The following is a 144179-nucleotide window of genomic DNA, read 5'->3' as shown; positions in this document are numbered from 1 at the left end:
TAGTTTAAAATGCATATTATTTTATACATGACAATTGTTGTATTCATTGTCACAGTTTTCTTTACATGTCTTTCTAAAACATTACTCATAAAGTAATGACAAGTGTGTGTATAATTTTTGAGATAAACTTTGTTACTTAAATGTCTTGCTGCGCATGTGTGTGTTCAATGCTTTGTCTTTTCAGATATGAGTTATCCACAGTCCTTTGTGGAGCAACTACTGTCTTTCTCTAATGAAGAGGCCCTCAAATTTTTAGATTCTTGGAGGGCCAGTCATCTTGGAAATAAGAGAGTTGTTTCTTCTCCATCTAGCATCTCTATTGTACTCATAGCTATCTTTATAAATTAAGCCTACTTTAGTCTTCTAATGTTGAAGTAATCTCTCCTAAATTGTTTGCTCGTGGGAAAATTTTTAGATGAATTACTATTTTGTGTCTACATGTTCCTTAATGAATTATTAGGTGAACTACTAGGTTGTTTATAGAAAAGTTACTAGATGAACTACTAGTTTGCAAGCAACCGTCCTTATATATTACTAGATGACTTGCTAGGTTGTAAACAAAAATTGCTAGTTGACTTACTGGTTTGAAAACACCGATATGTAAGGTCAAACTAGTAATTGAGTCAACTCCTACATTGAACTAGTAATCTTTTTACCATATGGAGACTTGAATTGCCATATGGCTATTCAACTCTCCATATAGTAACAAAATTACTATATGTAGTATCTAGGAGTTGTCTCTTTTTTACTAGTTTGCACTCTTACTAGATGTGTGTATTGAAACTAGTGAATCATCTAGCAATCACATATTTTTTACTATACGGTAAGCTGTCCAAAGCCCCTTGTGTTGTGTGAGATTTAATAGGGCTCGCTAGAGCATTCATTGACGAAATTGGTTGAGCTACAGTTACTGCAGAAAACAGATTAACAAAGATAGGTGAGACAGTACAGTGGCAAGCATTGAGGGTCATTGAATATTTTGTTGTGGTGGAGCTGGAACTGGAGCTGATGGGTTGATAGAGCGCTTGTTTGGCAGCTTGATATTGCTTTAAATGTTGGTTTGTAATTTTTTGTCCGTGAAACATGAGTATGGTCAGTAGGTCTTGGCGTTGGGTGAGATCAGGGGTTAATAGGAATCTATACTAATAGACAAAGGGGGAGCGAATCCCCCCCCCCCCCTGCCACGCGTCAGCCTCTCCTGCATCCGGTAGATGTCGCCTGCTGCAGCGTCCGGGAACACAGTGATGCAGAGAGAGAGAGAGAGAGAGAGAGAGAGAGAGGCGACGGAGCCGCCGGCTGCACTAGTAGAGCTAATATTCCGCTATTTCTTTCGGCCTCTACCCAGCTCTTATTTTGGGTGCATCTCTGGACCATTGGATAAAGCTTGCGGGTTAGTGTCACATGGCAAGCTAATGATAATAATATTTTATTATTATTTATTTTAGACTCTTGTGGGAGGGTGTTGACATTTGTGTCTCTCTAAAGGAAATTGAACATTGTGTCAAACACAATCTTTCTCCTCTTCACTTCATTTTTTTGGGCCAAGGAGGCCATAGGAGGGTGGTAGAGAAAACGTGACCGTTCACTTTGTTTGTTTAAGTGCCACCTCATAATATCATGTCTTACATCCTTAATAAGTAAGTAGCATAGCCTTCAAACATGTTGAAATATCCGAGTGGATACTAAATACATCCTTTTTTGGACTACATAAGGAGCCCACACCGAAGGGTGGATTTTTGGGTGCAAATCTAGACCATTAGAAAAAACTTGTCGATTAATGCCACGTGACAAGTTAATGATAATTTTAAATTATTTTTTTAGGCCCTTGTGAGAGGGTGTTGACATTTGTGTAACATTATCTTTAACTAGTCTTGCTTGGTGGGCCTTGCTATATAACATCTATAGAATATAACAGGTTGTATACAAATTGACTTTTAGCAGCTAGCATTGAAGGGAACAAGAACAAGACTAATTTGGGAAGGGCGGCATTGTGTGAAAGGGATATACACTTGAAAAATGCTATAATGCTTACGGGAGGAGACAAAGTTACGTGCATCAATTATTAGAGATTATAGGGGGGGTTACAATTGAGATTATATCCAAGCGAGGTTATACTACTATGTTTACAAATGAATGTTTTTTCTAGTATACATGCTACATGTAAATTCTTGCAACGGAAATTATTTCAAAAAGAAAATTTCCATTGAATGCTGGTAGCGCAACACGTTAGCTCGCATTTTTGAAGGTGGATTTCGAGTGTGTTTTGCCTTTCTTTCTTTATAGTTGTTTGTGTTTGCCTTTCTTCTTTTGTAGTTATTCCCGATACAATGAATGAGGACAATGATACGTGTAACTTCACCTTCTGTGTTCTATGTCATGGCATCGACAATGCATGTTGCACCGTTTGCCACATCGATTGTCAAGTTGATATTTTCAATGATCATGCAGTGCACGCAAATTGCGATCGAATCCTGAAGTTAGGGTCTAGGAGCAACTACTAAAGGACATTTATGTTACCCGCGTTCGTCTTGTCACAAAGTGATGACGTGGCTACCGACAACAGAAACCCTAATTTCTGCAAGAAACCCTAATTTCTTATAAACCCTAATTTTTTCTAATTTTTGGAAACCCTAATCCTAATTGCTGGCTGAAACCCTAAAGTGGCTGAAAACCCTAATCAGGCGGAAAATTGCCACGTGGGAGCAGTGTACGGAATTTTCGGAATTTGCGAGATTGGGAAAAAAAAAGCAGCAGCGATGCAATTCAATTGCTTCTCTCTAGAGAGAGAGAGAGAGAGAGAGAGAGAGAGAGAGAGAGAGAGAAAGATTAATTGCTTTATATTTGGCTCTCTAGAGAGAGAGAGAGAGAGAGAGAGAGAGATTGCTTTTGAACTAGAAGCTTTTTGGGGCTTTGCTTTTGGGCATCCCTTGTAATCTTTATATTCGCGGCGGTGAGGGCCTCACTTCTCAGAGCATCTGGACGCAGAGTCTGAGAGTGAAACCCTACCCGTTCTTTGTACTTTGACATTAGTTTAATACATAAAGAAATACCAAAAGGGGCGCCAGTCTTTGGGGCCAATATCTCTAGGCACGGAATCGGGCCAGTGCAAATCTATTGTGATCTGTGAATTGTTTTGAAGTGGTTATTTGGTGCTGTCGCGATTGATTCTTGACTTGGAGTGTCCAAGTTTTTTACAGTGGTATCAGAGCACAACCGGTTTCTCTTCTACGGAAAATTCGATCCCCAATTTTTTTTCCGCGGCACCCATGGCTTCACGCAAGGATCAGTCGACTCCCTTTGCATCTGGAGATGCAGACAGGGATCACAACAAAGATTCTGGCAGAGAGTATGGCTCACCTCAGCCTACTCAGGCAGAGCAAAGAGAGATGAAGCGTCATCAATTGATCGGCGATGCAACAAAGATGATGCTTAGTTTTGCGAAGGATCCGAAATTGCCAAAATATATGAGCGAGACTTCTTTTCAGGAAGTGCATGCGTAGTGGAAGAAAACCACTACACCACCCCTGAAATCTGCTCTCAAGAAACCTTCTGATCACAAACAGTATACAAAGAAGTAACTAGAAGAGGTGGTTGATGCACAGATTGCTCAGCTTTTTGACGCGCAAAAGAAAGCCAAAAAGCACGGGAAAAAGCAGAAGAAAAGCACTGACTTCCTGGGTTATTTGGTCACCGTCGACATTTGACAAAGCAAAGAAACAGAAGAAGCGTGTTCACTTTGAAGGAGTACCCAGTTCTTCTTCTTCTTCTTCTTCTGACAGTTCTTCTAGCTCTTCAGATTCGAGCGAAGAAGACAAAAAAGGTAAAAAGCGAAGCATCTTCGGAAAGGGCAAGAAAAAGGCAAAGAAGGCTAAATATCACCCAAAGACAGACAGTTCTACTGAGGACTCGTCTACAGACAGCTCAGATTCCGATGATGGAAACTTTTATGCGAACAAGAAGAATTTTTACAAAGCCAACCAGTATGACTTTCTCGAAGACAAAAGCAAGAAAGTCCGAGAGTTTAAGGAAGGTGGCCACTCGATCAAGTTTGATACTTTTTCTGGATACTCAGATGCTTCGAAGGCTTTGTCTTTTATACAGAAGTTTGACATCTCTTTCGCGGGAGGATGCTACTCACAACACTCCAAGATTCGGAGAGCTGCCTCTTACTTTAAGGGGAATGCTCGCACTTGGTGGTCCACGCTTCTTTTAAACAAGACTGCGCCAGTTGAATGGTAAAATTTAAGAAGCCTTTTATTTCTTCTTGGTTGACGCAAGAGTATGAACGAGATATACGAGCTGCTTGGAACCATCTTAAGATGACCAAGAAAGATACAATCAATGCTTATTACTGTGAGAGATTCTGGAGCTCTTTTCTACCCGCCTCTTCATTCAAGAAGATCTCGGTCAGAGAACAGATTGAGCGGTTTACCTTGGGTCTACCTACAGAGATCCGAGATCACTGCTTGGAACAGAAGTCAGCTTCTGCTCAGGAGTTGATGAGTCATGCGAAGAGGGGCTTTGCCATTCACTCTAGCAATCTGACCTACCCCACAGATGAGGCCATGACACAACGAGCCGAACAGACTTCTGGGAATGAAAGTAGAAAGAAAAAGAGCATTTCACAGAAAAAGGATGCACGACCCAAGCTTACTCCTGAGGAGCGAGCTCGATTCATCAAGGAGGGGAAGTGCTTTGGATGTGGGGAACATGGACATATCTCTGCGAAGTGCCCTAAAAAGGCACAGAAAGAACAGAATGATAAGGACGACGACGGGCCTGAGAGTTCGAGAGCAGCTAAGGAACGTGGACGAAAAAGAAAGATGAAAACAAGATTGGTTCCAGATTGTGTGGGTACCGATCTCGACACCATGGACGAGAGTACAGAACTTTGCCGAGCTTGCAGCGAAGTGAAAGATCAAGAGGCCCTGATCTTCTTTGATGGAGGAGCCAAGGCCAACTTCATTTCACCGGAATTGGCGGCGCGGCTCAAGATCACTCCCGATCTGATGGGTCCACTTGCGGAGGTAGTTCTAGCGGCACTCAACAGGGACGTAGCCATTACACCTGTCATTGGCAAACTTTGGTTGCATTGTTAGGGGTATTTGGGACACGAGGACTTCTTCATAATGCCTTTGGAGGGTTGTGATGTTCTCTTAGGGATTCCCTGGTACCACAAGAACAACGCCGTGGTCTATTATCGGGTGAGGAAAGCGACTTTGACTACAGAAAAGGGCAGAACAATTGTACTTGATATTAAACTAAAGGGCGAGTCTATCCCTATTGTATCGGCTTCGGCCATTTCAAAATTAATAAAATCCAATCTGTTTGTTTACTCAATCTTTATGAAAGAATTGGTGATAAGGATAGGACAAATATGTCTAAACTTGATAAAGAACGCCAGTATTTTCTCCACTCTCACGTCGATTGCTTCTCAGAGGGCCTACCAGGCGAGTTACCACCTGCTCGTCCTGAAGATCATACCATTGATCTGATACATGGCAGCACACCACCAAACTGACCACCTTACCGTGTGAGCCGAGCACAGAATGAAGAGATTATGAACCAAGTGAAAGACCTCTTGGACAAGGGTCTTGTCCAGCCTAGTACTTCACCGTATTGCTCTCCAGTGTTGTTGGTTTTGAAGAAAGATGGATCTTGGAGAATGTGCATCGATTAAAGAGCTCTCAACAAAATCACCATCAAGAACAGATTTCCGATTCCTAGGATCAATGATATGCTCGACAGGTTACAGGGATCCTCGTGCTTTAACAGGATTGACCTGAAGAGTGGATATCATTAGATCCAAATCGCACCGGACGACGTCTACAAGACAGCCTTTCGGACTACTTTTGGTGTTATTTGAGTTTTTGGTGATGCCTTTTGGCTTAACCAACGCTCCTGCGACATTTAACCGGATGATGGACAAGATTTTCCGAGAGTACAGGCTATGTGTTGGCACTTTCTTTGACGACATTCTTGTTTTCTCCAAGAATGAGGGAGAACACAGAGATCGTCTGCTTCAGGTCTTTCAGGCATTACGAGATCACAAGTTAGTGATTAATGCAAAGAAAAGTGATTTTTTCCTACCATAGATACACTTTTTGGGACACATTGTCTCAGCAGTAGGAGTGCAAATGGATCCAGCCAAGATAGAGACTATACGTGATTGGCCCGAATTGAAGAATGTCCATGAAGTTAGAAGCTTCTTGGGACTGTGTTCGTACTACATGCGGTTCATACGAAAGTTTGCAGAGGTTGCTTCCCCTTTGCATGTCTTGACACAGAAAGAAGTCCCTTTCTCGTGGGGATCCACAGAGGTGACTGCCTTTCAGACATTGAAAGAAAATTGACTACAAGACCAGTTTTGACTTTTCTGGACTTGGAGAAGTCATTCGAAGTATATTGTGATGCTTGTGGTCATAGTCTGGGTGCAGTCTTTATGCAAGAAGTCCATGTCATTGCGTACGAGAGCCGATTGTTTGCTAGGCTGGAGATGACAGCACAGATTTATGAGACAGAGCTTTTGGCGGTTATCCATGCTCTTACTCAGTGGTGGCATTACCTACTCGGAGTGGATTTTACTGTCTTTACAGACCATCAGAGTTTACGCTACTTCTTGTCACAGAAGCAGCTTTCGGAAAAGATAATGCGGTGGGCGAACATCTTGTCATAGTTTCACTTCCAGATTGTCCTTGTGCAGTGATAGAAGAATGTGGTGGCAGATGCTTTGACTCGGAAGCCGTTGGTTCTGGCTATTTCCACGATACATCATAGGAGCTTCAAGGATATGGTCGATCAGTATGCCACAGATACAGATTTTGCAGATATTTTCACACGGATATGGGATGGGGAGACCGTAGCAGGATACTCCATTCGGGAAGGCTACTTGATGAGAAAAACCATGTTGTGCATTACATAGCCGTTGAGGGAAAAGGTTATGACTGAATGCCACTGTCCACCTTTTATTACGGGTCACCACGGCATTGCTACCACCATGAAGGGGGTAGAGAGATATTTCTTTTGGCCGATACTCAAAAAGGATGTGGAAGAGTTTGTGTGCAGTTGCTTAGTATGCTAGAAGGTAAAGTTTTACAGGCATAAGGCACAAGGATTGTTACAGCCTTTACCCATACCCACCCGCCCCTGGGAAAGTACTGCAATGGATTTCATTTTTTATCTCCCGAGAACACAGAGTGGTCACGATGGTATCTCGACTGTTATTGACAGATTTAGCAAACAGGCTCATTTTATTCCAGTAAAGAAAACAGTCAATCCGGATCACTTAGCGAGACTGTTTGTGGCCCATATCTTCAGATTACATGGCATGCCTAAGATGATTGTCTCTGATAGAGACCCCAGATTTACGAGTTTGTTTTGGAAGGCAACTTGGGAGAAAATTTGCACGCGGTTGCAGTTCTCATCATCGTTCCACCCGCAAACTGATGGGCAATCTGAGATTGCAAACTCAGTGGTTCTCGATTTATTGAAGTCTTATATCTCAGATCAGAAGACTCAATGGGAAAAGTACTTACCTTTGGTGGAATTTTGCTACAATAACACGATACACCTTCGACGGGGAAGGTGCCATGATTGTTGAAGGTGCTGCGAAGGTTCCACCCTTCCTAAGCACGAAAGATAAGATTTTTAAAGCGGATGAATATACGCGAGATTTGGATACGACTTTTGCCAAGGTTCACGAGACTTTGCAGAAGTCTCAAGAACGACAGAAAAAGGCAGCGGATCGCCATCATCGCGACTTGAAATTGAAGGAGGATGAGTGGGTGCTCTTACGTTTTGAGAAGGCATGCCTAAGAAAGAAAAAGGGAAAGGAGAGGCTTTTTCCAAAGCTTAGTATGCGATACTACAGACCTTTCCAGATCACTGAAAAGATAAATGATGTCTCCTTCCGATTGAAACTGCCACATACTTGGAGGATTCACAATGCATTCCATGTGAGTCTCTTGAAACCTTTTAAGGGTGATGTGTCTGATGATGGGGAGCCTGATGAGCAACCCGAAGTGGAAGAAAACGAGGAGATCCTTGTTCCTGAACAGATTTTGGCACATAAGGATACGAAGACTAAAGGTAAAGTCCGAAGGCGGTTCTTAGTTAAGTTCAAGAACTATCCTGCATTGGATGCGAAGTGGATGGAGCAGGAGGACCTAGCAGATACTCCTCAGATTGTGAAACTTTACCTCGATGCTTTTGGTTTAGCATAGGCTACTCCAAACGGAACCCAAAATTTAGCTTGGCCGAAGATCTGGTGCAGTGGGATGCACAAGAGGGGAGTCACTCCGCTCCTTTGTCAACAAATGCCTTGATTTAGATACTAGAGTCACTGATGTCTCTTTGAGCTTTAGGGATACTAAAAGCTAACAGTATTCTGCTGTATGAATTTAATGAAATGGAATTCCTGATTATGATACTGATTTGTTCTTCACTTCTTTTAAGTGCAGGAACTGATACACGAAATGACTGCAGCATTTTGGTCTGATTGATCTCGAATAGACATGGTTGCAATAGGGGTTAGTCAATCGGACATCGATGAGGTCCCGATTGGACCTAGATGCGATTGCTAGCTACATTGCCGATAAATCATGGTCTAAGATCCGAATGAATGTTGAATGTCATGTCCTGTGATGTCTAGTGCTGTCCTGTAATTTCGTGTGATGTGACTGTCGATTTGGTACATGTGCTAGATGTGTGTTCCTAGTACGTAGGTACTAACAGTCAGTGTCTGGCTTCTGTCGGTTTTGCAGGCGTAATCGCGGTCGATTACAATGCTTTCAAGAGGGGGGTATGTCACAAAGTGATGACGTGGCTACCGACATCAGAAACCCTAATTTTTGCCAGAAGCCTAATTTTTTGCAAGCCCTAATTTTTGCTAATTTTTAGAAACCTCAATTTTTGGAAACCCTAACCCTAACTGTTGGTTGAAACCCTAAAGTGGTTGGAAACCCTAATCAAGCGGGAAATTGCCACATGGTAGTAGTGTATGGAATTTCCAAAATTTGCGGGATTGGAAAAAAAAGCAACAGCGACGCAATTCAATTGCTTTTCTCCACGCTTGGCGAGAGAGAGAGAGAGAGAGAGAGAGAGAGAGAGAGAGAGAGAGAGAGAGAGAGAGAGAGAGAGAGATTAATTGCTTTATTTTTGGCTCTCTAGAGAGAGAGAGAGAGATTGCTTTTGAACTGGAAGCTTTTTGGGGCTCTGCTTTTGGGCATCCCTAGTAATCTTTATATTCGCGGTGAGGGCCTCACTTCTCAGAGCATCTGGATGCAGAGTCTGAGAGTGAAACCCTACCCGCTCTTTGTACTTTGACATTGATTTAATACATAAAGAAATACCGAAAGGGGCTCCAGTCTTTGGGGCCAATATCTCTAGGCACAGAACTCCGCCGGGCCAGTGCAAATCTATTGTGATCTGTGAATTGTTTTGAAGTGGTTATTTGGTGTTGTCGTGATTGATTCTTGACTTTGGAGTGTCCAAGTCTATTACATGTCTTCATTTCAAGTTTTGTAATGTCAGTTTGATTGGACAAGTTATTCAAGGCAAGGTTGTTATAGTGTTGGACGTCTTACATGTGAGTATAGATTATTGTAGTAGAGTTGTTGATGTAGTCATGCACATGCGCTTCATCTATAATACATGCAGCCAAGGTACAATTGATCTCATCTATGATTGGTTTTCTTTCACGAAAAATGGTGAAAAACTGAAGCAATTAAGGGTCCCTAGCATGACTTATAGAGCATGACATCTTGTACAAAGTTGCATGTAGCCAGTGGATCGAGCTTGGTATATGGCATGTGTTACAAAGCTCCCGGGCCTGACTACAAACTGGGGGTAGTTGGGCAAGATCATCGAGCAAGAGAATACATTTGTTGTTGAAGCGATCTGCCAATTTATTGCTTGTTACATTGATATTTTGTCTTACGATAACGTCAAAAGTCGTTTGAGTTGACATAGATAGCTCGTCTATAATTATAATATCTGCCTCTTTTATGTCCAAATATCGCTTATCGATCTCATGAATAGAGAGAGGATACTGTTGATTTGTGGTTGGTATGTTGAACTTGTAATGGACTGTAGATACAACGCTTCTAAGCCTTGTTGTTGCCCCTCCGATGAAAAAGCGCCCAACAATAATACAGAAGTGAGGGCAACATGACTATCTATTTCATTTATCTTGTCGACCTCGTTTATCGCTTTATATGTGAGGTATGCCGTCGCGCAACAGAGACACATTTCTAGATTGTGAGCGAAGATGTCACATTGCATGCTCCAATCTTTATACAATGCAGTGATTTCAAACCATGACCTAGCATATGGACGGTAAGCTAGTTTCAAGTTGGCTGCAGTTTGCTCTTTAGCTTATTGACGCTTGGACTATAATCTTCTAGGTCTTGAGAACTTCATATTGACATCTAGTACGGGAGAAACGAGGACATATACAGTATAGCATCAATTATTTAGACACCTAGTATGGTATTAATTATTTAGAGCTAAAGTAAAGTAAATTCTTTAGAGCTAAAGTAAAGATGCACAAGGTGAATTCACTATTGTGATACACCACATGCATTCACTATTGTAATACATCACATACATTTGGCAAGCAACCGTATGCAAAAAGTTGCGTGTGTAACTCAAGTGCAGATGTTGATCGACATTGAGTGTATAGTTCTGAAAACGAGATCCACATAAACCAAAGCAAAGGAAGTAATGCGGAAAATTCTAAGAAAAGCAATGTGAATAGTTAAACATATCATCTGCAATGAAACATCACACTAAAAGTGCGAAGTATATTGTGCACGTCATGCAGAGGTGCCATACAAAAGTATGGTGGAAAGGTGACATTGTGGTCTCTCCAAAAAATTATAAGAAACGAAAGTCGTGCCCTGCCCCGTATCGTTTATATGTTGCGCCAAGCAAACCCATGGACATGGAAAATTAGATGCAAATAACGAACCTTGCAATGTTGTCGAGCTGGAGTCGCGCTTGTGCAATTGGAACATGCAATGTTGTGAATATATGTCCTCCCTGCCATACACAAAACATGCAGATGTAGCTTTATGCTCTATGTCCTACGATTAAATTACCTTGTCTCTCTCTCTCTCTCTCTCTCTCTCTCTCTCTCTCTCTCTCTCTCTCTCTCTCTCTCTCTCTCTCTCTCTCTCTCTCTCTCTCTCTCTCTCTCTCTCTCTCTCTCTCTCTCTCTCTCTCAGTCTCAGTTATAAGCTACTTCGGTCAGCAATTATGTCTTCTTGCCTCCTTACTGACTAACCTGCGTTATGTATCGATACCAAATTGTGGTCTGCATTTGCAACCATCTGAACTTGATCCAATAGCTGCTAGGTACATGGACCTTTGCTCATAGGATCCGCCACAGAATCGTGGTTATTGGCAAGAAGGGAGATCCAAAGCAGTAATTGCTATGCGTTCAAATCCACACCACCAGCATTCCCTACTTTGTACGCATCTGTTGAAGAGCAACGTTGCAGTATACTGTTGCCGCTAATCTCAAATGCGGCTGCATTGGCTGCCGCCTACACATGGTTAGAAAGAGAATCTCTTTACAGGCCGCAATACTGGCCATATTGTCTAAAAAACTTCTACTATCCCACCTAGATGTTGAATGGCCAGTAGTGAACTATTGCTGGAGGCTGATAGGTGTTGACATATTGGTATGCCTATATCCAGAAATGACATTACTTCGCAGTCCTTGTTCTTAGGCTTCTCCAACATCAAAGCTCTTTGTGTGGAAAAAAGAATTAGCTTTGCTTCTGCGCTTTGACTATTCTTTTGATCCTAGTCGGCAGCGTAGGCACCTGCATGATTGACTACTTGACTTCCATTGTAATGTTGTTGCATCTCCTTGGAGCTACACATTAACCAACTCCCACGGACACCATATTCTGCGTTGAATTGGTCATGAGAGATGTTTCTATTTGTTTGCGGATCGTTCTGAAATGCTTGCCTCATCAAACTTTCAGATAGGCTATCAACAGAGTTGGACGAGGAGTGTGACTGAAGTCAACAGCTCATTAGACTGCGGATCGTTCTAAAATGCTTGCCTCATCAAACTTTCAGATAGGCTATCAACACAGTTGGACGAGGAGTGTGATTGAAGTCAACAGCTCATTAGACCATGACTTGCACTAGTGGCAATATTCCCCAATACCTTTCCCTCGAAATTGAGTTGTCACTAATCCCCCCACACTCTCTGCTAAAAGTGCAAGCAACTAGCATTGAAGCCGCTGGCTTAATTACTTGAGGATAACCATCATAAGCTTCTGTGTGATCGATCTTGCTAAGCTTTTTTCCCCTCATGTCCACTTCAACGTGTATTCTTTCCATTTCTTCGGCCTCTTCCGTCTGCATCGCCAACACCGTGATAGCATTAACAGAAAAATGTGTTTAACGGGCCTACAAAGGCGATGAGTTTTGGTGGTTCGACTCCAGATTAGGCCAATTGATCATCAATTGAAATCTGATTATCTTTTATTTCAGTAGCACTAGAACAAACCTCTGTCTCACTAGTTGATCGCAATCTGATCTTTGAGAATTCTCATCACGTCGGCAAGCATCTGAAGTACCCTCCAACTTGATGATCTACAAAATATAACCACTCCTTTCCGGTTCTACTCGGCTTACTGCTGCATAGGCAAACTGCGCGGAAAAGAATTGCTGTGAATCTTGAGAATTAGGCATGGGGACCTGCTTCATATCATTTCCATGAACATTGAAGGATGGCCAAGGCCACAGGGTTGTTGAATCTGCATCAGATTATATACTTGGAGCGGCATAATGTTTTCCATAACTAGTTGCACCTGTAGAAACGAGCTGAGTAAGGAAGTTGAAGCTGGACATATTGTTCAACTAGCCATTGGGTCTTGTTGCACACAAAGATGCTATGATCACTAAGGCTTATAACTAGGTATTGATTATGGGGAACCTGTGAACTGCTTGTGTTCGAGAAGATCGAACTGCTTCTGTACGAGAGCAATTGAGCAACGTTTTATTCACTTGGTAGCTTTTTGTGCAGAGTTTTTTTTTTTAAATTTGCATGGCAATATTGTTTTCTTTTAAATTTAAATCTAATGCCATGTGGTGGCTTCTACGTTCAAATACTGCAAAAAGAGCCTTGGGCTCACCAAGTTTAGAGGGGCATTGAGTTTTGTGTCAAACATTATTTTTTGTGCCTTTGGAATATATTGTAATGTAAATAGTTCATTGTTACACTTTTTTTTCAAAAAAACATAATATTGATTGTGACACTACATGTTTAAAAATATAGTGTCACTTTCTATTTTTCTCAAAGAAGCTTTTTATTAGGAAATTCTTGTCAATAGCCTTATGTAGGCCATAGTTAATTTTCACCTTGTTTTTATTTTTGTTGCAAAACTCACAATCGTGAGTGGATTATATTGATCAACCCAAAAAATTACAAACTCTTGACATGCTCATATCGAGCCATGCCATGACAAGGAGATCATAGATACATCGGTTGACAAGGGAGCCACCCTGGAAGGGTCACGTCTTTAACCTTGTGATCTAGTTACTACGATGTTCATTAGCTTGATCCACTTGTCCGAGTTCTTCCATTTCTCGAGGGCTAGAATCATCCTCCTGCTTTCTTGAACTATTTACATAAACTTGGTTATTTCCATGGTGTTATTGAATACCCGGTTGTTCTTGGTCTTCCCCAAATCTGTTTGAAGTAGCAACATCTGATAATCTGCATTGCAATTAGCAGCTTGTGACTCTTAAGAGCCTTTCCTCCCCTAAGAAGATCATTTTTAAAGAAACATATCTTCCAAGTCCTTTGGACCCACTTGCAAATCATTCCTTGGAGATGTAGCATAGTCTTCAAACCTATTGAAATGCATCAACATAAGTTTGAAGACCTTCAACATCCAATAAAAGATAGCGAAAATTACCAAAATATTCCTATAATATATGAAACTTCTCAAGATACTCCTCAAATTTCAATAATTCCCAAAACGTGAGCATGTCCTAAACCTCCTTCCATTCGTTGTATATTCGGATCAAGAATCCCTTAGTCGCTCATTTTGAACTCGTATACATACTCCTCATATTTGGCCTTCAATTCCCAAAATTCTCCAAAATTCTTAAATTACCCCTGGTTAATCTCACAAACATCTCCAAAGGCAAAAAAAAATTGCAACCAGAGTGGTCTTTCCCAATAGAAGATGATAGAATTAGGAGTTTAGATGGTAGTGCCGGCTCTCAAGATGAAATCGTTGATCATTTTTAGACACAGATGCCTAAATTTGTGAGGTCATTGGTGCATAGTTTTGATTAAAACTCTTAAAAACATATCTCCATTGTCATAAAGATTAGACCCTTTAATTTTCCTTTGTAATGAAGTCTTACTATATTCATTTTGAACATTTTCATTATGAAACTGAGTGAGTGTGTGTTTTCGTGCATCTCTCTCTCTCTCTCTCTCTCTCTCTCTCTCTCTCTCTAACTAATAATCGTTCAATTTATTACAGCAAAAAATGTTGCCTTCTTAAGGCCATAGCGAAGTCTTTACTTTGTTTCAATTTCTTACAATGCTTCCAAGTGTTTTTTTAATCATTCTTTTTAATGCTTTTGGAATATATTGTAATCTACATAGTTCATTGTTATATATTTTTTTCCAAAAAAATAATATTTAATTATGATATCACATGTTTTAAAATACTATTGTCACTTTTTATTTTTCTCTCTCACAAAGAAGTCAGTTATTATGAAATTATTGTCAATAGCTTTATGTAGGCCATAGTGAATTTTCACCTTATTTATGTTTTTTTTTTTTCACCTTACGTTCTATTTACCTCTCTTTCAAACCTGGTCACCAGGGCTTACTTCCATTCTCCATAACTGAATCATAAAGATAAAGACTTTCCCACATTCAATGAGTCCATGCTTTTTTTGGCCCGCTAAGGAAAGGCCTTAGTGTTGGGCTGGGTTGGGCGTACTTTGATGGATGGCGTCCACATGGACGGTCAACACGTTTTTAGGCCTTTGGGAGAAGGCGTGCGCGTGCAAAATTTTGCTCAGAGCCGTCTCAGCCCGTCTATGTTCTGCCTCGCGAGTTCCATCGTCAACTCACGTAGGCGTGCCTCAGATCGTTTACCACTTTGAGACGGTGCTAAACTCGTGGTTCCGCCCGAAGATGTGTTGGTTCACGTGCAGCAACCTTACTCTCTTCAGCTGCAACTGCACCTTCTTGAGGCTATGTAGTCTTTATCACTAGCGGCATAATCACGCAATATGGGGCTTGTCAAAGCTCTAGGATCTGAGCATGCCTAGCATTGCCTATGTTTACACGTGTGGTATTATTCAATTGCAAGGAAGTCAAGACTGCCTGCAGTAGCGCGTACGAGCCTGACGTGTCCTGGCTCGCGAGTTCCATCACCTCAAGTTTTGTGCAAGCAGATTACCTTGTCCATATGTCGTCTTGAGGCTCTTGCACTTCACTAAATGCAGCCATACTTGTTGTTTGTAGATCCGTACCCTCCGCACCTCTACTGGCTCTGTACCTTACCTTCCTCTTGCAAACCCTCGATTGCCTCACAAAGAGAGAGAGAGAGAGAGAGATCATGGTGTCGAGAGTCGAGACTGCCTCACATCTATAAAAGGACACACAGAGGCCCCTTGCATGGTCGAATGGATCTACTCGCCTGTGTGCATGGTTGTGTGTGAGAGAAAGAGAGAGAGACTATCAGTGTTCGGGAAAAAATATTTTTCCAAACAAGCAAAATTTCTTTCCTTAAGGTTGCCAAGAGGAAATTTTAGAAAATTAGAAGTATTTTTTGAATGTTTACACTAATTTTCTCTATTTTGGGGTGGAATTTCTCCTTTTCCCCTTGCCCTCAATCGGCATTTTGAAATTGGAAACAAGACGATATTGAGCTGAGGCACATTTTTCCCGAACAGTGGAGACTATCGAAAAGACGAAAAGAGACATCTAGAGATTTTTGTCAAGAGAAAATGTTACAAAAGTAGGTTATCTTTTTGGCTTTTCACGCTATTTGTCTCAATTTTCCTCCCTTTCCTCTTGCCCTCAACTGGCATTTTTGAAATTGAAACCAGCACGATATTAATCTGAGGCGCACTTTTTTACGAACATTGGTTGTAGGTGTTCATCGAATCATAAAGGCACTTAAGCCTCATTTACCCTTGCATCAACAGTGTTCGCATTTTCAAAATTCCTTTCCTCCCAGTGCTCGAGAAAATCGTTTTTTCAAGCATGCAAATTTCACTTCCTTGAGTTTGCCAAGTAGAAATTTTAAAAAATTAGTGGTGTTTTTAAAGTTGTTACCCTACTTTTCTCTATTATGGGGTGGAAATTCTCCTTTTTCCCTTGCACTCACCCTTTTCAAGATTGGAAACGGCATGAGACTAACCTGAGGCATGTTCCACATTGTTTCCTTAACACTAGTCTAGTAACGTAACAGGACATAAAAGTGTCCTTTCAGAGTTTTGGAAAAATTTTCCAAAACCATCGTAGATCCACTCATTTTGAAAAATCCTTCCATGAGCTTATAGTTCACGGACTACTACATATGGCAAAAATGAGAAACTTGTAAAATTCCTTATCGCTTGGTCACAACAAGCCTCCAACTCTCATGGACCAATGCATTTTGCCCAAAAAAGCCATTTCTTATGATTGTTTGCATATAAATAAGAGTGGAGATTTTTGTAGGACATGACATAAAATGCCCCATTAACTTCAATGGGTTGGTGATCAAAAAATATGGTTGCTTTTACCTCGCTATTTTTTTTTGGGGCAAAAAAAAAGTTACAAAAAAGTTGCATTTTTGCCATTCTGCGAACCTATCATCAAAGTTTCTATAGTCACACTCAATATTGATACTATATACATGTTTTCTTAGTTCCCTTTGGGCCTTTGGGTTCAAAAGGAGCCATCGAGCATGTCAAAAGAATAATGGATCTAGTATGCATCCCCAATTTTGAAGCAGGTTCATTGAAGGGTATCTGCGGAGATCCTCTTGAGGCTTTAAGCGAAAAGAGGGTCGGGCCGGCACGTGGCGGAGAGAAAGAGAGAGAGAGAGAGAGAGAGAGAGAGAGAGAGAGAGAGAGAGAAGAAGAAGAATTTTATCATGCGGGAAATATCCGACGAGGAGAGTTGAGCTTCGGCTGTTTTTCAGACATAGACACACACACACACACACACACACACACACACACACACACAGAGAGAGAGAGCAGGTAAGAGTGGCGAGGCATGTCACAGCAGTTGGAGTGGGCATGGAGAGGCTCGGAGCCAGTGTTTTTGAGGTCCTCGGTGACTGGAGTATTAGCAGAAGGGAGGGTTGCAAAGGCAGAGCTCACGCTCTCTCTCTCTCTCTCTCTCTCTCTCTCTCTCTCTCTCTCTCTCTCTCTCTCTCTCTCTCTCTCTCTCTCTCTGTGTGTGTGTGTGTGTGTGTGTATCTCCGAGTGTTGCATCAGGTGACAATGCCAAGCAGGACGCAGAGGGAAAGGGAGAAAGCTCCATACGCTGAGAAAATGCAGGGCCGATCTGAGTGGAGGTCGCAATGGGGGCGAATGCAGGCAGTTGGGTTGAACCAGGAGCGGTCTTGTGCGCTGAGTCGCGGTGGTGGTTGTGAGCAGGCGGGCGAAGAGAGAGGAGAGGGACTGAGAGAGACAAAGAGGTTCTTTTAGGGAATCTCTTGAGATTCCGCTTAATGCACATGTCGACCCAGTAGGTACCTAAGAATAATGGATCTATTACTAAGTGGAACCTTGGGGACAATGATGAAGTGCTAAATACAATAAACATGACAAAACTGGGTTTAGCATTATGACCTCTAGAATCCCATAGAAACTACTCAATGTCTAGCCAAATTTGTAGTTTATGATTAGATATGGTTACTACCTACAAAATACACACAATTGGCCTAAGAAACTAGCAATATTGAGAAAGCTATACTTGCTACAATAAAATGTCTCCTATTCTTCAACAACAATCAAAAAACTCAACCATCATCATATACTATGCTATATAGCGTATTAGGTCCCCCAAAACTCAAAAAAGACAAGCTTTATGTTATACATGCCACTTACACAAGCAAAATTGCATTTGAATATAAAGAAAGTTACCCAAAAAAAAATCATTAAAGTGCTAATTTTGGCCAAAAAATAGGATTATGCAATTCTTGTATGTTGGTCTTAACTTTCTATTTCAACGCTTAGTTCTCCCTAGAAGAATCAAATTGAGAATTATATGGGCTTATCCTCTAGCAATTTAAACCTCACAAACATGAAGTTTAGAGTGGTATAATTGCAAAATTTAAAAAAAAAAAAACAAAAAACAGGACTCGTTTTTTCAAACAGTTTAGGTTCAAAAATGTTGGGCAAGAGTAAGGTTAATGGTGAGATTGATATTCAAACAAAATGTCAAGTTTTTTTCATCTCATAAGGTAGCTTTGTATATATATAGCACCTAGAAATTCATTTTCATACTCTTCAAATAATTGAAGCAAAATGGTCACTTAAGAGGACACAAAAGTGTCATGTTACCATTCTAGTGTTAGTTTGCTAAGATGGGAATTTAGGAAATTAGCTTCATTTTGTAGGGTTTTAGACTACTTTTTGGCCTCTTAAGGAAAGGCCTTAATGTTGGGTTGGGTTGGGTGTACTTTGAAAGATGCCATCCACGTGGACAACCATCATGTTTTGAGGGCTCTAGGTGAAGGCGGTGATTCAAAAGTGCAAGACAATGTGAATAAAGGAAACGTGGGCCGTAATGCATCTACACAGTAGCTCACATGTGCATGCCTTCTCCACACTGCCACAACGTTGCGCATGTCCGCCTTGTGAGTCCCATAAGTAGCTGAGATGCGATGGTGCCTAACATGGAAGCCACGCCAGCATTTGCAATGTCTTTCTTGGCGAGGTCCCATCGCCAGCTCGCGTTCTATTGCAACCTACAATAGCGACTATGGCGTGTGTGAGTTTTGCAATCGTCTACGTCAACACCTAAGGCTGTCCTCATGAGACTACGCTTCGTGCAGCAGCCTGCAGTTCCAAGCATACAAAACTTATTTTCCTTTCAAACTTTCTTTCCTTGATTTTGTCAAGAGGAAATATTTACGAAACATTAGGTTATCTTCTCGGCTATTCACGCTACTTTTGTTGATTTTTGGTCAAAATTTCTCCTTTTCCTCGTGCCCCAGTGTTCGAGAAAAATGTGTCTCAGCTTATTATCGTGCTGTTTTCAAACTCAAAAATGTCGGTTGAGGCCAAGGGGAAAGGGAAAAATTCCGCTCCAAAATAGAGAAAAATAGTGTAAAACCTCGAAAAATTAACTTGATTTTCTAAAATTTCCTCTTGGCAAATCCAAGAAAAGGAATTTTGTATCTTTGGACAAATAATTTTTCCCAAACACTGTCGTGTCCTCAACCGGCATTTTTGAAATTGAAACCGGCACGCTATTAAGATTGGAAAACTTTCGCTCCAAAATAGAGAAAAATAGTGTAAAAACCCAAAAAATTAACTTGATTTTCTAAAATTACCTCGTAACAAATCCAAGGAAAGGAATTTTGTATGTTTGGAAAAATGCTTTTTCCCGAACATTGTCGTGCTCTCAACCAGCATTTTCAAAATTGAAACCAGTATGCTATTAAGATGAGACACAATTTCCCATGAACATTGTTTTTCGAAAATCTTTTCCTTTCAGTGCTCGGGAAGAATCATTTCCTCAAGCATGCAAATTTCTTTTCCTTGAGTTTGCCAAGAGGAAATTGTAAAAAATTAGTGGTGTTTTGCAGGTTCTTCCCCTACTTTTCTCTACTTTGTGGCGGAAATTCTCCTTTCCCCTTACACTCAACCGGCATTTTCAAAATTGGAACCAGCACGAGACTAACCTGAGGCACGTTTCACGCTGTTTCCTTCAGTTTGCCAAGAGGCCATTCTAGGAAATTAGGGGCATTTTGTAGGATTTTAGAGTACTTATTTCTATTTTGGGATGGAATTTCTCCTTTTTCCCTTGCTCTCAAGTGCAAGTTTTGAAATTAGAATTGTCACGCAATTAACTTAAACCACATTTTCCTTGGCCATCATTTAGGCTCGCAATAGCGTTCAAAGAAAATTTGTTTTTCCAAACATGCGAAATTGCTTTCCTTGAGTTTGCCAAGAGCAATTTTTAGGAAAGTAGGGATATTTATCAAGTTTTCTAGTGTTTTTCTCTATTGAGGGATGGAGTTCCTCCTTCTCCCCTTACTCTTGAGCGATGCTTTTGAGATCAGGAATGACACGTTCTTAAGCTCAAAAAAAAAATCCTCGAACATTGCTTGGCAAGATGTGAAACACGACTCCCTCCCATTCCATATAGCAAGCTTGCAGAGTTGCTATGCTCGTAGTGCCTCACACCGTGGAAATGATTTGCTTGCATTTTACAAGCCTCGTGATTACACCCTCTCTCTCTCTCTCTCTCTCTCTCTCTCTCTCTCTCTCTCTCTCTTCCATTCGCTGTTTCTTTTGGTGTTCAACCCATGAGCATGGTGGGAACCCTAGACCACCAACACACACTCTCGGATCTAACTCAATTTGGCACCTCAAATTGCACAGTCTATGGACAAGAAGAGTATGAATGGATAAAGTGTGGGTACCCTTTGTGATTGGTGTACCTTTGTTCACTAGTTCATTAATGCCTTTGAATTTGATATTCTCTTGCATGTGTCTAAATATGTATCAAATCCATTTAATAGATGTGATAGTAGGTTAGCCTTAAGACTTAGTAAACATTGAGAAAGAGAAGGGAGGATTGTAGTATATAAGTGGTGTTGATGTTGCAAAAATTAGTTCAAAATTATCCCTCTCTCTTATTGATCCTAAGATCCATGTGACTTTGTGAAGTACCGTTTCTATGAACTTATTTTATCCTTTAGTTAAAGGATGGTATTTTCCCTTTGCTTCTTTTGAACACGTCAAGTAATAGTAGTTGCGTGAACATTATTTACCATCCTCTCTTACTATGGCTACCTCTTCCTCCTCGCAAAATACATTCGATGGGGACATTATGGTGGCTACGATGACAACGTGGAACCTATGTGCGATGAATTTAGTGATGTTCGCTCAATGGAGTTTGAAGATGGTGACTCAATAGCTTGATAACTTATAGAAAATGCTTGATGTATGGCAATAATGCAATTTTGCTCTCTGTTTTTTCAGAGTTGAACAAGATAGTGCACTGTGATACGGCTGCATCATTCTTGGAACCCGATAGTGGCCTCAATCTTGATCATGTGTCTCCACTCTGCACGAGGAGCGCTTTGAGTCTACCTAAGCTTGATGCTTCTTCTTCTCTTGGCATTGGGTCCAAATTCCTCAAGCGTGTGAATCAAAGTGGTTCGGAAGCACGTACAACTTTCAAGACTTGCGAGGCGACAACGGAACTAAGTAAGGCTTGCTTGCCCCACATAGATATTCTATTGTTGTGTCCATCCCTTACAAGTTTTGTTTTTTGTTGTGGCAGCCAAATCTTTTCTGGAGGGCCCACCGCCTACATCTGCAAAAAACGAGAGCGTTACAGAGGGTGCCAAACTAGATGAACATACTGTTACTGAGTGTTACCATGACAATATAATTCCCGCTAGTTCATCTTCTCTTGTGCCTTATATTCCCACTAAGATCCCTCTCTTGCGCATTGTTGACATCATTGAGACTTGCCCTTGTTTTGCATTCGAGGGGTGCATACTGAACCAATATGGGACCTACAAACAAAGCCCAGAAGTTGCTACGTATATGTGCTACCTTAAGGTAGACCTAGTTGATCCACTCAACACTGACACCACCACTTGTTCTGTTAGCAATCAATTTATTGCGCAATTCATTCACACTTTGTACTGTAGGAGACTTTGTGCACATTGAGAATGTGACTGTGAAAACAAAAATCTAAGTCAGATGGTTGTACATCTCCTTATGTACTATTCTACAACGCTTCCATGGTTGTAGAGAAGACAAAGCCTTTTGAAGTCAACCTTAGTTTCTACCCAAAGAGCAAAGTGCGTCAATTTTTGGATGAGGCACAGTCCTTGTATGCACAAGGCACCCGTACACACTTTGGAACTATAGCTTTTGTTGTTATACATGGCCATGCTAGCACTTCAAAAGCTGGTGTTTCCCAAGGTGATCTTGTTGTTGCAGATGGGCCAACAGCTAAGAATCATGCCACTGTAAGACTTCCTTATCTTTGCCCTTTTATAGATTTGTTGCTTTCTAATATTTTTCCTCTCTTGCCATCACAACTTAGCTTCATGAATGCACGCAAAGACGATTACCATGCTATCTTTTGTGCTCTTGAGACCGATGTGCATCCTATGTTTGTTGCACAAAACATAGGTTCCTTCACAGGCTGGAGCAATACACTCTCAGTCTTGGATATTACTATCCGAGCACGCATCAAAAGTTCTCGTCTCAAGCATCATTTGGAGGAAGCATATAAGGCCCATATTCTTGATGTTGGTCACGATCAAGAGTAAGTATTGCTCTTGCTTTTCCTTTTTCACCATAATAGCTCAGGATAGCTCTAACGTTTCAAGTCGCTGTACATAGGTGACTGGCACATTGCACTTTGTGAATATGCTCAATTTTGGTGGAAAGTTTTTGCGGTGAATGCAAATCTACTAAGATTCATCACCAACAAGCGGCAGACTTTTGCTCTATCTGCTCAAAATCTACAACTATTGTTTTGGTGCCCAAGCTTGAAGGAAAGATTTTGACCAACAAAGCTTTCCCAATTGACGTTTCTTCAGCAGGTGACATAGTCAACAAAGTATTACATCTTGACAAAAACTTTGTTGACTTATATGCTTCTGATGTATTGGATGCACGTGAGCTGCTAGCCTCCCTTGTCGGCATTGGCAAATTCACCGTTAACAAGTTAGGCCTTGTCACATCTTTTGTCAAAGAGACAAAACAGTGCTCCTCCTCTGCAACATTGAAGCTCCATCACCTCCACGCAAAAAAACACTCTTTATATTATATTGCTTTCATCCATTGCTCATCTTGTAAATTTCCATCTCTCTCTCTCTCTCTCTCTCTCTCTCTCTCTCTCTCTCTCTCTCTCTGTGTGTGTGTGTGTGTGTGTGTGTGTGTGTGTGTGTGTGTGTGTGTGTGTGTGTGTGTGTGTGTGTTTCATTTACTTGCCTTCCTCCCTCCCCATAGCCCAAGGGGGGGGAAAACTGCACATATGTGGATTCCTTAAGTAACCAAAATGCATCTTTTGAACAACTCATTCAGAATGATATCGATAGTGCTTTCCTAGCTAGTCACCCATGGAATAATAATGTTTTCCTCGTGCTCAATAAAATAATAAAGTGGTGCTCGTCATTGCAAAAAATTAACAACATCATGGTAGACGCGGTAAGAGTATCGTTGGATCGAACACCAATGATGACACCTTCTTTGGCTCAGTTGGCTTCTAGTAGATATGATTCCTCCATTTTGACCCAAGTATTGAATAGCCACACATCATCTATTGGTATTGCGCTTGATATTATCCATGTATTCTCCTTTAGATTTAGTATTGCATGTGATTTCGATATTTATGGTGTGCCAATAACTTCACCCAAAAAGACAACATTCAATAGTGGAGCCACTCCAACAACATTGCACAAAATCATCTTTGTCGATAGAAGTGGTTGCCTATTTTTTTACTTGGGGGACAATCGATACTCGCACAAACATAAGTATCGTACCTGGGACAAAAAAGAAACGGAATCATTGAAAGCTTTGCTTCTCCAGCAACCGAATGAGCTCCCTGCCTTCCATCGCAAAACAATTTGCTTGCTTGGGTGATAGAACCACCCTAGCAATAGGTGCAATAACATCAAAAATTAAAAAACTTAAAAAACAATTACACCCCGTAGTTCCCTTGAACATAAACATTGAAGGAGCCTCCCTACCAAACAAAGCTATACAACAGTACATAGAAACAGCGAACGATGTTCCTATATATCAATGTTGTAAACGTGGATGTTTAATGTTTTTTTCATAATTAGCTCGAAAAGGGCGTAGGTCGGCACTTGGTCTAGAAACAGTGAGATATGTGAGAACTATATTTGCACTTCCTACGGCCGTAAAAGGCAGGATCGTGGTGCACTACTCATCTGATTGAATTCCATAGGATTTAACCTCCCCTTGGCTATAGTAGAGAAGTTAAATCATTTAGGAAGTCGCCTTGTCAGTGCCATTTTGCCAAAATTAGGGAGCTTACATACGATGGTCAATTTGGATTGCGAGGTAGTGTTGTTAATGTTTTGGCATCCTTGGGGAAAACACAACAAATATTGCGGAGGTTTATTCATGATGAAGCATTGATACTAGTGGGTATTAAGCATTGTCTACAGTACAATCAGCAATACCTTTCCGGGGTTTAACAATGAAAGCCACTGCTCAACTATTGCAAATATATTTATACAAGAACAAAAAAAATACTTTGAACAACGAGTGGCTAAGCCATTTCCATAGTCTGCATTGCCCTTTGCCTGATGATTTTTCTGACAACAATCAACCACCAGAAGAAGATGGCCTAGCCACAGATGTCATGCTTCATGGAATTGAGTCATCACAACAAGTAGTGGATAACAACGACAAAATCTTCTTTGTAGCTCCTGCTAAATAAAATAGTCCTTTGGGTATTTTCAAAGATGAATAATGTGAAAAAATTAGTTTCCCTGCTATTTTCTACGGTGAGCTTCATAAATACCATACACTTGCTAAGCATAGATATCAACATGTGGCTCAATGGGAACTTATGCACAGTGATAGAAGATTCTCACTAAATATACAGAATCTTGTTTTCAAAACAGTTAAAGTAATGACTCAAACAATCATGGGGTCCATTTGGATCCGTATGAGCAAAGGCAAGCTAAATCACAATACACTAGCGGCCGCACAAGCTGTTGAAGATACTAACATTGAGAAGGTCTTGTCTTCCCAACTTGGATATTGTGACTTTGAGGCATTGCGAACATCACGTGAATACAAGGAAAATTTGAAAAAAACACTTTTGTTATGATTAGATGGCTTGGACCACCAACATTCTTTGTCACATTTTCTACGGCTGAGAAACATTGGAAACCTTTGATTGGAGCACTTACTAAGCTCAACCCCACTATGCGTGCAAGCACACAAAGAAAAGCGTCATATATACAAGATTTGGTCCAAGCCGACCCTCTAACAACAACCACTTTTACTTGAACTAGTTTAACGGGATGAAGAAATTGCTAGCCAAGGATATAACCATATTAGGAAAACTCAAAGATTACTTTTTCGTAACTAAGTTTCAGAGCCGAGGTAGCCAGCATGATCATGGGCTACTATGGATAGAAAATGCTCCTATTTATGGAAAAGATCCCAATGAAGATGTTGTGGATTTCATTGATAAGTACATAACAACTAATTCCATGCTTCTTCCTATAGATTTACAAGAAATTCAAACACACAAGCATAAAAAGTCTTGCTTCAAAAAACGCAAGGGATGCCGCTTTGACTTTCCTTGCTACCCGATGCCTTTGACTATGATTTTAGAACCTTGTTGTTCTCAACATACCAATATCCAATACAATAAAAACAAAAACAAACAAAAATCAAAGATAATATATTACTACTAGATTATAAAGCAAATAATACATTCAAATAGTAGTTCCTATCTACGGACCTTCGATTTTTGAGGATTACATCCAAGCTATAGCATCCACAATCTCATGCCCAACACTTCTATTGAAAAGAAATATCAAAGATATTTACACAAATAATTTCAATCCAACCATTTCAAAGCTTTGGGATGCAAATTCAGATATACAATACATTTTAAATGCACACGGAGCAGCTACCGATCGCACCTCATATATAACAAAATTTGATAACACACTCAGTAAAGCAATCAAAGAACAATTTGATCTTGCATTCAAAACAATGCAACTACATTTGATAGACTTTGAAAAATAGGAAACACAATACTAAACACACAACAAATAAGCTCACAACAAGCATTATATATTGCACTTTCTCTACCTCTCTACAACACAACTCGAGAATTTATATTCATAAACACAAACCCTCCCCACGAGAGAACAATGCTTCTCAAGCAAAAACACCTCCTACAAAACATAGACCCGACTAGCACAGAAATCTTTTATAAAACAAGCATAGACAAATATTGTACACGTCCTGCCCAACTCAATGCCCTATCATTGGCAGAATTTGCCTCCACATACATTACAACAAGAAACACATACAAAAAACGTTCCAAACCAAAAATTATACGATATATCAAATATAATGCCGCAAAGAATCCATATAATTATTATAGAGAACGATGTCTTCTATTTCTACCATGGATAAATAATGAAACTCAACATCTGACGAATGGACTCACATGGAAAGCTGTATACAATGAAAATAAACATATCATTGATACAAATGAATTTAGATACAGCAAAACCACAACAGTGAAAGATAACCTTAACACCAACTCAATAGGCAACAGTTCACCTTTGACATCTACGACACTATTTAATATTTCCTCCCATGTTCATGTTGACATCACATAAGGCCTAATATGCAACACCGCCAACTGCATACACACACTATACCAGCCATAAAAATACTACTCCAACCAAACGATATCTATTACAAGAGCATTTTACTACATAATGCCCAACAGAACGAATCCACATTTTCCTAACTGGAGGCGCAGGCAAGGGCAAAACTTTCACATTTCTTTTGATTGTCCAAGGGCTTCTATGTTCTATAACCACGGATTGCATTCCAGTCCAACAACTACAAAAGCTTTGCTAATGGCATACATGGGCAAGGCTGCTTTTAACATTGGTGGAACCACTATCCACTCGGCCCTCCATTTGCCACTACTCACATCATCTAGCACTTCCCTATCGCCTGAGAGGTTGAATGAGCTATGGGTGCTTTATCAAGACCTACAATTAGCCGTTTTTTATGAAGTCTCCTTGATTGGAACCAACATCTTTGCTATGGCAGACTCTCGCCTTCGTGCAATGAAAAACAACTAGGACCTTTCATTTGGTGATGTTGATTTTGTCTTGTGCAACGACCTTTGCCAAGCTAGTCTAGTACGTGACTCTTGGATTTTTTCCAGAAAACCTCAGTTTCTCGAAGCTATCTCACCCTATTTTTGGCATGACTGCATAAAGTGTTATGAGTTAACAATCAACATGAGACAAAATAATAAGACATTCATCGACATACTCATAGGATACACATTTCAAAACACACCCACAAAGACATTTTGTTCCTGAATACGCATTACATGTGCACAGTACCTCATCCAACCATGTTGTCCCACCTTTACTATGCAAACAAAGATAAAGACCTACACAACCAACATATTTTCAACACTACCATAAGGACACCATTATTTATTGAAGAACAAGACACAAGGGCAAAAACTTGCAGCAAAACTATTCAAATACCAATAGATCCAAAGTTGACAACAAGTCTTCACAAAAACCTTCACTTAAAACCAGGCCTAATTGGGAACATTGTGCTAAAAATATTGACACTCTAAATGGCCTAGTCAATGGAGCCGATGGTATATTCAAAGTAGTAACACACAACTCCACGACACAAACCCTGTGGATTCACTTTCAAACCACTAAAGTAGGCCAAAAAACTAGATATGAAAACCAACAGCTATACATTACATCAATAGATAGACAATGGACACCAATCCAAAAAATAGCATGTGAGTTTCAAATAGGAAAAAACTTCCTAAACACTACTACTAGAACACAATTCCCAATTCAACATGCAGCTGCTAGGACCATACACGTGCACAAGGCTTGACATTGGACACCTTGGCCTTCGATCCAACCAGCATTCGAAGTCACGGTCTTGTGTACACTGTCCTCTCTCGCGTAAGAGATCCCAACAACCTTTACCTCCTGACAAAATTAACTTCCACCCATATTAAAGTAGACCAAACAGTTCTAGATGAGCTTCACCGCCTTAAAACACATGCCATTTGTCAACCTTCACGGCTTGGCCTCCACTCTTTGCCCGTCAATCACTTGATAATACAATCTCTTAACATTGTGTCCCTTAAGAAACACTACAAAAACCTTATTCATGATAATAACCTAATGGCTTCCCACATTCTTTGTCTCCAAGAAACAAAGCTACAACATGCTAACATAGTGGCCATACACGATTACACACACACTCAAACAACTGGCCCCATGGGAGTATCCCTCTTCACATCAAACAAAAACATACATCTACAACACAACATCATTTCCACGAATGAAATAGAATGCATTACAACACTCCTCAGTACACCACATGGTCCACCAATAACCCTGATAACATTTTACCGTAGACCCTCAATTCTAGCTCCCTTGCTCCTGCAAACATTGACCACACTACTCACACCTCACCACCAGCACAAGCCTACCATTTTACTCGGTGACTTCAACATCAATGCTAACTACCAAACCCCTGAATACCTTGCTATTTCTAACCTTCTCTCCACACACAGCATGACACAACATATAACCATAACACAATAATCTACAATTCAACTTTGGACCACATTTGGACTACAAATTCCTTCACTGACATAACAACAGGCACTAACTTCTCATTTTGGCATTATTTACTTTTTGCTTCCACTAAACTCCAAAAACACATTCAATGCCCCCCTCTTCCTGCTTCCTGACAACACCTTCACAATCCTTTCATTGGCAGGTCCTCGTGTTACCTCGCCTTGTTTTTAATGATGCTTTTTCGTAAATGTTCTACAATACATACTCCTCTAAAAACCTCTTTAAAGAGGGTCAAAAGGGTAAAGTGACTCTAGGAGAGAGAGAGAGAGAGAGAGAGAGAGAGAGATTCTATCGTAATGCTCATAAAACCCGATTTATAGCGTAAATTTCTTGATTGAAAATGAAAGCCCTGGTTGAAACGTCATTGGATCTTGCTTTTAAGGTTTCTTTAAAAACAAATGTGCATTATAGTAAACAAAAACAAGTGAAAGGGTCATGGTGGCTTTCTAAAAAAGTATGAAAGTGATAAAGTTGTTAGGTTGAGTTTAACTAGAATCAGTGTTTGGGAAAGGATTGCCTCAGCTTAGTCTTGAGCCGGTTGAAAATTGAGAATAGCTGGTTGCAAACCATGGTAAAGGGAACAAAAACATTGAAATATGTGAGAAAATAGTTCAAAAATCTTACAAATTTATGCTAGTATTTTCGATTCGCTTCTTTGTGAGGAGGAATTCGACCAATGGCGCTTAATAAAAGAGATTTTCTCGAATATTGACTAGAATTAATTTATAGAATGCAAGAAAAGTCAAGCCATGTGAGCCTGTAAAATGAAATGTGAAACAAAAAGAGCTCATCGTGTGTGTGTGTGTGTGTGTGTGTGTGTGTGTGTGTGTGTGTGTGTGTGTGTGTGTGTGTAGAATTTACTAGAATTATGCAAGGTAAAGCTTCACTTTAACATTCTAAAACAATAGAATGTAAGAAAAGTCAAGACATATCTGCATATGAAATGAAAGGTGAAATAAAAAGATCCGTTTACTATTTTAAAACTCAAATAACATTTAAGGTAAGTCTCAATCATCACTCAAAACATTGAAAGTATGCCTAACCCAACTCTCCTCTAAGGCTTCTTTTAGAAAGCCCCAAAAATAAAAATTGGGTCAGTAATTACACTAAGCTGCTTAGCTAAGGCATAGCAACCTGACAAGACCTTAGGACAAAGATACCAAATCTAATTGAATGTGAGCCTATGAGGAGTAGATGGTTCCTTAATAATTCTCACCAATGGATTTGAAAACCATATTGATGTGTTTTGACTCCACAAGATGAAGGCTAGTGTAGTCTTTGTAAAAATTGTTTGAAAGTGTGCATTGTTTCTCTTTAAAGACAAACGTTGTGGCTTGCGTAACCATTGAGGAATTTGAAGTCAATGGTTACTAGATCATTGGGTAGACTTTGTGAAGCAACAAAGAAAATAATGTAATAAGTAACAAGGTTCTAATCAAAAGTGGCTCCTACATGGGGCACTAGGTTTTAGTCCCTCTGTAGATACTCACATAAGAGGCCCCTATTTTTTCCACCCACCTTAATATCATTCCCTCAGTTTGGTTCTTGGAATTAGGGTGCTGGTGGTGACTTAGTCGGCCACCCATGAGAGTTGGTCCCTCGAAATGGTACTTGACTAAACAAAGTTACTCGATTATTGCTTCGAATTTGAGAACATTGGTTTGGGTGAAATACCTCTTTGAAAGGTTGTTATACGGACATTGAAATCCAAGGTGACTTAATGTGCTTGATCACCATATGAAGTTTGATACCTAAGGACAATAGTCATGATCACTAGCTAGGGACATTGTTCCTATAAGGAAACAATTGCGATAGTTTATACATTTTCATTAGCTTACAAGGCCTACCAGATGATTCAAAGTTGTGGTTTCTTTCTTAAAAGTTTCACAAAGTCATCGTCTCAAGTAGGAGTTGAGTACACAATCTTTTCAATTGCATGTATTAGATAGTGGTGAGTGATCAATTTCACATTGACTCCTTACCATATTCTATGCGATAACAAGCCTCAAGTGAAGGCACGTGCGCATAGACAATAATAAACCAAATATTTTTAGTTTTGTTTGATAGATTTCTCCTATGACGTTACCGAATCCAATTCAAGGGCAAGGATAGTCAAGGAAAAGGCAAGCTATATAGAGTAAGAATGTGGGAGACTCTATTGAATTGTGGTTCCCAACATGCCGAGTATATTTTATAAAGGTGAGAGAGAAACTTGTTTTGACTCTTCATCTAGACCACATTAGACAAATTGTTTAAGAAAAGTAAAAGAATATACGTTCAGGTCAATGTGATTCTATGATGAAACCATTTTTATGGTCAAGCAAACAAAGAGCTCATTTAGCTACATGGATTGCTTTACAAAGTGATATGGGACACATTTGTCGAGTATCTTTGTAGTTGAACAGGCTTTAGCTATCATTGAGGACAATGCATCTTTAAAAGGGGTGAAGAAAATAGTAACACGCTTTCCACTCCATATAGAGTTGTAAACTACCAAGTACTCCGGACATCAAACCATTATGATCATTAAAAAAAACTTCATGTAGAAGAAATTTATGATCTTTGATGGGGTTGTTAGATTGACTGCTAGTTCATTAGTTTTCTTGATATAGCTATAAAGTTTGTAGATATTGCAAGGGGCAATATGAGATTCAAGTTTGGACAAGAAACAATGTTTAAAAAAATGGTAAGTTGACCATAATTAATTCTTGCCTAGTTTGGCATGTATTTTGTATACTAGCAAATCCTTTTTTTCTAACTACACCCTTCAAGTCATCATTGATGACAATGATCTGGCTAAGGGGGTGAGAATGTTAGACATCTGGTAAAACCTGGTGCAAAGTAGTCATAGGTCAGTAAATTTATTAGACCTCGGAGAACAATTAGAGAGTGTGTAAGTAGGCTGGAGGGCTAGACATGTTAAGTGTGACCAAAATTCACAAGAACAAAAGTGCCAAGATTAGCCATGGATGGTGGCAAGTAGCCTAGGAATCCGATCTACACTCGGGGTGCTTATAAGAAGGAAAAGTTTCATGGGACAGGAATGCCAAGCGGTAACAGAAGATGCTCCAATGGAGCCTCAAGGGCAAAGTCTTATGGATTTTTCTAAAAGGGCAAGGTCAAAGGTCTCATGGGCTATCTAAAAGGGCAAAGATTTTTCCTATATAAGCTACAGTTGGGTGGAAAGCTAAACACACTATGCTCTTTTTTCATTTTCTCTAAGAGAAAGGAGAGCTCACGAGTTTGTTGTTGCCTTGAGAGCAAGCGCATCCCACATTTAGAAGCTCCAAGAGCTCATTAGCACAAGGAGTGTTCTTCCCCAGCTCAACCATCTCTGTTACGGCCACTTCCATGCCACACATTCCTTGCAAGTGTACTCTCTTTGGTTTGATTGGCCCACCTCCAAAGTGTATTGACTTACTGCCTCTTATGTGCACCACAATGTTGTCAGCAGTTGTTGCTATTTGTCAAGCAAATCATGTGTGTGTGCGCATTGTGTAACTACCTTGCTTCTTTAGCATGCTTTTTTATTCAAAAAGGCATGACAATCTTGACATGTTTTGATGTATATATTTGCTCCTTGCTCAAATTGATGTTGTCCTGCATACACGAGATATAGCCAATGTTGTAAAACACCATACCTTGAACAAACGTTTGCATTGCATTTTTTGTTGTTGTCCAATAGGTCATGTCAAAGTGCAATTTATGGTGTGTAATAATGAGGCCATGATATTGTGTTGAAGCACAACAAATTTCTCCAATAGTCCCTAGAATGAGTTGGTCACTTCTAACAGCTATTCTAGGTTGGATTAGTAGAGTTAGTGAAACCAGATCAGGCAAGCAGACTTTACATAGCAGATCAGACAAAGACAAAAACTACATTGAAATGGAAACGCGAGACTAATACTAGAACTAGAATGTATATTCAGATGAGTACAATTGATGGTAAGTACAATACTATGAGCCAAAGAAGACTTTGAGCTTAATGCCAAGAAAGTACAAGAGCACGACTACTTTCAGGAGTGACACTAGACAATGGACAATACAATAGATTCAATAGACCTCACCAAATGAGTAATGGACCCTATTTATAGGTGTCAAACTGGGGATCTGTCTGTCTGTCTCCTTTATTGTAGTAATTGAGCCCGTTATTTACCAATTTCCATCACCGATCTAACTTCTTTACTGAAATCTGTTTCCAGTGTCTACATTTCCTTCCCCCCTTTCTTTGAATTTTAAAATATTTCAGATTCGTTACTGAAAATTTCCAGTGTGTGTTGAAAATGATTGATATTCTCAGGGAATGGATCTGAATCCACCGAGTTCCCTTCCAGCTCGCTCCTCTACAATAGATCACAAGCTAGTCTGGTTGCTCCTTAGTTCTTGCCATTTGAGGTTAGGCTTCAAATCTCTATGCTTGTGCATTGGCTTGCATATTTGAACGTTGTGTGGATATCATTGTTTTTTTTAAGCCTTCTTCTTTGTGGGTTTCCAGATGACCCTAAGGTGGATCTTGAATTTCCAGATGTTGGCCCGTACCTAGAGCATTAGAACCAACATTCTCCTTTTGAATCAATCGATAAATAGTTTCTTGCTCTAGCTGCTCCTTGCATTCAGTCATCATCTCTACTTCATAGGATGTCAAAGCATTCCATGTCTTGGTATCGACATCATACAAAGTTCATTTGCATATGAGTATCCTAGCTTTGGCCACCTTATGACAAACTGAGGTTGTATGAATCCATCCTTTTGGTAGCGGGCCAGTTTGAGCTATTTCTCTAAACTGAGGTTCTAACGCTGCCTTGTTTGCCAATTCCTTCTCTGGAACTTTGGAAGCTTCCACAAATAACTATAATAACTCATTGGTAAACTTAATCAGTTTCTTGATTTGATCTCTCCACTAGTATGTTTTACTTTTATAAAGTTGCAAAAAATGGCTTTCAATTCATCCACAATGAGCTTTTGCTCAACCTCATTCAAAATATCTCTTTAAGCCACTCATTGTGCTCTGTTGTGCTCATACCATTCTTGCAGTTGATCTACTATCTTGATGTAGACTACTAATCAGTTGGTTTGTTATGTTTGGGGTACAAAGCAGGGAAAAATATAGGTAGTTCATCCTCCTTCACAGTGCGTGAATTGGGAACAAACACAATGAATTTCATAATTATTTGATTTTCATGGAGAGGCATATTTTTGAAAATTTTGATGAGATGAGACAAGCTTTTTAGATTCATCCCTTGTTCTCTGAGTGTCATCCCGGTCCTAGATTCCTTGCAAACTGGTAGCATTATTCACCACTACAAGCTTCACCTTCTGATCCAATACACCTCTGGCAATGTGCATCTTGATTAACATTGCTTTGATCTCAGTGTTGATATCCTTCATGCACTCGTATGTTGGCTTATCTCCTATTAGCATTTTGAATTGCAATGCAATGATCTGAAGGTTGATTGTAGAGGGCTCTTTCAGATGTGGTTTGACAATAACATCATAATGAGTGAGCAACCAGTCTCGTACCCTCTCTGGCACCTGAATAGAAATGGGATGTGAAGGTAGGTGGCAAGTGGCTTGCTCATGGTAATTGACCATTCACCATTGCTCAACCATTCTCCTAGCTCCAACATACAACATTTGAAAATTCTCCAAATTAGAATAGGCGGTCTCGTCATGCATGAATTCTTGAATCTGTGTTGCCTTTTGCTTCCTCAATTGTCTGTTCAGAGTCAATAGTTCAATGGAGTAATTTAGATCTGTATCAAAATCTTAAGTGGAATCAACAACTATATCTTTGCCTTTTTCTATTCTTTGAACTCTTGAAACTCCTTGTTTGGTTGACTGATGTTGGTTTTCTTATTGGGTTTGTTGTTGGGTTTGATGAGACTAAGTTTGATCCATCTGTTGCGTTTGATATCTAGCTTCTCCATTCTTCCCATTTGCCCCTTGTTCAGTGTTGGTCTGCTTCCCACATGTTGTGTTGAGCGTGGTGTTGGAGGAGAGGGTGAAGTATCATCATCATTACCATCATCTTCCCCTTTACTATTGCTAGGCCCTTCACCATCCTCCTCCTGCTCCTCATTTGCATCTTCTTCATAATCATCATCATCTCATTCCTGATTCGTCATGTAGTTCATCAACGCCTCCTTGATCAAAGTGGTTGTATATTCTTTTTCTTTGTCTTCCAAGTCAAACTTGATGGACTCCACTAAATTGTTGGAAATAGGATTGTAGGGAAACACGCACAGCTTGGAGAAAACGAAGAAGCTCAAGGCTCACAACATAGAGTAGTCTTACTTAGTGTTCAATGGAAAGATAAGTTATCCCCAGATTGATGGGCGTATATACAATGCACGGGGAAAAAACCTCCAAAACGAGGGAAAAAATGCCCACAACGGTCCTAAGTGTGTTCACACACATCACTACCACATATGTATGGTAACAAATCCCCCTGGGAGTGATGCGGTGAATGAGAGTGATGTGTTGAATAAGAGCTAACACATAGAGTATATCCTGGAGTGCCATGCCTTGAGGACATGATCAATCCACAAAGGGAAGTAAGCCCAGATCTTTGTGGAAAGCTTTGAACTTCTCACAAGACAAGGCCTTTGTGAAAAGATCTACAAGGTTGTCCTATGTTGGCACATAAGCCAAGTTGATCTCTCCTGCTAAGAGTCTCTCCCTGACATAGTGATAATGCACCTCAATGTGCTTTGTGCGAGCATGAAAAATTTGTTCCTCGCAACTGTCGATGTGCTCTAACTGTTAGTGTAGATGATGTTTGCAATGTCTTTCCAACACCCAAGTCAGCCATAAGGCGACTGAGCAATACACACTCAATCGTACCTGTGAAGATGGTCTTGTACTCAACCTCACGGCTAGAAGTGGCCACAATAGGTTTCTTCTTGCTCAACCATGATATGCATGAACCATTGAGCATGAAACAAAAACCACTTGTGGACACTCGCGTGTCATAAAAAACAGTCCAATCTGAGTTTGAAAAAGCATGTAAATCTGGTGGCAATGATCCTCCCTTGGGATAAAACAATCCAAGGATGTAAAGTGCCACTCAAGTAGCAAAAGATCCTATTGACATAATGCCAAAGCTTAAACCTTGGGCTATGCATAAATCAGTTGACCTGTGAGATTGCAAACTGAATATTTGGCCTTGTATTGTATAAATAAACAAGGCATCCAACAATAGTTTGGTAAAGAGTGACATCTACATGATCACCAGCATCATGAAGACTCAACTTCAAACCTATTTCAATGGGAGTGCTAATAGGCTTGCAGTCCTTAAGTCCAAACCTACATAGCAATGTCTATGTGTAGCATGTTTGACACAAGGCAATATCACCATCACACTACTTAAACTATATACCCAAGTAATGATGCAACACCCCAAATCTTTCATCTTAAAAGTATCATCCTTAAGCTCAGCAATGTGTGTCTCATTTGGACCATTCATCAGCAAATCATCCACGTATAGAACAACAATGAGAAGTACATCACCCTCACGCTTTACATACAAAGTGCTTTCTGCTGGATTGTTACAAAAGCCTCGTTTGACTAAGTGAGTGTCAACTTTCTCATACCAAGCACGAGGATATTGCTTTAGCCCCTACAAAGCTTTCTTACATTTGCACACTTTATCCTCTTGCCCATTCTTGAGAAAATCGTGAGGCTGCATTACATTAACTTTCTCAAATATGTCACCATTCAAGAAAGTAGCAACAATGTCTAATTAATGTACATCCCATCCAAAATGAGCTGCCAATGCACATAGAAAAATCACAGTACTCATATGACAATGGGAGAAAAATTCTCTTCATAATCTATGCCAATCTATTGTGCATAACTTTTTGCAACAAGTCGAGCCTTATAGCGATCAATCTCACCATCCGGCGTGCGTTTTGACTTGTAAACCCACTTCATACCAATGGCATTTTGCGAGGAGGCAAATCACATAAATTCCATGTGTCATTTTGTATAAGTGCATCATATCCTGATTCATGGTAACCATTCAATTTTTTGAATTTTGTACTTCAGCAAAAGACAGAGGATTTTCTACATCATATAAGCTAACATCCAAAGCATAACAATCTAATGCGTAAGATGCATGACGAGAACTTGAACGAGTATGACTAGACAAAGGTGCATCCAATTTATTGTCACGCAAAGTATGCACTAGTCATCTTGGCATACCTCTAGTCTGCTCATTCTCAGCTCTTTCCACATCAAGTACATCACGTACATCTGCTTTAAAATAGGCTGATCCGTAGCATTTTTTGAAGCCCCAATAGGATGTACATTAGCCTCATTGGAAATTACATTCAAATTTCCACCATTGAAAAGAGGCAACAAATTGTCATAAATGTCATGTGAGCTTACATTATTGTCTTTAGTACATGACAGCAAAGGTTGAACAAGATCTTCCACAAACACAACATCAAGTGAAACGAAGATACACTTCATTTGTTAATGGTATAACCTATAACCTTTGCTTTCAATACTATAACCACCAAAAATGCATTTAACAACGCTATGTTTGTGGCACCAAAGCATAAGCCAAACAACCAAAAACACGCATGTGATCAATAGATGGCTTTCTGTCATGCCATGCTTCATAAGGAGTCATAGATTGCAAAGCTTTTGTAGGACACCTGTTAAGTACATAAGTAGCACACATGATGGACTCAAGCCAAAATCAATGTGGCAAAGCTTGACTCTTGACCATACATCGTGCCATCTTCGTAAGCGACCTATTTTTCCTTTCAGCAACACCATTTTGTTGAGGTGTAAACAACACTATACATTGGTGTTTTATCCCATGACTGGCCCAAAATGCATTAAACTCATGAGACATATACTCCTCCTCTCGATCTGAATGGAGGGTGTCCATAGTACATTTAGAGACATTTTCAGCCATAACTAGGAATTGATTGAAGCATATAAACACTTTAGACTTAGCTTTAAGAGGATACATCCATGCATTCCTGGAGTAATCATCAACGAAAGTCATGAAGTAAAGGTAATTGCCCAAGGACGGAGTTTGTATGGGCCCACAATCATCACTATGCACAAGTTGCAGCCTGCATGTAGCCCTAACTAAACCATACTTTGGAAACTCAAACGTTGCATTTTGCCCAAAATACAGCCTTCACAAACATGCTTCATAGGTTCTTCAAGAGGCAGCAAAGAAGCAACCATATTAAATTTCTGCAAGCGCAATAAACTAGCAAAAAATTCAGATGACCAAAACATGCATGCCAAAGTTTTGCATTTGAAATAGCCTTTGGATCCACATCTGCATTTGCAAAATTTTGCCCACACTTATCATACAAAGTGAGCTTATACAGCCCACGACATAAAATGCCAAATGCAACAATTTCCTCACCAAAATTGAGATCATGAACTGTACATTTATCATCCACAAATTTCACAACAAGACCAAGTCTAGCAAGTGCACATACAGACAAAAGGTTATTTTTTATCCCAAGTACATAAAGTACATCAACAAGTGTGAAAGAATTACAATTCGCAGCAATCAACACAATCTTTTCAACTCCCTTGGCTGGATAAGAGGCATTGTTGGTACAAGTGGCTAAATTTCCATGAGGGACAGCCTCAAGAGAGGTAAACAAGTCACGATGAGAGGTAATGTGCTTTGTAGCACCACTACCAAAGTACCACACATGAGCATCTGCAGCAACTGATATATATGCATCATGGACAAAAGGATCATAAGTGCACTATGCACTAAAAACAATAGAAGGATCATAAGTGCAATTGCAGAACAACCATGAGAAGTGGCTACAATGCTATTACCACCTTTTCTTTGAGTAGCAATAAAAGCTCGTTAAATTGCATGCTATTTAGCCCTATTTTTTCTTGAAAGTGACTCCTACAATAGCAATGTGTATAATGCATCAAACTTGACAACTTCAAGATTTCCTTGAGTCATAAGTCACAAGTAGTAGCAAAATTCTCGTAAGAATCTCGTAAAGCATCAAAAACAGTCTACACAAGGGGACTCTCAAGAATGACTTCACCTGTAGAAAGAAGTTGCTCATTAATACCCTTGATACCAACAAGAAAAGTGTCCATTTCATCTTCCTCATGCATAATCTTTGATTCAAGCTCTTTACGCAGCAATGCAATTTTAGTCTCATTTCGACTTGCATAAAGACCACAGCCTAGATATCCCAAGCCTGTTTTGTAGATTTAGTTGAGCAATGTGAGGAGTAATAGTGCGCTTCAAAAATAGTGCAATCAATGCATGAGCCTGCACATCTCTAACATCCTAAGGAGCTTGCTTAGCCGTAGGCAAAATAGCTATGGCGGTAGTAGCAACCCTGCCACCAAAACCTGAAACATCCTCAACATCGCTTGTATCCTTAGAACTAGGGCATGCATCAATGCTTGCACAACATTCCAAATGCCCTTTGACACAAGAACATGTTGCATCATGTAAGCCCACATTGGGTAATTGTCCCCATCCACATATGTATGGTAACAAATGAACGTGCCACGGGAAGCATATGCGAGTGCAAGTGCAAGAGCAGAGAGAGAGAGACCTGCTGTTGGGTGGAGCGCACAACAATGTTATCCTGTGTAGCTCCTTATTTTGTTTGTACTAAAGAATAAGGCTAAGCCTTTCGTCAAAGCATTTGCTGGGTTGTCGTCAGTGTGTACCTTGACCAAATCAATGAGGATTTTGGCCATGAAATCCCTCACGAGATGATACCTAACTTCAATGTGTTTTGATTTGGAGTGAAACACGGGATTCCTTGCCAATGCAAGAGTACTCTGACTATCACAATATATCACTGGAGTCTCATCGATGCAAAGATTTCTCACCAAGCGAGATAACCATATAGCCTCTTTACTTGCATTCGACAATGCAACGTACTCTACTTCCGTAGTGGAAGATGAGGTATGATCTTGAATTCATGACCTCCAAGATATTGCTACTCCAGCAAATACGAAGACATAGGCAGATGTCGATCTCCTATTGTCGACACAATTCGCATAGTCTGCATGCACATAACCCACGATGGATGAATCGCTGTTCCCGAAGCGTAAACACCTGCCGCGACTGTACCTTTGAGGTACCTAAGAATGTGCTTCACTGCTTCCCAATGCTTCCTGCCAGGATCTGCCTTATATCGGCTCACCACTCCCACTGCAAAAGCAAGTCTGGTCTTCTGGCCACCATAGCATACATGAGACTTCCCACTGCCAAAGAATATGGTACCTTAGCCTTTTTTGCTTGCTCAGCATAAGATTTGGGTGCATCTTCCTTCCTAAGTTTCAAGAATATTTGCATTGGGGTACTCAATGCTTTCCCCCCTGCATATTGAAACGTTGCTAAGTGTTTTCTTCAAGTTGGCAATCTCCACAATGGATTTCCCAGCTATAAGCATGTCATCAACATAGAGAACTAGAATGAGCATCGAGCCATCATCTAGCTTTCTTGTGTACAAGCAGTGATTCTCTTCACTCCTTTTATACCCTTGAGACCTCATACATGCATCAAATTTATGATACCAGTGCCTTGAACCCTACTTTAAGCCATAAAGTGCCTTTTTGAGCTTACATACTAGCTCCTCACGAGATGCGCTCTCCTGAACAAACCCTTCAGGCTGTTGCATGTAAACATCCTCATCGAGATCCTCGTGAAGAAATATTGTCTTCACATCCATTTGGACAAGTTCCATGTCCGCAATTGCTACAAGACCAAGTATGGTTCTAAGCATTGTCATCTTGACTACAGGCGAGAAGATTTCATCAAAATCGACTTCCTTTTGTTGTTTAAACCCTTTGGCTACAAGTCTAGCCATGTACTTTGGATTTGGATCACCTGAGGTAAATTTCTTCTTGTAAACCCATTTGCAAGGTAAAGATTTCGCATCATTTGGCAGTTCTCCCAAGTCCCAAGCATCATTAGCCAGAATCGAGCTATACTCAGATTCCATAGCTTGCTCCCACTTCACCACATCATCCGTCATCATGGCTTCTTGGTAGCAGCTTGTCTCACCGCAATCGGTCAACATGATGTAATGAAGACCTGGCTCGAAACGTGCAGGTGGACAAAAGACTCTAGTAGACAGTCTCACTCCTTGACCATTGCTATCCGCTCCCTTTGGAGCATTGCTAGTGGAAGGTACATCACTAGCCCGCTGAGTTGATTTCACTATCTCTGAGGCAACATCCTCAAATGTGACTCTTCGAACCTCTATTTCCTTGATAGGTTGTTTATGCATCTTCGCCTCATTGAAGATCACATCTAAACTATGAATGACTCGACGAGATTTTGGGTGCTAGAGACGATATCGCATCTCTCCATCTACCCCGAGAGAGAGAGAGAGAGAGAGAGAGAGAGAGAGAGAGTGCGTGTGTGCGTAAGGGGGATGGAGGGAAGGGGGGAGGGGGGGAGAGCAGAGAGGCCAATGCAGATAGTGCGTGTGTGCGTAAGGGGGATGGAGGGAAGGGGGGAGGGGGGGGAGAGCAGAGAGGCCAATGCAGATAGTAAAACACGAGTTTCTTATCCTATTGTAGTTAGGGAAAAGGACAGTGGGAGGAAGATGCGGATGACCGGAAACAATGAAGCTCTATGTGCAATACTGAAACCAACAAATAAAAGCAACTCTAAAAATTATGTTGTTATGCATGGTGCTATGTGAGAGGGACTAAGACGAACAAAGAGATAATGGTGAGAGAGAGAGAGAGAGAGAGAGAGAGAGAGAGAGAGAGTTAGAGAGAGGGAGGCATAGAGTGAACACCAGCAACAATGGAACTCTATACACAATGCTCAACCCGAGAGAGCGAACAAGCGAGGAAGAAGGAGAAGCCAGCCAAAAGGAGGCATGATTTTTATTTTATTTTTTCCCAATGTTGCGTTTGAGGAATAGACAGAGGGAGCGGATGCCAGGAAGGGGGAAATGGATTGCTGACTATAGGGAGTCTTTATGAATAATATTGAAACCAAGAGAGAAGACGAGGACATAGAGAGAGAGAGAGAGAGAGAGAGAGAGAGAGAGAGAGAGAGAGAGAGAGAGAGAGAGAGAGAGAAGCAAACAAAAAATTACAACCAGTCCTAAGACATTATTTTGTGATTGCTAGAGAGAGAGAGAGAGAGAGAGAGAGAGAGAGAGAGAGAGAGAGAGACAAAGAGAGGAACCAAACAAAAAATTACAACCAGTCCTAAGACATTATTTTGTGATTGCGAGAGGGAGAGAGAGAGAGGGGGGGGGGGGAGAGAGAGAGAGAGAGAGAGAGGGAGAGGGAGAGGCCAAAAAAAGTTGGGGAGGTAACAAGCCCCTTCACATAGTTATATTTGTGTGTGTGAGAGAGAGAGAGAGAGGAGAAAAGAAAAGATGAACGAATCATTGACGACACGAGAGCTCTATGTACAAAGCTCAGAGAGGGAGAGAAGAAAGCAAGTCAACGAAAACATGGAGAGAGAGAGAGAGAGAGAGAGAGAGAGAGAGAGAGAGAGAGAGAGAGGGAGATGAGAGAAGGAAACCTTCAAAAGCTTATGACAATGCAGTTGCAAGTCCTTTTACTGAGGTTTTTTTAACAAGGCTTTATTGATGCATTCAAGATTCTTATTTATGCAAACCAATAAAACTAGCCCATGGCTCTTCAAGAGCTTTACCAGTATTATTTATATACAATCATAGACCCCTATTCTACTTCCAAGACCTTTACCCAAGGTAAAAAGTAGTCAGATTTCCTACAAGGTTGATTTTGAATGTGCCAGTGCGTGTTGTCGATGCCAAGATCTTTCTTGCAACTATTGAACTTTTTAGAGTACAAGCTTTGGAAAGTCTTGCCCAAAGCCAAGACCTCATCGACAATGAGACCAACCAGTTGTGCAGAAATGACAGGCCCTTTGCTCGGCTTGATCTTCACTTGAAGCTTAGGAATCTCGTAGCTTGTAGTTTTCTTTTGGCAAGTAATAAAGAACAAACCCTCTGTGGTTTTATGAACCCTATTCGATTTGCAAATGGCACATAATATCTCCAAGAGAACACCATTTATGTTAGAGAAACGCAAGACGCCGAACACCTGCAGGTCAAAAGCGAGGATCGAGAATCACACAAAAAGTCAAAACAGTTTCTAAGCAACTAAATTATCCAACATTACCTGTTCCCCATAGCCGAGACTCTCAACTTGTGTCTTGTAGGCCTGCAAGAAATCAGATTGGAGACACTTGTTGTGGCAGGCACCAAGAGTATGAGATCTAAGATAGACAACGTATTCTCAAGACCTAAAAAAGCCCCGATGTTACTCGCAACAAAAGTTTTAACTTCTCCATTGTCAATATCCCCTTTAATAGACTTGTACTCTTATTTGCGATCATTGACAAAAGTCAACTAAAACAAGCACATGTAAATGTTGTGAAATCTTTTTTGACCAAAAAAGTGCAAAGTACTTCAATATGCGAAACTTACAGTTGCTTGATCCTTGGGAGTGGAATGTCATGAAAACTAATATCTAATACTCCCATGTCATAAAATCTAATATCTAATCAACCGAAATGATTTTCTCATATTAAACAGATTATTTAATGTGGGAGAATAAACGGGAACATCGGTAAAAATATAGACATGTGCTTATGGATTTGTCTCAACATGAGGCCAAGGTTAAAAGGGGTCCAAATGAGAGACGGTATATTAAAGAGCAATGCTACCTAATGGAGCTTAAATATCGTAGGGTCAGCTTCATTAAAGACCTCCAAAAGCTAGTGTTCAAAAGTCCTTTGAACTTAAGCAAGCTAGGGTTGACCTTGAGGTGGAAATCCTACCCAAGCATGAGGTGCTTGTTGGCTTGCTAAGTGTTGGTGACAACCTTACCCAAAAGCTTGAGGTGTTTTTCACATGCTTAAATGACTAAGGTTCTTGAAGTATTCAATTCAAAGATAACTCTCAAGAGGCATCAAAGTTTCCATGCTTGATTCACTAAGTCCTTGAATTATTCAATTCAACCAAATGACTTAATAAGCATAAAAGACACATCTTCAAACGATCCTCCACATGTGGTCCTCATGATGTGCTTGAATGCTATTGGTTAAGTTTTAAAAGGGTTTAATGAGAATTTAGATACATAAAAATAAATAATTAAATTCTTTCTCTCAAAGAGAAAAAAGAGGACACATGTCCAAATGAAATATAAATAATACGAGAGAGAGAGAGAGAGAGAGAGAGAGAGAGAGAGAGAGAGAGAGGTGGAACAAGCATGAGAGGGCGGGTATACTCTCCCCCCCCCCTACACACACACATACACATTCTCTCCTTGTGTGGAGTGAAAAGTGCAAGAACTCCATCTCCTTCTCAAAGCTTGTTGAGAAGTGTAGAGCCTACACCAACACTCTTGGCTATGGAATGCAAATCCAACCAAGAGCCATGCTTCAATGCTTAAGCTGCGATCTTCTTCATCTTCATTACTATGCTATTATGTTATGCTAAGCAAGAAGAGTGATGATAAGTGAGAAACTATTTCTTTCTCTCTTCTACCTCATAGTCGAGGACGACTATAATTTCAAGAGAGAGGTAATGTCATAAAATCTAATATCTAACCAATCGAAATGATTTTCTCCTATTAAACTGATCATTTAATGTGGGAGAATAAACGGAAGAAGGGTTAGAATATAGACATGTGCTTATGGATCTGTCTCAACACGGGGCCAAGGTTAAAAGAGCCCAAATGAGAGATTGTATGTTAAAGAGCAATGCTACATAATGGAGCTTAAAGACCGTAGGGTTGGCTTCATTAAGGAACTCCAAAAGCCAGTGTTCAAAAGTCCTTTGACCTTAGGAAAGCTAGGGATGACCTTGAGGTGGGAATCCTACCCAAGCATGAGGTGCTTGTTTGGTTGCTAAATGTCAGTGGGAGCCTTATCCAAAAGCTTGAGGTGTTTCTCACATGCCTAAATGACTAAGGTTCTTGAAGTATTCAATTCAACGATAACTCTGAAGAGGCATCAACATTTCCATGCTTGATTGATTAAATCCTTGAAGTATTCAAGTCAACCAAATGACTTAATAAGCATAAAAGACACATGTTCAAATGATCCTCCACATGTGGACCTCGTGATGTGCTTGAATGCTATTGCTTAGGTTTTAAAGGGGTCCAATGAGAATTTAGATACATAAAAATAAATAATTAAGTTCTTTCTCTCAAAAAAGAAAAAAAGGATACATGTCCAAATGAAACAATAAAATAATACGAGAGAGAGAGAGAGAGAGAGAGAGAGAGAGATGGACCAAGCATGAGAGGGGGGGTATACTCTCCCACACACACACACACACATTCTCCCGTTGTGTGGAGCGCAAAGTGCAAGAACTCCCTCTCCTTCTCCAAGCTTCTTGACAAGTGGAGAGCCTACACCAACACTCTTGGCTATGGAATGCAAATCCAACAAAGAGCCATGCTTCAATGCTTAAGCTTTCCGTCTTCTTCATCTTCATTACTATGCTATTATGCTATGCCAAGCACAAAGAGTGATCATAAGTGACAAACAATATCTTTCTCCTATGGATGATTTGTCTTTCTGTTCCCTACCCTCGCTCCCCCCTAGCTCTCTCCACCTTCGAAGGTGTTTGAGGCCTTGGGACTGAGGCATGGGATAGTTGATGCTTTTTGCAAAGTTCATGTTAAGCTCGTGATGCATGAAACTTTCCATCTGCATAGCATCACCAAGGTCACAAGGAACACAAAGATTGTATTGTAACAAGTCTCTCTCGATGGGAGAATCTATAATACAAACGCCTTTTGGAGGGGGGACCGGCTCCGAGTAAATCCAGTCCTCAACTATTGTCACGTTCTCTAATACTCTCTCTCTTGCAAAAGAATTGTTCATGCCAAGTTAATTAAGTACTATGTTCATGTTGCTACCATCGATTAAGTTCACCCTCTATGTTCTCAAAGTAATCTCACAAAAATGCTCACTCTAATTCTCTTGATTTCGTTATCCTCAAAGTTCATAGGCTATTTCCATTACATTGGTATCAGAGCATTTGGTTTCTCTTTTCTTGCTTAAGAAGAGAGGTCCTTAAGTAACCTATTAATGGTTGATTTTGTTGAAATCAAAGACCAACAAGAGGTGCTACCACCCAAAGCTATCCTTCGGCATGAAGGCAAGGTACTATGGCATTGTAAGATTATCCGACGTTATCTTATTAGTTTTAAAAATTATCCATTTGAAGATGCTAGATGGATGCAAGGAATACAGTTTAAGGATAGTATGAACCTTGTCAATGCTTACAATGTTGCACAAGAGTAAGCAAATATAAATGATTTCTAAATGAACAATCTTTTTGTCTTATAAGAGTAATCCTCTTTTCTACACAAATTTAAATAGTATGCATGCTTAGAATCATGTTTGGGATGACGACGTCACTCAAACACCAAGTTGAATTTGTCACTCTACTTTGGGAGTATGATATGGACTAAAGTGCAGACATGCTTGCTGCAACTACGTCTCCCAAGCACCAAATGGACTAGTCATCCATTCTGGAATGATATCGCGGGGTGAAAAAGGATCCTCTACCCGCTAAGAAACGTAGACTAATGACTAAGCCTTTATCTCGTCTACATCATAGTCGAGGATGACTATGACTTCAAGAGAGAGGTAATGTCATAAAATCTAATATCTAACCAACTCAAATGATTTTCTCATATTAAACTGATCATTTAATGTGGGAGAATAAACAGAACAAGGGTTAGAATATAGACCAGTGCTTATGGTTTTGTCTCAACAGGGGGCCAAGGTTAAAAGGGTCCAAATGAGAGATGGTATGTTAAAGAGCAATGCTACCTAATGGAACTTAAAGACCATAGGGTTAGCTTCATTAAAGACCTCCAAAAGCTAGTATTCAAAAGTCCTTTGACCTTAGGCAAGCTAGCGTTGACCTTGAGGTGGGAATCCTACTCAAGAATGAGGTGCTTGTTGGCTTGCTAAGTGTTAGTGGAAGCCTTACCCAAAAGCTTAAGGTGTTTCTCACATTCTTAAATGACTAAGGTTCTTGAAGTATAACTCTCAAGAGACATCAACTTTTTTATGCTTGATTGACTAAGTCCTTGAAGTATTCAAGTCAACCAAATGACTTAACAAGCATAAAAGACACATGTTTAAATGATATTCCACATGTGGACCTCATGATGTGCTTGAATGCTATTGTTTAGGTTTTAAAGGGGCGAATGAGAATTTAGATACATAAAAATAAATAATTAAGTTGTTTCTCTCAAAGAGGAAAAAGAGGAAACGTGTCCAAATGAAACAATAAAATAATACGAGCGAGAGAGAGATGGACCAAGCATGAGAGGGGGGGTATACTCTCCCACACACACACACACACATTCTCCTGTTGTATGGAGTGCAAAGTGCAAGAACTCCCTCTCCTTCTCCAAGCTTCTTGACAAAGTGGAGAGCCTACACCAACACTCTTGTCTATGGAATGCAAATCCAACCAAGAGCCATGCTTCAATGCTTAAGCTTGCCGTCTTCTTCATCTTCATTACTATGCTATTATGACATGCCAAGCAAGAAGAGTGATGATAAGTGACAAACAATATCTTTCTCATATGGATGATTTGTCTTCATGTTCCCTACCCTCGTTTCCCCCTAGCTCTCTCCACCTTCGAAGGTGTTTGAGGCCTTGGAACTGAGGCTTGGGATAGTTAATGCTTTTTGCAAAGTTCATGTTAAGCTCGTGATGCATGAAACTTTCCATCTGCATAGCATCACCAAGGTCACAAGGAACACAAAGATTGTATTGTAACAAGTCTCTCTCAATGGGAGAATCTATAATACAAGCGCCTTTTGGAGGGGGGGACCGGCTCCAAGTAAATCCGGTCCTCAACTATTGTCTTGTTCACTAATACTCTCTCTCTTGCAAACGTATTGTTCATGCCAAATTAATTAAGTACTATGTTCATGTTTCTACCATCAATTAAGTTCACACTCTATGTTCTCAAGGTAATCTCACAAAATTGCTCGCTCTAATTCTCTTAATTTCGCTATTCTCAAAGTTTATAGGCCATTTCCATTACATTGGTATCAGACCATTTGGTTTCTCTTTCTTGCTTAAGAAGAGAGGTCCTTAAGTAGCCTATTAATGGTTGATTTTGTGGAAATCAAAGACCCATAAGAGGTGCTACAACCTGAAGCTATCCTTCAGCATGAATACAAGGTACTACAGCATGGTAAGATTATCCGACGATGTCTTATTAAGTTCAAAAATTATCCATTTGAAGATGCTAGATGGATGCAAGAAATACAACTTAAGGATAGTATGAACCTTGTCAATGCTTACAATGTTGCACTAGAGTAAGCAAATGTAAATGCTTTCTAAATGAACAATGTTTTTGTCTTATAAGTCAAATCCTCTTTTGTGCACATATTTAAATAGTATGCATGCTTAGAATCATGTTTGTGATGACGACGTCACTCAAACACCAGGTTGAATTTGTTACTCTACTTTGGGAATATGATATGGACTAAAGAGCAGACATGCTTGCTGCAGCTATGTCTCCCAAGCACCAAATGGACTAGTCGTCCATTTTGGAATGATATCGAGGGGTGAAAAAGGATCCTCTACCTGGTAAGAAACATAGACTAATGAGTAAGACTGTATCTCTTCTACCTCATAGTCGAGAATGACTATGATTTCAAGAGAGAGGTAATGTCATAAAATCTAATATCTAACCAACCCAAACGATTTTCTTATATTAAACTGATCATTTAATGTGGGAGAATCAACAGAAGAAGGGTTAGAATATAGACATGTCCTTATGGATTTGTCTCAACACAGGGCCAAGGTTAAAAGGGTCCAAATAAGAGATGGTATGTTAAAGAGCAATGCTACCTAATGGAACTTAAAGACCGCAAGGTTAGATTCATTAAAGACCTCCAAAAGCTAGTGTTCAAAAGTCCTTTGACCTTAGGCAAGCTAGGACTGACCTTGAGGTGGGAATCCTACACAAGCATGAGGTGCTTGTGGGCTTGCTAAGTGTTAGTGGGAGCCTTACCCAAAAGCTTGAGGTGTTTCTCAAATGCATAAATGACTAAGGTTCTTGAAGTATTTAATTCAAAGAGTGACTCTCAAGAGACATCAATGTTTTCATGCATGATTTACTAAGTCCTTGAAGATTCAAGTCAACCAAATGACTTGATAAGCATAAAAGACACATGTTCAAATGATCCTCCACATGTGGACCTCATGATGTGTTTGAATACTATTGGTTATGTTTTAAAGGGGTCCAATGAGAATTTAGATACATAAAAATAAATAATTAAGTTCTTTCTCTCAAAGAAGGAAAAAAAGGACATATGTCCAAATGAAATAATAAAATAATAGAGAGAGAGAGAGAGGTAGACCAAGCATGAGAGGGGGGGTATACTCTCCCACACACACACACATTCTTTCATTGTGTGGAGTGCAAAGTGCAAGAACTCCATCTCCTTCTCCAAGCTTGTTGAGAAGTGGAGAGCCTACACCAACACTCTTGGCTATGGAATGCAAATCCAACCAAGAGCCATGCTTCAATGCTTAAGCTTGCCGTCTTCTTCATCTTCATTACTATGCTATTATGCTATGCTAAGAAAGAAGAGTGATGATAAGTGAGGAACTATTTCTTTCTCCTATGGATGATTCATCTTCCTCTTCCCTACCCTCATTCCCCCCTAGCTCTCTCCCCCTTCGAAGGTGTTTGAGGCCTTGGGACTGAGGCTTGGGATAGTTAATGCTTTTTGCAAAGTTTATGTTAACCTCGTGATGCATGAAACTTTCCATCTTCATAGCATCACCAAGGTCACAAGGAACACAAAGATTGTATTGTAACAAGTCTCTCTCGATGGGAGAATCTATAATACAAACGGCTTTTGGAGGGGGGACCGACTCCAAGTAAATCCGGTCCTCAACTATTGTCATGTTCTCTAATACTCTCTCTCTTGCAAAAGTAAAGTCTATTCCAAGTTAATTAAGTATATTGTTCATGTTGCAACCATCAATTAAGTTCGCCCACTATGTTCTCAAAGTAACCTCACAAAATTGCTCGCTCTAATTCTCTTAATTCCGCTATTCTCAAAGTTCATAGGCCGTTTCCATTACATTGGTATCAGAGCATTTGGTTTCTCTTTTCTTTCTTAAGAAAAGAGGTCCTTAAGTAGCCTATTAATGGTTGATATTGTGGAAATCAAAGACCGAGAAGAGGTGCTACAACCTGAAGCTATCCTTCGGCATGAAAACCAAGTACTACAGCATGGTAAGATTATCCGACGGTATCTTATTAAGTTCAAAAATTATCCATTTGAAGATGCTAGTTGGATGCAAGGAATACATCTTAAGGATAGTATGAACCTCGTCAATGCTTACAATGTTGCACTAGAGTAAGCAAATGTAAATGCTTTCTAAATGAAGAATGTTTTTGTCTTATAAGACTAATCCTCTTTTGTGCACAGATTTAAATAGTATGCATGCATGCTTAGAATCATGTTTGTGATGACGACGTCACTCAAACACCAAGTTGAATTTGTTACTCTACTTTGGGAGTATGATATGGACTAAAGAGTAGACATGCTTGCGGCAACTACGTTTCCCAAACACCAAATGAACTAGTCATCCATTCTGGAACAATGTCGGAGGGTGAAAAAGGATCCTCTACCCACTAAGAAACGTAGACTAATGACTAAGCCTTTATCTCGTCTACATCATAGCCGAGGATGACTATGACTTCAAGAGAGAGGTAATGTCATAAAATCTAATATCTAACCAACCCAAATGATTTTCTCATATTAAACTGATCATTTAATGTGGGAGAATAAACGGAACAAGGGTTAGAATATAGACCAGTGCTTATGGTTTTGTCTCGATAGGGGGCCAAGGTTAAAAGGGTCCAAATGAGAGATGGTATGTGAAAGAGCAATGCTACCTAATGGAACTTAAAGACCGTAGGGTTAGCTTCATTAAAGACCTCCAAAAGCTAGTATTCAAAAGTCCTTTGACCTTAGGAAAGCTAGCGTTGACCTTGAGGTGGGAATCCTACCCAAGAATGAGGTGCTTGTTGGCTTGCTAAGTGTTAGTGGAAGCCTTACCCAAAAGCTTGAGGTGTTTCTGACATGCTTAAATGACTAAGGTTTTTGAAGTATTCAATTCAAAGACAACTCTCAAGAGACATCAACGTTTTCATTCTTGATTGACTAAGTCCTTGAAGTATTCAATTCAACCAAATGAGTTAGTAAGCATAAAAGACACATGTTCAAATGATCCTCCACATGTGGACCTCATGATGTGCTCGAATGCTATTGGTTGGGTTTTAAATGGGTCCAATGAGAATTTAGATGCATAAAAATGGATAATTAAGTTCTTTCTCTCAAAGAGAAAAAAGAGGAACACATGTCCAAATGAAATAATAAAATAAGACGAGAGAGAGAGAGAGAGAGAGAGGTGTGTCCCAAGCATGAGAGGGGGGATATACTCTCCCACACACACACACACACACACACATACATTCTCTCATTATGTGGAGTGCAAAGTGCAAGAACTCCATCTCCTTCTCCAAGCTTGTTGACGAGTGGAGAGCGTACACCAACACTCTTGGCTATGGGATGCAAATCCAACCAAGAGCCACGCTTCAATTCTTAAGCTTGTCGTCTTCTTCATCTTCACTACTATGCTATTATGCGATGATAAGTGAGGAACTATTTCTTTCTCCTATGGATGATTCGTCTTCCTCTTCCCTACCCTCGTTCCCCGCTAGCTCTCTCCACCTTCGAAGGTGTTTGAGGCCTTGGGACTGAGGCTTGGGATAGTTAATGCTTTTTGCAAAGTTTATGTTAAGCTCGTGATGCATGAGACTTTCCATCTTCATAGCATCATCAAGGTAACAAGGAACACAAAGATTGTAGTGTAACAAGTCTCTTTGGATGCGAGAATCTATAGTACAAACGCCTTTTTGAGGGGGGACTGGCTCCAAGTAAATCCGATCGTCAACTATTGTCATGTTCTCTAATAATCTCTCTCTTGCAAAAGTATTGTTGATGCCAAGTTAATAAAGTACTATGTTCATGTTGCTACCATCAATTAAGTTCACCCTCTGTGTTCTCAAAGTAGCCTCACAAAAATGCTCACTCTAATTCTCTTAATTTCGCTATTCTCAAAGTTCGTAGGCCATTTCCAGTACACTCCCAAATGATTTTCTCATGTTAAAATGATCATTTAATATGGGGAAGTGCCAGGGGAGTAAAAGCTAGAGTGTTGGTAAGGCTGCCATAGCGGTCTCAGTCATGGATCCAAAGAAGGAAAAATAGAGATCCAAAGGGGGAGAGTCTGCAAAGAGCAATGTGCTTCAATGGGGCTTAAAAGACCTAAGGTTCAACCCCATCAAGACTTCCATATGCTAAAGTTCCTAAATTTAATTGTACTGTCCAAAGGCCAAAGTAGGGGAAATATTGGGTAGTCATGGGAAGACTCAAAAGTCTTTCCACATCCCTAGGAAGGAGGGGGTGAGCCCTTATTGTAGGAGAAGAGAGAGAAACACACACACGCACAAACACTCCAAGGCTCCCCCTTTACACAAAGGGAATACTGGACACATGTCAGGCTCCTAGGCCAGTTGCTCCCAATCTCCCCTCAAATCCTATTGGATAGCCATAGAGGTGGACCAATGAGAATTAGGCTAGAGTAAATTTGGTCTAATCAATTTAAAAATGCTTGATAAAAGAACCAATAGAATTTAAGCTCCATAGAAGACTATTGGATAGTCTACCAAGGGGTCCAATGAGCATTCAACAACCCAATGGCTTGCCTGATTCCTATTGGCTAGAAGACTAAGAGGTCCAATGAGAGTTTAGTTGAATTATTTAATTACCTAAAGCTCTCACAAAAGGGGAAAGGGGGACACTTGTCAAAAGGCTATCAACTATGCTTCTAATGTGTGCTTTACAGGAGCCAATGGGAGGCCAACATGAGCATTTAGAAAGAGGGGTCGACCAAGATGAAAGAGAGGATTGCACACATTGCCATACACACACACACACACACACACACACAACTCATGTGTGCAAGAAGAACTCCATATCCTTCTCCAAGCATTGAGAAGTGGAGGCCTACACCAATAACTCTTGACTATGGAATGCAAATCCAACCAAGAGCCAAGCTTCAATGGTATGCTCGTCTCCTCTACCATGCTAATTAATAAGCTAAGCAACGCTATTAGAGTGATTATGTGAGGAGAATACTTCTTTCTTGTAAGATACATCTTCTTCCTCTCAATCTATCCTCATTCCCTTCTAGCTCTCACCATTTTTGAAGGTGTGTGAGGTCTTGGGACTGAGGCTAGGGACACTAGCTGTGTTTTTCAAGCATAATTTGGTGTATGGAGCTTCCATCTTCATTACACCAACTAGTTTTATCAAGGAGCACAAAGAGTGTATTGTACAAAAGTCTCCTTTGATGGGAGAAGCTATAATATAAAGCCTTTATGGAGGGGGGACCGGCTCCATGTAAATCAGGTCCTCAATTGTTGTCAATTGTTCTATTTCTCTCTCTTTTCAAGTATTGTCAATGCCAAATTAGCTAGGTGTAAATTGCTCTGTTGCTTTCTCAAATTAAGTACTCTCTCTATGCTCATTAGGAACTTGTTCTTAATGAAATGTTCACTATGTTATCAATTTCCGCTACACATAAGTTACTAGTGCATTAAATGTTACAGGAACCGTCAGCCACCAGTAGCTCTCCACGAGCGGAGTTGGCGTAGATTTCAAAATTCTTGCTCTTAATAACAACAAAAGCAAGTGTACCCGAGTAATTTTTTGCACCACCCACCCCCGCACTTGCAGCCTCATCTTAAAAAAATATTATCTTCGTTTCCGGGTAAAAGCTCAAGCGGAATGGAAACGAAGCAATGCAAGCGATGATCGAGGTAGCATCCAAGTAAAGAGAGAAAGGTGATGTTCCACCGTCTGCCTTGTACTTTGTCTGAACAAAACTACCAACACTTAGCAAGAAGCAATTGGCTTATTAGAGATGAACCGACGACGACATACTGTGTTGGAGTTGTGCGAATCCACAATATTAGTCTTGAAAAACTTCACCATTTTTGGGTCGAAAAGCTTGTATGTACCATAATTGTTTAGCACATAACCCTCGATTGCAAATCTAGGAGTGATGTCAAAGAGGTCCGTTATATGCAAAATTATGTTCTTCAGTAGGTGGTTCTTGTTGCGGAAAAGGGTTAACTTTCATTTCATCGTCTTCATTGTCAATTACAGCATCTACAAAACAATATATAAGAACATGGCAGCTCATTCACATCAAAAGACAGAGGTAGACAATCAATGTATTTGGTTTTATATATACCATGCCTCTCAATCTTAACGATAGCCATCTTTGCTTTTTACGCTTTCGAGCATCCAACTTGTGCACCTATTGAAAAAGATGGGACATTTCAAATCACAAAAGATGAACCGGTTTTGTGTAAGCTCTCTTTAGAAGAAGGTAGAAATCAACGTACTGCAAGCTTGCCCTTTGCCTATTGAGAGAGACGGTTGGATAGTGAAGTTTGGTTCACTGTATACACTACGCTTGCAAGAAGTTGTCACAGTACCTACAGATGACTCACTCACATTAATCTGTACAAGTTCATGTTTGGAAGTTCCACTTTTTGGATGTGCGGTACGTGCAAGGCTCACATTTCTTCTTGGCTCTACGAAACGAGTATGTTCAAGTAAGAATACCAAAAGCACAAAAAACAACATAACACCCTTACTCCATATCGTCAATCTCCATGCTTTGTACGCCACCACGGTTGTAGGCTATATCTCAGCAGGCTTATTTGCTTTGTCTACATGACACAAAACAAATATAAAGGCTGACAACACTTTGCAGCTATAATTCTATCACCGATCATCCATACAAAATCTACAAGGAAGAGGGGTCAGAAAAGGGGGAAAAGGGGGGGGGGGGGGGGGGGGGGGGGGGGATTGCATCTCTGTGTTAGCACACCTTGCAAATAAACCACTATCTTTTGGAGGGGCACAAAAAAGAGCGAAGAAAGGTGACAGCCACACCAAACAAATAGAAGTGGAGAGAGCAGGGAAAATGAGCAATGGCATTTTGAAGCAGTACCAGATTTTATTACACCACCAATCCAACATAGAGTGGTGCCACATGAGACAAATAGGAATGGAGAGAGCAGGGAAAGTAAATGTCAATTTTTTTTCTAGTGATAGACTATATTGCACCACCAACCCACCGTAAAGCACGAGACCATAAAGAAAACCAACAATGCACAGTTTGCATTCTTTCAAGCCCGAATGGAGTTAACAGGGACAGAGAGAGAGAGAGAGAGAGAGAGAGAGAGAGAGAGAGAGAGAGAGAGAGAGAGAGAGAGAGAGAGAGAGAGAGAGAGAGAGAGAGAGAGAGAGAGAGAGAGAGAGAGAGGAAAGACAAGTGCAAGATGCATGGTTGCAATGCTGATGGCGCCGAGTCAGACGAGAGAAGATTGCACGAGAGAGAGAGAGAGAGAGAGAGAGAGAGAGAGAGAGAGAGAGAGAGAGAGAGAGAGAGAGAGAGAGAGAGAGAGGGGGGGTGGGGAAAGACAAGTGCAAGATGCATGGTTGCAATGCTGAGGGCGTCAAGTCAGACGAGAGAAGATTGCACTTGAGAGAGAGAGAGAGAGAGAGAGAGAGAGAGAGAGAGAGAGAGAGAGAGAGGATCGATGCTAAAAGGATGCCTCAGGAGGCTTGTGGCACGCGATGAGCCTACACTTTGAACCACATGTACATTTTTAGGCAGAGGAGGAGAAAAGAAGAGGGACAAGCAGAGAGAAAAAGGGGGAAGGGAATGCTCGACGTGAGCTCAATATGTTCACACGTAGCGTGCATTACAAAACCCCACCTTCAAAGTCCCTTACACGACAAAGACCAAGCATCATACACGTAAAGGATTATGCACAAATAAAGGGACACAAACCAAGCAAACATACATGACAAACATCAACCTGTAAAAGAAAACAAATGATTTCACAAATGCTGCATATCTCAACCGCCCCACCTTTAGATCCCTTTCCCACTCAACCATTAATGGCCACAAGCAACACAGGCAAGCGATAACGCGGGACAGAGTAAAGTCTAATGACACAACCATCAGCAATAAGAAACCACTCCAAACACGACAATAAACAAAACAGGCAGCCCCAAAAGTCAACCATCGAGGTGGACCACGCGCCCATGCACACGAGAATTCATGCACTCAAGTAGTAGTGACAAGAAGTGCTAGCCTGCAAAAGCAAGAAAATCATCACAACAAACAGAAGTCAGAATGTCCACATGTCTCTATTAAAATCCAGAGCAGAAAAGCACATTCCTACCATCTATAAATCCTCAAGCATGCTTCAAAAAAATATAAGAACATAGTCAACAACATGGAATCACACTGAGGCCTTCAACAAACCTTTCACCTGGCAATGCATCTAACCACCAACAAAAGAACAAGAGCAAATGCATTTCGAGCACAAGCTTAGTCGGCAGGTTGTCCCAATGGAGAAACTAGAGTGCTACGTTAGCCTGCGTAATTGGAAGTGGATAACAAAGTGGTATAACGGTGCAGGCCGACAAGGCGATTGCAATTAGAGAGACCTTCCCTTCGGTGCCCCGGTGATTATGGATTTGGTACCTGGATGCTTATGGAAATGAATGGAGAGCAAGGGCACCATTGTAATTACTATTTTGTTCGCATTGAAGCATTGAAGAAGAGTATACAGTAGTATACTCTTGTTCGCATCGAAGCATTGAAGAAGAGTATACAGTAGAGGGAGAGGGAGAGGGAGTGTGTGAGTGCGGTTATTTTAATGTCGACAAATCTTGTGAGCGTTAGTGAGCATAAGTCAGTCATATATACAGGAATTTATATACTATTTTGTTCTCATGCAAGCACTCAACAAGAGTATACATCCGTAAAGAAGATTGTAGAAACGAAAGGTGAGAGAGAGAGAGAGAGAGAGAGAGAGAGAGAGAGAGAGAGAGAGGGAGGGAGAGAGAGAGAGCTTATTAATTGTTTTGCACAGATCTTGTTACGTTGGGTGAGTGTAAGTCACTGGAACGGTTTGATGCAAACAGTGTGGCAAAAAGTGCATGAATTAAGAACGAAACTAAGCAAACGAGAGTTGGCAAGACTTTGAATGTAGCATTCAATGACTTCTTCACAGTGAAACAGACAGAACTTCTGTGGAGAAGAGGAGGAGGACTAGGTAACAACACATATTAGTGGGAGATTTTGGTGCAAGAAGTAAGGGCTATTTCAGTAAGATGCTCTTCAAAGTTGCGCGTGTGGCTAACTGGCTGGCCAAAAAATAGCGCGAAACGAATTGTTTAGCTGACTGGAGGTGGTTGGGGACCACTTTATAGTAATTCAATTCTATAGTCTTGAGTAGGCCGAGGACGTCCGCAATCTGCACAAACAACATACAATGGTGTTTTGTGGAGCAACCAGCCAGCACGGCGATGTCGATGGTGATTTTTCGATCGAGTGTATTCCAAGTGATGTACTATGGATGCCATGGGGTAGGTGGTTGAACTGGCCACGGAATGAACTCACTCCATTTATGCATGTAGTGTCTGAGCACCGGCTCTTGCAAATGTGGGTAAAGACAGTATTTCAACTTATACATTGCAGTCTCAAATTCTGGTTGCTGCTCAATCAGATCAGTTGGAATCGGCCTACCCATTATAAACTGAAAAGAAGAAGCATTTGAATCAAAGAAGCTGATAAGTAGTCAAGTCTGTCATAGTTTGAATGGAGAAAAGGAAGACATTGTTGTAGCCAATGATCAACATTAAATGACAAAGACAGTGAAGAAAGCAATTATATAAAGATGGCATAAGTTCGCAGCTATATTTTCTTAAATTTTTTCAAAAAATAATATTTTCTCAACCTTGGTGGATGTCCAAAACAAGCGTTATAACCTAATGCAGTTGTTGTTTTGTGTTGTTTAATATAGAAATGTTCTAAGTTTCTAGCTTTATGTATGTTGCTACTAGTTGCTAAAGTGGTGATTTCAAAATTGTCCTCGAAAGGACTATGTCCGCTCGCATTCTCTTCGGAGGATTGCGCTTGTGCTGGCCAACGCGTTTATGGATGTTATTCGTAACTCCGATATATCTCCTATCGTTCTCTGTGCAGCATATACTGTAGACTATGTATTCTTCCCGCGTCACTGCTTTTTCTGGGGTGGAAGGCCAATGCTTGTCTCTAAATCTACAGTCCATGCAGATTAGTTAGGTCAATAAGAAAATGACAGTGCTATGGACAAATGAATGGAAGCTAGTGACACTTGTTATCCATACTTGCCTTGGTCTACTGCAGTTGGCTCATATGGAGAGGCTGGTTGGCCGTAATTTACTGCCTTGTTTTCACTATAGTGCCATGCTACCTTCTGGATTGTGATAGGTGGGTTAGTTGCGTCGTGCGTGTGGTTTGCCGCCGCAGTCATGAAGTTTGTCAAGATAGCGGCACAGTTCTCTTGAGTAGCTTTTGAAAGTTCAGCCAAATCTATGTTGTAACCAAACCGCAACTGCTCCATCGTGTACAATGTAATTCCTTCAGTTTTTGTGTCGAGGAGTTGTTGTGCTTCAACATTACGCAACATACTCTCGCCATCCTCGTGATGGAAGTATCATGTTGTGAAATTGGTGTGTTTGATTTGTCGTGAGCATATTTCGTTGTGTGTACTCTGTGATGTACATCTCAAGGTCCTCATCTGTCAGTATCAAATTTCTAAGTTTGCACTCGAGGTAGTATGACCTAGACGTGTTCTCCGGTGAGAGCAGCTGGGATTCAGTTCTGAAGGTGATGCTCTTTAGCAGTACGTTGTAAAAGAAAGCCTTTGGATGATGCCCTGGGTGAAAGTCTGTGAAACGGACCAGTCGATGTTGCCGCTGCAGCGATTGGCCGTAGGTATTCTCCTTTGAAATACATTTTTTCCTTTGTTTTCCCTTCATCACTATGTAATTCTTGTGGAAGTCATAGAATGTAAGCTTCTCCAGAGTTTGTGGTCGTGCGCAATACAGATCAACAGGGTGCAGCACGACATCGTTGTTGTGAGAAATGATTCGTTGTCGTAGTGTCGAGGGTGATGAGTTGACGTATTGGACGCTATCTCTCTTTGAAATGATTGGGATTTGTAAACAATTTAATGCCACTTCTGGCTGAGATAGGTTTCGACAGTAAAGCGGTTGAGATCAGCTTCAATTTTACAGTGTCAAGGCCACCTAGGCCTAAGTGCTCTGCATCTTCTGAGCGGATGTTGAGATGACCCAGTGGTTCAGTGTTGAGTGCATACTTCAAGAGGTAGTAGGACATCGATGAATTGGTAACCCATTGTATGTTCATATGCGCTCCCCATAGCAAAAGCAATGTTGGGTGGTACGGTGCGACATTTCTGTCTTCGTGTCGGGGCCTGAAGTATTGCCATCTGTGATTTTGTTCGTTGAGGACTGGGCTTGGATTTGGCTGCGCATGAAATGGAAATCCGTGCTTACATACTCCATCTCTTTGACCGTGGTAACAACTTGTACGGCACTTGTGTAGTTGTTTCCTAAGTACGAGTTCTCAGAGCCGGCTTACTTCTGGCAGAACCACAGAGCTAGTGTCTGTCGGGATGTATGCAGCTATTTCAGCAGATAGTTGCTCTTTGTCTTCTTCATGCATCCACAGTATTACATGAGCATGCAATGATCCTCTGTTCTGGACCTCGTATCTAACCAAGTGGTGTTGCACACGGCCCAACACACCTTTCTCAAGTATATATTTGGACATAAGCAGTTGGAACTTAGAGTGGAAGGTGAGGGCGCATTCGACTGGGCAGTCTGTCCAAGTGAAGGAGCCGTTCAACTGACGTGCAATTAGCTCGATCGTGTCAATCTCAAGCCATCGTGTATCTGTGACCTCATCAGCAGTGAAAGTCAAGAAGAAATCAGGCATTCCCCATTCGTCCACCATTGCTATCAAGTCTTTTAGGTTCTTCCGGTGCCACAAATAGGAACCTGGCATGCTGGAAGGGGTGTTGTACCGAAGTACATTTCTCACAGTATCTTCGTCAGTTGCTGTACGATTGGCCTTCTTGTAGTTGTCAATGTCCCTCTGCAACAAGCTCGTGTGTGTATTGTTAGCCAACATAAGTGCCTGCTTTAGTTGGTACATTATTAGCAGGTATGGCTTGTACAGGGTGTAAACGGAGAACAGACTCGATGCACGTATCTTTACATATATACTGAAGTTGATTTTACCGTCGTATTGGCCTTTCCCAAAAGGGAATAGGAATGGAAACACTGTTGTCTCTATTGTGATGTCGTTCACAAAGCTTGATGTGGCAGGCATGCCGTTGGGCTTGAAAGTAACTGTTCTCTCAAGCAATTGTTGACGGCCACGGAGCTGCAGAGAAGCAAATTCGTAAGTATCGCTAGGGGTGAATGCTCTTCTCCTGGCTGGCTCAACGATGTTTTCAATGATACCGAACATCAAACTTGTGTCAAGCTGCGCCATTAGTGTAAATGGTGCATTGTCTTGTTGTTGTTGAATGATCTTGCTCACACTCTCTTGACTTAGTATGCAGAGGCCAAGCTTCTTATTCGGCCGTTCAACCATCGACATGTACTTCTGTAGTACGAAGTTGTTCTCAAGTTTGAATGCAAGTATGTCCGCCACTTGTGATGTAGCTAGATCTTGCTCTGTGAAGGTTGTTCTATGCTCTTTACTCCATGATAGCAGAGGGTTATCTAATATTGAATGTCTCTCTAGTGTACCTCGTGCAATCGTTGTCACTGTTGAGATGGCATTGACAGATATGTTAATGACGCTCAGTAGTTGTATGTGAAGCTGATTTCCGTTCAGTATTCTTCTTGTGTAGTCTGGAAGTAAGGGCACACAATATCTGCGACGTGTGCTTGAGTTCTCACAAGTGGAGCACTGCACCCATTGCGTTTCTATTTGTGTAGCCTCTAAGCTTGATACCAGTAGACTGCTAGCAAACATTGCAGTCGATGTCTCGTCTGGAGCTCGAGTACAATCGAAGGAGGCACTTCTTTGGATGAAAACAACACCACAAACAAAGCATATGCTTAACGGTCTGAATATCGCTGCAATGTCTGAACTCCATAGGTATACTAAATTGAAGATATCAATCCATGATTGTGAGCATGGTAGAAATCTAGCCTTCTTCTTGATTGAAGTGCGATGTCTCGCTTTCGATCTGCTGAGGTGTATCCTATGCTTTCGGTGATGGTCCATTGAAGACCTAAGTAGGACTCAATCTTAATGATTCAATGCAATGAGAACCTGGTGATATTTACTTACTAGTCACGTCTAAGCAACGAACAGTTCAAGCGTTTGAAACAACCATGTACCTGGTGCTGGATTGTGCTGTTCTGGGGTTTCGGTCTGGGAAGAGGCAACAATTGATTTTCTGAATGTCCCTTGCAAAGAATAAGTACGAAGCATTAGAAAAGCAATAGCACAATGTTGAAGGTTCTGAGAGTAATCTCATTATTTGTATGTGTTCTTTACTTCTTATGTTATAGAAAAAAAAGAAAACGTGCTGGTGTCCCTGCATGGGGGAGTTTGCACAGTCCTCCCCATTTTTTATAATACGAGGGAACGTGCCATTCCCACGGCAACATGCAATTTTCAGTGTGTTGCTTTTTACTGTGTCCTTAGTGTTCAAGATTTAAATGTGGCACTTCATACTCACCGCACGCTAGAATATGTCGCTGCTGCAATGTAGAGGTGATGTGTCCAAGATTCTCTTGATCTGTTTGCAGTGAAACATGGTAGAGTTAGTCCCAAAGTAGTTTCGCCTGCAGAAACTAGCTAAGTAAGGTAGTTGAAGATGGACATGCACACGAAGCTGCTATTATTGCTACGCTGGGAAGGCGTAGAGGCTTTACTGCAGATGAAGGTCAAAAGAAATTACCAAACGATGTGACCTTTACAAGCTATGTGTATTCTACTTTACAATTGTGGGAGTAGACCTTTAGGCAAATAGCACTTGTTTGTCAATACCTACATGAACATAACTATGGCCTTGGAGGCTTGGCACTGGAGTTTGATGATAGGCCCGGACCTTCGTGTTTAGAGCAGTTGTATACCTACATGAACAGAGCCATGGCCTTGCAGGCTTGGCAGTAGAGTTTGATATAGGCCCGGACCTTCATGTTTAGAGCTGAAGGTCAATTCTCTGTGAGGAACTAGAAAAGAACTCACCAAACGATGTGACCTTTCCAAGTGTGCGCTGTGACTAGCCCCGATCTACTAACGCCATCTGTTTACTCCATGGGCCTCGAGATCCTCCTATGTATTCTTGATGTGTGACCGTCCACAAAGAGAGAAACAAGGTGAGGCTAATTAAGTCCAAGCTAGCTTAGACAATCATGCCTTGCATACATCTTTTACATATTCTAATAAAAGAATCTGAGATAAGAGTATCCAGACACTTTGGGTCTTTGCATTTCGCCGCAGAATCTCTGAGAGCACCTTGCTTTGCACGGGTGCTACATTCCTCGTCTCTTCCTCGAAATCAACGATGGTAGAGTCTATGGTGTAGCTGGACCTACAATTGTCTGCAAAAAGCATGATGAGGGAGCAAAAGCCAAGAAAGGGAACCAAGGAAATGACTTGTTGCTTTGTTTGGGAAGATGCTTATGTGAGTAGGCACACAGAAAAGACAAAGATGGACTTGTGCATGTTATGTAAGCTACGTCTGTCGGGGGGCTGCTCAAGCATGGAAATCGTCAAAGGAGAGAGAGAGAGGGAGAGAGAGAGAGAGAGAGAGAGAGAGAGAGAGAGAGAGAGAGAGAGAGAGAGAGAGAGAGAGAGAGAGAGAGAGAGAGAGAGAGAGAGAGAGAGAGAGAGAGAGCGCACCTGTGTCTTTTGACGAGCGCCTGCTGCTCCAATTCGTTGACGAGGGAACCTGCGTAGCTTCTTTTGACGAGCGCCTACTGCTTCAACTTGTTGACGAGGGAACCTGCGTAGCTTTGATGGTGTAGTTATTGACAGCCCGACTTTTGAGATGGTAGCTTTGAACCTGCGTAGCTTTGATGGCGTAGCTATTGACGGCCCGACTTTTGAGATGGTAGCTTTTGACGGCTTTTGAGAGCGTAGCTTTTGACGGCGCTTTGTAGCGCTACGTTTTTATTTTTGGCGCTGCCTTTTATTCTTGGCACTGCCCACGTGGCTGAATGACAGGCCAGCGTTGCTGAATTGACCTCTACGCTAATGTAGTATCAATGCCATGGGATTGCCATTCATGCTACACTTGAAGCATAGCCTGCAAAAGAAATCCGAAAAGCAATAGACACAAACAAAGAGCAGCACAATGTGCACAAAGGAATATGTTTTTAGAAGCAACATTCCCATCAAAGAAGCCCGAGGCTCTATCTTGTAGCCCAGAACATGAAACGACACATGTGCAAAACTGTCATTCGCATGCTTTAAAGCGGTCTGTGTTGATTTAAACCCACAGGAAAAGATTATAAAACATTCAGTAAAAGACCTTCTCTCTCTCTCTCTCTCTCTCTCTCTCTATTCTCCTCCTGTGTGGAGAGGAGAGACGGTTTCAAGGTACACAAAGCCATATAATCATAGTCGCCTTTTTAAGCAAGCAACTGATATCGAGAGCCATCATCAATGTGAGGCTCCATCCTGCAGCCCATAACATGAAATGGCACATGTGCAAAACTGTCATTCGCATGCTTTAAAGTGGTCTGTGCTGATTTAAACCCATAGGAGAAGATTACAAAACATACAGTAAAAGACTTGCTCTCTCTCTCTCTCTCTCTCTCTCTCTCTCTCTCTCTCTCTCTATATATATATATATATATATATATATATATATATATATATATATATATATATATATATATATATATATATATATATATATTTCTCCTCCTTTGGAGAGCAGAGACGGTTGCAAGCCACACAAAGCCATACAAGCATAGTCGCCTTTTTAAGTAGGCAACTGATACTGAGAGCCATCGTCAATGTTGTAGACAAGAGGACGATAACAAGTCTTAACTCCATCCAAGTTATAACTATGGCACACACTCGTCACACAGATAAGACTCCCAAAGGATACAAGCTTCAGCTCTACAAGTCCTCCAAAAATGTCATCAATAATCTCCAAGACCCAACGAGAAGGTGTTCTTCCCACTTCTACCCAGTCTCCAGCAAGTGCAGGAAATGTACCCAAACTAGACTTCGACTGCTGCTACAATTTTTAGGCCACAAAGCCAGGTAGGTAAGTGGAGTCTATGACGTCAATAGCCACGAAAAGAATGCAACCTTGGTGCCCAAGAATGACCTGGCCATCCCAATAGACATGGAACAATGGGAGGGGAGGCAGTTTCATCTAACACCATTCGTCACGTTTCACATCGCAGGCCAAAAACCTGAGATCATGCTCGCACACGAAAAAGTACTTGTATGCGTCCAAAAAAACCATCTCTGTTGAAAAGCAAGCCTGCTCTTACCATGCCCACCACCACTAGGTTCCTCTCAAACAATGTCCTACAACATGCACATACTCATGCATGGAAGAAGCGCACACGATCTCTTCCAAACAATACTTCCAAGTTCGGAGGCTGCTAGTGGGTCGTGGCTCCCAGGGGCCGTCATGATCATCAACAACATTCTCATGTGGACTGTGTGCGTGTCTATGTGAGCAAGCTCATAAAAAGTGCTTCTAAGCCCGAGAGAGATGGAGCAACACACAATAAACACATGAAATCAAAGGGCAAACAACACAAGACTTGCTACACCCACCCTTAAAACACAATCAAAGAAGGGAGAATGTAAATATTTCTAATCGTGAAGCACATGTGAATGTTTTCATTCCTGCATACAATATGGATGACCTTACCACCTCAAATTCGAATGCAAACAACCTACTATCCAACACGTGGCCATTCTCGTGTACATGCACTCCATTTGACAAGGGGGCCTGGGTGCTCCGTATTCGCCTCCCTCCGTAGGAAGGGGTGCTCTCTGTGCAGATCAAGCGTCACCGTAAATATGGACACACACATTTATAGTCCGAGAGAGAGATTAGAAGAGACGACAGAGCGGTGCAAAGAACGAAACACAGCTGCCATTTGCAGGTCATATACATCCCATAAGACAACAACACAGTCCATACATAAACATACTCAAACGCATGCTCAAGAAGAAGAGCAATACCTGATACACAAGCCTCAAAAGAATCCCACAATCGCGACCTCAAAACCCACCTATTTAAGCCCGCCATAGACCATAGCCGAAAATGGGAACTCCATACGAAGACATCCCGCAATGATGAGCCAGATCCGAAGCTAATTGAGGAGCATGGGCACAACATGGCACGCCTGGCAAAGATTGGAGCTTTTGTTGAAGGTGGACATCAGTGCAGACACAAGCAAACACTGAACCGTCCCCGAATCCGGACCTGCACACATGTGGAATAGAGAAAGCGAGGGCGCAATGGCCGCCATTGCACGACTCGTGCACATCAGGAAGGGACTCGCCACATAGATTCCAAAAGGGGAGGAGGTAAGGTGTCTCCTTCCGACCAATGAGGGGGGGACACATAGATGCCGCGACTTTGAGCCAAACGATAAGGCTGCCAGTATGGCAGGCCAAAAAAACCAACCGAATGCTAAGGGGCCTCCACACCCAAAAAAAAAAAAAAAAAACAAGAAAAAAGAAGAAAAGAAAAGGTCTTTTAGTTCGTTCCCATTCTCAAATCTCGATTGAACCATGGCCTACCGAGTGTCATGGCGTTTCTACTGTGAGCACGGAGCACGCAGTCTTGCTCGTCCTTCCAAATCACCTCGCGTGGAAGCATGAAGGATGCAAAGCAGTGGAAGGAGAAGGAAAGATGAGAAGTAGCAGCTATTACTATCAGAGCGTGCCGGTGTCCCCGCCTGATGGTATGCAGGAGGAAGAGGCGGAGGAGCACGAACAACCTGAGCAGGATTTCTTTGTTTTATCCAGAGACTCAGAGTCTTCGAATAAGAGCACGCTGCTGAAGATCGTGGATCTGTATGACTTTGAATTAGAGGTGAGCGTTGAAGATGCAAAGACACTTGAGCAGGTGAAGGAAAGGGTGAGAGAGCAGGGGCGGCTATGGTGGAGCTTAGAGGCATCCAAAGGTGTAGGATGGTACTTACAGCCCGAGATCTCATCTCTAGCGCCTTGTGTCAGTAACGCTTCAAACTCGAACCATAGCAAGCTCCTCATTCCTATTACTACTGTTACCAATACATTGCTCCTCAAGAAGCTCATCCGGAAGGGGATCCCTCCTATACTACGGCCCAAAGTCTGGCTTGTTGTGTCTGGAGCTTCCAAGAAGCGATCTGCTGCTCCTGACAGCTATTTTCAAGATCTCTGTGTTGCTGGACAGGGGAGGACCTCTGCTGCTGTCAAACAAATTGACCATGTAAGCCTCATTGTCGTTTCAAGCTCCTTTTTATAACTGTGCTTGTCGATGGAGTTTTTGTTTAATCTTCTCACAGGATTTGGCCCGGACTTTTCCATCTCATCCTTGGCTGGATTCTCCAGAAGGGCAGGTCTCACTTAGAAATGTCCTTGTTGCATATTCTCTTCGTGACTCGAACGTTGGATACTGTCAAGTAAGTAGTGCGACAGTCATTGGTCCTTTTCTTTCCCTTCTTCTTTTTGGTGCATCGGTTATTACTTTGTAAGTGCTTATATATTGCATACTACATTGTAGGGCATGAATTTTGTGGCTGGCCTTCTGCTTCTTGTTATGAGGAGAGAGGAAGAGGCGTTTTGGATGTTGGCAGTACTTCTTGAGAATGTGCTGTTTCAAGATTGTTACACGAATGACCTGTCGGGCTCACATGTGGAACAACGCGTTTTCAAGGACCTTCTAAACCAAAAGTGTCCAAGGTATGCGGTTGCTATGGGGTGCATGTGAACTTACTTTTCTGATCGCTGAATATCTTGCCTGTGTCTTTTGGTTAAGTGGCTTTGTAGGCTGGCAGCTCATCTGGAGCTCATAGGATTTGATGTTTCCCTTGTAATTACCGAATGGTTTCTCTGCCTCTTCGCCAAAAGTCTACCTTCAGAGGTATGCAATGCAGCCTATCTTAGTTACACGTCAGATAAAAGGATCGTACACTGCATTCATAAGGTGTGCATGTGCTGTTGCAGACAACACTGCGTGTATGGGATGTTCTTTTCAATGAAGGAGCTAAGGTTCTATTCAGAATAGCCCTTGCTTTGTTCAAGGTAAGGAGTTGTTTCTGCATTTGCCTTGCGAGTGTGTGAAACAAGCATTCTCTTCCATTTGAGTAACTTGAAAAGCTAAAAGATTTGCATTTCAATACCAAGGCTTAGTTTGAATCTTTAAAGCATAGAATTAGACCAAAGCGAGCTTGTTTGCTTTGTGTAGGGGAGTCAAAATCCCCATTTTATTTATTGTCTAAAGAAATTACCCAGAGGATACTTTTGAAGTCAGATTTATCTTGCAAAATGTAGTACAAGAGCCCATTTTTTAAGGCTTCTTTTACATATGGAAGATTTTTAGTGGATTGCAAGCCTCCAACTACAATGTGTCAACCAGGGTGTTGTTTTCCACTATTCGGAGCTGGTCCATCCCCCTTCTTGTATAGACCAGAACATACTGCCTGACTGACTGCCTATTTGTCTGTGTACTTGGCTGGTGCCCTGTGTGTGTGTGTGTGTGTGTGTGTGTGTGTGTGAAGCAAGGATGCCTACTCTCCCCGACCCTCTTTTGGGATCTACATTGATGAGATCTTAGAAGTTAGATTACATACTGCAAGCTGGTGGCGAGGGTGTAGACCTTGGAGGTACCCCAATACATATCATGCCTTACATTGACGACATTGTTTTGATCTCCGAGGCATGGGAGGGCGTACGACACCTTGAGGATTTTGATGATTTTGGTGCATAGAGAAGGTTGATTTGAACTTTTGGAAAACCAAGGTCATGATCTTTCAGACTTCTAGGGTAGTCAGGAGTGTAGCAATTTTTATGGCTGCAAGTGGATAGGTAGAGGTGGTGGAGTCTTATGCATACTTGGGAGTGTCACAAGTTCGGTGACGTGTAGGGGGTTAGGGACACTACAGAGGTCCCCAACTTTGGATAATCAGCTGAGGACCCTAAAAGAATTAAAACTGTTGATGTGGATGCTGTAACCAATCTGCGAATCGGAGAAGATGTTGATGTGGCATTGTACGGACACTGGTAAAACGCGGAAGCAGATCTTGGCACCAAATTTTGGCCCAGGATCCTTTAGGTTGTGAAGCTCTTCAAGTGTTTTGCTTTTCAAGGCCAGGGGCCTTCAAATATGTATCTGGGGGTTTACTTTGGCATCTAAGTTCAATGGAAGCAGAGCAAAGGCCTTGCAGTTGTACATTGGTGAAGCAATACAAAAAGAAATAACGAAAGGGACAATAGGGTTCTAGGACCAGTGCTCTTTGGCAGTGGAACTCCGCCACACTCTCTCTCTCTGTGCTCAGTTGTTTCGAAGTGGTAAAAGTTTGTTCCAGTTTGTTCTTTTCAGTTGGCACGTAGTGCCCTCCTGTTATAGTTGTATTAGAGCTTCAAGCATTTGCTTTTCTAAGAGCACTGTTGCTAAATGGACTTTTTTTTTTGAGTAATTTCTATTTATTGAAATTAGGACATTTAAATGTGTGCACTTGAACCGTAAGGTTAGGAACTGTAGATTTGAGGATTAGTGGTGCTAATCCTATAATCAAGATTTAAAACTTCATACTTAAGATCAAACTGAGTCTCAAGAGACTGAATGTGTGTTTGATTGATTGATTGAATGAATGCTTAAAAACAGAGTACAATAGGCTCCTTATATAGGAGACGAAGAGACACAAACGAAAAGAAACGTCTCATGGTGAAAAGACGCGATGTCACAAACAAATGACGTGGCATGAACCCTAGAATGGGCAGCAGAGAATGGTGCAGCAAGGCAGCCCCGGAATCTCTGTTGAAAAGCTGACGTGGCACTGCCGTACAGTCCCTCGAGAGATGCGGCGTAGAAAGCGAAAATCTGTATGGAGAGCCATGTGGCAGCAGTGTACGGACATCCCCGCTTTTTATGGGCAGTTGTTGTACGGATTTTTACTCTACGCAAAAGCTGGGAAACTCCTACGCAATCTGTTCGGGGCAGCTTTTAAGCTTTGCTTTATTTTATCAAGCAAGCCTTGTGAGAGGAGTTACTTTATTTCTGGAATGCTTTTTATGGGCAGCTTTTGGGGCTTTGCTTTTGGCATCCCTTGTCAACCTATAAATTAGTGGCTTGGGACTAATAGTGAGACCCTCCCACTCCCTTGTACTTTGAGCAACAAATTTAATACAAAAAGAAATACCGAAAGGGGCGCCTGTAAGGTGCAACGGAAGTGAACGTTGAACTTTGCTCAAGATGAGTGCTCCGAATTGTGCTCAAGGGTTCGTTTTCCTTACGAAAGGGAGAGCCTTCCGTTCCTTTAGTGAGAGAGTGCAAATGATCACAAACAAAGTGGTAAACACTGTGAATGAAGGTGGTGAGATTGAGAGGTGGAGAGAGAAGAATATGACACCAGAATGTTGTCAAAACCCTCCTCCAAAGGCCCCACTCTCTATGGCGAGAGCGGTCTACTATTGATTGCACAAATCTCTACAATGCTTGGACTTGCGGACGATGTTGACGACGGTGAGGATGACGACGAGACGGGCTGAAATCTGAAAACACTAATGGCTGAAATTTGCAAATCTTTATCTGCTGAATTCTGACTCTATGTTGGTGACGATGTCGATGACGACAATGCGACGACGACGCACTGAAACACAGATGCTGAAATCTGCGTTTTCCGAGCTGAATGTGCAAATTGCGTTGGATCTGACCGTGCGGCGAGGATTTGTTGCGGGAAGGTGAGATTGCGAGGTTCGGGGGTCCTACTGCGATGTCTGACTGCTGAAAACTGAAAACGCTGGTGCTCCTTGATGTTCTGTCGCGGTGAATCTGCAAAACGCCGGGGCTTATCTGCAATCCAAAAACGCTAGGGCTGAAAACTGTTCCTGTTGAGAAGTTGCGTGTTGAACCGAAGTTCTAGATGCCTCTTCTGGCCAAAAGTGCTAGTGCTAGGTTTTCTTATATACTTGCTCTGCTAATTTGCCCTACCCAGTTCCCAACAAAAAGTCACTTAAAAATAATAAGTGAAAAATGTCAAAAATAGGAAAAATAGGTCTATGCATTGTAAAAATGCTCCTGATGGGTTCTGATGAAAATCTGATGATCATGCTGTGTGCAACCAGAGGATATGCATCTATTCTAAGTGTCTGTACATGCACGGTCTGCGAACAGACTCACAAAAGTGCTAGAACACTTCCTAAGCTAGGCTGATTGATGTCACAAACTGCTGAAGTGTCAAAGCCTTGAAGAATGGGGCCAACTTACAGATGCCGGCCGAGGGGCCTAAAGCCTAAGAAGAACAAGTAGTAGAAGAAGAAGAAGTCCTACCAACTTATGGGGACTTCGTTCGATGGGGCCCCAGTGACATAAAGGGATTAAAGTAAAGCAGGACTCACACACATACTCACGCAAAGCGGATGACGTGGCAGTTGTACGGAAGTTCAGAATTTACACTGGCCGATGACGTGGCAAGCTGTACGGATTTTTGCGTCTTGCGTTGGCTGATGACGTGGAGGTTGTACGGATTTTCGTAAATTACGCTGGCAGCTTTTGGCATTGCTTTTGGGACCAGAAGCTTTTGAGTTTTGAAGGCTTTTCACTGTAACTGCTTTTCAGGCCAAGGGCTTATAAATGAGGTTAGCCTCATTCTCTGGCATGCTTCATGGAGAAGGTGCAGAGTCTAGAGTACCGGCTTGTACTTTGTCGATGTAATATAAAGAAATATCGAAAGGGACGCCAAGGTTTGGGGCCAATACTCTCTGGGGTGGAATTCCGCCACTCCGTGTCGCGCGTCGTCTCTCTCTCTCTCTCTCTCTCAGTTCTGTTTTTATTGAAGTGTTAAAAGTCTGTTCAGTCTGTTCTTTTCTATTGGCAAGTGGTACCCGTCTTGTGACAGTGGTATCAGAGCATCAGGCGTGTGCTTTTCTGAAAGCATACCGGTCCTACAAAAGAGCAGACATAGCTATTGGAATTTCATTTGAGGTATCTGCGGCCTCCGACCCCGGACTTATTAGCCACTCCCACCCTTACTTCATCGCGCATCGGGCGCGCTCCCGTCTTCATCGCTGTATCTTACAAGGCATAAGCCATAAAGAACCTAAGACTTAGAATTCATGGATTCAACAGAATATTTGCAGTTTCTGCTCAACGAGCTTCACGACATTCTTTTGCGGCATCCTCAGCAGAATCTTCCGATGCTGCAAAGTTTTCAACAATTTTTGAACTACATGTTACCCCCTTTGATGCCCCAGGTGGTATTTCCTCCTCCGACATTAGAAAGTACGAGAGCTTCCAACCGGCAACCTTCTCAGCCATCTGTTTCGATTGGGGAAGTTTTCAGGAATATAGTGTAGCCATCTAACCCTGATCGAGTGCAACCGCCTTTGCCACCACCATTGCTCCCACCTCCACCACCACCGCCACCAGGCTACAATGGTTGGAGCCCATATGGATACCCTTATTATCCATACCCGGGATATGTGCCTAACCAACCCAAAGATTTTAAAGATGGCGGCACGACAATCAAATTTTTCACTTTTTTCGGGGTGAAAGATTGCAAGAAAGCATTGCAGCTCCTACAGCAATTCGACAATACTATGCTTTGTGGAATTATGCAGAAGAATCCAAGATTTCTCGAGCAGCGGGATTTCTTAAAGATATTGCTATGCAATGGTGGAGTTCAATAGCGAGACAACCACATGCTCCAAGGACTTGGCAAGCTTTCAAGACAGTTTTTGCACGCAATTACATGACTTCTATGTTTGAAGTCCGGATTTTGGCAGAGTGGGGCAACTTGAAAATGCTTGCCACCGAAACCAAAGGATGGACGAATATATCCAAAGGTTTCTCGACGTGTACCCTTCGGTGTCCTTCAGATCTGTTCCCTTGGAGGCCCAATGCGAGCGATACACCATTGGACTACCATCACCTTTGCAGGAATATTGTCTATCCAAGCAAGTCTCTACCATGCAAGAACTTATGGACCATGCTGCGATCGGCTACAAATTGATGAAGGGAAAGCTAGAGTTTACCACAGAAGAATCTCCGGCCACTAACCACAACTCTCGGCAACAACGAACAAATTCTTAAGAGTCTTGTGAAAATCAACCGCAAAGGCCTTGTTTGACGCCTCAACAGTGTTCTGGCACTTTTGTGAGTTTGTTTGCAGAGCGTGTATGTCCAGGCACTTTGAGTAGATTGGGGGGGGGGGGGGGGGTTCCTGTTGAGAAGTTGTGTAACAGACTTGGACACTCCAAGTCAAGAATCAACCGCGACAGCACCAAATAACCACTTCAAAACAATTCACAGATCACAATAGATTTGCACTGGCCCGGCGGAGTTTCATGCCTAGAGATATTGGCCCCAAAGACTGGCGCCCCTTTCGGTATTTCTTTTTATATTAATCAGTTCAAAGTACAAGAGAGTGGGTCGGGATTCACTCTCAGACTCTACGTCCAGATGCTCTGAGAAGTGAGGCCCTCACCACTAATTTAAAGGTTACAAGGGATGCCGAAAAGCAGAGCCCCAAAAGCTTGAAAGCAAAAGCAGATTCTCTCTCTCTCTCTCTCTCTCTCTCTCTCTCTCTCTCTCTCTCTCTCTCTCAATGAGTGTCAGTAAAAAGCAAGTTCTCTTTTTCTCTTTCTTTCTCCCAAATCAAAGCGAAAAGCTGAGCTTTGCGTCGCTCAAAATTTCCCAAAAAATTAGGGTTTTTTCGGACTTTTTTTTAAATAGCCTCCGCGATTTTTGGAAGTTAGGGTTTCTGGCAGAAATTAGGGTTTTTGCTGTCCGCCACGTCATCACTTTGTGACATACCCCCCTCTTGAAAGCATTGTAATCGACCGCGATTACGCCTGCAAAACCGACAAAAGCCATAAACCGTCTAAGCAGACACTGACTGTTAGTACCTACGTACTAGGAACACACATCTAGCACATGTACAAAATCGACAGTCACATCACACGACATCACAGGATATCACCAGACATCACAGGACATCACATGACATTCAACATTCATTCGTATCTTAGACCATGATTTATCGGCAATGTAGCTAGCAATCACATCTAGGTCCAATCGGGACCTCATCGATGTCCGATTGACTAACCCCTATTGCCACCATGTCTATTCGAGATCAATCAGACCAAAATGCTGCAATCATTTCGTCTATCAGTTCCTGCACTCACAAGAAGTCAAGAACAGATCAGTGTCATAATGAGGAATTCCATTTCATAAAGTCATCCAGCAGAATACAGTCAGCTCTCAGTATCCTTGAAGCTCAAAGAGACATCAACGACTTTAGTATCAAAATCGAGGCATCTGTTGACAAAGGAGCGGAGTAACTCCCCTCTTGTGCATCCCATTGCACCAAATCTTCGGCCAAGCCGAGTTTCTGGGTTCCGTTTGGAGTAGACTATGCTAAACCAAAACATCGAGGTAAAGTTTCACAATCCGAGGAGTATCTGCTAGGTCCTCCTCCTCCATCCACTTCGCATCAAATGCAGGAAAGTTCTTGAACTAAACCAAGAACCGCCTTCGGACTTTACCTTTCTTCGTATCATTATGTGCCAAAATCTGTTCAGGAACAAGGATCTCCTCGTTTTCTTCCACTGCGGGTTGCTCATCAGGCTCCCCATCATCAGGCACATCACCCTTAACAGGGTTCAAGAGACTCACATGCAATGTATTGTGAATCCTCCAAGTATATGGCAGTTTCAATCGGAAGGAGACATCATTTATCTTGTCAGTGATCTGGAAAGGTCCGTAGTATCGCATACTAAGCTTTGGAAAAAGCCTCTCCTCTCCCTTTTTCTTTCGTAGGCGTGCCTTCTCAAAAGTAAGAGCACCCAATCATCCTCCTTCAATTTCAAGTCGCGACGATGGCGATCCGTTGCCTTTTTCTATCGTTCTTGAGACTCCTGCAAAGTCTCGCGAACCTTGGCAAAAGCCGTATCCAAATCTCGCGAATATTCATCCGCTTCAAATATCTAATCTTCATGCTCAGGAAGGATGGAACCTTCGCAGCACTTTCAACCATCTCACATGGTGTCTTCCCCGTCGAAGAGTGTATCGTGTTATTGTAGGCAAATTCCACCAAAGGTAAGTTCTTTTTCCCATTGAGTCTTCTGATCGGAGATACAAGACTTCAATAAATCTGAAATCACTGAATTGGCAATCTCAAATTGCCCGTCAATCTGCAAGTGGAACGATGACGAGAACTGCAATTGCGTGCCAATGTTCTCCCAAATTGCCTTCCAAAACAAACTCATAAATCTGGGGTCTCTGTCTGAGACAATCGTCTCAGATGTGCCATGTAGTTGGAAAATCATCATGATCATTTTGTTTTTTTGGGAGATCAAAAATGAAATCCATTTCAATACTTTTCCAGGGGTGGGTGGGTATGGGTAAAGGCTGTAACAATCCCTGTGCCTTATGCCTGTCAAAATTGACCTTCTGGCATACTGCGCACAACTCTTCCACGTCCTTTTTGAGTCACGCCCAAAAGAAGTATCTCTCTACCCCTTTCATGGTGGTAGCAATGCCGCCGTGACCCGTAAAAGGTGGACAGTGGCATTCAGTCACAACCTTTTCCCTCAACGGCTGTGTAACGCACAACATAGTCTTTTTCATCAAGTAGCCTTCCCGAAGGGAGTATCCAGCTACTGTCTCCCCATCCCGTATCCGTGTGAAAATATCTGCAAAATCTGTATCTGTGGCATACTGATCGACCATATCCTCGAAGCTCCTATGATGTATCGCGTAAACAACCAGAACCAACGGTTTCCGAGACAAAGCATTTGCCACGACATTCTTCTGTCTCTGCACATGGACAATCTGGAAGTGGAGATGTTTGCCCACCGCATCTGCTTTTCCGAAAGCTGCTTCTGTGACAAGAAGTAGCGCAAACTTTGATGGTCTGTAAAGACAATAAAATCCGCTCCGAGTAGGTAATGCCGCCACTGAGTAAGAGCATGGATAACCGCCAAAAGCTCTTTCTCATAGATCTGTGCTGTCATCTCCGGCCTAGAGAACAAACGGCTCTCGTAAGCTATGACATGGCCTTTTGCATCAAGACCGCACCCAGACTACGACCATAAGCATCACAATATACTTCAAATGACTTCTGCAAGTCCGACAAAGTCAAAATAGGTCCCGTAGTCAATTTCTCTTTCAATGTCCGAAAGGCAGTCACCTCTGTGGGTCCCCACGAAAAAGGTACTCCTTTCTGTGTCAAGGTATGCAAAGGGGAAGCAACCTCTGCAAACTTTCGTATGAACCGCCTGTAGTACGAACACAGTCCCAAGAAGCTTCTAACTTCATGGACATTCCTCAAATCGGGCCAATCACGGATGGTTTCTATCTTGGCCGGGTCCATTTGCACTCCTGCTGTTGACACAATGTGTCCCAAAAAATGTATCTCTGGTAGGAAAAATTCACTTTTCTTTGCATTAATCACTAACGTGTGATCTCGTAATGCCTGAAAGATTTGCAGCAGATGATCTCTGTGTTCTGCCTCATTCTTGGAGAAAACAATGATGTCGTCAAAGAAAGTGCCAACAAATAGCCTGTACTCTCGAAAAATCCTGTCCATCATCCGGTTAAATGTCGCAGGAGCATTGGTTAAGCCGAAAGGCTTACCAAAAACTCAAATAACCCAAAAGTCGTCCAAAAAGCTGTCTTGTAGACGTCTCTCGGCACTTTCCTGATCTGATGATATCCACTCTTCAAGTCAATCCTGCTAAAGCACGAGGATCCTTGTAACCTGTCGAGTATATCATCGATCCTAGGAATCGGAAATCTGTTCTTGATGGTGATTTCGTTGAGAGTGCTATAATCGATGCACATTCTCCAAGATCCGTCTTTCTTCAAAACCAACAACACTGGAGAGCAATACGGTGAAGTACTAGGCTGGACAAGACCCTTTTCCAAGAGGTCTTTCATTGGGTTCATTAATCTTTTCATTCTGTACTCGGCTCACACGATAAGGTGGCCGATTCGGTGGCGTGTTTCCAGGTATCAGATCAATGGTTTGATCTTCGGGCCCTTTGAAAAGCAATCGGCATGAATGTGGAGAAAAATCTTAGCGTTCTTTTGATCAGGTCAAAACATTTTCAACCTTTATCCATCGTTCAGTTCTCTTCCAAAAGAATGAGTAAGAAACAAAAGTTCATCAAGTACAATCTCTAAGCCCTTCATTTATCAAAGTCGCTTTCTCGGCCCGGTAGTCAACCATGGCGTAGTTCTTGTGGTACCAAGGGATCCTGAGTAGAACGTCACTCGCGTGCCCTGAACACCCTTGTCATTGCAAACAAAGTTTGCCAATGCTCGGTGTAATGGCAACATCCCATATGGGTGCCAATCGAACTACCTCTGCCTGTGGCGTCAGTCTGTTGGGCGTAATTCCAAATCGAGCCGCCAATTCCAAGTGAAAAGAAGTTGGCCTTTGCTCCTTCAAAAGAGCTTCCTGATCCTTCACTTTGCCCCAAAAGCGGCGAAGTTTGTACTTTCATTCATTAGATTCGGTACATGTCTAGCGCCATGTGGTACCAGTTCTTCTTTTCTATCTGCCTTTCCTGCCACATTCCTCAGCTGCTCTCGAACTCTCAGACCTGTCGTCGTCTTTGTCATTCTGTTCTTTCTGTGCCTTTTTAGGGCACTTCGCGGAGATATGTCCCTGTTCCCTGCATCCAAAGCACTTCCCCTCTTTGATGAAGCGAGCTCTCTCCTCAGGAGTAAGCTTGGGTCGTGCATCATTTTTCTCTTGGTTGCTCTTTTTTCTTTCTACTTTCATTCCCAGAAGTCTGCTCGGCTCGTTGTGTCATGGCCTCATCTGTGGGGTAGGTCAGACTGCCAGAGTGAATGGCAAAGCCCCGCTTCGCATGACTCATCAACTCCTGAATAGAAGCTGACTTCTGTTCCAAGCAGTGATCTCGGATCTCTGTAGGTAGACCCAAGGTAAACCGCTCAATCTGTTCTCTGAACGAGATCTTCTTGAATGAAGAGGCGGGTAGAAAAGAGCTCCAGAATCTTTCACAATAAGCATTGATTGTATCTTTCTTGGTCATCCGAAGATGGTTCCAAGCAGCTCGTATATCTCGCTCAAACTCTCGAGTCAACCAAGAAGAAATAAAAAGCCTCTTAAATTTCAGGCATTTAACTGGCGCAGTCTTGTTTAAAAGAAGCGTGGACCACCAAGTACGAGCATTCCCCTTAGAGTAAGAGGCAGCTCTCCGAATCTTGGAGTGCTCTAAATAGCGTCCTCCCGCGAAAGCGATGTCAAACTGTTGTATAAAAGACAAAGCCTTCGAAGCATCTGAGTAGCCTGAAAAGTATCAAACTTGATCGAGTGGCCACCTTCCTTAAACTCTTGGACTTTCTTGCTTTTATCTTCGAGAAAGTCATACTGGTTGGCTTTGTAAAAATTATTCTTGTTCGCATAAAACTTTCCGTCATCGGAATCTGAGCTGTCTGTAGACGAGTCCTCAGTAGAACTGTCAGTCTGTGGGCGAGATGGAGCCTTCTTTGCCTTTTTCTTGGCCTTTCCGAAGCTTTGTTTCTTGCTTCGCTTTTTGCTTTTTTCTGTCTTCTTTGCTCGAATCCGAGGAGCTAGAAGAACTGTCAGAAGAAGAAGAAGAAGAACTGGGTAGGTCTTCAAACTTGACGCGCTTCTTCAATTTCTTTGCCTTGTCAAATGTCGACCGACGACCCAAATATCTCGGGAAGTCAGTGCCTTTCTTCTGCTTTTTGCCGTGCTTTTTGGCTTTCTTTTGCGCGTCAAAAAGCTGAGCAATCCGTGCATCGACCACGTTCTCCAGTTCCTTCTCCGTATATTTTCTTGGAGGCAGAAGGTTTCTTGAGAGCGGGTTTCGGGAGTGGTGTTGTGGTTCTCTGCCACTCCATCTGTACGTCTTCCAAAGAGGTCTGGTTCATATATTTTGCCATCTTCGGATCCTTGGCAAAATTGAGCATCATCTTTGTTGCATCGCCAATCAATTGACGACGCTCCATCTCTCTTTGCTCCGCCTGAGTAGGCAGAGGCGGGCCATACTTTTTGTCAGAATCTTTGTTGTGATCCCAGCCCGCATCTCCAGATGCAGAGGGAGTCGACTGATCATTGCCTGAAGCCATAGGTGCCGCGGAAAAAAAATTCGGGGATCGGATTTCCCGTAGAAGAGAAATCGACTGAGCTCTGATACCACTGTAACAGACTTGGACACTCCAAGTCAAGAATCAACCGTGACAGCACCAAATAACCCATTCAAAACAATTCACAGATCACAATAGATTTGCACTGGCCCGACGGAGTTCCGTGCTTAGAGATATTGGCCCCAAAGACTGGCGCCTCTTTCGGTATTTCTTTTTATATTAATCAATTCAAAGTACAAGAGAGTGGGTTGGGATTCACTCTCAGACTCTACGTCCAGATGCTCTGAGAAGTGAGGCCCTCACCACTAATTTAAAGGTTACAAGGGATGCCCAAGAGCAGAGCCCCAAAAGCTTGAAAGCAAAAGCAGATTCTCTCTCTCTCTCTCTCTCTCTCAATGAGAGTCAGTAAAAAGCAAGTTCTCTTTTTCTCTTTCTTTCTCCGAAATCAAAGCGAAAAGCTGAGATTTGCGTCGCTCAATTTTATTTTTATTTTTTATAATAGCCTCCCCGATTTCCAAAAATTAGGGTTTTTGGCAAAAATTAGGGTTTGCAAGAATTTTAGGGTTTCTGCTGTCCGCCACGTCATCACTTTGTGACAAGTTGCCTGTCGAACCGAAGTTCTAGATGCCTCTTCTAACCAAAAGTGCCAGTGCTAGGTTTTTTTATATACTTCCTCTGCTAATTTGCCCTACCCAGTTCCCAACAAAAGTCACTTAAAAATAATAAGTGAAAAATGTCAAAAATAGGGAAAATAGGTCTATGCACTGTAAAAATGCTCCTGATGGGTTCTGATGAAAATCTGATGATCATGCTGTGTGCAACCAGAGGATATGCATCTATTCTAAGTGTATGTACATGCACGGTCTGCGAACAGACTCACAAAAGTGCTAGAAGACTTCCTAAGCTAGGTTGATTGATGTCACAAACTGCTGACGTGTCAAAGCCTTGAAGAATGGGGCCAACTTACAGATGCCGGCCGAGGGGCCTAAAGCCTAAGAAGAACAAGTAGCAGAAGAAGAAGAAGTCCTACCAACTTATGGGGACTTCGTTCGATGGGGCCCCAGTGACATAAAGGGATTAATGTAAAGGAGGACTCACACACATACTCATGCAAAGCGGATGATGTGGCAGCTGTACGGAAGTTCAGAATTTACACTGGCCGATGACGTGGCAAGCTGTACGGATTTTTGCGTTTTGCGTTGGCTGATGACGTGGAGGTTGTACGGATTTTCGTAAATTACGCTGGCAGCTTTTGGCATTGCTTTTGGGACCAGAAGCTTTTGAGTTTTGAAGGCTTTTCACTGTAACTGCTTTTCAAGCCAAGGGCCTATAAATGAGGTTAGGGCTCATTCTCTGGCATGCTTCCTGGAGAAGGTGCAGAGTCTCGAGTACCGGCTTGTACTTTGTTGATGTAATATAAAGAAATATCGAAAGGGACGCCAAGGTTTGGGGCCAATACTCTCTGGGGTGGAATTCCGCCACTCCGTGTCGTGTGTCGTCTCTCTCTCTCTCTCTCTCTCCCTCTCTCTCAGTTCTGTTTTTCTTGAAGTGCTAAAGGTCTGTTCAGTCTGTTCTTTTCTATTGGCAGGTGGTGTCCGTCTTGTGACAGTGGTATCAAAGCATCAGGCGTGTGCTTTTTTGAAAGCATACCGGTCCTACAAAAGAGCAGACATAGCTATTGGAATTTTATTTGAGGTATCTGCGGCCTCCGACCCCGAACTTATTAGCCACTCCCACCCTTACTTCATCGCGCATCGGGCGCGCTCCCGTCTTCATCGCTGTATCTTACAAGGCATAAGCCATAAAGAACCCAAGACTGAGAATTCATGGATTCAACAGAATATTTGCAGTTTCTTCTCAACGAGCTTCACGACATTCTTTCGCGGCATCCTCAGCAGAATCTTCCAATGCTGCAAAGTTTTCAACAATTTTTGAACTACATGTTACCCCCTCTGATGCCCCAGGTGGTATTTCCTCCTCCGACATTAGAAAGTACGAGAGCTTCCAACCGGCAACCTTCTCAGCCATCTGTTTCGATTGGGGAAGTTTTCAGGAATATAGTGTAGCCATCTAACCCTGATCGAGTGCAACCGCCTTTGCCACCACCATTGCTCCCACCTCCACCACCACCGCCACCAGGCTACAATGGTTGGAGCCCATATGGATACCCTTATTATCCATACCCGGGATATGTGCCTAACCAACCCAAAGATTTTAAAGATGGCGGCACGACAATCAAATTTTTCACTTTTTTCGGGGTGAAAGATTGCAAGAAAGCATTGCAGCTCCTACAGCAATTCGACAATACTATGCTTTGTGGAATTATGCAGAAGAATCCAAGATTTCTCGAGCAGCGGGATTTCTTAAAGATATTGCTATGCAATGGTGGAGTTCAATAGCGAGACAACCACATGCTCCAAGGACTTGGCAAGCTTTCAAGACAGTTTTTGCACGCAATTACATGACTTCTATGTTTGAAGTCCGGATTTTGGCAGAGTGGGGCAACTTGAAAATGCTTGCCACCGAAACCAAAGGATGGACGAATATATCCAAAGGTTTCTCGACGTGTACCCTTCGGTGTCCTTCAGATCTGTTCCCTTGGAGGCCCAATGCGAGCGATACACCATTGGACTACCATCACCTTTGCAGGAATATTGTCTATCCAAGCAAGTCTCTACCATGCAAGAACTTATGGACCATGCTGCGATCGGCTACAAATTGATGAAGGGAAAGCTAGAGTTTACCACAGAAGAATCTCCGGCCACTAACCACAACTCTCGGCAACAACGAACAAATTCTTAAGAGTCTTGTGAAAATCAACCGCAAAGGCCTCGTTTGACGCCTCAACAGTGTTCTGGCAATTTTGTGAGTTTGTTCGCAGACCGTGCATGTCCAGGCACTTAGAGTAGATGCATATCCTCTGGTTGCAGACAACATGATCATCAGATTTCAGTCAGAACCCATCCGGAGCATGTTTATAGTGCATAGACCTATTTTCCCTATTTTAGCCAATTTTCACTTTTTATTTTTAAGTGACTTTTGTTGGGAAACTGGGTAAGGCAAAATGAGTAAGGAAATATATAAGAAACCCTAGCGCTAGCACTCTTGGGCAGAAGAGGCAGTAGGGACCAGACATCCAACATGCACCTTCTCAGCAAGACCCCCCCCCCCCCGGCGGATGACTCAGCGTTTTTAGCCAAGAATAGCCAGTGTTTTCTTCAACTTTGCAGATCTCCTAGCGTTTTGATACAAAAACGCTGGTGATCTTGTGGTGTCTGCTCCTAGCGACAGCAGACACCACAAGATCACTAGCGTTTTTGCATCAAGTACCATATCAGCCCTAGCGCTTTTGGATCAGCAGAGCCACCCAGCGTTTTGCAGGTTCTCCGCGACAAGACCATCATTAGCACCAACGTTTTCAGTTTTCAGCAGTCAGACTCCACAGTAGAACCCCCAAACCTCGTAGATCTCACCTTCCCATAGCAGATTCTCGCCGCACGGTCAGATCCACCGAAGTTTGCAGTTTCAGCCCGGAAAACGCAGATTTCAGCATCTGAGTTTTCGGTGTCGTCATCATCGCTGTCGTCACCGACATAGAGTCAGAATTCAGCAGATAAAGATTTGTAGATTTCAGCCATTAGCGTTTTCAGATTTCAGCCCATCTCGTCGTCGTCCTCATCGTCGGCAAGTCCAAAGCATTGTAGAGATTTGTGCAATCAATAGTAGACTGCTCTCGCCATAGAGAGTGGGGCCTTCGGAGGAGGGTTTGACAACAATCGTATTCTTCTCTCTCTATCTCTCAGTCTCAACACCTTCATTCACAGTGTTTATCCACTTTGTTTGTGATCATTTGCACTCTCCCACTAAAGGAACGAAAGGCTCTCCCTTCCGTAAGTAAAAGGAACCTTGAGCACAATTCGGAGCACTCATCTTGAGCAAAGTTTAACATTCACTTCCGCTGCAGCTTTGGTAGTGTGCTGTATCATGCAGCTTTGGTAGTGTTCTATATCATTCAAGGAAAAAACCACAAGAATTTTGTTTTCTTGTTGTGGTTGCATGTAACCCAAGTCCACTTGGGCGTGTCGATTCCTAGTCGTGTTTTTGAAGAGTGACAGGAAACCCAAGAAAGAAGGGCTTGTCTAGCCGCCCCTTGTTCTCTTGTCACTCATTGAGAGCGGTCCGTGCACTTAGCGGCCGGCCAATCGACGTGAGGTGGGAAAAAGCAACCTTGGTTTGAGCGCAAGGCCGCCAAGGGGTGCGCCCGCGGAAAAGAGAAGAGCTCGGGTAAGAGAAGATCCTTCTCTAACACAGACTGCAAGCTAAAGAAGAGCCTCAAGACCCTCAAGACCCTCAAAGAACCTCAAGACTCCAGAACCTCAAGAACTTCAAGATTCAAGAACCCAAGACCCGCACGAACCCAAGTTCCTCGTGATCTTAAGAACCCAAGACTTCAATGTATGGTCATCACCCGAAGCGGAATGGATACTTTGCATGAAGGTGATGAGCATGAGGGTGGTGAAGAAGAATTTTCCTCAACAGGAGGTTTTTTCGACCCTCCCCCTTTCCCATCTACGACAAGGATTGCACTAACTTCTATGGAGACTTTGGACAAGATGATCATGAACAGGAAGTTAGAACGCGAAGCAAGAATGGCAGCATTAGCCCGTGAACGCGAAGAAAGAAAAGCAGAACGGGATCGTGAGCACAAAGAAAGAATGGCAGCCATAGAGCGTGTGCGCGAGCAAGCACGCTTGGCGGCCGAAGAAAGAATGGTAGCCCTAGAGCGTGAGCGCGCTTGGCGGCCGAAGACAGAAGGGTAGCTTTGGAGCGTGAGCGTGAGCAATCGCGCTTGGCGGCCGAAGATCGACAAGCACATGCAACAGTTGGTCCTACTTTTTTCTAATGTGCATGCGAAGATTGAAAAGAATCAGGAGAAGGAGAATCTCTCAGTCTCTTCTTTTCCAAAGCACGACACACATGGTTTGCATGATAATGATAAGCATGATGATTTGCATGATCAAGATGCAGATTCGATCAATCACAAAGAACCGATCTTGGCTCTTGAGTCAAGGTCCAAAGAACCCCCACAGGAAGTATTATGTGTTCGAATCATTAGTCAGCACACATTGTTCGAGTGTTTCATTCGTGATGCTTTCCAATATTTTAGTCACCGTCCTTATGTGATCCCTTTTTATAGGCATGACATACTGCACGATGAACACGATTCACTCATGAATGAGAACGGATGTATGCGGATTACTCATGAAAAGAAGAAATGTTTGCATTCAAGGAATTCACATTCCATGTCTCTTCCTTGGCATGACACAATATCAGAAAGAGCACAAAAAGGATTGAGCATCAAGCATCGGCATTTCCATTGTGATTTGCCACAGTTGATTGATTTGGATCTGAAAGTCAAGATTCGACCCCCTTGTTTGCGTGTGTTTGATGAACGGTTTGGCACTCCGTCTCTATGTTCATCTACATTGCATGCACAGTCTTTAGAGAAGACTAGAATTTTTCCAGTCACTTTACATGGAATGGGTATGTTCATGTTTTTGTGTTGGAAGTGGTTTCATGAATTTTCATCGTCGGAGATTCTTGACGAAGGTAGAGGCATGACTATAGACGAAGTTGAAGCATTGAAGGAGCCACAAATGACTTTGTGTCGCTTTCGGCGCGGCCCAAAGAAGCAAGCGTTGCTGACCTTTATGAAGTTCAAGTATCGCATGACCCACGCATCAGAGTGGGCTGGCGAAGAGTTCTTCACAGGATTCCAGATGAAACCGGCCCGTAGGGCGGTAGGCGTTGACTTTCACCCGAAATTCTTTACTTTAAACACACACACAGAGCACTTTGCAAAGAGAACCTGCGACGGGAGTTAACACTTGAATACACACACGGCTCGGAAGCTAGAATGCTCCGAGCAGACGCCGACAACCTGTAGGCCCCAAAATTGGCGCCCCTTTCTGTATTTCTTTATTCTTTAGGAGGGTAAATTACAAGGTAAGGTCCTGGGAATCCTTCACGTGTATCCACCTAGATACCATTTGATTTGGCCAAATTTCGGCAGCATAACAGCCCCAAAACTTGCGCGAAACCAATTCCCCTGCTGGAACTCGCTTGCACTGTCGTATACCCTCTGATTCCTGTCCAAAAACAGTAAATTCAGCACGCTGTATGTACTGGTTTTTGCCCTGTTTTCAGCCCCAAACAATCCCCTAACTGTCCTTTGCCAGTGGGGCACGATTCCCAATGATCCTGGCGTCCGTACGGCTGAAAAACAGTGAATTTACAGCGCATACACAGCGCTGATTTTGCACCTGTACGGTGAGGTTATGACCCTCACGAGTGCCTGCTTTGGAGCAGCAGTTAGCTACCCCTGTTCCTGCTCAAGGAGGCTCTTGCCTCAGCACAAAAGCATGAACCCACACAACTGTACATCAGTCAAATGAGTAGCCCTCTTGTGGGGCATCACATAACTGCATGTAGGGGAGAGAGAGAGCAGTGTGTAGTGTGCAGGGCATCACTCCTAGCACCACACTGTACATGAGTGGGAAGAAAGCACTCCATAGCTCTTAACCTGTGACAGGTTGCAAATGAGGCTCATCCCAGCTTAAAAATTCAGCGCCCATTTTTCTGGAAGAGGAAAGTTCACCAAAATGTGACACTTGGCGCATTTTCAAGCATTTTCCCGTTTCGGGTTCGCGGCTTAAAAATATCCCAACCGACGCGTCAGTTGACTTCGCGGCAGAGTTATAAAGTGTTTCCCTAGTCATACCGGAGGTAATGACGCGAACACATTTCACGGCCCAAAATAGCAGTTCCCTAAATTTTAGGAGATGCTTCCGTTGGGCTCCCACTGGTCTTCTGACCATCTATCCTCATTGGGACCGCATCCAAAAGTGCATTGTGGCCCAACTGTCGGATACTTTTTGTTGGTAGTCCCACCTTGACTTTACGCCTTAATTGAGTTCACTTCCTAGTATCCACCAACTTGCTAAGTGCGACGGGGGGACCTATATGATCTTGCTCTGAGCCTAGACATCCTCTTACCATACGAATTCCAGTGCCGACCACTTCCCGTCTGCGGGTGAATCTACCGTTCACATTGGCCATACAATGTCCGACCGTTTGCCACTTCAAAAAGAGGGTCTTAAACAAATAAAATAAACCCCATTGGAAAGAAACCAACAACCAAGGTTAGCAGTTGCCACATCTCTGTGACATGGTTAATAGCCGCCACGTCCTCGTGACATACCCCCCTCTTGAAATCGCAAACGTCCTCGATTGCATACCATAAATACACGCCACTGATGATCTTGTGCTATTTACACTCTTTTATCATCTCATGTATCCGCAAGAAAGGTCGTAACATACATAGATACAAATGACTTAATGAGGCCTTCATACTTTTGCCATTTCCATCTATGGCACTGAATTCATATGTACATTTGATGTACTAGCTCTATCATTACCCCTCCTTTGCACACGTTGGGTTCGGGCATAAGTAGGCTGTAACCCAAAGGCTTCAAGGTAAAGCTGCAATACATTTGGTGACTCTGACAGTTCATGCTCTTCCATCCACTTTGCATCCATAGGCGGATAGTTCTTGAACTTCACCAAATAGCGTCTTGCAACTTGTCCTTTAACTTTTCTGTCCTTATGTGCCAAAACTTGCTCAGGTACCAGGATCTCATCAAGTTCCTCAACTTCTGGCTGATCCTCAACTGACATATCTTCTGGCACATCACCCACGAAGGGTCTTAGAAGACTTACGTGAAACGCATTATGAATCTTCCACGCATCAGGCAATTTCAGCCTGTAAGCCACATGGCTGATCTTGTCAAGCACTTGAAAAGGCCCATAGTAACGCACGCTGAGCTTAGGAAACAACCGTTCCTTGCCCTTCATCTTCTTTAACCTTGCCTTTTCGAACCTTAAGAGAACCCAATCACCAGGTGATAGTAGCAATTCACGACGGTGACGATCAGCAGCCTTTTTCTGTTTTGCCTGAGTCTTCTCTAAGGCAACTTTAATCTTCTTATACATCTCATCCATGTTTTCAACATATCGATCTGCCTCAAAGATCTTGTCCTTTGTATGCAAAATGGGAGGAACCTTTTTGCCGCCTTCAACAATTTCAAAAGGTGCTTTGTCAGTAGACGAATGCACCGTATTATTGTACGCATACTCAAGCATAGGCAAATACTGTTCCCACTTGCCCTTATTATCTGACACATAGCATTTCAACAGATCTAAGACAGTAGAATTAGCCTCTTCTGACTGTCCATCAGTTTGTGGATGAAACGAAGACGAGAACTTGAGCGTAGTACCCATGTTCTCAAACAATCCTCTCCAGAACAAACTGGTCATGCGAGGATCACGATCACTGATAATCGATTGTGGCATACCATGGTACTTAAACACATTGTACATGAACAAGCGTGCCATCTGATCAGATTTTATCTTCTTCCTGACAGGGATAAAATGGGCTTGCTTGCTGAACCTGCAAATAATGGTCCATATACCATCATTCCCTGTTGGCGTTCTTGGAAGATCAAAGATAAAGTCCATAGCAATGCTTTCCCATGGCTTATCCGGAATCGGCAGTGGTTGTAACAACCCTGGTGCCTTTTGCCTGTCAAACTTGACCTTTTGGCAAACTATGCATGCTCGCACAAAGGCATCCACATCTCTCCTCAAGGTAGGCCAATAGAAGAACGTCTCTACCGCTTTAACTGTGGCATCAATGCCACGATGCCTTGCATACGGTGGGACATGACTCTCTTCCATGACCTTATGTCGCAATGGCCTAGTGACACAAAGTCTGCCATGCATCATCATAAAACCATCTCTGAGGAGGTAGTGCTCATGATGTTGCCCCTCTTGTAACTGTTCAAAGATCCTTGCAAAATCTTCATCAACAGCATACTGTTCCTTCATGTCATCTAACTCATGATGATAAGGAATTGACACAGCTGAAATTTGTGGCTTTCTTGATAACGCATCAGCCACAACATTCTTCTTGCCTTCCACATGCATAATCTGGAAGTGGAACATGGAAAGAATGTTTGCCCATCGCATATGCTTTTCGGATAACTTTGACCGTGTCAAGAAGTATCGCAAGGTCTGATGATCTGTTTGGACAACAAAATCAGCACCTAAGAGGTAGTGCTTCCAGCTAGAAAGCGCATGAATCACGGCCAAGAGCTCTTTCTCATAGACTTGCATAGTCCTCTCTGGCCCTTGCAAAATTCGGCTTTCATAGGCTACTACCCGTCCATCTTGCATTAGCACTGCTCCGATGCTACTGCCACACGCGTCACACTGGACCACAAATGACTTCCTGAGATCTGGCAGAACAATAACTGGATCTGAAGTCAACTTTTCCTTTAAGAGACTAAAAGCTGAAATCTCTTTTTGGGTCCATCTGAAAGTGACCTCTTTCTTTTGCAATGCGTGAAGAGGCGATGCTATCTCTGCAAAATTTCTGATAAACCTTCTATAGTAGGAACACAATCCCAAGAAGCTTCTGACATCGTGCACAGTCTTCAAGTCTGGCCATGTCTTGATAGCTTCGACCTTTGCGGGATCCATTCTAACACCATCCTTTGAGACTATGTGGCCCAGAAAGTGGATCTCTTCAAGGAAGAATTCACTTTTCTTAGGATTGACAAGTAACCTGTGACTGCGCAGCTCTTCGAACACAATGGTCAAGTGACGCCTATGCTCCTCTTCATTCTTCGAATACACAATCATGTCATCGAAGAATGTTCCAACAAACTGTTGATGCGAGCGCAAAATCCGGTCCATCATTCTGTTGAACGTGGCAGGAGCATTTGTTAGCCCAAACGGCATCACTAGGAACTCATAAAGACCAAATGTCGTTCTAAACGCAGTCTTGTGCACATCCTCTGAGCTTATACGAATCTGATGGTACCCACTCTTCAGGTCTATCCTGCTGAAAATTGCAGCACCCTCTAAACAATCGAGAATATCATCAATGCGAGGAATAGGAAACCTATTCTTGATGGTATTCTTATTCAACGCACGGTAATCAATACACATGCGCCATGAGCCATCCTTCTTCTGCACTAGGAGCACTGGGGAGCAAAAGGGTGAAGAACTAGGCTGAATCAGCCCCTTCTCTAATAACTCCTCAACCTGGCCCATAATCTCTTTCTGCTGCGCCGCACTAACCCTGTAGGGAGGTCTATTTGGTGGGCTACACCCTGGCACCAAATCTATCCGATGGTCCTCGGGTCTCTCTGGCGGCAATTGCGACGGTAATGAATCAGAAAAACAGTCACTAAACTTTTGCATAAATGCTGACCTTTCTTTATCTAACACAGATAAATTTGACTGATCCCTATCTGAGACATCACGTGCAAAAATCAAGTACACAGAAAGATGATTCTTTATTACAGAAGTGATAGCGGAAGCAGATACAATAGGGACTGACTCCTTTAAGCTTAACATCCAAGATGTGAGTTTTGCCCCTATGCTGTACAGTGATCTTTTTGTTGTACGCATCCAAGACTCCATGCACTCGAAACATCCACGGGATCCCCAACAAGGCGTCACAACCTTCCAGCGGCATGATGTAAAACTCTTCAGTGTCCACATACGACTGAATATGCAGACGCAGTTTTCCAATGATGGGAGTAACACACTCTGAGTGGCCAGGACATGCCAACCCTGCCTCTGCTGTGTACCCCATCTCTTCAGCTTTGATGCCCAGCTTCATAGCTAACTCTGGTGAGATAAAGTTGGCTTTGGCACCTGGATCAAAGAAGATGAGTGCCGTCTGATCTCTAACTTTACCCCATGCCCTGCATAACTCACTGGCATCTGTGCTGGGCCTGTCACCCACCATGTCTGGCACTAAACTTGCCGTGGGTTTAGGCTTCTTGCCTTTGTGGTCTTCTTTATCCTCTGAGTCAGCTGGCCTTTTCCTTTGTGGACAATTGATAGAAATATGACCAGGTTGCTCGCATATAAAGCATTTGTTCTCAGCCATTAGGACCTTCTTTTCCTCGAGCGACTTGCGCACAAAAGGATTCCTTTTCTGTTTCTTTGCCTGCGCTCCAGAAGTCCCAGCTGAATCCTTGTCTTTGGTGGCCTGTTCTGACCCCTGTGACGCATCAGGAGCCGTTTTCACAAAGGGCTTCTTCGCTGAATTTTTCTTTTGCTGCCCTCCTTTATCACTGCTCGGAAATCCACTGTCCTCTCCTTTCAACAGGGCAAGACCAGTGTTCGCAACTTCCATAAGCTGAGTAAGGGTAGCCACTCTGTTCTTTGTACAGTAATCACGAAGCCCTTTAGGCAGCCCACAACAATACTTCTCTATCTGCTCTGTCAGTGGCACAAATCTGTAGGAGGTCACTGAGAGTAATGCTTTACAAAACCTCCTATTGTACTCCAGCAAGCTCTTGCACGAAGCTGAAGTAAGCTGGTGCCAATTTGTCAGGACGTCGGCTTCAAATTCATTGGATAGCCAAGCAGATGCAAACATTTGCTTGAAGTAAACCCAAGTGGCGGGTGCCTGTCCTTGCATTAACAATGTCGTCCACCATGTAAGCGCATTGTCCTTTAAGAAAGTGGCAGCTTTCCTGACCTTCGAGGCCTCTGTAAAATTCCCTCCCGCATAAGCTGTATCAAACTGCTGGAGGAAAGTAAGTGCCTTGGTCTTGTCCTCGAAACCACTGAAGGTACTGAACTTTACCGCTGCACCACCTTCTTTGTAAGCCTTCGGCTTCTCTAGTGCCCCCAAGTTGTCATACGGGATGGTCTGCAACATGGGCACTGTACTAGGCATGATCGGCACATGTTGGCCATTCACATTTTGCGTCAGAGGTGCGATATCTGGTTGCTGTCCAGAAAAACCAGCCATGGCAAAATGACCCTGTGGCACCCCAAACTGGCCCTGGTTGCCGTGGAAACCTTGCTGCATGCCGATAGTACCATACATGGGGTTTGGCATGATGCCTTGCATACCCCCGAACACTGTTCCTGGCATGTACGGCTGACTTCCAGACGCATAACCAGCCATACTTTGGAACATTGATCCACCCCCTAAATACCCAGGATGTACCGTGGGTGGTGGAAAAACTGAGTACATAGCCTGGTATCCAGCTCCCTGTCCATTCAAGACAGCATGCTGGCTCTGAAAGGTGGCGGGCTGAACTGGCATAACCTGTGGAATAGGCGTTCTAGCCACCTGTTCAAGCACGGGAGGAACCTGCTTTGGAGCCCCCGACTCCGCAACATGCGAGTGTTCCCTTTCCTCTTGCGCCTCATGAAGTACCTGGGCTTGAGCTTCAACAAGCTCCGTACGCGGCGTAGGTTGCTTATTTTGATGTTGCACTGGTGGCGCTTGCAAGAATTCCATAAACCTCGGATTCTGCACCAGCTGCGAAAAGACATTCACCGCGGCAACTAACTGAGTCTTAAACGCATCATCCTCAAGTTGCCCTGTCATAAAGCCCTGTACTACTGGAGGGACATTCACGTTGACAGGAGGTACAGACTGACGTGGCCGTGAGCTCTCGCCAATCTCAAAAACCATAGGAATCTCCTGCCTGTCCTTTGGAGAGGAACCCTCTTCCATAATTCCCTTCCCCTTGTCGGCCATAGTGTAATCCCCGCGTTCTTGCACTGTGTGTCTTTACCCTGAACAATCCAGGCTCATTCTTTGAGGAAAAAGTGATTGATGTCCCGGCAACGGAACCATGAAACCGGCCCGTAGGGCGGTAGGCGTTGGCTTTCACCCGAAATTCTTTACTTTAAACACACACACAGAGCACTTTGCAAAGAGAACCTGCGACGGGAGTTAACACTTGAATACACACACGGCTCGGAAGCTAGAATGCTCCGAGCAGACGCCGACAACCTGTAGGCCCCAAAATTGGCGCCCCTTTCGGTATTTCTTTATTCTTTAGGAGGGTAAATTACAAGGTAAGGTCCTGGGAATCCTTCACGTGTAACCACCTAGATACCATTTGATTTGGCCAAATTTCGGTAGCATAACAGCCCCAAAACTTGCGCGAAACCAATTCCCCTGCTGGAACTCGCTTGCACTGTCGTATACCCTCTGATTCCTGTCCAAAAACAGTAAATTCAGCACGCTGTATTTACTGGTTTTTGCCCTGTTTTCAGCCCCAAACAGTCCCCTAACTGTCCTTTGCCAGTGGGGCACGATTCCCAATGATCCTGGCGTCCGTACGGCTGAAAAACAGTGAATTTACAGCGCATACACAGCGCTGATTTTGCACCTGTACGGTGAGGTTATGACCCTCACGAGTGCCTGCTTTGGAGCAGCAGTTAGCTACCCCTGTTCCTACTCAAGGAGGCTCTTGCCTCAGCACAAAAGCATGAACCCACACAACTGTACATCAGTCAAATGAGTAGCCCTCTTGTGGGGCATCACATAACTGCACGTAGGGGAGAGAGAGAGCAGTGTGTAGTGTGCAGGGCATCACTCCTAGCACCACACTGTACATGAGTGGGAAGAAAGCACTCCATAGCTCTTAACTTGTGACAGGTTGCAAATGAGGCTCATCCCAGCTTAAAAATTCAGCGCCCATTTTTCTGGAAGAGGAAAGTTCACCAAAATGTGACACTTGGCGCATTTTCAAGCATTTTCCCGTTTCGGGTTCGCGGCTTAAAAATATCCCAACCGACGCGTCTGTTGACTTCGCGGCAGAGTTATAAAGTGTTCCCCTAGTCATACCGGAGGTAATGACGCGAACACATTCACGGCCCAAAATAGCAGTTCCCTAAATTTTAGGAGATGCTTCCGTTGGGCTCCCACTGGTCTTCTGACCATCTATCCTCATTGGGACCGCATCCAAAAGTGCATTGTGGCCCAACTGTCGGATACTTTTTGTTGGTAGTCCCACCTTGACTTTACGCCTTAATTGAGTTCACTTCCTAGTATCCACCAACTTGCTAAGTGCGACGGGGGGACCTATATGATCTTGCTCTGAGCCTAGACATCCTCTTACCATACGAATTCCAGTGCCGACCACTTCCCGTCTGCGGGTAAATCTACCGTTCACATTGGCCATACAATGTCCGACCGTTTGCTACTTCAAAAAGAGGGTCTTAAACAAATAAAATAAACCCCATTGGAAAGAAACCAACAACCAAGGTTAGCAGTTGCCACATCTCTGTGACATGGTTAATAGCTGCCACGTCCTCGTGACACCAGACATTGTTGGCGGTCTCCCTCGACGCCATACAGTTCGGTACTAGTACCTCACTCTGAAAAGGAGGGGATGTCACGTGCACATCTAACTATAACCGGCCCGTACAACGTAGAGGGCGGTACTATTTCAATTACCTGTAAACTTTACACAGAGCATTGAGAAGGGAAGAGAACACAGTTGCGTCCAGCGACTAGATTGTCACTGCGCGCACGAGACCGACACCCTGTAGGCCCCAAAGACTGGCGCCCCTTTTGGTATTTCTTTAATTTAGAGAGCGGGAATTACAAAAAGAGCGTCCCTGGAAGATAACACCTGCATCCAGCTAGTACGCTCCAGATTCGGCAGAATTTCGGCAGCATAACGGTACCGAAATTAATCCGAATCAGTTTCCAAGCTCAGGACTCTATCCCACTGGCGTTATCCCTCAGTCGGGAGCACAAAACAGTAAATTCCAGGTCGCTGTAATTTCTGGTTCAGCCCTGTTTTTGACCTGATTTGGTCACACGACGGTCCCTACACTGTTCCCTGCACATTGGGCTTGGTGCCCCTTGATTCTGGAAGCATCTCGGGCACAAAACAGTCTCAGAACAGAGTAAAAACAGCAAGCAAACAGTGCTGAATTTACTGCGCAATCGAGAGGTTATCACCCTCTCGTGGACTTGCTTTGGTGCAGCAGCTAGCTACACCGGTTCCTGTGCAAACAGGCTCTTGCCTCGGCATGAAAGCATATTTCCCCACAGCTGTACATAGGTCAAATGAGAAGCCCACTAGTGGGGCATAACATACTGTACGTAGGGGAGAAAGAGAGCAGTATGTAGCGTGCGGGGCATCACTCCCGTCACCATACTGTGCATAGAGGGCAAGGTAAGCATTCCATAGCTTTTGTACCTGCTACAATCCACCTGAGGCCGAAAATGGCGCCCCCTTTGTTGATATGCAGCTCGTTTTTGCCTCCTAGAGTGGCAGAATCGCTCACAAGCTGACACGTCGCCCAGTTTCCGAGTTTGGGCTTTCCCTGCTAAAAATATCTCAACTGGTGCGTCAGTTGACTTGGCAGCAGAGCAATAAAATGTTCCCCTTGTCATGCCAGAGCTAATGACGCGAACACATTTTCCGATCAAAAATAGCAGTTCCCTAAATTTTAGGAGATGCTTCCATGGCGTCCCTATCGGTCTCCTGACCATCATTGAAGACTACCATTTGACCAACATCTACAATGTGGGTTAATTTACTGGCCCCTTTCAACTTATAAAGTTGCAGTGACTTGACGAGTGGCCCAAATTCCAGTTTGGCGCACACGAGCTTCCATACTCATTAGAATTCAGTGCTAACTGGCCCGGGCAGTCCCTGTCTGACCGACCTAGATCCCCGATGTGAGAAACCCATTTGGCTGCAGCCGTTTCACACTGGCCATGCAATGTCCACTTGCACCTTTTCAAGGGTTCCGGGACAAACAAGTAAAAATAAAATAAATATATCTAATACTTATTTACGGAAGGCAACAGGAAAAATACACCCCCTGGTGACACACCCCACCCTTGAAATACTGCAAGCGACCTCTCTTGCATGCCAATAATACATGCGGATATCTCGTTATATCACATATATTCTATGATGGGAATCCAAGATATACATGCTTCCGGAAAGGTAGCGTTGGACGTTGTAACTTGGCTACGACACATATATCAAGCATAGAAGTCTTCTAGTGTACTCTTGAGCACAAACTTCTCTAGCTAAATTCTGTATGGAAAGAGTAGATACAATTGCTTAACTACTCTCTTGAGCATCATGAACCATGCTCTTGCCTTGCTCCAAAAAGGCTGCATCAAGTCACTGTGGGTTCCATCGGAAAGGCTTTAAGATACAATTGCAATAGTTGAGGTGAATCAACCAATTCAGAGTCTTCCATCCATTTGGCATCTAACGATGGATAGTTTTCGAACTTCACCAAATAGCGTCTTGCAACTTTTCCTCTAACCTTTCTTTCTTTATGTGCCAATATCTGTTCAGGAACAAGGATTTCATCCAATTCTTCCACTTTGGGTTGTTCCTCATCAAGCATATTCTCTGGCACATCACCAACAAAGGCCTTAGAAGGCTGACATGAAAAGCATTATGTATTTTCTAGCCTTCTGGTAGCTTTAACCTGTAAGCTACATCGCTGATCTTTTCTGAAATCTGAAAAGGACCATAATATCGCTTATTGAGCTTAGGAAACAAGCGTTCCTTGCCTTTCCTTTTCCTTAACCTGGCCTTTTCAAAGCGCAAAAGTACCCAATCACCAAGTGAAAATACAAGTTCACGACGGTGACGATCAACAGCTTTCTTTTGCTTAGCTTGAGTCTTCTCAAGAGCAATCTTTATCTTCCTGTATGTTTCATCCATATCTTGCACATACTTGTCTGCCTCAAATATCTTGTCCTTAGTCTGCAAAATGGGCGGGACTTTCTTTCCTCCTTACACTATCTCAAATGGTGCCTTACCTGTTGACGTATGCACAATGTTATTGTAAGCATATTCAACCAATGGCAGATGGTGTTCCCAAGTTTCCTTGTGCTCTGAGACATAACATTTGAGCAGGTCCAAGACAGTAGAATTTGCCTCTTCTGACTGTCCATCAGTTTGCGGATGAAACGAAGAAGAGAACTTGAGCGTAGTGCCCATGTTCTCAAACAATGCCTTCCAGAAAAGACTCGTCATACGTGGATCCCTGTCACTGACAATTGACTGAGGCATCCCATGATATTTAAAGATATTGCTCATGAATATCTTGACCATGTGTTCTGGCTTTATCTTCTTCCTAACAGGAATGAAATGGGCCTGCTTACTGAACCTACAAATGATAGTCCAAATCCCATCATTTCCTGTTTGCGTCCTTGGAAGATCAAAGATAAAGTCCATTGCTATACTTTCCCATGGCCTATCAGGGATCGGCAATGGTTGCAACAATCCCGGTTGCTTTTGTCTGTCAAATTTGACTTTTTGGCATACTAAGCATGATCTTACAAATGTGTCAACATCTTGACGCAAAGCTGGCCAATAGAAGAATGCCTCAACCCCTTTCACTGTCGCATCAATTCCACGATGCCCAGCATAAGGTGGAGCATGACTTTCCATCAAAATCTTTGGCCGTAACTGTTTAGTAACGCATAACTTTCCATGCATCATGAGAAAGTCATTCTTAAGCATATAGTGCTCATGATGTTGCCCATCAACAAGCTGGTCATAGATCCTTGCAAAATCTGAATCTTCAGCATATTGTGTCTTCATTTCGTCTAGTTCACAATGGTACGGAATTGACACTGCTGAAATTTGGGGCTTTCGTGACAACGCATCAGCCACCACGTTCTTTTTCCCTTGCACATGCACAATCTGAAAATGGAACATTGACAAGATGTTTGCCCATCGCATGTGCTTTTCAGACAACTTCGTCTGTGTAAGAAAATATCGCAAGGTTTGATGATCCGTTTGGACAACAAAATCAGCCCCTAGCAAATAGTGTTTCCAACTAGTGAGAGCATGAATTACTGCCAGCAATTCTTTCTCATAGACTTGCAAGTTCATTTCAGTCTTCAAAAAAATTCTGCTCTCATATGCGACTATTCGGCCATTCTGCATTAGAACTGCACCAAGACTATGGCCACACGCATCACATTGAACCACAAAAGGTTTAGAAAGATCTGGCAAAATAATTACCGGATCTGAAGTCAGCTTCTCTTTCAAGTGTTTGAACGCTAAAATTTCCTTGGCTGTCCACTTGAAAGTAACTCCTTTTCCTTGTAGTGCATGGAGTGGAGAAGCTGAAACCGGCCTGTTCAATCCAAAAAGGGCGGTAGACTTTACTTCAAACCTTGATTTAGCTTTCACCCATTATTAGTCGTCTATTATACCTGCGCTATAGTGACACAAGAGAGGGGAATGGGATACAGATGCTAGAATGCACCTGTATGAGAAGACCGACACCAGATTGGCCCCTAACTAGGCGCCCCTTTCGGTATTTCTTTATTGTTCAAAAGAGGGAATAAACGTTGTGGTTCCCTACAAGCTGCCCCGCACAAACTCGGCTGAATTTCCACTGTTCCAGCCCGATTTCGGCAGCATAACTGTACTAGAACCCTTCACAGTCAGTATTCCCACGCATTGGATGACTTTCCCGACGCATACGGGCACTTTGCAAAACCTGGCGAGAATCTGCAGCACGCTGAATTCTCTGTTTTCAGCCCTGAAAATGCGCCAGATCACCTGTACAGCGGTCCCCTTGCGTCCCCGAACCTCCTCGGGGTATTAGGGTCCGTTTAGGGCCAAAACCCTAAACCTGAAAAAATACACAGCAGGCTGTAATTCACTGTTTCGGGCTCCGTTTCGCGTGCCGGTCGCATCCGTAGCAAGTCCTCGAGCTCCCGCACCTGTAGAGCTACTTGCCCTTTGAATCGGACGAGATTTCTGGCGTGAAACCTCTCCGAATTCACCTGTACCTGCGGGGGGTTTAGCCGCTAGCTAATCCAGTACCTGTGCAAGAGGCTCTTGCCTCGGCAATCGCGCATGAACCCACACAACTGTACATTGGTCAAATGAAGAGCCCACTAGAGGGGCATAACATACTGCCAAAGGGGAGAGAGAGGGCAGTGCGTAGCGTGCAGGGCATCACTCTTGGCACCGCACTGTGCATAAGAGGGAAAGCAAGCACTCCATAGCTCTTAACCTGTGACAAAACTGAAAATGAGCCTCTCCCAGCTTCAAATTCAGCGCCACTTCTTGTTGCATGAGGCAAGTGCACCAGAATGTGCCACTTGGCACATTTACAAGCATTTTCCCGTTTCGGGGTTGCCGCCTAAAAATATCCCAACCGGTTGCCCAGTTGACTTCACGGCAGAGTAAGAAAATGTTCCCCTTCTCATTCTGGAGATAATGACGTCAACACATTTTCAGGTCCCAAAATAGCAGTTCCCTAAATTTTAGGAGATGCTGCCATTGTATCTGTCTAGGTCATCCGACCCTCTTTGTACACTGCGGCCACATCCAGAACTGAAATGTAGCCTCTGTAGCAAAGGATTCCACTTTGGCTAGTCAATGACCCCACTTGGCTAACCATAGTCCTTGTCCAACCTTAGTGCTCTCTTGCCCTCAGGCCTGGACTCCCTCTGGACAGTTCCACACTAGCTATGCAATGCAGGGCAGTTAGATTTCCCGAGGGGTGTTTCCAAAAAGTGAAAGTAAATAGATAATAAGAAAGAAATCAACAAAAAGGATAGATAGTAGTCACACGCTGGTGACAGAAGCAATCTCAGCAAAATTTCGAATGAACCTCCTGTAATAGGAACATAAGCCTAGAAAGCTTCGAATGTCATGTACAGACTTCAAGTCTGGCCATGACCTAATTGCTTCCACTTTAGCGGGATCCATGCGTACCCCATCCTTTGAAACAATGTGCCCAAGGAAGTGAATCTCTTGCAAAAAGAACTCACTTTTCTTCGCATTAATGAGTAGCCTATTCTTGCGTAGCTCATTGAAAACTGCGGTCAAGTGATCCCTATGCTCCTCTTCAGACTTTGAGTAGACAATCATGTCATCAAAGAAGGTACCCACGAAGTTTCTATGTGGTCTAAAAATTCTGTCCATCATTCTATTAAATGTGGCAGGAGCATTTGTGAGACCAAATGGCATGACAAGAAACTCATAGAGACCAAATGTTGTCCTGAACGTAGTCTTATGGACATCTTCTGGTCTAATGCGTATCTGATGATACCCGCTCTTTAGGTCTATTCTTGTAAACAATGACGCTCCCTCAAGCCGATCAAGAATGTCATCTATCCTCGGTATGGGGAACCTGTTCTTGATGGTATTCTTATTCAAGGCGCGATAGTCAATGCACATGCGCCATGAACCATCCTTCTTCTTCACTAAGAGTACATGCGAACAAAAACGGGATGAACTGGGCTGAATCAGCCCCTTCTCTAAAAGCTCGTTGACCTGACCCATAATCTCTTTCTGCTGGGCTGCACTAACCCTGTATGGTGGTCTATTCGGTGGACTAGAACCTGGCACAAGATCTAGAGTATGATCCTCAGGTCTCTCAGGAGGTAACTCCCCTGGCAAAGAGTCCGAAAAACAATCACTGAAACCACTCAAAAAAGTTGACCTGTCTTTATCTAAGGTAGACAAATTAGATACAACTTGAGGTACTTCTTTTGCAAAGATCAAGTACGCAGAAAGATGATTCTTTATTACAGATGAAATAGCAGAAGCAGAAACAACTGGAACAGACTCGCCTTTAAGCTTTACATCAAGGACATGAGTCTTTCCTCTATGTACAAGGGTAATCTTTTTGTTGTAAGTATCCACCATAGCATGCAACCTGTAACACCATGGGATACCCAATAACACATCACAGCCCTCAAGCGGCATAATATGAAATTCTTCCGCATCCACATAGCTCTGAATGTGCAGACGAAGCTTTCCCAGAATGGGAGTAACAGGCTCTGAATGTCCTGGGCATGCCAAACCTGCTTCGCCTGTCATACCCATCTCCTCTGCACGAATGCCCAACTTCGATGCCAATTCTGGTGATATGAAATTTGCACGGGCTCCTGGAGCAAAGAAAACCAGCACTGTCTGGTCTCTAACTTTGCCCCAAGCTCTGCACAGCTTCGTGGCATCTGTGTTTGGCTGGTCTCCAACCAAATCTGGAACAAGTCCTGCACTCGGCTTTGGTTTCTTCCCTTTATGGTCTGACTTGTCATCCTTATCCTGTGACTTCTTCTGTGGGCACTCATTTGCAAAGTGTCCTTCCTGTTCACAAATGTAGCATTTCTTGGCCTCCCTAAGAGCTTTCCTTTCTTGAAAAGTTTTGCCAGAAAAATGCCTTTTTTGTCCTTGTCCTCGTTTCGAAGAAGATTTAGACTGCTTCACATATCAGCTTCTTCAGTGGAGGGCTTCTTTGCAGGAGACTCAGAAGGCTTTGCTGCAACATTGCCCTTGGCTGAAAACTGTTTGCCCTGGGCCCCTTTCTTGTGGCTATTAAATCCATCGGAATCTCCCTTCGACAGATTGTTGGCCACTCTTGCATTCTCTATCAATTGAAACATATTCATGACAGTAGTCTTTGTGTAGTAGTCCCTGATTTTCTTGGGCAATCCGCAACAGTACTTCTCAATTTGTTCTGACAAAGACACAAACCTAAAAGAGGTGACTGGCAACAGTGTGGCCCAGAACCGTTTATTGTACTCTTCCAAATCCGCACACTGTTTAGCATTCAACTTGTGCCATTCCGTCATCACATCCACTTCAAAAGTGTTTGTCAACCATGCAGGCGCAAAAAGTTGTTTGAATTGGACCCACGTTGTTGGGGCTTGACCTTGGTTCAACAATGCGGTCCACCATTGAAGCGCATTCGCTTTCAAGAAAGTGGCAGCCTTGCGTATCTTTGAAGATTCCGTGAAGTTGCCTCTAGCATAAGCTGCATCGAACTGTTGTATGAAGGTCAAAGCCTTTAATTGGTCCTCAGTTCCTCTGAAAGTTTCAAACTTCACTCCCTGCCCACCTTCCTTGTAATCCTTAGGCTGACTCAAAGGAGCCACATTATCATAAACAGGTGCCTGTAACAGTGGTGCTCCATGACTGTTCATTCCAGCACTTGCATCAACTGTTTTCCCTGTCATATCTGCATTTTGTACGTATGGCTGCGAAAAACCAGCCATACCAAATTGTGTTCCAGGCACTCGAAACTGGCCATAGGCACCCTGAAAACCTGGTTGGACACCCATGTTCGCGTACATAGGGTTACCCATGCCTGTTTGCATTATCTCTTAACACATTCCCTGGCATATAACCTGTGGAAGGTCCAGCCATAGCTTGAAACACTGAACCACCTCCAAAATAACCAGGATAAGTATTAGATAATGGAAGGGTCTGACGCATAGCCTGTTCATTGCTCCCTTGACCATTCACAAACGATTCCTGTCCAGCTAAAGCAAGTTGCTTTGGATCATTGGACACCGCTAGTTGCTCAACCACATGGGCTTTCCCTCTAGCATCATGAGTCCTCTGCGCATTGGAAATCCCTTTTCCTGCAACGGCTCAGTCATGCCCTGTGTAGGAGGCTGAAAACCTTGTGTCGGAGCCTGTAAGAATTCCTGCATTCTTGGGTTGTTAGCCAACTGCTGAAACATGTCCATGCAACAAGCAGTTGAGTTCTAAACAACCTGTCCTCTTCTTGAAGAGTTGAAGGAATTTTCTCTGTGCCATGTGAGGAAGATCCCTCTTCAGGTACTTGGTCTCTCTTCTCTGCCATATCGACAAGCTCTATGTTGCTTTCACCCACAACAATCCACGCTGCACTTTTTGAAGAAAAAGTGACTATCCGGTCGATGGAACCATATAACCGGCCCGTACAACGTAGAGGGCGGTACTATTTCAATTACCTGTAAACTTTACACAGAGCACTGAGAAGGGAAGAGAACACAGTTGCGTCCAGCGACTAGACTGTCATTGCGCACACGAGACCGACACCCTGTAGGCCCCAAAAACTGGCGCCCCTTTCGGTATTTCTTTAATTTAGAGAGCGGGAATTACAAAAAGAGCGTCCCTGGAAGATAACACTTGCATCCAGCTAGTACGCTCCAGATTCGGCAGAATTTCGGCAGCATAACGGTACCGAAATTAATCCGAATCAGTTTCCAAGCTCAGGACTCTATCCCACTGGTGTTATCCCTCGGTCGGGAGCACAAAACAGTAAATTCCAGGTCGCTGTAATTTCTGGTTCAGCCCTGTTTTTGACCTGATTTGGGCACACGACGGTCCCTACACTGTTCCCTTCACCTTGGGCTTGGTGCCCCTTGATTCTGGAAGCATCCCGGGCACAAAACAGTCTCAAAACAGAGTAAAAACAGCAAGCAAATAGTGCTGAATTTACTGCGCAATCGAGAGGTTATCACCCTCTCGTGGACTTGCTTTGGTGCAGCAGCTAGCTACACCGGTTCCTGTGCAAACAGGCTCTTGCCTCGGCATGAAAGCATATTTCCCCACAGCTGTACATAGGTCAAATGAGAAGCCCACTAGTGGGGCATAACATACTGTACGTAGGGGAGAAAGAGAGCAGTATGTAGCGTGCGGGGCATCACTCCCGTCACCATACTGTGCATAGAGGGCAAGGTAAGCATTCCATAGCTTCTGTACCTGCTACAATCCACCTGAGGCCGAAAATGGCGCCCCCTTTGTTGATATGCAGCTCGTTTTTGCCTCCTAGAGTGGCAGAATCGCTCACAAGCTGACACGTCGCCCAGTTTCCGAGTTTGGGCTTTCCCTGCTAAAAATATCTCAACTGGTGCGTCAGTTGACTTGGCAGCAGAGCAATAAAATGTTCCCCTTGTCATGCCAGAGCTAATGACGCGAACACATTTTCCGATCAAAAATAGCAGTTCCCTAAATTTTAGGAGATGCTTCCATGGCGTCCCTATCGGTCTCCTGACCATCATTGAAGACTACCATTTGACCAACATCTACAATGTGGGTTAATTTACTGGCCCCTTTCAACTTATAAAGTTGCAGTGACTTGACGAGTGGCCCAAATTCCAGTTTGGCGCACACGAGCTTCCATACTCATTAGAATTCAGTGCTAACTGGCCCGGGCAGTCCCTGTCTGACCGACCTAGATCCCCGATGTGAGAAACCCATTTGGCTGCAGCCGTTTCACACTGGCCATGCATTGTCCACTTGCACCTTTTCAAGGGTTCCGAGACAAACAAGTAAAAATAAAATAAATATATCTAATACTTATTTACGGAAGGCAACAGGAAAAATACACCTCCTGGTGACACTAACCCTATGTGTACGGGAACAAGCTACTTCATGACATGGGTTCAGTTCAGTTAGCTCAGTTAGCTTAGGGAAGTGTTCTGGCACTCTTGTGAGTCTGTTCGTAGACCCTGCATGTCCAGGCACTTAGCGTAGATGCATATCCTCTGGTTGCACACATCATGATCATCAGATTTCAGTCAGGACCTATCAGGAACACTTTTACAGTGCATAGACCTATTTTCCCTATTTTAGCCAATTCTCACTTATTATTTTTTAGCGACTTTTGTTGGGAAACTGGGTAGGGAAAAATGAGTAAGGAAGTATATAAGAAACCCCTAGCGCTAGCACTTTTGGCAAAAGAGCAGGGACCAGACATCCAACAAGCACCTTCTCAACAAGACCCCCCCCGGGGCGGATGACTTAGCGTTTTCAGCCAAGAACAGCCAGCGTTTTCTTCAGCTTTGTAAATCTCCTAGCGACAACAGACACCACAAGATCACTAGTCTTTTTGCATCAAGTACCAAATCAGCCCTAGCATTTTTGGATCAGCAGAGTCACACAGCGTTTTGCAGATTCTCCGCGACAAGACCATCATTAGCACCAGCGTTTTCAGTTTTCAGGAGTCAGACTCCGCACCTTCCCGCAGTAGATCCTCGCCGCACGGTCAAATCCACCGAAGTTTGCAGTTTCAGCCCAGAAAACGCAGATTTCAGCATCTGCATTTTCAGCGCGTTGATGTTGCATCGTCGTCATCGCCGTCGTCACCGACATAGAGTCGGAATTCAGCAGATAAAGATTTGCAGATTTCAGCCATTAGCGTTTTCAGATTTCAGCCCGTCTTGTTGTCGTCCTCATCGTTGTCGACATCGTCGGCAAGTCCAAAGCATTGTAGTGATTTGTGCAATCAATAGTAGACCGCTCTCGCCATTGAGAGTGGGGACTTCGGAGGAGGGTTTGACAACAATCTGATGTCGTATTCTTCTCTCTCTATCTCTCAGTCTCAGCACCTTCATTCAGAGTGTTTATCCACTTTGTTTGTGATCACTTGCACTCTCTCACTAACGGAAGGCTCTCCCTTTCGTAAGCATAGTTTTTTTCGGACGCGTACGGATGAGCAGCCGAACTGCCGTACGAGTACATGTACATATGAAGTACGGAACTGGATTTCGTACGGCCATGCAGCGCATGAAAAAAAAGGGTCCAAAAATTTGCCGACTCACTAACTTGGCCGCGTGAAGAGTTTTCACTTCTCTGTATTATGTTTGCAGAGCTCTGTACACAGTATGCAGGCACAACAGGGACTTGAGGTGGGTGAGATTTGATGCGAAGCCCTCTCTTGCTCTCTTGCTCACCTTGGTGACCGGGGCCTTCATCTTCTTCTGCGCCCACCAAGCCTAAAGGGCCCTAAAGCATCGCGTGGCGTGACGTTTTCTCGCGAGAGCCAAGACACATCGCAAAATCCAAATGGGCCGAACCAAGCGTCCCGAGTGGCAATATGTGCAGCAAGTGAAGTGCCTCCCAAAAGGAAAATGGACCTGTAAATGTAATTATTGTGGGCATTCATGGGATGGTGGTCCTTTGCGTGTCCGTGCACATATTTTGGGCATTGCTGGCCATGGTGTTGGAGGCCCATGTGATGAGGCCCCAGTCGATGTTGTAGAGATTATTAGAAGATTGCCTGCAGATGCAAGGTCAGAGGGAGAAGACAGAGCTGCGTATGTGGATGCATTGGTCAATGATTTGGAAGGAGATGCCCCTCTCAAGCTCAAGGAGGTGCTTTAATCAGTATGCATGCTAAGGGAACGACTAATGTAAGTGGCTCTTCCAAGTCCAATATAGGTCCTCAAGCAAGAAGAGGAAGGCTGCTCAAGGGGGTTTGGCAAGTGCATTTGGCTTGCAAACACGGAAGCAAGCAGACCAAGACTTGTGCAGGTTTTTTTATGCTGAAGATGTTCCTTCATGGAAAGTAAGGAGCCCTTACTTTTTACAGATGGTGAAAGCTATTGGACAAGCAGGTCCTTCGTATGTTCGCTCTTCTTATCATGCTTTGTGCACCATAGAATTGAATGAAGAGGTCAAATGCATAAAGATTGAGATCATGGGTGTGCGTGAGAAATGGAAAAGATATGGATGCTCTATTGTGTGTGATGGATGGTCTGACACTAGGCGTAGGCCTATCATTAACTTTCTTGCATGCTCTATGTCACGTGACACATCCAACCCTATGGGTCCGTGGACAAGCTACAACATAGCAAGGGTTCAGTTCAGTCAAGTTAGTCTAGATTAGAAGTGATCTAGCACTTCAGTGAGTCTGTTCGCAGACCGTGCACGCCCAATCACTTAGTATAGATGCATATCCTCTGGTTGCACACAGCATGATCATCAGTTTTCTCATCAGAATCCATTAGAATCAGTTAGGGGAATTTTCCAGTGATTTTATCCTATTTTCCCTATTTTTGACATTTTTCACTTATTATTTTTAAGTGACTTCCCAACAAAAGTAGGTAGGGCAATTTTGCTAAGTTTGTATATAAGCAAACCCAAGTTAGCACTCAATGGCAGAAGAGGCAGCAGGAGCACCTTGCTCAACAGAAGCACCTTGCTCAACAGACAACTTCTTAGTAGAACCTTGGTGGATTCCCTCCAAGCACGATCCCAAGCCTTGGCATTTTCTCCAAGCAGCAGATTCCTATCCCTAGCGTTTTCAACAACATTCATCGCCGGAAGTCAGCCCTTGGCGTTTTTGCATCAGATTGTCGCCGGAAAGACCAGCACATGCCTGGAGTTTTTCACATGCCCAACGTTTTTGGAAATGCAAGATCAGCTAGCGTTTTTGGTCAACCTCAGTCTCGAGCGTTTTGGATTTCAGCAATAGAAGACTTGCAGATTTAGCCCACAAGAAGTAGCAAATTCAGCCCCGTAAAGATCATGAGTTTTCAGCCATGAAGAACCTCAGTTTCAGCCCTAAACCTGCAGATTTTCAGCGTCAAAGAACCACAGAAACAGCCCCCCAAATCAGCGTTTTTGGACTAGTCGCAGATTTCAGCCCATAGCGGTTTTGGACAGCAGTAGAAAGATTGCAGATTTCAGCCCTTAGGTCGACTTCGTCATCACCGTCGTCATTGTCTACATAGCCTAGACTTGCATCAGTCACATGCATTCAGTTTGTACCAGTTTGTGCAATCATAAGTAGACCACTCTCGCCGACGAGAGTGGGGCCTTCGGAGGAGGGTTTTACAAAGTCTCTGGTGTCGTATCTCTCTTCTCTCTCTATCTCTCAGTCTCATACACTTGCACGCACAGTGTTCATTCACTTTGTCTGTGATCATAGCATTCTCTCATTAAGAATGGAAGGCTCTACCTTCCATAAGAACGAAAAGGAACCTCGGGCACAGTTCAGAGCACTCATCTTGAGCAAAGCGCAAACATCATTCCGCTGCACCTAACATTGGTAATAGAGCTTTGGCAATGTTCTGTATCACTCAAGGAAAGAACCACAAGAATCACACTAATTTTTTTTTCTTGTTGCGGTCGCACGAACCCAAGTTCGCTTGGGGGTGTCGATTCCTAATCGTGTTTTTGAAGAGTGACAGGAATCCCAAGAAAGAAGGGCTTGTCTAGCCTCCCCTTGTGTCTCTTTTCACTCATTGAGAGCGGACCGTGCACTTAGCGGCTGGCCAATCGACGTGAGGTGGGAAAAAGCAACCTTGGTGTGAGCGCAAGGCCGCCAAGGGGTGCGCTCGCGGAAAGAAGTAGAACTCGGGTGAAGAGAAGATCCTTCTCAAACACGGTTTGCAAGTGAAAGAAAACCTCAAGAACCTCAAGAACCAAGACCCGCAAGAACCCAAGTTCCTCGTGAACTTAAGAACCAAAACTCCCAAGAACCAAAGTTCCTCGTGAACTTAAGAACCCAAGACCCCAAGAACCACAAGAAGCCACGACTTCAGTGGATGGTCATCACTCGAAGCGGAATGGATACTTCGCTTGGAGGTGATGAGCATGAGAGAGAAGAAGAAGAATTTTCTCCACTAGGGAGGTTTTTCCGACCCTCCCCCTTCCCCATCTACGACAAAGATTACACTAACTCCTATGGAGGAGTTGAAGCAGTTGATTAAGGAAAGACAGTTAGAACGCGAAGAAAGAAAAGCAGAAAGAGAAGCAGAAAGAAAGGCCTACGAAGAACGAAGGGCAGCCATAGATCGTGAATACAAAGAAGGAATGGCGGTGTTGCTAATTGGACTATTTTCTAATTTTTAATGATTAATTTCTTTCCCTAGGATATTTTATTGTGTACACTACTGTTAAAAGATTGTAGCTACAGGAAGCGCCATGAAGAACGGACAACTCTGATGTGTCATTTGATGGGTGACGGTAAACATCGCGAAGGAGTTTCCGTAAGTTCGGTGGAAAGGGGCGGGTTACGAGCGCCCCTGATGCGTCACATGATGGGTGATGGGTGCATCAGAAAGGGGGCATTCCGTAGGTTGAGGAGGAAATCCGAACTGAGTAAGAAAATACGCGTAAGAACGCAAGCACAAGAATAAAGATGGCTTCAAAGAAGCTTTTTACGAAAAGCAGGAACTTTCGCGGGAGGGCAGATGCTTTCCCGCGAGGAAGCTATGTCTGCATTGCATCTGTGCCCGTGTTCTGCACCCGGGGACGCCTGGAATGTATTCGTGTAGCATTGTTTTCACTAACTGAGTGAGTTTTTAAGTTCACACTTTATTTTATAAAGTGGCCGGTCACTTTTAAGTAACCAGCCCTCTTATAATAAAAAAAAGCAATGCTCTAAAAATCCTACGTTAAAACTCTACAAAAAAAAAGCCTACGCAAGGCTGGCTCAATTTAGCGATCTCTCTCTCTCCTCTCGCTAGGGGCGCCAGGCTTTTGCTTTTCGGCTCCTATTCCCGCCGGGTGCAAGGGCCTATAAAAGGGCAGTTAGCGTTCCAGTTTTACACACGCCAGGAGCAGCAGGAGGAGTTAGCGCTGAGAATTTGGAGCAGTCATTGCGAAGGAAATTCAACAAGTGTTCGTGTGACGACTGAGTACGGAGGTCGCTTTCCCGAGCAAGGAGCTACAGGTATAATTTGTTGATACGCATTGCGAGCTATTGCTTTGTGTGGTTGTTTTTGCAGGAATCCTCCCTCATGGGAAGTACGACCTTTGCGTCTAAGTCCCTCTCGGGAAGTACGGCTTCGCGCCTAAGTCTCTTACGGGAAAGTACGGCCTCGTGCCTAAGTCCTTCACGGGAAAAGAACGACCTTCGGGTCTAAGATTACCGAATGGAGGGGTTTCCTCGGATTCTTGTGCTTGTATATGAACTCTCCTTGAATAAAGAATACTCTTGACGGGGGGGGACCAACCCATCTTTTGGTCCCCAATACTGTGTCGATCTTCTCCCTTCTCTCACATTTACAAAGTATTTTATTTTTCAGATTTCTAAGTGCTCGTGTACGCTCCCGTTTTGTGACAGGCAGCCATAAAGCGTCCGTACGACTTGGAAGAAAAAGAAAGTCAAGCCAAATTTGATCGCGAGAACAAAGCAAGACAAGCAGAGAACAAAGTTCTCAAAGAAAAGAGCGACCAACACAACAAAGAGTTCTGGCGACTCTTTTCTCAAGTTCAGGCATAGATGCAAGAAATTTGGGGAAAGGAGACTCTCAGTCTCTTCTTCTCCAACGCATGATACACAGGATTTGCATGATTGTGTGAAGCATGATGATTGGATGTTAATGATGAGCATGATGATTTACATGATCAAGGTGTGATTTCTCACAAGTATGATGAGTTGCATGAAGATGATGTGATTGTTCACCATGATGATGTGTTAGTGGATGCTTTTTCTAGCAAAGCTAACCTCGTTGTAGATTCGATCAATCACGAAGAACCGATCTTGGCTTTCGAGTCGAGGTCCAAAGAACCCCCACGGGACGATTCGATCATTCAGGAAGAACCGATCTTAGCTCTCGAGCCTTGGTCCACAAAACCCTCACAGGAAGTATTATGTGTTCGCATGATTGATACGCACGCATTGTTCGAGTGTTTTATTCGTGACCGTTTTCTGTATTTTAGTCAACATCTTTATGTGATCCCTTTTTCTAGGCATGACATATTGTATGTTGAGCACGTTTCTCTCATGGATGAGCACGAATGTATGCGGATTGTTCATGAAAAGCTGAAAAGTTTGTATGTCAGGAAGTCACATTCTATGTCTCTTCCTTGGCATGACACAGTTTCCGAAAGAGCACATGAAAGTATGAGCACCAAGCATGGGCATTTCCGTTGTGAATTGCCACGGTTGATTGATTTCGATCATAAGAGAGAGATTCGATCTCATTGCTTGCGTGTATGTGGCGAACGGTTTAGCATTTGGTCTATTTGTTCATCTACATTGCATGCACAGTCTTTGAGGAAGACGAGATTTTTTCCACTCACTTTTCATGGAATGGTGGGTTTGTTCATGGTTTTGTGTTGGAAATGGTTTCAAGAATTTTTAGCCATGGAGATTCTTGAAGAAGAAGGAAGTATGACTCTAGACGAAGTTGAAGCATCGAAGGAGCCACAAAAGACTTTGTGTCACTTTCGGCGCGGCCCAAAGAAGCAAGCGTTGCAGACCTTTATGAAGTTCAAGTACCGCACGACCCACACATCAGAGTGGGCTGGCGAAGAGTCCCTTCCAGGATTCCGGATGCTATTGGCGATCTCCCTCGACGCCATACAGTTCGGTACCAGTACCTCACTTTGAAAAGGAGGGGATGTCACGTGACACATCCAACCCTATGTGTCCGTGGACAAGCTACAACATAGCAAGGGTTCAATTCAATCAAGTCAGTCTAGATTAGAAGTGATTTGGCACTTTTGTGAGTCTGTTCGCAGACCGTGCATGCCCAATCACTTAGTATAGATGCATATCCTCTTGTTGCACATCATGATCATCATTTTTCCCATCAGAATCCATTAGAATCAGTTAGGGAAATTTTCCAATGATTTTATCCTATTTTCTCTATTTTTGACATTTTTCACTTATTATTTTTAAGTGACTTCCCAACAAAAGTAGGTAGGGCAATTTTGTTAAGTTTGTATATAAGCAAACCCAAGTTAGCACTCAATGGCAGAAGAGGCAGCAGGAGCACCTTGCTCAACAGGCAACTTCTCAGTAGAACCTTGGTGGATTCCCTCCAAGCAAGATCCCGGCGTTTTCTCCAAGCAGCAGATTCCTATCCCTAGCGTTTTCAACAGCATTCATCGTCGGAAAGTCAGCCCTTGGCGTTTTTGCATCAGATCATCGTTGGAAAGACCAGCCCTTGGCGTTTTTGCATTCATCTCTGGAAAGTCAGCCCTTGGCGTTTTTGCATCAGATCGTCGTTGGAATGACCAGCACATGCCTGGCGTTTTTCACATGCCCAACGTTTTTGGAAATGCAAGATCAGCTAGCGTTTTTGGTCAACCTCAGTCTCTAGCGTTTTGGATTTCAGCAATAGAAGACTTGCAGATTTACCCCACAAGAAGTAGTAAATTCAGCCCACAAGAAGTAGTAGATTCAGCCCCGTAAAGATCTTCAGTTTTCAGCCCTAAACCTGCAGATTTTCAGCGTCAAAGATCCACATAAACAACCCCCCAAATCAGCGTTTTTGGACTAGTCGTAGAGTTTAGCCCATAGCGTTTTTGGACAGCAGTAGAAAGATTGCAGATTTCAGCCCTTAGGTCGACTTCGTCATCACCGTCGTCATCGTCGACATAGCCTAGACTTGCATTAGTCACATGCATTCAGTTTGTACCAGTTTGTGCAATCATAAGTAGACCACTCTCGCCGACGAGTGGGGCCTTCGGAGGAGGGTTTTACAACGTCTCTGGTGTCGTATCTCTCTTCTCTCTCTATCTCTCAGTCTCATACACTTGCACGCACAGTGTCCATTCACTTTGTCTGTGATCATAGCATTCTCTCATTAAGAACGGAAGGCTCTACCTTCCATAAGAACGAAAAGGAACCTTGAGCACAGTTCGGAGCACTCATCTTGAGCAAAGTGCAAACATTCATTCCGCTGCACTTAACACTCTATTCATGGGTCAGTGTTTTTGAAAGTTGTAGACACATCTGGGGAAACAAAGACATCGGAAGAGGTTGGCCCAGCAAATGTTATGGAATTATGCATGGACAATGCAACCAATTGTGTTGGCGCTGGGGAGATGATTGAAAGGGAGTGGAAACACATTTTTTTACAAGATGTGCTTGCCATTGCTTGGACCTTTTATTTGAGGACATTGGGCATATTGGCTGGGTTTCAAAAGTGCTTGAGGATGCAACAAAGATTGTCACATTTGTGACAAGAAAGTCTACTGTGTTGGCATTGTTTCGGCAACTTAGCAAGGACTCGGTGAAGCCGTCAGCCACTCGATTTGCGTGCTACTTTATTATGTTGGCCAATCTTGTGGATGAGAGATGCATGCAAGGTATGCGCAAGCTTATGATTAATGACAATTTGTGAAGATGAAGAGATCCAAGACTGAAAAGGCCACTGAGGTCTCTAACATTGTGTTTAATGCATGCTTTTGGCAAGAGGCTAGGTTGATTTTGAAAATAACTGCTCCAATTTTGAAAATTTCTCGTTTGGCTAACAGGGAAGGAGCCACCATGGGGCTTATGTATGAGCTTACGGATTGCATGGTAGAGCAAATTGAAAACATGTAAGGCATTGATGCTGCAAGGATGAGAGAGATTAGGGATGTATGCATTGAAAGATGGAAATGTTGCACACACCATTACATGCTGTTGGATACATGTTGCATCCTATATGGTGAGGAAGAGGGTAAGACAGTGATGGCGAGGTGCATGAAGGATGGATGACATTCTTGGACAGGTACACCAAGGGTGATTTGACCTTGCAAGGCACCCTAATTGATGAGTTTGACATTTATAAAGCTGAAAACAAGTCATTTGCTCATCCAATTGCAAAAGATTCAAATAGGATTCAAGAGGGGGTGAAATGGTGGGAAACTTTGGGGCTTGTACACTCGCTTTGCAAGCTCTTGCTTTGAGGGTGCTTTCTCAAGGGACATGTGCCTCTCCAGGTGAGAGAAATTGGAGCACCTTCTCTCTCATTCATACCAAGAGAAGGAATAGGCTACTCCCATCTCATACAAAGAAGCTTGTGTACATACACACGAACTTGAGGCTCATATCCAAAATCAAAGAGCGCGGCTATGAGAGAATGGAGGTCACATTGGAAATGCTCAATAAGAAAAAAGATGAGGACCGCTTGCTTGTCTTGCATGAGATTTAGGAGGCCATTGCATAGAGTACTACAGATGCGATAGAGCCTATTCCCATTGCTGGTACCAGTCATATTGGAGCATCATGCTCAATTGGTGGTGATGAGGATGAGGACGTGGACGAGGACGAGGACGATGCTGCTTATGACGATGAGGATGTGAGCTATGGTGAGAGTTAGAGCTCACTGCACATGGGCACTTGCTTTTGGACCATGGTTTTGGACATTTACTTATGTCGTATGGTGTTCAGTGTTCACTGCTGACTCTAGTATGTATAGTTAGATTCTAGCTGATAGTCTCGACTCTCTACTTATGTTTTGGATTCAGCCTTCAAGAGACTACACTTTTAAATGTTTTTTGGCTTGCTTCTACAGTGACTAGTCCTCACTCCTTTTTGTTTGGAGGTTACTTTATTACTTAGAGGCACCATCTCTCCCCTTTTTATTCTCTGTGGTTTTGGTTTTGTCTTTGTGTATAAAGTTTTTATGATTTTTTCTTTGTATATAAAGTTTTAAACATGGTGCCCATTGCCTAGTGCCAGGTGGTGTAGTATGTAGCATCCTATGTAGTAGGCTATCTGAAAGACTGACATGTGGAATTTCGAGTAGTCTGATCCGTACTTATTTCGTACTTTCGTACCCGTGTGCGTCCGACGTGTGGAAAAACTATGTCCGTAAGTAAAAGGGACCTTGAGCACAGTTCGGAGCACTCATCTTGGGCAAAGTTGAACATTCACTTCCGTTGCACCTTACACTTGGGGTGTCCAAGTTTGTTACTCTGTGTGTGTGTGTGTGTGTGTGTGTGTGTGTGTGTGTGTGTGTGTGTGTGTGCGCTTTTCACAGAAACACCAGCACTAGCAACAAGGGGTACCTCTTTCGGGAATTCGCAAGTGATCGAGAGAAGCCAATACACGGAGTTTGCTTTATTGCACTTAGAGCGACAGGTACCGATTGTGAATTCATGATGCGTGGTGTTGTTTCGTGTTTGTGCTTTTGTAGGTACTCCATTACGGAGAAGGAGCAAGGAGGCTTCGGGCTATGCTCAGAGATTTCGAAAACGGAATCAAGAACAATTTTGTAGGGCTTCACGCTCTAGGTACAGACGGAAACAGAATTAAGAGCTCGTCTCTTGGGAATTGCCCGCACAAGAAGGAACTGACCATTGATTCTGATGATTTAGAATGGAGGGATCACTTCGTTTCTTGTGCTTTGTAAAAAGATTCTCCCTAATAAAGATTCTCTTCAAGGGGGGAAGGGGGGGGGACCAACTTATCTACTGGTCCCAAATACTGTGTCCATCTTCTCTCTCGTCTCTTTTGGTTGAGAGTTTATTAATATCTAGCTTGTTGATTATTCGTGTGCGCTCCCGTTTGTGACAATGGTATTAGCGCTCGGATTCCTCTCTTTCCGTGCAAAGGAGGACGATTCCGGAAAGGAACGGGAAGAACCATGGTGAGCCACGGAAGAACGGCTGAAGATGAACTTCAGGAAGTACGAGTTCAACTCGCGGAATTACAGCAGCTTCTCATGCTGCTGGCTGTCCAAAAGGCTTTGGAAGGAATCAAGAACGTGCAAGGAACAGATGGTGACGTGCATCAAGAAAATATTGCCGGTGGGTAACAACCCGCAAGAGGAAGATGCGGAAAGAGGTGCAGAAGCACAAAAGGGATCTCCGGATCAAGACAAACGGCCTTCCAAGAGCTTGCAAGGGCGAGGAAAAAAGAACTCTCTACTGAACGAATGCAAGGATGTCTCTATCTCTTCTCAAATCATACTCTCCTGATTATACTACTACATTTACTTCTTATACAATATCTAAATCTTCTCCAAAGAAGAAAACTCCTACTACTTCCCTACCTAACACTAAAGAGAAGCCCAAGTTCAAGAAGGATAACCACAAGTGTCACCCCAAGATGCCGGTTTTCAAAGCCGGTGACAAGGATGTCAAGTTTGACAACTACATAGGATGGAGAGACATCTCCAAGATCTAGTGTCTTCCTTGGTCATCCTAAGATGATTCAAAATTGTGAGCCATAAAGAAGTAAAAAGTCGCTTGAACTGTAGCCACATCGTTGGTGTCTCTTTCTGTAGAAGCAGGGTAAACCACCATGTTTGCGCGTTCCCCTTGAGGTAGGATGCCGCCCTCCAGACCTTGGAGTGCTTTGAGTAGTCTCCTCCGGAGTAGGCTATGTCAAACTGTTGGATAAAAGCGAGGACCTTTGGGTATCCTTACAGCGAGATAAACTATCAAACTTTATTGCTTGCCCACTCTCCTTGAAATCCTTAGGCTTCTTGCCCTTGTCCTCGAGAAAATCGTAGTGGTTGGCTCTATAAATGTACCTTCTCTTGGTTGAGAACACCGGCTCATCAAAATCCGAAGTATCTGAGGAGGAAGAGTCCTTGTCCGAACCATCAAAATATTTTCGAGATTTTTTGTGGGATCGGCTCTTCTTTGCCTTCTTCTTGCCTTTGCTATGTCTCCGAGTCTTTCTCCTCTTCTTTCTCTTCCTTTCCTCGTCACTAGACTTAGGGGTAGAAGAACTGTCCGAGCTGTCAGAAGAGGGTGAGGATGAACTGGAAACACCCTCAATCTCACACGCTTCTTGGCATTCTTAAAAGTAGATCTTCGACCCAAGTAGCCTGGATAATCTACTACTCGGCTCTGTTTCCGCGATTGCTTCTTAGTCTTCATGAGTTTGCTGACTCACCATTCTAGTGCGTCCTCAAATTCATCCTTTGAGTACACATTCTGAGTAGATGTTCCTGGTGTAGTCGTCTTCTTCAAAGCTGACTTCAAAGGTGAACGTATAGTGGTACGCCATCCAGAGTGCATCTCGCCAAGTAGACGCTTGACTAAAAATCTCGCATACTTGGTGGGGATCCTTGGAGTACTGAAGCATCTGCTGGGCACAAGCATCAACCTGCTGTTGACGTTGCATCTCCATTCTTTCGTACGTAGATGGAGACGTGCCTTACTCTTCCAAACCTTATGAAGGTGGACGATGTGCATTGGAGTCTTCATTATTCTCTCCCGAACCGGAGTGGTTGGGTACCGCAGTTTCCTCCTGGCAGTATTCGTCGATTGAATCCATGTGTGCTGCGAGTAAAGGGATCGGATGCTTCGTAGAAGAAGAATTGACTGAGCTCTGATACCATTGTAACAGACTTGGATACTCCAAGCTGAGAATCTACCACAACACACGTGAGAAAAGTGAAAGAACTGAACAAAACTGAGAGAGAGAGACAACATGGCACGGCGTAGTTCCGCGCCCAGAGAGATTGACCCCAAAGATTGGCGCCCCTTTCGGTATTTCTTTATTATTAATGCTTCACAAAGTACAATGTCCGAGGGTCCTCTTCTCAACAGTGCTCCCAAGCTAATCTGCCTGAGATTGGTCATCGAGGCCTTGGCAATCAATTTATAGGCCTTGGGCCTTCCAAAAGCAAAGTACATGAAAAGATTCAAGTCTAAAAGCAACTGGGTCCAAAGCTAGCGCTAGAAGCTGCTAGTGTAAGTTTCGAAAATTTGTACGGCTTGCCAGGTCAGCATCGTAAAACACTGATGTCCGTACATTTGTCATGTCATCAACCTTCCACCAAATTTTTAATCCCTTGTGCGATCCCTTACTACTTAGGCCGCATTGGATAGGTCCCATAAGTTGGTAGGAACTGAACTTTTAAAATTGGGCCACTCGGCAAGACTTGAAAGTTGGTAAAACTTCTTCTGCATCGTTCACCAGGGATTTGACCCCTCTGTGTCTGGAGTCCGTCCTTTAGGTCATGCCACGTCATCACTTTGTGACAGGCATTGTACTGAGTCAAAGCAATATAAAGAAATACCGAAAGGGGCGCCAGGGTTTGGGGCCAATGCTCTCTTGGGCTTGAACTCTTGCCACTCCTCGTCTCTCTCTCTCTCTCTCTCTCTCTCTCTCTCTCTCTCTCTCTCCAGTTGTTTTGAAGTGCTTAAAGTTGTCTCGTCTGTTCTTTTCCGTTGGCACGTGTTGCCATCCCGTTACTGTGGTATTAGGGCTCCAAGGTCGTGTGCTTTTCTCGAAGCATATACTGGTCCTATCTAGAAGAGACAGAGCATCATGGTGTTTATGGATTTGACAGAGTACCTCACTTTCTTCTCGACGAGCTTCGCGACATACTTTCACGGCATCTGCAAGGATCTTTAAATGCTGCAGGGTTTCCAACAGTTTCTGAATTACATGTTACTCAGTACCCCCTCCTTCGGCACCAAAAAGCACGAGAGCTTCTTCTAACTGGTAACATTTCAAGCCATCTCTTTCGATTGAGGGAGTCTTTAGGAATATGGTGCAACTATTTGACCCTGATCCAACGCAACCGGCCTTGCCACGGGCGTTGCCCCCACCTCCCCCACCATCATCGCCACCAGGGTACAATGATTGGAGCTCGTATGGATATCCTTATTATTCGTGTCCGAGGTATGCGTCGAATTAGCCAAAGGATTTTATGGATGGCGGGATGACAATCAAATTTTTCACTTTTTTGGGAGTGAAAGATTAGAAGAAAGAGTTGCAGTTCCTATAGCAATTCGACAATATCTATGCTTTGGGGAACTTTACGGAAGAATCCAAGATTTCTCGAGCAGCGGGATTTCTTAGAGTTGATGCTTTGCAGTGGTGGAGTTCAATCGTGACGCAACTGATGCTCCAAGGACATGGCAAGCTTTTAAGACAACTTTTGCACGCAATTGTATTGACTCCTCTCTTTGAATTCTAGATTTTGTCGAAATGGGGCAACTTCAAAATGCTTGCCACAGAACCATGGAAGACTACAACCAAAGGTTTCTCTACGTCTACCTTCCAGTGTCTTTCTTCAAGTTGGTTTCCTTGGAGGACTATTGCGAGTGATACACCATTGGTAGACTACAACCAAAGCTCGACGTCTTACCTTCCGGTGTCTTTCTTCAAGTTGATTCCCTTGGAGGACTATTGCAAGCGATGCACCATTGGACTACCATCACCATTGCAGAAATATAGTCTGTCCAAGCAAGTCTCAACCATTTAAGTGGTTATGGACCATGCTGCGATTGGCTACAAACTTATGAAAGGAAAGCTGGAGCTCACTTCAGAAGCTATTTCGATAAACAATCAGAACTCTCGGCAACAACGAAGAAATCCCCGGGAATCCCGTAAAAGTCAACTGCAAAGGCCTTGTTTGACACACCGTCAATGAGAAACCCTGTTATAAGAAGCATAGTTACAGGGAATGGCCATTTTCAAGTCTCCGTTCCATGTTCCCATTCCAACTTCTCGTTATGAATCCCTGTTCAAGCAAGTCTCAACCATGCAAGTGGTTAGGGATCATGCCTTGGTTGGCTACAAACTTATGAAAGGAAAGCTCGAGTTCACTATAGAAGCGACTTCGACAAACAATCAGAACTTCGGGAAACAACGAAGAAATCCCTTGGAATCACGTGAAAGTCAATTGCAAAGGCCTTGTTTGACACAACGTCAACGAAGAAGTATAGTTACAAGGAATGGCCATTTTCAAGTTTCCGTTCCTCGTTTCCCGTTTCAACTTCCCGTTCTGAATCCCTGTTCCGTGTTTCAAACGTGAGTATCTGTAACAGGGAATGGCATTTCATACTCCTTGACGTTCTTGTTTCCTGTTCCGATTTCCCGTTTTGGATAGCTATGATAAGAAGGCTGATGTTTTGAATGCTTTCAGACTGGGCATACCTTCAGGCTTCAATACGTCAATACATGTCCTCAACGAGCCTCGACATCTTCAGAGCAACCTTTCGCTCCGACAACAGAAAGGTCTCCAGGGCCACCGACGGCTAAGGGACTAGTACCTGATATTTATGGCATAAACCTTGAGAGTTCAAATGAATTGTGCAAAGCATATCGCAAAGTTCACGGCTTGAAAGAAAGCCCTGATTTTCTACGATCCCGGAGCTACTGAAAATTTCATCCATCGAGTATTCTTGACGCAGATGCAATTTGATTATGATTCACAGGGACACGAAATTGAAGCTGAACTAGCTACCGTACAAACTGACAAAGTGGTCCCGCTAATTGGGGCTCTTCCAATGACTATCCAAGGATACCATGGAAAAGCCGATTTCCATATCATGAAGTTGGGCAATTGCGACGTTCTCTTTGGCATGCCTTAACATGACAAGAATGACGCGCACTCCAAATCCGCAACCGTACGATCATCCTGATGCAGAAGGACAAGCCTATCACCCTCAAAGTTTTGTTTGAACAAAAACCTGAATGAATTTTCTAGTTGTTTTCTCACAAAGTGATGACGTGGCATGCCCAATAGACTGTTGACGCGGCAGACAGTAGGAATGCCGCAGACAGCACTGACTAGCTGACGTGGCAGCAGTATGGAACTTGGTGATTTGCGTTGACTTGTTGATATAGCAGAGTGTACGGACTTACGATGGCTGCTGACGTGGCTTGGTTGTATGGATTTCCGCAATTGGCGCTGGTGCTTTCTAAGCTTTTGGAAGACCAGTTGCTTTTGAGATTGAAGTGCTTTTGAGTTTCATGCTTTTGGGGCTTTGCTTTTAGCATCCCTTGTAATCTTTATAAGTGACATAAGGGGGCTCACTTCTCAGAGCATCTGGACACAAAATCTGAGAGCGAGCACCCGCGGGTAGTTTTACTTTGCTCACAGATTAATATAAAAGAAATACCGAAAGGGGTGCTAGTCTTTGGGTCCAATCTCTCTTGGCACAGAACTACGTCGGGCCGTGTCGACTCTCTATCGGTATTTGTGAATTGTTTTAAGGAATCTGTGCTGTGTCGCGACAGAATCTGGACTTGGGGTGTCCAAGTTCGTTACAGTTTTGTATTTAGATACTTCTAAAATTTGTCTGAGAAAGTATTGTTTGAAATGGATTGAATCGCTTGTCTTGGTGCCAATTTGAATTGTTTGACGCCAGTTTTAGTATTGGTTTCAATGACTGGTGATTTGCTCCCCGATGGAGTAGTGGAAATGCTGTTTGATAATGTTTGAACCTTGGAATGACGCAAACCGGATGTCTAGCGAATGCTTTCGTTGCAGACGAGATGTTTGGGGAGCGTTTCGTTGTACGTTGGAAAACCTCTGAACGACGTAGACAGGATGTTTAGGAGTGTTTTAGTTGTATGCTTGGTTGTATCAGCCTTCTCAGGGCTCATACATTTTTAGGTTATTTGCGGGGGGGTTGACGAGGTAGTCGAGTAGCTTCATACCGTAGACCGTCTGTCTCGGGGGAGTGCTTAGGGGCACTGTTTGTTGTGTCTTGTAACATGTATATGTCAACATCTGTGTTGCATTGTGATGTGCCAACCATTGAATGTTCTTAATTGGGTGAGATTGCTTGGGTATGTCATTTTAGTGCATCGAGACACCCATTATAGATCAGTGCTGTAACGGAATGGACACTGCGTGCCAACGGAAAAGAACAAATTGAACAACTTTAACACTTCAAATAACACTGAACTGAAAGAGATGCACGGCACACGAGACGGGGAGTGATGGAGTTCCACCCCAAGAGAGCACTGGCTCCAAATGTTGACGCCCCTTTTGGTATTTCTTTATATTGCTTGAACTCAGTACAACTTCCATGGCTTTGCTTTGCATCCCCCGCGGGTGGACTCCCAGAGTGAGATCCCATGGGTCATATTTAAAGGTCCGTGGCCTCTAAAAGCAGCTTACATAAAAAGCACTAAGCCCATAAGCTTATGGTCCAAAAGCATCTGACGCCAAAAGCTACAGCGTATACTCTAGAAATCCGCACAGTCTGCCACGTCAGCAATAGTCAACGTAGAACGCGGAACTTCGTACATCTTCCACGTCAGCAGTCCAATGCAAATTGCGGGTGATCCGTACAACAGTGCCACGTCATCAGTTGAATTCGCAAGAGCATTGTGTGTGTGTGTCTGGTCTTACTTTATTTTAATGCTTGTAGGTCCCTTGGGCCCCATTGAATGGGGTCTCATAAGTTGGTGGGAACTTCTTCTGCTACTTCTTCACTTAGGGTTTAGGCCCCTTGTCCGGGATTTGCAAGTTGGTTTCATTCTTTAGTGGCTTGACACATCAGCAGTTTGTGACAAGTGCAGTCTGGGTGATGGCTAATTTTACTACGTAAGAATATCAAGAGCTCCGATCTGGAATGAGAAAACAAATTGTCCTTGCGAATGTCCCTTGGAATGACCCTTGAAATTTTTTGAGCTAATTTGAGTTGTTTTGCAGATTTAGTGTAATCATGGACGATTACTCTGCTCTCAAGAAGAGGGAATGTCACAAACTATTGACGTGTCAAGCCACTGAAGACCTGAGCCAACATGCAGCTCCCGGTCAGGGGACCTAAACCCTAGAAGCAGTAGAAGAAGCAGAGTTCTAACCAACTTACAGATCCTTGCTGAGTGGGGCAACTTATTAAAGTCGTGCCAACTTGTGGGACCTCATTCACTGGGGCCCAAGTCCTTAGAACTTAAGTAGGATCCATACACTTCAAGCCCGACGTAAAAAAAGATGACGTGGCACCACTGCATGGTATTCCCACAAATCGTGTTGACAGGCTGATGAGGTGGTAGGCTGTACGGACACCCGAAAAACACGTTGACAAGCGTGCTGATGTCGCAGTACGGATTTTCGCAAAAAGCGTTGACTGTTTTTAGCGTTGGCAACTTTTGAACCAAATACTTTTAGTTTGAAGCTTTTCCTGTAAGTTGCTTTTGTGCTGAGGGCTCGCGTGGAAGTGTAGAGCGTGAGTACCGGCATTCTAATGAGTTGAAGCAATATAAAGAAATACGGAAAGGGGCGCCAAGGTTTGGGGCCAGTGCTCTCTTGGGGTGAAATTCTCTCTCTCTCTCTCTCTCTCTCTCTCTCTCTCTCAGTTCAGTTGTTTTGAAGTGCTTAAAGTTGTCTCGCCTGTTCTTTTCCGCCTGTACTCCATCTTGTCGACTTCTCCTGGCGGGAACAGGCCATGCTCTTTCCCCGATGCCTTAGAAGGAGGTCTGGAATCTCTGTTGGTTTTTGCTTCTCCCCCGTTGGGAGTCGGGTTGACTTCATCTTCTTGAAGTCGGATAGTCGGTGGAATAGTTTATTCTTTACCGGATGCGTTCCGAGAGTCCATGTGGTGTGCGGAAAAGGGATCGGATCTTTAGATTGTTTGAGTTTTGATACCATTGCAATAGGCTTGGACACTAAGCATCAAATCTACAACAACTGTATTGAACTTGAAGAGAGAGAGAGAGAGAGAGAGAGAGAGAGAGAGAGAGAGAGAGAGAGAGAGAGAGAGGATACGAAGCGGTGGAGTTCTACTTCCAGATGCATTGGCCCCAAAGATTGGCGCCCCTTTCAGTATTTCTTTCTTATTGATGCTTCACAAGGTACATTGTCAGAGGGTCCTCTGTCTCTGCACTGCTCCCAAGCTAATTTGCTAGAGAAGAGGGTCTTGGCTTTGTATTTAAAGGCCCCTGGCCGAAAAGCTAGTCACATGAAAAGCTATGGCTCCCAAAAGCAACAAACACCAAAAGCTAGTGCCAATTGTCCTTTGCACAATACACTGTACAATTCAGCCATGTTAGCACTTTTCTGCGTTTTACGGGATTTCTGTACAGCCTTGCCACAGCGGCACGTTGCACAAGTTTTTTGGGGGTCCTCTGCTTTAATTTAGGGTCCGGGCCCCTCGGCCGTTATTTGTTATTTAGAGGGGGTTAGGTTATTAAATCCTAGCCCCTTTGGTCGTCTCGGCCAGGCATGCCACGTCACAAACTTGTGAGGCAATGCTTTTTGAAGTTGGGATTGAGGGACACATGAATGTGCTTCGGTGGACAAGAAATTTTTCGTAGATTTGCTAGCCTCAGCCTTGCAACTAAGGAGGAGGGGATGTCACAAGCAGATGGCTCTATGTGTTACATGGACATGCTACACCGACTTCCAGCTGTTGATAGCAATTTCTTAGAGTCTAGGAGATTTAGTACCGGGAATTTTGTGAGCGTGTTCGCAAGACCTACATGCTCATAGACATTCCATTAGATTAGGTTTTCCAGTTTTGGAACCCTCTTGAATAAATGGTTTGAATGTGTTTTGACGGTTGTTTTTACACTTAGTGGGCATTTGGCAACATGGGCATGTAGCTTGTAGACTAAGAAAGCCCATGAAATCTTCTATTGAAACCTTTATGAGCTCATTCGCAAGTTTGTAGATTCATTAGATAAGTTAGGACTCTTACATAACCGCTTTTCACAACTGATTGTACAAGGTACAGGTGGCAACCGGTGGTGTATGTAAGCTGACTAGGATTAGTAGTTCATGTGTTTACAGTCACATATTATCAGAAATCATGGTGATGCATGTGAGCATGTTCAATCAATCAGACGTATAGCCTTAAATGAGTGACAACAAAAGTCTAGATGTAGAGTCTAAGTTTGCAAGGCCCTCTTTCCTCAAAGCCCCCCTCCCCCTTCCCCCTTTTTTTGTTTCCCATCCCCGTGGGGTGCTTGTAATAGAAATGTATTTTCCAATTATGAACTAAATGAGATTTTGAGTCGTCAGAGTCACCTGACCAGACAGAGAAAAGGGGTTACGGAACCAACCCTTTTTTACATGCAAAGTCAGGACATCATCAGGAAAATTTCTGAACGCCAGTGTCTACGGTGCTTGCGCTTGCCTTTGACTCCAGATTATTCATGAAATTGGAAAAGCATCTTTTGTTTTGTATGCATGCGCACACTTGTACAGGTGCACCTTGAATGCTCTGCTGCTTTTCAGGATGTTCCCGTGTTTATGTTTTCCAGGAAAATTGATTTCATATATTGTTCTGTACATAGATGAAAGAAGAGGAGTTACTTTTGACACAGCAATTATTTGAGGTCATCAGTATCTTTCAAACTGCAACTCGCCATCTTTTTGATCCCGATGCTCTCCTGAAGGTCTGATGTGCCAATCTCAGAACGGGTTCACACACTCAGCAACTGGTATGTATACTGACGTATAGGAGTTTGATTTGTAACAGGTGGCCTTTGAGAAGCTGGGAACAATGACCACCCATACAATAGCAAAGCATCGCTCAAAGCAGCAAGTAGCTGTCATGGAAGAGCTACAACAAAGAGTTAAGAGATTAAACACATCCTCATAATGCCCAATACATCGTGTTTACAGGTACCCATTATTGCAACAAAAGGGGAAAATTGGTGTTAAAGGTGGAATATTGTGTGGATCTGATTCAGTTTATATGCAGTCGGGAGGTCTTGCTTTATGAGATTCCAATAATTGGAGACTGTGTCCATAAGAGGTGACAATATGATTTGTTACCATTGTCGGTGGAGCCTTGTTGTGATACATATGTGTTGCTTTCAGAGAGCTGCCTTGGCTGTACTGGTCGAGTGTCGCATAAATTTTCACAGCATGTTCGAGCTGTAATAAGGAGGACCAAGTTACCATGGTCAACTCTTTTGTAACTAAAAAAGAAGAGGTCAATTGTGGTTTTGTCTTGCCTGTGTCAATTCTTTACATCTGAAGATAACTAGTAAGCAGTCATTACATATCTTGAAGATAACTAGTAAGTAGTAATCAGGCTTCACCATTTGTGTGTGCTGCTATAGGGTCCTGGCTGGCCTCGATTGTCTGTATTGTTATCTTCATAACAAGTGTTCAGCTTCAAGTATAGCATTGTTATTTTTTGTAGCACCAAAACAAGTAATTATGTGGAAGGCCTGATATTGCTCGCAAGGTATTTGATTTTCCTCGAAGAAATAGGTTTATGTTGTTTTTTCTCGCACGACTTTGGCTTGAGGATCAGTAATGTTACTCCCATCGGAGTGAAGAATTTTGAAGTCTACTTTTATGCATAGCTGAATGCGTGGGATTCCTGTTTTTTTCCCCAAGGAAACAGAAGCTCATCCTTGTCATAGTAAAATATTATTTGAAACGGCAAAAGCAAATATCTTGGGGAGTACTATAACCTTACTACATGCCCCTATTCAAGTTTAATCGGTCGTGAATTTAGGAGAGCTTTTATTAAAGGTTGCAAATGCATGGTGAGCCTTGCATGCAAGATGAGTTGCCTCGATGCAAATCATCCTTCTCTTGATTGGATTAAGGATCAATATACTCGATGCAAATCATCCTTCTCTTGATTGGATTAAGGATCAATATAAAGTTCGTTCTCGAGACCTTCGTCACTTTTGAGTTCTGAAGGGTTGAGATATGTTGAAGTCTGGGTGGCCTCATATGGATTGGTCTTTTTGTTTTTTGGGAAGAATCCCAAACTCCGATCAAACTTTTTGATTGATGATAAAACCGAGGGAGTCAATGAGGGCACTTTATCAAAACACACATAGCCAAGAGTTCTTGTAAGTCTCTTATTTATGCAAGTCATTCATTTCTTCACTTGAGAGACTGGATAAATTTGCTCTAGATCTCCTAAAGATGGCGATTAAATTTAAGAATGGGTATGTTAAAGCAAGAGGTAGGTGCGAGCAAGCTTGACATTGGATTACTCTTGAGCTTGTTCTTTCTTGTGTCTTTTTCTAGAAAATAAAGGAAACATCAGCTTTTCTATTGTCCGAAGGAATTTTATAAGTTTATGAAAATAGGCCTTCCTATGCATCAGCACTCTACCTTCTAGGAAACCCCCTCCCTTTCTCCTCATACTTCTGTATTGTATTTGATATTTTTCAACACTTTGCTTAATAGTAGACCTTAGTATTTTTTAACTTTTTGTGCATGGATCAACCTTATTAGCTGACTATCGTGAATATTTTAGGGTGTTGTAAATTGAGACCGTCGTTTATTTGTTGCTTTTTGTTGGCCAATACCAGTATCCTCGTTGAATTTTATTTAGATTTTATGAGGAATTTGCCAAGATCCCAAAAGACAAAATTGAAGGTTGTGTGCACGTAAGAAGTTAGTGTTGTATCGACTATTGGATGCTTGTCTCTCCGCGTTTTTTGAAAGGAAGAATCTTTAAAAGATCCATTAAGATTCGTTCCCCACTTTTTAAAATCCCCTCCCCTCTCTCTCTTTCTCATCATGCATGCAATAAAAAAAAACTCTAGAGTTGAGATCTTCTGTTTATATGCGAAAAGCCTCTCTTTCTCTTTCTCACTCTCTCTCTCTCACACACACACACACACACATACACACACACACACTCAAAATGTGTAGTACGTCTTTGATGAATTCTATGGCAATTCATGTGATGTAGTCTTCTACACAAAAAGATCTTGCTCCTTCTCAACAAGGTTGTGTGTTTGTATCCACATCTAGTACTATCCTCAGGTGCAAAGATTGTTGGCGGCAAGGGCTAGAGTGATTTTTCTTTTGAGAGGCAACTCTCTCTCTCTCTCTCTCTCTCTCTCTCTCTCAATGTGCTTCTGGAAAACCTGTGATGACTAGGTGGTGGGACGTGTTTCCATCCAACTCTTAAGGCGTGTGGCCTTATTGAAGAGGTCAAAGGAGAGTGTTGATGTGTGTAACACAATGAGGCCTTGCTAGTTGTGGGCTACTATTGATAAAGGACAGGGCGAGACTCAAAATTGCTAATCATCACAAATTTTCATTACTTCGTTAGCGTAGTGGCTTTTTGTGAATCCCTCCTTTGTCATTCACCCACATGGCAGCGCTTTACAGCGCTAAAAAAAACGATGACCTGCCAAAAGCTATGCCAAATTAATAAAAACTGCAGGAGCACAGGTTAACAAGAGAAGCAGTTCGCAGACGTACCGTCGATCTTCTCCACAAGCAGTTCGCAGGTTCAGGTTCTCTCTCTCTCTCTCTCTCTCTCTCTCTCTCTCTCTCTCTCTCTCTCTCCCCCTTATCCACGATTGCTCCAAACAATATACAGTCAAGGCCTGACAATTGCTCCAAACAATATACAATCCGATATACTTCTTGCGTTCTTGTTCTAGAGGAGCCGTGAAGATGCAAGTGTAGGTGATTATCGTTGTGCATCTGATGAAATAGCCGAGAGTTGTGGATACGTAGGAGCTCTAAGGGGCTCAATTGGGTGACAATGCATTGCTGGCTACTGAAGCTAAAGACAACACACGTGGACAGGAGAGTTGTAATTAGTGAGCCTATCATCTCATATTGGAGGACCTCGAGGGCCATGGAGTACACAGATGGCGTTAGCAGAGCAGGGCTAGTCATAGCACACAATACTACTAGCAAATCCCTCTTTTTAGCTCTAATTGTTTGCTTGGTGATTACTCGTTTCACAATGCTGCCATTTGTCCTGTAGATCTTCATTACTTGGTAGTGCAAAAGCCTGGCGGTTTCCGGCTAATCGCCATGTGGTTGCATTCAGGGCTTTCCAATCAATCGGTCACGAGGCTTTTCCAATCGGCTCTTGCGCAATTTGTTGTCCCACTTTGCACTATACATCTCTTGAAAATTCAATGCTCCAGGGTTTGTGGCGATGATGCACGGTGTGGTAGTAGCATTGATGCAATACGATCTACTGCATGTTGTCGGTAGGAGTAGTTGGAGGACCTCGAGGGCCATGGAGTACATAGATGGCGTTAGCAGACCAGGGCTAGTCACATCGCACAACACTACTAGCAAATCCCTCTTATTAGCTCTAATTGTTTGCTTGGTGATTACTCGTTTCACAATGCTGCCAATTGTTTTGTAGATCTTCATTACTTGCTAGTACATCTTGCATGGATAACTTATTTGATGTTTGAGACCATGTCCACCTTGTGCAACGTCTAGGACGGGAGAGTTATTATGCACGGGTATGGGGTGTAAAGGGGTCTCACTGGAAATCATAACAGCTTTGTGTGTATGTCCACGTTCAACTACCTTACTCAGCTCTTTTTTGCAGGCGCAACTAGTTATGGCCTAACTCTACCGTGTTTCACTGCAAACAGACCAAGAGAAACTTGGACACATCTCCTCTTCATTTGCAACGGCGACATATTCCAGCGTGCAGTGAGTAAGAAGTGCCACATTTTAATCTTGAACGGTGAGGACACAGTAAAAAGGAACACACTGAAAATTGCATGCTGCCGTGGGAATGGCACGTTCCCTCGTATTATAAAAATTGGGGAGGACTGTGCAAACTCCCGCGTGCAAGGATACCAACACGTTTTCTTTTTTTTCAATAACATAAGAAGAAAAGAACACATACAAATAATTAGATTACTCTCAGAACCTTCAACATTGTGCTATTACTTTTCTAACGCTTTGTACTTATTCTTTGCAAGGGACATTCAGGAAATCAGCTATCGCTTGCGTCTTCCCAAGTCGAAACCCCACAACAGCACAATCCAGCACCAGGTACATGGTTGTTTCAAATGCTTGAACTGTTCGTTGCTTAGACGTGACTAGTAAGTAAATATCACAAGGTTCTCATCGCATTGAGTCATTAAGATCGAGTCCGACTTAAGCCTTCAATGGACCATCACCGAAAGCATAGGATACACCTTAGCAGATCGAAAGCGAGACATCATTCTTCAATCAAGAAGAAGGCAAGATTTCTACCATGCTCACAATCATGGATTGATATCGTCAATTTAGTATACTGATGGAGTTCAGATGTTGCAACAATATTCAGACCTTTAAGCATATGCTTTGTTTGTGGTGTAGTTTTCATCCAAAGAAGTGCCTCTTTTGATTGTACTCGAGCTCCAGACGAGACATTGATTGCAATGTTTGCTAGCAGTCTATTGGTATCCACCTTAGAGGCTACACACATAGAAACGCAATGGGTGCAGTGCTCCACTTGTGAGAACTCAAGTGCACGTCGCATATATTGTGTGCCTTTACTTCCAGACTACACAAGAAGAATATTGAACGGAAATCAGCTTTACATATAGCTATTGAGCATCATTGACATATCTGTCAATGCCATCTCAACAGTGACAACAATTGCACGAGGTACACTAGACAGACGTTCAATATTAGATAACCCTCTGCTATCATGGAGTAAAGAGCATAGAACAACCTTTACAGAGCAAGACCTAGCTACATCAAAAGTGGCAGACATACTTGCATTCAATCTTGAGAACAACTTCGTACTACAGAAGTACATGTCGATGGCTAAACGACCGAATAAGAAGCTTGGCCTTTGCATACTAAGTCAAGATAGTGTGAGCAAGATCATTCAACAACAACAAGACAACGCACCGTTTGCACTGATGGCGCAACTTGACACAAGTTTGATGTTTGGTATCATCAAAAACATCGTTGAACCAGCCAGGAGAAGAGCATTCACTGCTAGCGATACTTACGAATTTGCTTCTCTGCAGCTCCGTGGCCGTCAACAATTGCTTGAGAGAAGAGTTACTTTCAAGCTCAACGGCATGCCTGCCGCATCAAGCTATGTGAACGACATCACAATAGAGACGGCAACGTTTCCATTCCTGTTCCCTTTTGGGAAAGGCCAGTATGATGGTAAAATCAACTTTAATATATATGTAAAGATACGTGCATCGACTCTGTTCTCCGTTTACACCCTGTACAAGCCATACCTGCTCATAATGTACCAACTAAAGCAGACACTTATGTTGGCTAACAATACACACACGAGCTTGTTGCAAAAGGACATTGACAACTACAAGATAGTCAATCGTACAACAACTGAGGAAGATACTATGAGACATGTGCTTCGGTACAACACCCCTTCCAGCATGCCAAGTTCCTGCTCGTGGCACTGCAAGAACCTAAAGGACTTGATAGCAATGGTGGACGAATGGGGAATGCCTGATTTCTTCTTGACTTTCACTGCTGATGAGGTCACAGATACACGATGGCCTGAGATTGACACGATCGAGCTAATTGCACGTCAGTTGAACGGCTCCTTCACTTGGACAGACTGCCCAGTCGAATGCGCCCTCACCTTCCACTCTAAGTTCCAACTGCTTATGTCCAAATATATACTTGAGAAAGGTGTGTTGGGCCGTGTGCAACACCACTTGGTTAGATACGAGGTCCAGAACAGAGGATCATTGCATGCTCATGTAATACTGTGGATGCATGAAGAAGACAAAGAGCAACTATCTGCTGAAATAGCTGCATACATCCCGACAGACACTAGCTCTGTGGTTCTGCCAGAAGTAAGCCGGCTCTGAGAACTCGTACTTAGGAAACAACTACACAAGTGCCGTACAAGTTGTTACCACGGTCAAAGAGATGGAGTATGTAAGCACGGATTTCCATTTCATGCGCAGCCAAATCCAAGCCCAGTCCTCAACGAACAAAATCACAGATGGCAATACTTCAGGCCCCGACACGAAGACAGAAATGTCGCACCGTACCACCCAACATTGCTTTTGCTATGGGGAGCGCATATGAACATACAATGGGTTACCAATTCATCGATGTCCTACTACCTCTTGAAGTATGCACTCAACACTGAACCACTGGGTCATCTCAACATCCGCTCAGAAGATGCAGAGCGCTTAGGCCTAGGTGGCCTTGACACTGTAAAATTGAAGCTGATCTCAACCGCTTTACTGTCGAAACCTATCTCAGCCAAAAGTGGCATTAAATTGTTTACAAATCCCAATCATTTCAAAGAGAGATAGCGTCCAATACGTCAACTCATCACCCTCGACACTACGACAACGAATCATTTCTCACAACAACGATGTCGTGCTGCACCCTGTTGATCTGTATTGCGCACGACCACAAACTCTGGAGAAGCTTACATTCTACGACTTCCACAAGAATTACATAGTGACGAAGGGAAAAGAAAGGAAAAAAAGAATTTCAGAGGAGAATACCTATGGCCAATCGCTGCAGTGGCAACACCGACTGGTTCGTTTCATAGATTTTCACCCAGGGAATCATCCGAAAGCTTTCTTTTACAACGTGCTGCTAAAGAGCATCACCTTCAGAAACGAATCCCAGCTGCTCTCACCAGAGAACACGTCCAGGCCATACTATCTTGAGTGCAAACTTAGAAATTTGATAGTGATGCGACAGATGAGGATCTTGAGATGTACATCACAGAGTACACACAACGAAATATGCTCACGACAGATCAAACACACCAATTTCACAACATGATACTACAGAAGACATCCTCAACAAAGGCTGCCTCATTTCAATCTCCAGATGTGCAAACAGACTACGAGCAATAGGACACGTCATCTCGTATCTCTGCCCTTCTAAACGAGCTTCAAAACGTCTAAAACGCGTCACTGACATCTGAACAAGCAGAGATCTACAAGAAGCTTACAACAGCAAAGGGTGGACTGCATGTGATCACAGGCACTCCTGGGAGTGGCAAAAGTTTCCTCATAAGATATATCACAAGCCAACTCATAATACAAGGGAAAACTGTCACACTCGCTGCTTCGACTGGTGCAGCAGCCACGAGGTTAATCAGCATCGCAACAACTGTCCATTACCAGTGCAAGATACCAGTGCGCACACAACAATATCCCCTGTCAATCTCTGAAACTGATGACATATACGTTAGTATTAAAGAAGCAGAAACGATTATCATAGACGAGATTTCTATGTTGAGAAAGCAAGCTTTTGATCTCATAGTACGACAAATTGTGAATGTCACCAACGGCACACTGCTAGACCCATTCAAAGATAAAGAGGTCTTCTTCTTTGGTGATTTGGCACAGTTGAGCCAGTATGCAGGCATCAAAGTGATCAGTGCTACTCATGCCACATCACAAGATCCACTTATTGGTCCACTGCTACTACGTACATTATGTCTTGCTCAGTGTGCCATGCAAAAGATATCTCTTTCATAGAGTTCCTCAATACAATAAGAGTCAGGCTCCCCACAAAGAAAGAGATCCACGATGCGCTCGGTGACCGCATCATAAAGCAGGATCAAATAGAGCAACACATGGATAGGAATATGACAATCATTTGCACACACAAGAGTGACGTTCGATATTATAATAACCATCTCTTCGAATGCTTCCATCGGCATAGTCACATCATCCAAATCGGCCTCAAGACGAATGCACACAATGTCCCTGAGCTCCAAGCATGGCTTGAAGATCCCGACTTCCACGCAATTGATAGAATAGCAGAAGGAGCAAAGGCGCTGATAAAAGAGAACATAGACTTAACAATTGGAGCAGCCAATGGATCAATATGTCGCGTAGACGAAATCCTCCAAGATGAAGAAGGAGGCGTCAAAGCAATCAAAGTCACATTGAACACATCCAAACAGGAACTTACACTTCAACGGTCTAAGCGTAGCAGGCGGACATTCAATGGGCACTGGTACCATAAATCCACATTCCCAGTAGCTCTCGCCTATGCTATGATTGGACACAAGTCCCAAGGCACAAGAATGAACACCAACGTCTTGCTCATTGTAAAAGAAGTTTTCGCCCCTGGACTTCTATACGTGATGCTGTCACGCGTCACTGAGCGAACCCGGCTACATTTACTAGAGCTCCCTACGCCAGAGATGTTCACACCATCTAGATTTTTGACCATCTAAACGTGAAAGTTTCCTTCCCCCTCTTCAGTATCAATTCCTCTTTCTATTAAACAGATTGAATCACCTTGTAACTGCCTTGTATACAAAGCAGAAATTTTTGTTCAACTGCTCATCTTCTCTTCTGTCGACGTGTCATTTTCAATATGTTGCATTGCTGAGACATCTTCCCTATCACCCCTGCTTACTCTGATCCACCTTTTGTAAATTTACTACTCTTCCTTTCCTCACTTCATTCATTTGTGTTTAAACGTTTGTCGGATCTTATGCTTCAAAAATACTGTAAGAGATCATCAAAATAATTATTTTTACGTGCAGGAAACTGAATCAAACAATGGATCACAACACGGTACGGTTTGCACGCTTGTCTGATCTTGCATCTGCCTATGTATACACATGCGAATCAATCACTCATCTTACTGTGCAGCTCTTCAAGCAATACACGAACAATGCAAAGGAAACACAACCAATGATACAACCTAAGAGATTTTACCTCATGACTAAGCAGATGAGATTGGCTAACTCAGCAGGCGAGAAACCCCATGCGTATATTGAGGGGTTCCATAATTTTCAAGAGCGTCGCAACTTCATGAATAAGTGCGACGCAAGATATAAAGCTCTAGACCAAACGATGGCCACGCCAAACACAGACAGGATGACAATAGGTACTATTAGAAAAGAAAAATATAATGCCTTCTGTCTGTTGTGCTAACCAGCTTGCTCCTACATCCTGCAGGTCTCATGAAGAAAATACTTGAAGAGCTTGATATCCAGTACGAGGATGATGAGAGTATGTTGCGTAATGTTGAAGCACAACAACTCCTCGACACAAAAACTGAAGGAATTACATTGTATGCGATGGAGTAGCTGCGGTTTGGTTACAACATTGATTTGGCTGAACTTTCAAAAGCTACTCAAGAAAAATGTGCCACTATCTTGGCAAATTTCATGACTTCGGCAAACCACACGCACGACGCAACTAATCCACCTATCACAATCCAGAAGGTAGCATGGCACCACAGCGAACACAAGGCAGTAATTTACGGCCAACCAGCCTCCCCATACGAGCTAGTTGCAACAGACCAAGGCAAGTATGGATAACAAGTATCACTAGCTTCCATTCATTTCTCCGTAGCACCGTCATTTTTTTAAAACCTAATCAATCTGCATGGACATCAGATTTAGACACTCCTCAACAACCAGAGACAAGCATCGGCCTTCCACCCCAGAAAAAGGAACGTCGCGAGAAGAATATATAGTCTACAGTATACGATGCACGAAAAACGATAGGAGATATATCGGAGTCACGAATAACATCCATAAACGCAGTGGCCAGCACAAGCGCAATCCTTCGAAGAGAATGCGAGCGGACATGTAGACACATATTTCTTTCAAGGACAATTTTGAAATTACCATTTTAGCAACTAGTACCAATATACATAAAGCTAGAAACTTAGAACATTATTAAACAACACAAAACAACAACTGCATTAGGTTATAACGTTTGTTCTGGACATCCACCAAGGTTGAGAATATATCATTTTTTGAAAAATCGCAAGAAAATATAGCTGCGAACTACTGCCGTCTTTATTTCATTGTTTTTCTCACTGTCTTTGTCACATAACTTTGATCATTGCCTACAACAGTGTCTTTTTGTTTCCATTCAAACTATGTCAGACATGACAAGTTATCAACTGCTTTGATTTAAATGCTTTTTGTTTTTGGTTTAGAATGGGTAGGTCAATCCTAGCTGATCTGATTGAGCAGCAGCCAGAATTTGAGACTGCAATGTATAAGTGCAATACTGTCTTTACCCAAATTTGCAAGAGCGGGTGCTCAGACACTAAATGCATAAATGGAGTGAGTTCATTCCATGGCCAGTTCAACCGCCTACCCCATGGCATCCACATTACATCACTTGGAATACACTCGGTTGACAAATCATCATCGACATCGCCGTGTTGGCTAGTTGCTCCACAAAACACCATTGCATGTTGTTCGTGCAGATTGCGGACGTGCTCGGCCTACTCGAGACTATAGAATTAAATTACTCTAATGTGGTCCCCAACCACCTTCAGTAACCTAAACAATTCGTTTCGCGCTATTTTTCTGTCAAGCAGTTAGCCACACGCGCAACTTTGAAGAGCATCTTACCGATATAGTCCTCCTCCTCTTCTCCACAGAAGTTTTGTCCATTTCATTGTAAAGAAGTCATTGCATGCTACATTCAAAGTCTCCTCAACTCTCGTTTGCATAGTTCCGTTCTTAATTCATCAAAGTTTTGGCATACTATTTTCATCAAATCGTTTCAGTCATTTACACTCACTTGTCATAACAAGATTTGTGCAAAACAAATAATAAGCGCTCTCTCTCTCTCTCTCTCTCTCTCTCTCTCTCTCTCACCTGTCATTTCTACATTCTTCGTTACAGATCTATACTCTTGTTCAATGCTTGCATGTGAACAAAACAGTAAATACATTCCTGTATGTATGAGTGACTTCTACTCACTTACGCTAACAAGATTGGTTGAAAAAAAAACATTGCACTCACTCTCTCTCTCTCTCTCTCAGCTTTCACTTCTATCTTGTTTTCACTAATGTATACTCTTCTTCAATGCTCTCCATTCATTTCCATAAGCATGCAGGTACCAAAGGGAAGCTCTCTCTAATTGCAATCGCCTTGAAGGTTGTACCGTTATCCCAGTTTGTTATCCACTTTCGGTTATGCAGGCTAACGAAGCACTCTAGTTAACAATAGATGCAGTCATTCTCTCTCTCTCTCTCTCTCTCTCTCTCTCTCTCTCTCTCTCTCTCTCTCTCTCTCTCTCTCTTTGTATAGTAAAAGAAATCTCTCTGCACCGACGGAGACCCTTTGGGGGATTTTTATTATAGCACAAGAGCATTAGAAAAGAAATGTGTTCACTTTTACATTTAGTACACACACACACACACACACACACACACACACACACACACACACACACACACACACACACACACACACACACACACACACACACACAGAGAGAGAGAGAGAGAGAGAGAGAGAGAGAGAGAGAGAGAGAGAGAGAGAGAGAGGGGGGGGGGGGGGGGGGGGGGGGTAGTATTCACTTTTATTTTTAATACTCACAGTAGTGAGTAGTATATAACTTAAGTAGCAAAAAGAATTACAAAAAAAGCCATGCTCAATATGAGCCATGGCATCGCAGTAGCACAACAGAACAACAACAACAACAACAACAACAACAACAACCGACAAATACAAAAACAACTTTGATAACCACCATGTGACCATAGATGACCCTTAACAAACTAGCTAGAACACAGGAGGCCACAAAACAAATAAAAAACTAATCCACATAGCATGCGGAGAGGGCGGGGCCTACAATCCTCGTCACTAGTAGAGGCATCTGTAGTTTCCACCTGCCATTGACAAACCGCTTGCCCAGAGGGAACCTCCGAATAGAGCCGACATAATAGCTTGATTGACGAAAGCCACCACTAAGGGCAACAACTAAACAAGATCCGGACAAGAGCACCTACGCCGCCGCAAAGCAAAGCAAACCACCTGAACTCGCAATCTGTTGAGACTACCACGAATAACCGAGCTGAACCCACAACTAAGGCCGGAATCACAAGCTAGCCAATCATAGCACCAACATCCTCCAAGATAAGAGCTGGCACTTACTTTGAAGCCGAAACCACAGGCTATTAGAAGGGAGCCTTGCCCTAGCAATGAACACTCAAAGTGCAAAACCTAGAACATCCCGTGATGAAACAGTATCTAGGCCGTCCATTTACCCTTTCATTGAGGAGACACGAGGGACTATGCCTCTTGTATGATAAAAAATACGGGGGAGACAAGGAAAAGCAACAACAAGAAGACAGGCCTACCGAAACGCCTCTGTTAAAGTTTAGGAATCTCAAGTGAATTGCCTAATGTGATCCCATTATTTATTTTGGCTTTTAGGTGTTTATTTTACTTATTTGTCAAAGTCTTGGGTAGAATAAACACCTATTTGTCCTAGGTGTTTTATTTGTCAACCATCCATTTAGTGGCCTATACACCGGGAGAGTTCTCAAGGAACCCGGCAATTTGTTTGGCTCAAGTTTGTGAAGTCAAAAGAAAATGGAGGAGTTCGCTAGTGGACACGGATGGCAGTATCAGTACTCAGATAGTTGCCTTGGTACCCGGGAGGCACGACAACAGTCATGATTGTGATTCAACACTTTGTTTGGCTCGGGAGTTGAAAGCCAAAGGCAAAAGTAGGAACTCACAGATAGATGAGGACAAAGTACCATTGTTACAAATGTGGAAAGCATGGTCATTTGGCCAAGGATTGCAAATCCAAAGGCAAAGACAAAGATTCTACAAAGGACAAAGGTAAAAGCAAGCAACAGGAGGAAAGTAGCGATAGTGACTCAGGGAAGGACAACAATGAGGCTGCTGGTGTGGTGGTGACTACACTAGCACGGACTCCCGCCTTCTAGTCAAATGAAGATCGGTGTCACCACTAGCTTCAGCCAGAGAGAGGCTTGTGAGTGGCAGAGAGCAAGAAATGCTCCCTGTAATTAATTTGGACCCTTGTGTTGGACTTCAAGTTATTGGCGTTTGGACCCGTAGGTCGGAGTTCAATGCATATGCATTTGGCAAGGAACCAATCAGACGTCTAAAACACTATGGATTGGCTAGCCAATTCATTGTTGTTGGTTAGACTATGGACAGGATGTGTTCCAATAGTTCATTATCTTGGAGTTTTATATTTTGGACATGATGTGTTCATAGTTCACGAATGGGGATTATTGGACGTAGTGTAGACTACAGTTCAAAGTTTCTACAAAGGCAACCGATGCTCAAGATGACATTACTTTCAGGTACAAAGTTGAGGAGAGAAACACCGAGGTGTATCCAGTTGGTGGCCACTACTGGGGTGTCCATGGTAGCTTCTTCATCGACTTGGTCTCACTATTGATGTCCACTATGAGTTGCAAAGAGGGTGTTAAAGTTTATGCATCTCAAGTGAACTGCCCAATGTGATGCCATTATTTAGTTTGGCTTTTAGGTATTTATTTTACTTATTTGTCAAAGTCTTGGGTAGGGCAATTTATTGGGATTGCTATATAAGCAACCCCTTGCCTCCATTGTATACACATTCAGTTATTCATTGCCAAAGTTGATTGGTTCAGGAGAACTCTCTCTCTCTCTCTCTCTCTCTCTTTGGTCTCTACGCTTCCGCATCGTCGACTTTGACAACCTCACCCTAGAGGCTTTGTGGCTTGAGATCTCCATGCAGCATCCTCCAACAGAGGCACACCTGCACCATACCTTGCCGCAATGCCCCCTTTGAGCCCCCCAAAGCTCCAAGGCCTCGTAGGCTGCACACCGTAGGAGGCCAGGTTCCACACAAAAAAGATTGATTTTTAAAATTAAAAGAAGCCTTCCTAAAGGGTCTGCGTCAGTGCATATCCTTTAAGGAGGGTTTTTATTAAAACTCGGATCTTTTCTTGTACCGAGAGGCTTTTTTTAAACTCAATGTCTTTTGTAGTGAATATAAAGTGTTTTAACTCCCTAAAGGATTGAGTTTTAGTGAATAAAAGTGTTTAACCCCTTAAAGGATTGAGTTTTAGTTAATACAAAGTGCATAACTCCCTAAAGGATTGAGTTTTAATCTTTAAAGGATTGAGTTTTAAAAGATTAAGTTTAAAAAAAAACCTCCCTAAAGGATCTGAGATTAAGCTTTAAAAAAAAAAAACATATTTTTTTGGTAGTGAATGATTAGGTGGTGCAAATGATTTTGATTCCCCAAAAGAAATGCCTTCCAATTTTGTTAGAACAGTGCGCGAAGAGGGAAAGTCTAGTTGAGGTAGGCAGTGTGTAGAGAGAGAGAGAGAGAGAGAGAGAGAGAGAGAGAGAGAGAGAGGTAGGCAGTGTGTAGAGAGAGAGAGAGAGAGAGAGAGAGAGAGAGAGAGAGATTTTGAGAGAGGTAGAATTTTCCGATTTCAGTGCACATTCTTTCGTCTCGATGAGATTTTAGTGCACATTCTGTCGTCTCGATGAGGGGTTCAGGGCCGCACAACCTTGAGGGTGGGTGTCATCTATAGGGGAGGCAATGTTTTGCTCTATACGTAGAGCTTGCAGGACAAGCTCACACATGCTCTCTCTCTCTCTCTCTCTCTCTCTCTCTCTCTCTCTCTCTCTCTCTCGCAAGCCAATGCAAGCAGGGTGGGAAACAATTGAGCAATGCAATTTTTTGTGTTTCATCAGAGACACAAGCTCAAACCCCCCTTGCGGTGCATGCTTGAATAAAGGGGATACCAATCTCTCTCTCTCTCTCTCTCTCTCTCTCTCTCTCTCTCTCTCTCTCTCGTTGCGTGCGTCAGACCGCAAACATGGGCAAAGTTGCAAGGCAAGGTGCATCCATGTGGGCACATCCCTCTTCTTTTGAGTATGATGCTGTTGCAATGAGCGGCGGGGGCAGATGGCACATGCCTGCTTGTGGTCTATGTCTCTCAATCTGTGCGTTAAGGATGGCGCTGCTGGTACAGGCCATCGAACACGAGGAAGGGGTGCTCACAACGGTTGTAAGAATGTTTTTACTTCGTTAGCGTAGTGGGAAAAATCTCAAATCTGGAAGCACATTCATCCACATGGCTGATTCCCAAGCTTTTTTTAAAGGGAAAATTACCAAAATACTCCTCTAACTTGTAGAAATTCCCAAAATACCCCTCAAATTTCAAAACTTCCCAAAACACCCCCAACATTATGTCACAAATTCCCAAAATGCCCTTCAATTTTTCCAAAATTCCCAAGGTATCCCTGGTCGTGAGATTAAATTTCTTGAAAGACGAAATTTTTTGTATCTTTTCATAAGAAGAGCGATTGTCTATCAATACAAGATGCTGAAACTAGAATTTGGTTATGTTACGTAGGCTTTGGAGATAAATTTCTTCATTATTTTTAGACATAATTGCCCTTTTTTCGAGGTAATTTGTGACAAATTACATGCTAAGCACTCAAAAACGGATCTTAATTATAAAAAAGGAATAAAGATTAGAAAATCTTGAATAGTGCAACCAAAATAGATGCAAGGGTATTTTGGTAATTTTTGAAATTTGAAGGGTATTTTGGGAATTTCCACAAATTAGAGGGTTTTTTTTGGTAATTTTCCCTTTTTTTAATGCACGAAAAAAGCTCTCTCGGAATAACGTTGCCCTCGTGTAGCCTCCGATCAACCTCCTGCCCCTGCTCCTGCACACCTCAGTCCTCCACCTTTTTTGCACGCAACGTGCCTCGGGGGTTGACCGACACCAAGTACGCTGGGTAGAAAGAAGCCATGCGCGCATTTGTTTTGTCTGCCCATCTGGTTGATTCTCATGCCCTTTGCTGGTGCAGATTGGAGCCCTGCTGCAGAGTGCCGCGCTTCCCGTCCAAGATGTCGTCTCTCTCTCTCTCTCTCTCTCTCTCTCTCTCTCTCTCTCTCTCTCTCTCTCTCTCTCTCTCTCTCGACAAAGGCAATTTCACGAGATAGCCCAGGACAATTTGGAAAAAGACTTTGTGCTTGGAACTGCTTTGGTCGACATGCCTGTTGCATTTGGTGCAGTCGCGAAAGCACGACACCTTCTTGGCGAGCTTCCTACAGGATTGGGATGGGATGCAGTCTCTTGGTATGCACTTATTGTTGCAGGACATGTGCCAAATGAGGTGTATATTCATGGGAGAGCCTATGAAATCACCTATGCATGCATCTTGAAGGCATGTGGCACAAGATGCTGATATGGACACAAAAAGATGTTATGCTGATATGGACACAAAAATCAATTATGTTGTTTGTCAGAGTCTGTTAGAAAAAGTTGTCATGCTTGGCACTATCTTGGTTGATATGTATGTCAAATTTTGTGCGCTTGAGAAAGATGTCGTGCTTGGCATTGTCTTGGTCGATATCTATGCCAAATGTGGTGCACTTCAAAAAGCACAGAAAGTGCTTGAGGAGCTTCTTGTCTGGAATGTCGCCTCTCGGAATGCACTGATTGGAGATGTGCACAACAAGAGTAGCGCCAGAGTCCGGAGTGTGGACTCTTGGAATGTAGTGATTTCAGAATGCTCTAGATTGTTCTCAGTAGATGCAATCACCTGCGCATGCATCTTGAAGGCATGTGGCTCTATGCACAACAAGAGCACGGCTAGAAAGATTTCATGCTTGGCACTACCTTGGTCGATAGGTATGCCCAATGTGGTGCGCTTGAGAAAGCACAAAAAACTGCTTCAGGAGCTTCCTGTCTGAAATGTCGCCTCTTGGAATGCATTGAATGTGGGATGTGCATAACAAGAGTAGAGCCATAAAGCTCTAGGTTGTTTTCGGCGGATGCAAATGCTTGGAATGCACTGGTCGTGGAATACGCACTATAGAAGCAAGGTGAGAAAGCTCGCTGGTTGAGAGTGTGGACTCTTGGAATGCACTGATCGCAAGATTTTCCCAAAAGGGACAATGGCAAAAGGCTCTAGTCTGTTTTCAACAAATGCGAAGCGAGGGACTCTCTCCAGATGCAATCACCTATGTAGGCATTTTGAAGGCAGGCTCTGTCACGCTTTATTAATTGTCGCAGGCAGAATCCAGATGGGAAGTGAGGCCTCTCTCTAGATGCAATCACCTATGCAAGCATAGATGCAATCACCTATCCAAGCATCACATGTCACAAGCTTTTTTAATTGCACGTTGATCGCAAGCGTTGACGAATTTCAAAACTATCATGCTCCGTGTTAGGTGTTATGTTCGGAATGTCATGGTCGATAGTATGCTAACTGTGATGCGGATGAGAAAGCACAAAAAGTGCTTGAGGAGCTGCTTGTCTCGAATGTCTCCTCTTAGAATCTTCTTGGAATGTCCCTCTCAGTTGCAATTGTCCAGTGTTCTAGAATGTTAGTAGATGTGAAGCGAGGGCCTCTCTCTGGACACGCACAGGGAGTAGGGCTGAAGGTTGGACTCTTGGAATGCACTGATTGCAGCAAGGCAGAAAGCACGCTGTTGAGAGTGTGGACTCTTGGACTGCACTGATTGCAAGATTTTCCCAATAGGGACAAGGGCAAAAAGCTGTAGTCTGTTTTCAGCAGATGCGAAGCGAGGGCCTCTCTCCAGATGCAATCACCTACGTAGGCATCTTGAAGGCATGCGGATCTGTCGCGCTTTTTTAATTGTCGCAGGAAGAATCCAACTGGGAAGTGAAGGCCTCTCTCTAGATACAATCACCTATCCAAGCATCACATGTCACAAGCTTTTTTAATTGCACGTCGATCACAAGCATTGACAAATTCCAAAACTATCATGCTCCCTGTTAGGTGTTATGTTCGGAATGTCATGGTCGATATGTATGCTAACTGTGGTGCGCATGAGAAAGCACAAACAATGCTTGGGGAGCTTCCTGTCTCGAATGTCTCCTCTTGGAATGTCCCTCTCAGTTGCAATTGTCCGGTGTTCTATTCGGAATGTCAGTAGATGTGAAGCGAGGGCCTCTCTCCGGATGCAATCACCTATGCATGCATCTTGAAGGAGTGTGGCTCTATGCAAGAAAAGTGCTTGGCACTGTCTTGGTTGCCTCTAGGCAAGATGTTGATATAGGCACAAAAACTCAAAAGTATATTATGAGTCAGAGGCTCTTGAAGAAAGTTGTCGTGCTTGGCAGCACTGTCTTGGTCGATATGTATGTCAAATGTGGTACGCTTGAGAAAGCACAAAAAGTACTTGAGGAGCTTCAGTCCAGAATGTCGCCTCTTGGAATGCACCGATTGCGGGATACACACTGATGTCCGGAGCAGGGCTAGAAAGCCCTAGGCTGTTTCTAGCGGATGCAAAGCCAGCTCTCCCTATATCCTCATGCAAAGATCACTTGGAACGGCATGCACTGGTCGTGGGATATGTACAACAGGAGCAAGGCCAAAAAGCTCTAGGATGTTTTCAACGATGCAAGGCAATTGTATTTCTCCAAATTCAGTCACCTATACTTTCGTCTTGAAGGCATGTGGCTCTACGCAAGTGCTTGAGGAGCGTCTTGTTTGGAGTGTGGACTCTTGGAATGCACTGATTGCAAGATTTGTCCCACGGGGGCAAGGCCAGAAAGCTCTAGTTTTTTTTCAGCAGATGCAAAGCGAGGGCCTCTCTCCAGATGCAATCACCTATGCATGCATCTTGAAGGCATGTGGCTTTGCATAAGATGCTGATATGGGCACAAAAATTCACAATTGTGTTGTTAGTGAGAGGCTGTTGAAAAAAGATGTCGTGCTTCGCAGTGTCTTGTATGCCCAAATGTGGTGCACTTGAGAAAGCACAAAAAGTGCTTGAGGAGCTTCCTGTCCAGAATGTCGTCTCTTGAAATGCACTGATTGTAGGATGTGAGCAAGAAGAGTAGCGCCAAAAAGCTCTAGGTTGTTTTCAGCAGATGCAAAGCATTAGAATGCATTGGTTGCGGGATACGCACAATAGGAGCAGGGCTAGAAAGCTCTACACTTTTTTCAGCTTCCTATTGGGAGTGTGGACTCTTGGAATGCATTGATTGCAGGATTCACGACAGGAGAAAGCTCTAGTCTGTTTTTAGCGGATGCAAAGCATTGGAATGCATTGACTGCAAGATTTGCCCCACAAGAGAAGGCTCTAGTCTGTTTTCAGTAGATGCAATCACCTATACATGCATCTTGGAGGCATGTGGCTCTATGCGAGATATTGGTATGGGCACCAAAAATTCACAATTATATTTTTAATCAGAGGCAGCTGAAAAGAAAAAATATGCCGTACTTGGCAGTGCCGTGGTCGATATATATGCCAAATGTGATGCGCTTGAGAAAGCACAAAAAGTGCTTGAGGAGCTTTTCGTTCGGAAACTTGCGTCTTGGAATGCATTGATTGCGCGATGTGCCAAACATTAGAGGAACAAGCAACCTCTAGAATATTTTGAGGTGATGCAAAGCGAGCGCAACTCTCTACAAGAAACGAGCACATCTCTCTAGATGCAATCACCTAGGCTTGCATCGTGAAGGCGTGCCGCAATTTGGAAGATGCAAAGACGGACAAAAGTCATGGGCTGTTTTGAATAGATGCAAAGCGAGGCCACCTCTCCACTCGGTGAGCACTGCCTTGGTCAATATATATGCTAGATGCAGTACGCTTGAGAAAGCACAAGAAGTGCTTACGGATCTTCTTGTCCGAAATGTTGTCCCTTGGAATGCACCAAAATGTGGGATGTGCGCACTAAGAGCAGGGCCACAAAGATGTAGGCTATTTTTAGCAAATGCAAAGCAATCTCTCTCTATATCCTCGTGTAAGGATCACTTGAAACGGCGTCTCTTGGAATGCACTGCTCGCAGGAGGATGCGCACAACAAGAGCAGGGCCAGAAAGCTCTAGTGTCATGCCAAGGGTAGGACCAGGCACGGCCAAGGGCCAAGACGGACATGCAGTCAAGGGGGTCCCTATATTTAGAAGGCCAAGGGTCTATATAGGGCATGGCTGGGTGATGATGAGCATGTTCCAGTTCCCTTGTCCTTTCACTGGTATCAGAGCTCAGGGGGGAGGAAGGAGAAGAAGGGTGGAGGGCATGGAAGCAAGGTCCCTCTCATGAATGGCATTGTAGGGTCTCACATCTCTCTCTCTCTCTCTCTCTCTCTCTCTCTCTCTCTCTCTCTCTCAGCGGTCTTGGAGCTCGTGGAGACTCGGATGGAAAAGGATGTGGGCATAGCCCCTTGAAGACAACGACAGCAGGGACGAAGTCCAGGCCGGCAAGAAGAAGATCTGTGGGAGTAGCTGCTTGCAAGGAGTGGGCCTCGACAGGAGAAGCCGAGGCCAAAGTCGACCTGCATGAAACTGGGCCGTGTTGGTCTTGCTAGGTTCGCCCTGTGCTAAGGATGACAACTCGTCGCATGGCCATGGCGTGAGAAGCCCTACAGTGTCCATCACCTCCGCGGGACTCTCTGCGCAGTCGGCCCGCCACGACTGCATGAGGGGTTTTAACATTATTTTTGTATTTTTGAGTTGGGCACCCTATTTTGGGCCCCCCTACTCTATTTTAAGCCCTTTTTCCCACAGTGGTGGCAGTCACAACAGTCGGAGCTGCATACAAGGCCTCTGCAAGGCATGCTAGCGGCATTATGATCATGGCCATAGTACCGTTTGTAAAGCCTACAAAAAACTGCGCCATGATTATTTACGATAGCCATGCACGGCATCGGTTTGTTTGGCAATCTTGACAAGTACAAGGCCAATATCAACAAAGCAACGATGAAGCTCGATCCAAAATCTAGTTCTGCCACATTGGACAGGCAATTATTGTTCGAGTTTGGAATATCGATCGGGTCGAGGATCTAGGGATATGCATATTGCCATGAATGTTGCCGCCCACGACTAGGGTTCGTCAAGCGGCATGCAAGGCTACCAAAAAACTCAAGGACATCCGAAAACCTGCCAATGCTAAAGCCTATCTTTTGATATGGAGCAGTTTCGGTACGAAGGTATTGGCAAGGCAATGATATGATCGTCAATATTTGAGCAAGGCCTACGATTGGACATGGTTCGAGGTTCAAGGATGCTCGCAAAAGCAGGCACTGTGGTCGATACGACAAATTGCTCGAAGGCATTTAACAGGTACACAATAGGAGGTAAATAAAAGCACATAAATTTCTTGATGAGCAAGGAAACTTTGTGTTGCTTTCATTTGTGGATGCGACGAAGGGAAGAGCTCTGTCCAAATGCAAATCACCTATGCTTGCACCTTTCAACCTTGTGGCCTTACTTACACAAGACATCAACATGGGTGAGAAAATTCACCGACGAGATCTCCAATCAAGGTCTATTGAAGAAAGTTGGCATGCTTGATAGTGCTTTAGTTTATATGTATGCCAAATGTGGTGCCATCAAGGAATCATGAAAAAGACTTGATTGGCATCCTCTCGGTAGTGTCACTTAATTCGTGGAGCTGTCAAAATAGGACTATGTCAACTCAAGGTAATAGGATTTGTGGAAAACAAAGCACAAGCTCTCTCTCTCTCTCTCTCTCTCTCTCTCTCTCTAATTTTCTCTTCTAGGTTCTTGTTTTCTCTTACCCTTGGACTCACTTCAATTCAATACAAATGCGGCTAACGAAGCACTCTAGTTGCTTAAGAAAATGACAAACAAAAAGCTGGGGGATAGTCCTATCAGAGGCACATTCGTTCGGGATCGAAGAAGGAGGGTGGTGGGGCGAAATGCATGAGGGAGGTTGCGAGCCCTGTAGCCAGTTGGAGGAATTGGAGGGGAAGAGAGGGAGGTTTCCCTAGATGGATATGGGCGTGACATGCAGGGAGCCCTTGTCTCTCAAGCTCCTGCAAACAAACAAGGCAACCCTCTTCTTTGTCTGGCCCTTTACCATGTTCTACACTATCTTCCCCTATCTCTTTCTTACAGCACTCCCCTGCGTAACAGTCACTCGATGAGCTGGGAAAGAAGGCAATATGGCGCGTCACCCAACATAAGGGGAAACGACAGAAGGGGAAGCACTGGAGAGCAAAAGGCT

At 43.1% G+C, this 144179-nt stretch overlaps 1 protein-coding gene and 1 pseudogene across 3 annotated transcripts; one reads left to right on the top strand and one right to left on the bottom strand.

Annotated features, from left to right (window-relative positions):
- Positions 1 to 42308: 42308 nt before the first annotated feature.
- Positions 42309 to 58208, bottom strand: LOC147449854 (uncharacterized; annotated as a pseudogene).
- Positions 58209 to 65400: 7192 nt separating this feature from the next.
- Positions 65401 to 122717, top strand: LOC147449853 (Ypt/Rab-GAP domain of gyp1p superfamily protein). Of its 3 annotated transcripts, XM_086522218.1 has the most exons (8): positions 65401 to 66095; positions 66172 to 66288; positions 66390 to 66568; positions 66656 to 66749; positions 66833 to 66910; positions 122055 to 122156; positions 122240 to 122385; positions 122465 to 122717. In XM_086522218.1, exons 1-7 carry the CDS (start codon positions 65535 to 65537, stop codon positions 122360 to 122362), a joined length of 1254 nt encoding a protein of 417 aa, XP_086378344.1. In that variant the 5' UTR covers positions 65401 to 65534; the 3' UTR covers positions 122363 to 122385; positions 122465 to 122717. The 3 variants fall into 3 exon arrangements, with proteins under 3 accessions (XP_086378344.1, XP_086378343.1, XP_086378345.1); XM_086522217.1 differs by having other exon boundaries at positions 122240 to 122717; XM_086522219.1 differs by lacking the exon at positions 122240 to 122385 and having other exon boundaries at positions 122055 to 122201; positions 122386 to 122717.
- Positions 122718 to 144179: the final 21462 nt, after the last annotated feature.

This window comes from Adiantum capillus-veneris, chromosome 10, assembly GCF_014529385.1.
Source record: "Adiantum capillus-veneris isolate H3 chromosome 10, ASM1452938v2, whole genome shotgun sequence".
Taxonomy (NCBI): domain Eukaryota; kingdom Viridiplantae; phylum Streptophyta; class Polypodiopsida; order Polypodiales; family Pteridaceae; genus Adiantum; species Adiantum capillus-veneris.
Note: the sequence above shows the minus strand (reverse complement) of the source record. Positions and strands in the feature narration are given on the sequence as shown.

Bases quoted from the DNA above. Each gene is read 5' to 3' on its own strand.
- LOC147449853 (XM_086522218.1), top strand. From the start codon at position 65,535: ATGAGAAGTAGCAGCTATTACTATCAGAGCGTGCCGGTGTCCCCGCCT. The intron at 66,289-66,389 runs GTAAGTAGTGCG...ACTACATTGTAG, and splicing joins CGAACGTTGGATACTGTCAA to GGCATGAATTTTGTGGCTGG. The intron at 66,569-66,655 runs GTATGCGGTTGC...GTGGCTTTGTAG, and splicing joins CTAAACCAAAAGTGTCCAAG to GCTGGCAGCTCATCTGGAGC.